The 144179-nt window shown below is 32.6% G+C and overlaps 13 protein-coding genes, 4 long non-coding RNA genes and 3 pseudogenes across 17 annotated transcripts; 16 read left to right on the top strand and 4 right to left on the bottom strand.

Moving 5' to 3' along the window:
• The first annotated feature begins 7341 nt into the window (after positions 1-7341).
• LOC132951611 (uncharacterized) lies at positions 7342-8712 on the top strand. The gene has a single exon (XM_061023451.1). It carries the CDS (start codon positions 7342-7344, stop codon positions 8710-8712), a length of 1371 nt encoding a protein of 456 aa, XP_060879434.1.
• An 8737-nt stretch (positions 8713-17449) lies between these two features.
• Positions 17450-23140, bottom strand: LOC132937229 (uncharacterized). Its single transcript, XR_009663640.1, has 10 exons — positions 22626-23140; positions 22405-22537; positions 21978-22251; positions 21545-21681; positions 21291-21467; positions 20060-20190; positions 19671-19772; positions 19468-19599; positions 19279-19376; positions 17450-17588 (listed from the first exon to the last, which is right to left on the bottom strand). It is a non-coding gene; the product is annotated as an uncharacterized LOC132937229 (long non-coding RNA).
• Positions 23141-34200: 11060 nt separating this feature from the next.
• LOC132936976 (uncharacterized) lies at positions 34201-37211 on the bottom strand. The gene is made up of 9 exons (XR_009663566.1): positions 37038-37211; positions 36753-36953; positions 36520-36686; positions 35963-36197; positions 35720-35886; positions 35057-35216; positions 34876-34985; positions 34481-34582; positions 34201-34409 (listed from the first exon to the last, which is right to left on the bottom strand). It is a non-coding gene; the product is annotated as an uncharacterized LOC132936976 (long non-coding RNA).
• A 15137-nt stretch (positions 37212-52348) lies between these two features.
• LOC132951509 (uncharacterized) lies at positions 52349-55676 on the top strand. Its single transcript, XM_061023332.1, has 3 exons — positions 52349-52709; positions 52774-53475; positions 53629-55676. Exons 1-3 carry the CDS (start codon positions 52349-52351, stop codon positions 55674-55676), a joined length of 3111 nt encoding a protein of 1036 aa, XP_060879315.1.
• A 52-nt stretch (positions 55677-55728) lies between these two features.
• LOC132951422 (uncharacterized) lies at positions 55729-57168 on the top strand. The gene has a single exon (XM_061023262.1). It carries the CDS (start codon positions 55729-55731, stop codon positions 57166-57168), a length of 1440 nt encoding a protein of 479 aa, XP_060879245.1.
• A 1838-nt stretch (positions 57169-59006) lies between these two features.
• LOC132951342 (uncharacterized) lies at positions 59007-62316 on the top strand. Its single transcript, XM_061023183.1, has 3 exons — positions 59007-59367; positions 59432-60115; positions 60269-62316. The coding sequence occupies exons 1-3, from the start codon at positions 59007-59009 to the stop codon at positions 62314-62316; spliced, it is 3093 nt and encodes a 1030-aa protein (XP_060879166.1).
• Positions 62317-62368: 52 nt separating this feature from the next.
• Positions 62369-63808, top strand: LOC132951265 (uncharacterized). Its single transcript, XM_061023099.1, has one exon. It carries the CDS (start codon positions 62369-62371, stop codon positions 63806-63808), a length of 1440 nt encoding a protein of 479 aa, XP_060879082.1.
• Positions 63809-65645: 1837 nt separating this feature from the next.
• On the top strand, positions 65646-68955 carry LOC132951187 (uncharacterized). Its single transcript, XM_061022988.1, has 3 exons — positions 65646-66006; positions 66071-66754; positions 66908-68955. Exons 1-3 carry the CDS (start codon positions 65646-65648, stop codon positions 68953-68955), a joined length of 3093 nt encoding a protein of 1030 aa, XP_060878971.1.
• A 52-nt stretch (positions 68956-69007) lies between these two features.
• Positions 69008-70447, top strand: LOC132951112 (uncharacterized). The gene has a single exon (XM_061022868.1). The coding sequence runs from the start codon at positions 69008-69010 to the stop codon at positions 70445-70447; it is 1440 nt and encodes a 479-aa protein (XP_060878851.1).
• Positions 70448-72323: 1876 nt separating this feature from the next.
• Positions 72324-74634, top strand: LOC132951032 (uncharacterized). The gene is made up of 3 exons (XM_061022752.1): positions 72324-72684; positions 72749-73432; positions 73586-74634. The coding sequence occupies exons 1-3, from the start codon at positions 72324-72326 to the stop codon at positions 74632-74634; spliced, it is 2094 nt and encodes a 697-aa protein (XP_060878735.1).
• A 5533-nt stretch (positions 74635-80167) lies between these two features.
• On the top strand, positions 80168-88393 carry LOC132950961 (cholesterol 7-desaturase nvd-like; annotated as a pseudogene).
• Positions 88394-90648: 2255 nt separating this feature from the next.
• LOC132940286 (uncharacterized) lies at positions 90649-93297 on the bottom strand. Its single transcript, XR_009664075.1, has 6 exons — positions 93166-93297; positions 92849-93081; positions 92599-92757; positions 91822-91951; positions 91569-91745; positions 90649-91110 (listed from the first exon to the last, which is right to left on the bottom strand). It is a non-coding gene; the product is annotated as an uncharacterized LOC132940286 (long non-coding RNA).
• Positions 93298-96487: 3190 nt separating this feature from the next.
• On the bottom strand, positions 96488-97166 carry LOC132934515 (uncharacterized). Its single transcript, XR_009663033.1, has 3 exons — positions 97080-97166; positions 96681-96817; positions 96488-96616 (listed from the first exon to the last, which is right to left on the bottom strand). It is a non-coding gene; the product is annotated as an uncharacterized LOC132934515 (long non-coding RNA).
• Positions 97167-105138: 7972 nt separating this feature from the next.
• On the top strand, positions 105139-105818 carry LOC132934099 (uncharacterized; annotated as a pseudogene).
• A 5154-nt stretch (positions 105819-110972) lies between these two features.
• Positions 110973-113595, top strand: LOC132950881 (uncharacterized). The gene is made up of 3 exons (XM_061022522.1): positions 110973-111333; positions 111398-112099; positions 112253-113595. The coding sequence occupies exons 1-3, from the start codon at positions 110973-110975 to the stop codon at positions 113593-113595; spliced, it is 2406 nt and encodes an 801-aa protein (XP_060878505.1).
• Positions 113596-113632: 37 nt separating this feature from the next.
• Positions 113633-114299, top strand: LOC132950801 (uncharacterized). The gene is made up of 2 exons (XM_061022408.1): positions 113633-113637; positions 113687-114299. The coding sequence occupies exons 1-2, from the start codon at positions 113633-113635 to the stop codon at positions 114297-114299; spliced, it is 618 nt and encodes a 205-aa protein (XP_060878391.1).
• Positions 114300-114351: 52 nt separating this feature from the next.
• LOC132950716 (uncharacterized) lies at positions 114352-115791 on the top strand. Its single transcript, XM_061022292.1, has one exon. It carries the CDS (start codon positions 114352-114354, stop codon positions 115789-115791), a length of 1440 nt encoding a protein of 479 aa, XP_060878275.1.
• Positions 115792-117666: 1875 nt separating this feature from the next.
• Positions 117667-119995, top strand: LOC132950638 (uncharacterized). Its single transcript, XM_061022191.1, has 3 exons — positions 117667-118027; positions 118092-118793; positions 118947-119995. Exons 1-3 carry the CDS (start codon positions 117667-117669, stop codon positions 119993-119995), a joined length of 2112 nt encoding a protein of 703 aa, XP_060878174.1.
• A 136-nt stretch (positions 119996-120131) lies between these two features.
• On the top strand, positions 120132-121701 carry LOC132950559 (uncharacterized). Its single transcript, XM_061022099.1, has 3 exons — positions 120132-120625; positions 120689-121371; positions 121637-121701. Exons 1-3 carry the CDS (start codon positions 120132-120134, stop codon positions 121699-121701), a joined length of 1242 nt encoding a protein of 413 aa, XP_060878082.1.
• A 2079-nt stretch (positions 121702-123780) lies between these two features.
• Positions 123781-142472, top strand: LOC132950474 (cholesterol 7-desaturase nvd-like; annotated as a pseudogene).
• The last annotated feature ends 1707 nt before the right edge of the window (positions 142473-144179 follow it).

Here is a 144179-nt window from a genome sequence, read left to right as displayed (position 1 = left end):
GATTAGCGCCGTAAAGACTACAATAAAGGAATATCATAATATTAGTATACGCGTTCCGTGGTGATTAGCACACACTAAAAAATACAATAAATACAATATGAAAAATACGGCGATTCGCACACGTAAAGATTACAATATAGAAAAACTAGACAATAATATAATGTAATTCGGCGTTAGCACTGCCGAGCGGACAGGACCCCTTTCGGCGGCCGTGCAAATATCATAACTAGGGCAGAGGACTTGTAGCATTTGCATATTTTTTTTGCACAGTCACAAAAATAGCAGAGTGCGAAACAAATACGTTTCATGCTACCACAAAATTTTATTGTGCATATAAATGCATATTTTGCGTTTCTTTGGTTTTTAAGGCATATTTTGCGTTTTTATGGTTTTTAGAGCATATTTTGCTTTTTAGGACAAATTTTTTCCATTTTATACTTTTAAATGCATATTTTAAATAATTTATAGGTTTACCAATATTTTTTCTTCGACGTTTTTATTTATTTATTTTTACATCCAAAATAACGTTCATATTATCGACGATATTTCTCGAGATTTGCCGATCTAATGCCGCAATTTGTCGGGTTATTAATTAATTATATTATCAAATAATTAATTGTAAGTTGTTAAATAAAGTTGTAAATAACATTTTTTCATCATAATAATAAGTACCAACAGAAAAATTCTTATTTTTTATTCAAAAATATCCACTTTAAAATGCATATTTTTTATACTTAAGTGCATATTTTTAATGCATATTTTGTATATTTAAATGCATATTTGGTGACTTTTTAGAGCTACAAGTCCTCTGCCCTAATTATAACTAAACAGCCGACGCGGCGGCATACGATAACGAGCTTTATAATCTGCATATTACGTCATAACAATAATTCACAATAAACATTTAATACAAATTATAACACTAACGACCGTGTGTGCGTGTGCGAGGCTGTCGGTCGGTGGCTACTCACATTGTCGCGGCGGCGACAACACCAATATATATTATTATAATGATCAAACATACCCTACCCATATTAATGTAACATTTCAGATTCTCATAAAAATTTAATTTAAGTTTCTTGCAGACATTTTTTTTTTGATAAAGGTAGACAAACTTATGAGTAATCTTATGTTACACTTTCAAATCTTAGATTTAAAAAGAAAAATTTTTTGAATTCTCAACTCAAAATAATTTGCTAATTTTCGTGATTTTGTCAAAATTTGAACTTTAAATGCTTATAAATAAAAACTGTGACTAAGGTTTTTTAATTTTTTTCATCTGCCTTAGAAACAATAACCTGGGAGCCTTCTAATAAATTTTCAAGGTTTTTTACTCAACAGGTAAAATTTTATTGATATTTATAGAAAAAAAAACTAAAAAAAATGGAAATTGACAATGTCCGTAAACAGCCCAAAATAAGTCAAAATATTTGGAAAATGTTATGGTGTATAGGAAATGCAATTATAAACATTCAGTCAAAATTTCATGTCCCTACGGTAATTTGTTATAGAGTTACACCAAAAACCAAAACCGATTTTCTCGAAAACAGATTTTGCGTAAAAATTCCCGTTTTTCCTTCATTTTTCTTTTGTTTTTCACGTCGCTTTTGAAAACCACTGGGATTTTTACTTTTGACTCCCCAAAGTACCAACTAGATTCACTTTTCTATCAGAAAAGTTACTGTTGAAGAAAATCCAAGCACTTTTACTGTCCTAAAAGGTGATGACAGACACAAAAATAAAAAAAAAACACCCATCATTGTAAAATCAATACATTCATCGCTTCGCTCAGAATCTAATAATTAAAATTAAATGACAAACACACTGGCTCGAAAAAAAACACTAAATTAAAAATTAAAAACTCCATCTGTGGAATGCCAAACTCCCTCAAGAAAAGAAGAGAAAAAATAATAATAAACAGACTCTGCGAGGCAAAGGACGACAAACCAATGTGCACCACCGAACTATTAGTCAACCATATCCTTATATAATGCCTCCAGTACACAGAGGAATTTTACAAACTCAACATTCCCAACACCCTAGACCCAGTACTCGGACCGAACGCAGACACTATACCTACTGTGGTATCACCCGTATTAGACAATACGCGGTAAACCAACTATCGCCTTACCCTCGTATTCTCTAGTTAATGACACTCTCTAAAGTTAATTAGAATGGCACTGTTAACTCGTTGAGGTACGATGGTAGGCGCTTGTCAATTCTTAGTTCGTTCCTATCTAGTTGAAATGACTCAAAGATTACATATACCTTGGCACTATTCAGTTTAATAAAACTTCATTGACACATAGTACGTATATCCCGGCACTGTTCCTATAAAAGGTAAGAACGTAAGAATGACTAAAATAATGTTTAACTCGGGTTTTCAGGTCGGAAACACTTTTATTGTATTTAAAAACAAACATAAATAAAACACTTAGCAAATTCAGATCGCCTAGCCCGTGCTATGATCGGCGTTTCACACGCACGTCGTAGCTACGTCCTCGCCGAATCACTCAGCGACAACGGGGGGGTCTTGCCTGCGCGTACGGCGGTGTTTTATAGAAAATATTATTGTCGCCTCAGCACATATTGCTTCGCTGGCCTGACCTATGTCAATAATTTACAATTTGAAATATTCCCACCTATATTACATATATATTAAATAATATTATTTTGACGACTGTCTGCAATATACGACACTACCAAATTTTATTATTTTTAAGAAAATCTGAATTGTTCGATTTAATTTGAATATTATAATTAAGAATATACATTAAAAAATAATTGTAATTATTATAACAGTCACAACTATTAATGGCCGTTGTCGCCGATGTTTTGTTTTAGATCAATAATATTATGCTACACAGAGGCTAAAATATAATATTTTTCGTACTACACGTTTTATATTAAACTTTTAGTTACCAAGGGGGGCTTTGCCCTTAACAATAATATTATTTTATTTTATATCACGATTTGAAACAAACATAACTATGTTATTGGTTCTTTTAAAAAAATAGGTACCTATATCCATTAACTATTGTTTGATAATTATTTGTATTATTTAACGTGTCGATCATTCGAAATATTTTTATTTTTATTTTATAATATTATTATAAATATTTCAAATATTGTATTTTAAGTAAATTTAAAATTCTTATCTATCTATTTCCCAATGTAACATCAAATAATTTTTCAATTAATGAGGAAAAAACTGTAATAAAAGTTACTTGTTATTACAGGCCATTACACTCTTTTAAATTTCGTTTCCACACTTTGTTTTTCGTACTACACATAAAACGTGTCGTAGGTACTCTGTGTTTGGAAAGAACGTCGTCCATGCGTTCACGTTTATAATTGAAACAAATCAGCGAATTGAGGTCTTACAAAATTTAAAGTTAAGACTATTATCCATACAATGACATATGTTTTTTATTATATTTTAACTAAAGCGAGTTATGTGTAATTTAAAATAGGTACTCATAACTCGCTTTAAATTTAAATATAATACAATTCCTATGTCATTGTCTAGATAATAGTCTTACCTTTAAATTGTATAAGAGCTCAATTCGCTCTAACTGCAGTGTTGGGATTAGATAAGTACTTTTTTATCTTGATAAAAAAAAGATGTTTTTTTTTTTAATACCTACTATAAAGTCTAATTTTTGAGAATACAGCTTAGATACTACTTAGAACTTCAATATTATATAAACACCGGCTATATGTTTAAATTAATATTAGCGGTGAACATTATTATTAAGAGGACGTCGCACCCGCATGTGTTGTCTCCGTCTTTCACACGTATACGACATGGCATATTTTCGTTCGCTAGTTTCGATAGGGTGCTGTCATTTTTGATTTTAGAGTGAATTGACCTATTATCAAACCTTTAGGTAACAACATTATCTGTGCCCTCTCGTTGGTTTTTTGTGATATTTTAATTTTTAAATGAATTATCAGTATGTACAATATTAATGTTTGAAAATGCTCATAACTCACTTAAAAATTAAAATATCGTAAAAAACCAATGAGAGGGCACGGACAATGTTGTTACCTAAAAGTTTGATAATAGGTCAATTCACTCTAAAAAGTCTAAAATCAAAAATAACAGCACCCTATTGAAACTAGCGAACGAAAATTTGCTATAACGTACGTGTGTAAGACGGAGACAACACAGGTGGGTGCGACGCTCTCTTAATCAATACCTGACTAAGGTATAACTGAAAAAACATTTTCAAAATTAGGTATAAATATCAACAAAAAACTATTTTAAACAACTCGTTGTGGTAAACTTTAATTATTACGAACCTTTACAACAGTTTTAGTATGCATTTAAATCGTTTTTAGTAGATATACAATAATTATAATTATTATTGTTATTATTTAAAGTACATCTAATATATTATAACATTGTATACTATGTACATTGCATAAGTATATATACTATACAATAAATAAGAGAACATTTTATTTTACGTTATGATCATGTCATAATGATAATATTATACACAGGTGACAGGTAATAATGTAATATACATTTTTTTATAAATATAATATTTATAACATTAATGATACAACAAAGATCAATATACTATTTATAAAATTATTTATAATATTATTTATTCAAACACCTACAACGCAACACCATTTCAAAAGTGCAGAATTCCGGGTAATCGATATACACTGTTAGGTACAAATATAATGTTTTTACACATTAGATATTAGTTTATTACTGATAAATAATAATTATATAAAGATTTATATAGCTTCGATTACTTAATTAAATGAAAAATTCAAGCCCATTGCAGTTGGTTGACACAGTTGACCCCTATCGGTACAACACACGTCGGAAATAGGAAAACACAATTAAATACGCGGTAGGTATATAGCTTACTCTACCCAAAAATAAATTATAAGTTATAAATTAAATCATTAGGTATAATCATTTTTCCACTAATTTACTGTTGACGAGTCACCAACACAAGAGAACAATGAAATATAGGTATATTTGAGCACTAAGCTGGGCCCCTAACGAAAATATCAATAATAAACAATATATATAATGTATATAATATATATAATGTTATTATGGAAATCCGATTTTTTTACTGAGACGACGACAATTTAAATTTAAAGTATTAATTATCAAAAAAAATAAATAAATTGACAATAAAAGTGTATTTCATTCTTTTGTATAGAGACAAATTTATCTAGATCAGCGGTTCTTAACCTTTTGTAGATCACGGACCCCTGATGAAAGATTTCTAGAAATCACGGACCCCCTTACCAATTTTTTTTCGAATACCTTTTTTTTACAAAACATCTCATGTTATCATAACCAAAATTATAATAATTATTTTATATAACAAATTTTTTTATAAAAATGGGTAATATAAAACCATAATTGAGTACGATCGATCAACTGCACTTAGTGGCAGTAAATATAAGACTGCCGGGACTACAGTGCTGTACGCATGTAAATTTCGTATTAATAAATTTCGTCGAAAAACTGATTATACTTAATAAACATTAATAATACAATTATTTGGTGTAGAATCTACGTATTATTATATATGAAAAAAAAATAATAATAATCCAACAATTTTGTAATAATGCACTCATGTCACTTATTGACGTATGTTATGTGTTAAGGCTGCCGCAGACCCCCAGGGGGCTGCGGACCACAGGTTAAAAAATCAGCTCAGTGGCGTCATTTGTGGGGGGGTTGGGCAAGGTGGGCATTTGCCCCTCCCCCCACCATGTCATCAGCGGGCTGCTGGCGGCCTACTAACGGGTCGGTCGACCCGGCCGGCCCGGGCCGGGTATATGGTGCTAGTTTTGGCCCGCAAGCCCCCAAACATGATTCATAACAATCATGTCATTGCTAAATAAAATATAACCATGATTCGTAGCTCGTACTAGTTACGTAAATAATTATAAGGTATCTGACATCTGTATTATATATGTGCAGTGGTGGACTGGACGAGCGGGATACCGGGTTTCCCGCCTTCCCTGTGGGCCGCTGCTCGTATAAAATATATATTTATTAATATTATTGTGAAATTGTTAATTAAAATGTTATAGAATAACTAATAAGTAATAAGTATATAATATTATTCAGCATAAAAACCCAGATTTCTGATTAATTTAAAATGCGTGACCGGCTTGTGTTCGTCCGGTCCGGGCTTGTTGACAACTTATTGTTATAAGTTTAAAAATAGAATTGAAAATAATTATTTTATGTTATCAAAGTGGGTATTAACAGAGTAATAAGAACCTTTCTTGTTTATTGGTTCACTGTTTGACTAGCCAATAGCCATTCACGCTTAACGTTCCTTTCAATTTTATAATTTATACATTTCCGCATTAATTTTTACAACCTAATAAGATTTTGACAGAAAATGAAGAAATCTCTTGTTGGTGCAGCCAAGGATAGGGAGAGGAAGACAATAAAACTGGAACAAGTTGCTCATAATTGTTCACAAAACATTTCTAGCATGTTTAATGCTATAACAAAAAAATCTTCAAAACTTGAATTGTTTGTATTGAGATAAAAATGTAATTGTTAGCGAGCAGTTTTTTTTTTAATTATGTGCCGGTCAAAACTTTTGCCCCCCCCCCCCTTTCAAAACCTGAAATGACGCCACTGTCGCTGATCTAGATGGATGATTTTTTTTATCTTAGATAATTATTTAGATAAAACGCAACTATTTATCTAGATAAGATAAAAGATAACTAAATAATTACCAAGATAAGTCTCAACACTGGGCCTCTAAGTTTTAAACCAACGGAGGTTAAATTAGTATAAATGTGTTCTGCCGAGCGTAAAAGTTGCCATGTTACGTACTTGTAAGACGGAGACAACAAATGTCACTGTAGCGACGTGCAACTCACGCTCAAGTGACATTACAACAGTGGATATTTTATAGTACGCGAGGCGAAAAGTGAGCCGCGATCGTTGCGCGTCAAGCGGTCATTTTTTCTGGTTTCAGGGGTTCTACGTTTGTGTGCAATGGAAACAGCTGGCGCGCATTTTAAAAACGGCAGGTGGTAATTTATTGTACAATTGATTGTATTTTGGAGACCAATTTATTTTCTTTTAGCAGTAGGGGGTAGTGCTGCAGCTGTTGCATACCACAATATTTTGTTAAGGTTTGGTTAGTCATTCGACATTCGAGATACGAGTTTACACGTGTTTTTATTCGTTTATTATCTACGTTTGTAATCATATTTCCCGCGTTCTTACATGGTTGGTTTTTAAAGTGCGCGCTTTTAAAGTTTGAATGTTAATAGTATTTTTAATTATTTCTTTAATAATTACTCGTATACAAAAATAGTTTTAAAATGGCATATCAAGACACACATTCTCAAACGAAGAAAGTTATTTTTCATGTTTATAATTATTTCAAAACATTGGCTGGTGACAAAGGTAAGCCAGAAATTAGTAATTTTTTTCGTCAAACTCGTGAAATGACTGCTGAAGCGTGTGGCGTAAGTCTTGCTTGTGTTAAACGAGTTTGTGCTGAAGGGAAAAAAATGACTGTGGGTGAAAATCAACTAGCTGCCGAACCTTCTTCATTTAAGTCTCCAAGGAAATCTTATAAACGTGCCAAACCTATGACCAACTTAGACGATTTTGACAATGAAGTTGTCAGAAGAACAGTTCATAGTTTTTATGATAATGGTCAGTATCCAACTAGTGCAAAAATATTGAGAGCGTTGCATGAAAAAATTAATTATTCGGGTTCACAATGGTCCGTGCGACATATTTTGCGTAGTTTAAATTTCAAATACAAAAAATGTAATGATGGGCGTAAATTTCTAATGGAAAGAAATGATATTATTTGTTCTCGGGTTAAGTTTTTGAGAAAAATGAACGAGTTCAGACGTAATAACGATACAAGGCCAATAGTTTACTTAGACGAAACATGGGTAAACCAAAATCATACGCGAGGACACATATGGCAAAACTCCGACAACACCGAAGGATTAAAAGTACCTATTGGAAAGGGCGGTCGGCTTATTGTGTGTCATGCTGGGTCACCTTCATTTGGTTTTGTCAAAAATTCAAAACTGGTTTTTCGTTGCAAGTCGGGATCGCAGGCAGACTATCATTCTCAAATGAACGCCACCATTTTTCAAAAATGGTTTATAGATATGTTGGGCAATTTAGAAGAACCTTGTATAATTGTAATGGACAATGCCTCATACCATTCTACCTTAACAGAAGAATATCCTAAGGCAAATACTCGAAAGGCAGATGTACAAAAATGGTTACAAGACAAATCTGTAGACTTTTCTCCAGTAGAGACATTAAGCGAACTACGGGAAAAAGTCAAATTGACGATTCCAAAAGAAAAAAAATATAAATTGGACGAAATTGCACTTCAAATGGGCCATGAAGTGGTAAGACTTCCTCCTTACCACTGCCAATATAACCCAATCAAATTAATCTGGGCGCAAGTTAAGGGTAAAGTCGCGGAAAAAAATAACACCTTCAAAATGGCAGATATAGAAGTGTTAGTAAATAGTGCTTTAGATGCAGTCACAGCAGAAGATTGGGCAAAATGTGGCGACCACTGCGATAAAATTCAAGAAGACGATTTGGTGAAAGAAGGATTAAGAGATGAAATTTTGGAGCCTATTATAATGACAATTAATCCCGGCGACAGTTCTACTGACGAAGACGATGATGAAGACGATATGATTAATTAAAAAAAAATGTATTATAATATGTATTAATCGTGTTATTTGTATTTTATGTATTACTTGTGTTATTTGTATTTTATTTTTATTTTTTATTATAATTTATTAAAAAAATCTACATTACGTCGTTTGAAATTACTTTATAGGCGGGAAAACAGTAAGAATAGGCGGAGTAACCCTGACGAAAAATAGCCGCTTGGCGCGCGACGATCGCGGCTCACTTTTCGCCTCGCGTACTATAACTAATATACTGGGCGACATTTCTGTTGCCCAGAGAAATTTTTTTGTCGCCTAGTATATGATATATTTAATAACTGGGTGGCAATGCATTTTTGTAAAAATGTCTATGTTTGAAATTAATACATAGGTAATTTTATTTATTGATTATTTATTATGTTTAATTTTGTTATTTATTTATGACGTATATCATTTCGTTTGACAAATTATTATTGAGGATGAAAAACCCACCGTTCACCGTAGCGTCCGTAGCCCGTAGCCCGTTGCCCGTACCTATAAATAGAATAATACAATGCAAGAAAGCAAATAATATTTTATACTTGGACTAAATACAGTACTTATTTTAATAGGTATAATATATTACAAAATACAATAATACTAAATGAAATATATATAATTGCATAATATGATACCTACATATAACGTATTACCATTGGTTATAAGTTATAACTTATAACTTATAATTACTAGTAGTAAAAAAAGGTGGATAAGTGGATGTCGCTCTGCTCTGCAGTAGGTTACAAATGGATTACCGTAATGGATGGTGTTAAATTTGAATTCATTGTATAAGAAAAACGATTATGAGCGAAAAAGGTCAGTCAGTCTATGATAATACAAAGTATATTTAATGATGTTATTTTGAATAAAGTAATTTTTTTATAACCTATTTACGTGGAGCCTTGTTTTCAATTTTCAATCCTTAGCTATAAAAGTTGAACATTTTATAAATTTTTAACTACAAAATAATTATTAAATTTTAAATTCGATAAATTTTGTTGAAAATTGAACTTTAAATGATCATAAAAAAGAATTGTGCACAATATGTATTTTTCAACTGCTATTAGAACGATATATTAGGAGCCTTGCATTCAACTTTCACGCTTTTTTACCCAACCAATACAATTTTATTGATATTTATAGAAAAAAAAAACTTTTAAATTCAGTTTTACAAAATGGAATATTTTTTAATCTGTGGTTTAGGAATAAAATTAACTTAACGTGACAATAAAACAAATTAACTCATAAGACATAAGTTACTAAATAACACGGAAAAAATAGGTAATATTTTCTATAATATTTAATACCTACTGAAAAGTTTTTTATAAGCGCATAATAATATGTTGATTTTGAGAGTCAGTGTGGAATTTTTTTTTAATGTCACCCAGTGATAATTCCTTAAAATATCCACTGCATTACAATACACAATATTATAATATTATGAACATAACGTCACAACCTAATAAAATAATAATAATAACTGTCTCGTTATTATTATTATTATTATTATTGAGGGCGTGTTTACGAGGAAAATGCAGTCGTTGACTTCGTGTGCTTCCCTCGTATAGCCAACATTTTGCGCGTTACTTGATGAGTAAAAGATGAAATAACACGTCGAGTTTATGATGATTTATGATGTTTTGGTTTATTATCGATTCAAAAGACGTTGTGTACAAATGATAATTTAATTGAACGATGGGCACAGTGGCGGAACTACGATCATTGAGGCCCGTGGATACAATTTTTTTGGAGGCCCAAAATCTTTAATTTAAATTTCTAAACATTGGGCTGTTTATTTGTATGCAATAAAAAAAATATATTTATAGTAAATTAATAATTTATTGAATTATAATTTCGGAAACAGTAATAATAATATTTTATTTACAATGAAAATGATTTTTTTCTGCTACGTTCTTGAGCAAACGTCTTCACCAATAACGATAAGTTCAATTTTTTAGCACGCTAATTCTCTATCGGAATCATCGCAAGACCACTAAGCCGTGTTTGGGACATGGTGCTCCATAGATAATTTTTAATTAATTTAAGTTTTGAGAATGTCCTTTCTGCGCTCGCCACAGTAACCGATGATGTAAGGAACAAGTAAAATGCCGTTAATAAGTTAGAGAAACTAGTAATTAAATTATTATTTTATTAGTAATTTAGTCATATCAATTGGGCCGTAGACCGTAGTATATAATCTATTTCTATAATTTTATTATACCAGCTATTATAGGCCCCACTCCGAGTTACCGCGTGCCCACATATCGCAATAAAGACATGGCAATACTATTATACTCGTATAATATTATTATTGACATTAATTATTAATAGTACCTACTAAGTACAATGATGTATGGTTATCCGTGTACACGTTTAGTAATCACTTATCAGTATACTTTGTAATATTTCAGTATTCAATGATTTTATTTACTCGAACCGACATTTTTCTTAAAAAGTACATAATTTTGATGCGAGGCGCCGAGCCCTCTTTCACGATGAGGCCCGCGGAAAATCCCGCCTCCAATCATATTATGTAGTCCCGCCACTGGATGGGCGGAAGACGACGGCGTCGTCCGTTGGTCGTGCCTCGATATAGGTAGTCGTGTGCCCAAAGGCGCACACACATAGAAATCAGTTGTTAATTTAACTTTTACATAAACTGTTGAACAACTAAATTTTAAATTATGTGTTTGGGATAGTTAAGGTAACACCAGTGTGTAACTGAAATACTGAATCAAAATTTCAGTTCAACAATACACACTGTCAAAATAATAAAAATATTATATCGTTCGCGAGCCGTCGAGCCCGTTGACGTCCGTGGAGACGCCGCGACAAGACGGCCTCGGGTCGGTGTCGCCAACCACAGCCGGGGGACCGTACAGTGGGAGATGACTTATTGTTGTTGTTGTTGCGATACAACACGTCACGCTCGGCGGCGGCGGCGGCGGCGGGAGAACGCGAACAATCGACAACCTGCGCCGCGGAATGCGAACGAAGAGAGGTGGCCGCCGGCCAGTCGTGATAGAACGCGTTCGCCGCCCGATTTACGGCGATCGGCGTTCGCGGTGGGGCGGTGTGCTCCGAAAACGATGTAATGATATTATTATGTGGACGAGGGCCACCGGCGCTGGATCGTGTTCCGACGACTTTCGGCATGGGCCGGGCCGTGGATGTGCCGCCGCCCAGCCGATACCGTATGGTGGCGCCCCCTATAGTCGGCGGCCGCTAACCAGGCCGCCGTTTATTATGCGGTGTACCGCGCGAATAATACAATATTCCGTAAAAATGTACGTTGTACGTTCCACTCGCACGACGATCGGTGGCGTAATCTGTAACCAGTAACCACTAACCACGGTTATCTCAGAACTATTAAGTTGGTATGAAATTATGTAAGAAACATTATAGACTCGTGTGGACGGAACATAGTAGTAATATAGTAGACAGTAGTTACTCGACATGTCGGCTGATCAAAACTAAAACACCGCGGTGACCACAGTTGGTGAAATCGTTCAGTAGAGCCAATTCACTAAACACGAACGGGCTTGTCTCATAACACAACAAACTCTTGCAGTTACTTGTTTGTAAATCAATAAATAATTATTCGATTCCAAAGCTGCAGGTATAATGCTTCAATTCAGCGTTGACGACGATATTACGCAGCGTCCCGCGAAGCACCGAAGCACACGGTAAAAATCCACATCAATAGTATCGAACACATACTGTACGATTGTAAGTCTCGTGGAGAATACTTTTATTTTGCATTCGGAATACATATACGAATGAATGTGTGGGCCTGGGATCCAAAGGGCCCCGCGGGAGGCAAATTATTCAATGGGCCTCGAAAAAATACCAAATCTCAAAAAAATAATTTAAAAACGTAGATTTTGCCCTGCAAAAATTTCAAACACTAACCGTATTCAACGCTTCCAATCCAAAACGCTCCGAGCTATGACTAAAGCACCTTTTTACGTGTCCAACCAGACCTTACATAACGAGCTGCCATCTCACCCGTCTGCGATGTAGCTAGAACTTTTTATAGGCGATTTAAGTTATCTGCTAAAAACCATGATAATCCCCTAATCAAAGGACTTGCGTCGGCAAACTTGCCCGACAGTCCTAGTAAAAGACTAAAAAGGCGGTGGTGTCGGGACCTATTAATTTAGTTAATTGCCTAATTTTATTTATAACTTTATTGTTAACTTATAGAAATGTATATAAATAGCTGACAAAGTGTCTTCACTGGAAGGCTTCTTGAATCTGTCCTTTCCTCAAGCCATTTATTCACTTATCTATTTTACTTAATATTGTTCATTTTATGTAACAGTTTGTAAATAAAAAATTAAAAAATTAAAAAATAAAAAAAACGTAGATTTATACCTAGATATTTATCACATACTATGGATCGATATAATATTAGTTATCGGTTATCGCGACCAACTAGCGAGACGGATTGAACGGTGGTTATTATTACGCTATGTCCTACGTGAACGCGGAGAGTGCGGGCGAATTATATTCTGACCATGCTGTTCCAAACGCGGCAAAAATCAAGCTGTTTTGTTTTTCGCCGTGGTCACGTAGGACATGGCGTTGGCATTGGTGTGGGGATTTCTTTTAGATAAGTACTATGACGTTTTACTGGCCATTTTCTAACTTAATTAGTGTTGTAACATATTGTCGTGTTAAATTATTACAATGCAAATCTGGGATTGAAGTCAAAGATCGGTCTGCGTCTACACTTATACAAGCAATAAAAGATAACATAAACCAAGGTACAACTAATTATTCTGATTGTTGGCGTGGTTATAAAACAGATTAACTACAAAACGCTGGGTTTCAGCATTTAACCCGAGATTTAACCGTTAACCACACTTATAATTTTGTCGATCCTCAAACTGGTGCCCACACACAGAATATCGAAAGGTTATGAGGATCCTCTAAATGGCGCAACAAAACACATAGAGGCACGTCAACATTTGGATAGTTATTTGGTTGAATTCATGTGGCGTAAAAAGCATGAAAAACCATATATAGGCATTTTAAATTGCATTGCTCAGCATTTTCCTCCAAGAGTGAATTATTAATTATTTCTAGTTTTTACAATAGTTATTTTATACAATTTATATGATCATTAATGATTCCTAGTTTTTATAGTAAAGTAGTAAGTACCATATAATTATTACCACGGACTAAGATAATAATATGATTTTAGTATCGTTAAAATAATAAAAAAGTAGGTCAGCGCATTTCGGTGGTGAATGTTTGTCCATCGTCCCTTCGGGCCTAGGACAGGATAGTGTAATTTTACTGTATTCGATTTGAATGCAATGATTTCATTCGATAAAAAACGATTCTGAGCGGACGAGGGAATCTTTTTTATTTAATTTTATTCGTTCTATGGTGATATACAAAGCGTTTTGAGAACAGCCTAAGAACGATTTATATAATTATAATTAGGAAATATCATAAAAATGAAAAAATATAGAAAATAAAAGAAAAAGTTCATAAGTAGCTCAAATGTTTTGAAAATTTTACCATGTCTAGGTAAGGCTAATATAAGTAAACAACCCAACTTTCAAGTTTTTACGAATGTTTTAAACCGAATTACAACACAAAAAACTCCCAAAATTAAAATGTCTATAAATAGCGCAAAATTTTCCAAACTTTAAACCTTAAGGAACGAAATACAAAATACAACAAAAAATATCTCTTGTCATTTTTCTTTGAATCAATATTTCTGGTAGAAAACGTCGTCTGTAATTATTTAATATTATAAAATCATGAAATCGTACGTTTTTTCTTCTTTAACCGCTTTTATTTCGAGTAGCGTTTCGAAAATCGAAAAATGACCTCTCTAAAGTACCAGCTCAAGAACATTACCTTTCAGAAAAGATGCTGTATTTGATACTTTTGAGCAAGTTTAGAGGGAGAAAAAGTGTTTACAGAATAAAAAAGGAAAAGAAATAAACATCATTGTAAAACCATTACATCCCTCGCTCCGCTCAGATTCTAAAATGTATATTATATTATTATTATAAAATTATTATTCAATGGATCCAAATGCATACCACTGGTATATATATAGTAGGTAAATTTTGTTAAATAATTTAATTTATTTCTTGAAAAAATACGGGTCAGGGCCTCGGAGGCGATCGCCTCCTAGCCGTCTGGACCAGGCCGACACTGATGACAATTAAGGTATTCAGAACACGTATTCGAATACTATTAGAACACTTTTTTTCACAACTATTTATTGTCAGCTTTTGAATGGTTGGTAATTAACATTTATTAGTTAATAATTAAAAATACATCGTAATCATAAATTATTTATAAATTTTGACCACATATTATGATACGGCCCATACAGGATACAACACATCGATGTTTATAAAAATAATCATATCATTGGCCAAAATTATATCTCGTTCAAACAATAAAATTAATGTTCATGATTTATAATATGTCTTGTCACAAATTTAAAACTATTTTTCTGGATCGGAAAAAAGTATTTTATAATGAAAAAAAAAATACAAATAAAAGTATTAAGAATACAAAAAAAGCATTCAAATACTTTTATTCGAATAGGTACTTTACAAGACTGAATCGTATAATAGAATTTATAAATATTAAATTACGTTTTGTGTTATGTTTTGTTTAAAGATTTATATATTTTTTTATTCGTTATGTTTTGTTTTGCGGATTTTATTTATTTTAAACAACGCTTTCCGTTATAATTACGTTCACAAATTTCAATCGTTTTTTGTCAAATATAACGTTATTATAATTGTAAAGTTCGTGAAGATCGTGTTTTTCAGAACAAAAATCGGACAATGTAAACTAACTTCAAATTTGTTAAAACCTAAGGTATTTTGATCTAAAATTGACGGCAGTAGCAAGGCCTCTCAACTGTGGTACATTATTGTGGGTAGGTATGTTTGATCCACTAGCTCATTATAATAATATATTGTTGTATAAACTGTACAAAAATAAAATATTATGATAGTATAATTATTATTGTACACGTCGTATAAACCTAACACTATAAATTGTTTATTGCATTGTTCTACAATTATATTCATGTTTTAATTACATTGTAAAACAATTACATTTAATGCTGAAAATTGCAATAAAAATTTTAAAATAAACTAGTGATGAATTAGTTAAAAAAAGCTATGCATTACATGTAATAAAAGTACATTCCCTGTAACTTTAAAGTTCTATTTGGATATAATATAAAAAGCAGCTTATCTGCGGGCGTGCCTGACCAGTTATGGTATTATATTAATATGTTTATTACATTTGTACATCTATAATACACAACATGTTTATTGTTTATTTATTTCAGTAATACATATATTTGTTTTGCGCTTGAAAAAAAATGTACAATGGCAATACTAAAATATTGAAGTATAAATTGTTATTGCCTTATAGATTGGTCTTGGATTAGTGATTTTAAATTTTAAAACCAGTTTTGGGCCCATAAAATTGGTACAAGTTGTCACACCCGTCGAGCCATTGATTCAAAAAGTTGTACATCGTATCTACTGTCCAGTGTATTTGTCACTGTATGCTTCAATAGTTTTATTTATGAAAGCTGCGATGGTTGGTTTAGTCAGTTTAGTGTTAATTACTATTGTTTTATAATTTTCACTAATGAATACTAAATTATTATGTATTTTATGTTGTTACAGTTCGAGAGAGATGTAGTCATTTGGAACCACAAGAGTTACATTGAAAAGCCTTTAGTTTCAGAACAAGAATCAACACTCTTGGCACATAGAAAATGGTACAAACAATTTTATAGTGCCAATAGTATACAATTTAGTAACAGAAGGAAACAAAGGATTGGTAAATTAATATATTAATTTTGATTTAACATAACTGAAAAGTATTACTAAATACATATTATATAATATAGTATTATAGGTATGTAAAATTATAATATTAAATTTCACTTTAAAAATTTTGTCAAATGAAAAAAAAAAATTATTATACAATGGAAATATTCAAATATACATACAATATTTATCACTTGAACGGTTGTGTTACCTTTTTCAGCCATGTTAATACTCTCATTGTCATCTAATATGTCAATCTAATAAGTATGAAAACTATGACGGTATAACTAATAAAGAATTATTAGAATAAGACACAGACAAAATATGTGTGTAAGCTCTAAAATCATTATAATAATTAAGTATCTGATACAATGTTTTTAGTAGGTATTTTTGAATAACCATTTAAAATTGGATACTAGACTGATATACTTAAATAAGTGGTATAGACATTATTAAGTTTCTAAGGCTTTTCTGGATGAATTAAAATCATCAGCTTGTAAGGCCTCAAAATCCTTTATTTGTCTGTTTATTTTCTTCTCATCGTTGGAGAAACACAATATTCTGAAAATGTCAAGTCGTAAAAAATATACAAATACCTAATTCATGAATTATGTTAAATGAGAAAATAATTGTGAAATTGTGAAATTGTGAAATTGTGCTCAGAGTAGTACCAATGTTTCTGTGAATTACTATAATGGATTTCAATTCTCCAGAAATTAGCTGTGCTGTTTATTTCTATGCTGCAGCTGAATTTAAATCTGGAAACCGCCTCTATGCACAACAATCAGATCACTAGTGAGGAATTCCAAAATAATTTAAATAACAATTAAACTATAAATACAACAAGTATTAATTTAAAAATAAAGTTTTCTTATAATTATAAATAAGTCTTAGACATATAGTTTTATTCAAAAAGATGATTCAGAGTGCAATTGAAGGTAATTGGTGTTTGCTTAGCCTTCTTCCAAAGAAGTTTGTATTTTCTTGTTGAGAAGTAAATTCCATGAATGGGAACGGGTTTGACGACCAGTAAACCTATAATTTACATATTCAATAAAATTTGATAGTTAATATCGAGCCCTATTAGGTAAAAGGGCGTAAGCAACATTTTCATTATTTTACAGGAACTAAAAAAAACACTTTAAAAATCGAATTTCTGTCGGATTTTCATTAAAATTATATGTGTAGTTATAAAAAAATTATTTCGAAAATACAATAACGAAATAAAAATAATATTTTTAATATTGTGTAACTTATGTCGCTTACAATAAAATAAATGTTCGAATATAGCTCAATGGTGCTTACACTTTTCACTTTCGGCGCTTACAAATAACTTTTTGTCGTGTTGATTAATGCATGGCGCTTACACTAGTCTTTTAACGCACTTCGTTGAAATGTTATATTATTATAGTTTCAAAGTTATTAAATGAGTTATTGTGTAACTCAATTAATTATAAGTAAATTTTTATTTTTCATAATATTCTTTATCTTTCATATCCCCCCCCCCCCCCTTTGTAAATATTAATATGTTGGATATGATGGTTGTTTGTCTATTAACCATATTATTTGTATATAATTTGTATTATTTGTTACTTTTTGGTATTAATTACCCTCAACTTAGACAGACATGCAAAGGTAACCATAGCTTGGTATGTATTCATAATAATATTATGATCTTCTCTATTTTCTCAAAATATACTGAGAAATTCAAAAAATAACTTTGCTATTAAACTCTACTCTAATATTTACCTGTAATATAAAATCGGACATAGAATTTAAACATAATTAGGTATATTGTAAGAAATATAACAGGCTTCCAAGTCTTTTTGGTTTTATTTTTAAAGTAAGTAAAAGTAAAATACTAAAATAACAATATTATCACAATTAAAGTCTTTTTAGTAAGTTCGTAATATTATTAATAGGAAATTAAATCTAATTAATACTTAGTTATAATATATATTTTGCAATTAAATACAATTGTACCTAACTAATACCAGTCTTTTGATTATATTATGTTAAAATGTGTAGTGAATTATATAAATCATCTGTAGGTCATGTAGGTATTATTAACACATTTAACTTATAAATATTATAGTAATATTAATATAACAAAAAATAACAATATCACAATTCAAAAGAGTAAACAGATTATACAGACATAAAATAAAAAGTACTTATTAGATTAGGGGATTAAAATATAAAATGTAATACTTAAAACTTAGTTTTAATAAATGAATTGCAATAAAACTGTATAACTGTAACATAAATCTATCATATTTTTTAATATTTTTATTTTTATATTTTTATTAATATTAATATTGAAGATAATAGATAAACAATATGATATGAAAACAATCGTAACCAACATGATGTTACGAACGAGTTTTCTAAGCGCCAATTAAATTGTCGCATACGCCTAATTAAATTATTATTATTATTTTGTCGCTTACCCCCATGCAACAAAGTCGCATACGTATTTTTTTAGAAATTAATGTGACTTACGATCAATTTTGAAGTTATTACCTAAACGATATGTCGCTTTCGTCCAATCTTTAAATGGAAAAATGACATGCTTAGGTTTATATTGTCGCTTAGCCATTTTACAGATCGATGCGTCAGAATTTTAGAAAAATTTTGATACCAATATCTCATTTTCGCCAAAATTGTCGCTTACGCCCTTTTACCTAATAAGGCTCGATATTCTATGATCAATAAATGTACATACTTTGTATGTATGCATATGTAGGACACTCCAAATTTATTAACAGCGTATCAGCTACATCTTCAATATAATATTTCTTTTCACAGCTCATGCCAACCATTCTGAAAGGTGAAGCCAGGTTTGTCAAAAAATTTTGTACAATAGTTACAATATCACAAATTTAAAAATTGGATACTTGAGTGATAAGCTTACATATATGTGTGTGAATTAGACATTATCTAAGGCTTTTCTGGGTGCATGAAAAAATTTTCAACTGTAAGGTCTCCATATCCTTTATTCGTCTGTTCATTTTCTTCTAACTCATCGTCGGAAAAACACAATATTCTGAAAATGTCAAGTTATAAAAAATATGTAAACACAACAGAAATGCATGAATAATGTTCAATTAATTTTACTTCTTAGATAAGATTTACTAGTCGTGCTCAGAGCAGTACTACCAGTGTTGCTGTAGAAGTGATTACCGCCATTATTTCCTTCTATTTTCGTTATTTGGAAATCTATATTTGTGAACAAATTAGCAAATTAGACTGACCCTATATTATTAAGAAATATAAACAGTACAACTAAAAATGAAAATGAAAATGAAGGTAATGTGGCAAAGCGATATATTGGATGTTTTACTAAAAAGAATACACTTATGAATATACTCCATGATATGGATCAAATATACTCCATGTTAGCTCTAATATTAGAGTGATAAGACATGATATTATAATCAAACTTAAAAGCAAAATTATTTTTTCAGCATAACATCTAAAATTGGATACTTGAGTGATATACTTACCTAAGTGTATGTGAATTAGACATTATTAGGTTTCTAAGGATTTTCTGGTTGAATCATCAACTGTAAGGTCTCCATATCCTTTATTCGTCTGTTCATTTTCTTCTAACTCATCGTTGAAGAAACACAATTTTCTGAAAATGTCAAGTTGTATTAAATATATAAATACAACTGAAATTCATGAATTATGTTAAATTAATTTTAAATCTTGGATATAATTTATTAGACGTGCTCAGAGTAGTACCAATGTGTCTGTGAATTACTAAAATGTATTTTACTTCACTAGAAATTAGCCATCTATGCTGCATCTGAAGTAAAATCTGGGGACCGCCTATGCACAAAAATCAGATCACCAGTGAGGAATTCTAAAATATTTTAAATTACAGTTAAACTATAAATACGAAAAATATGAAAACTATGATAGTATAATTAATAAAGATTTTAAATACTTTTTTCTCTTATTATAAAATTTAAAAATAAAATTTTCTTATGATTATAAATAAGTCATTGGCAAATAATTTTATTCACAAACATGATTTAGAGTGCAATTGAAGATAATTGGTGTTCACTTAGTCGTGCAAAATATGTAAAATATGTGTGTAAACTCTAAAAACATTATGATAATAAAATATGAGAGACAATGTTAATAGTAGGTATTTGGAAAGTAAATATTTAAATTTTTGAACAGAGTATTTTTAATTAAGATTTAATTTTACTATTAACGTTGAAATCTAGTAATAACAATTGCATGAAAACAACTGTTAAGTGTAAGTCATCTGCTAAACAACTAAACATAAACTATAGACCTGAAAGATATAAGTTATAAATAAATGTGATATTATATATAAAATAAACAATTCATATTAACCTGTATCAATAATTAAGGTGTACAACTTATTAGTTTGTATCCATATGAAAGTTTAGATGTTCATAATGTTAACATGATTTTACACTTCAATAGAACTTTATTTTGTAGCAAGTTGCCACTTACTCGCAATATCGCAAAATACAGATTAATTGTCATAACAATCAGATCAATAGTGACAAATTCTAAAATAATTATTTATTTATCAATTTATTTTGTCTAAACAGGCTGAGGCCTTTCTATATCCAAATATATGTCCACTCACACAGTTATTGATAATATACAATGTGTCTCGTGAACTGGTAGGTATGAGAGTTTAAAGCACACTAAAATAGCTTTAAAATAAAAACCTATTAACAATATTCTCACCCTTAAGTTTCATAATTCGCTCCAATATTGTATGGCTTCATCTAAGTCGGTAGAATTATCTTCATAAAAGTCAGTGTCTGAAAAATTGTCAGCATATTTGATCGACTTCCTAGCTACTTGTATGAGGTACATCATATATTTCAGTTTTGAAAATATAAGTATTATCCATTATATGAACTAAAAAAAAAAAAACCTCTAAGTAACTTTCGGTTTTGGCAAACATTTAAAATTGGATTTTTGAGTGATATACTTACATAAGTGTATGTGAATAAGACATTATTAAGTTTCTAAGGATTTTCTGGGTAAATTAAATTCATCAACTATAACGTCTCCAAATCCTTTATTCGTCTGTTCATGTTCTTCAACCTCGTCGTTGGAGATATACAATATTCTGAAAATGTAAGAAAATATAATCAGTACAACTAAAAATGAAAATGAAGGCAATTGGGCAATGCGATAGTTTGGATGTTATACTAAAAAGAATACACTTATGCATGGTAATTTTTTACTATAATGTATGAATACAACTCTGTACGACTGTAGTCTGAATTTTTGTTCAAAATTTCAAATAATTATAATTAACTAGTGATTCAGATGTCGGTAAACAAAAAAATAATAATATTATAGTGGTGAGCCATCACCCTGTATACTCTCTTTCGTGACGACTTTCCTGACGAACACACTTACCTGGCCATCATGTACGTCTCGAGCATTTGTGCAATTGTTTGTCAGCTAACGACCGGCAACATCACGCTCCATCCTCGCCAACATTGTTCATTTCTGGAGACAACAAAAGCTTAATAGAGCTCATGTTCATGCCAATCATTCTGACAGGTGAAGCATTAATCAAAAAATCTTTACAATAGTTACGATTTCACCAAAGATATATGTGATAACAGCTTGAGGTTGCTTGTGATCCAATTGTTTAGAATAAGACACAGGCAAAATATGTGTGTAAACTCTAAAATCATTATAATAATAAAATATGTTTTTAGTAGGTAATTTTGAGCAGAATATTTTTAAATTAAGATTTAATTTTATAAATAATTTTGCAATAACCATTGCTTGAAAAAAAATTTAAATTTAAAATTGGATACTTGACTGATATACTTACATAAGTGTGTATAGACATTATTAAGCGTCTAAGGCTTTTCTGGATGAATTAAAATCATCAGGTTGTAAGGCCTCGAAATCCTTTATTTGTCTGTTCATTTTCTTCAACCTCATCGTTGGAGATACACAATATTCTGAAAATGTCAAGTTATAAAAATACATAAACACCACAGAAATTCATGAATTATGTTAAATTAATTTTATCTCTTAGATAAGATTTACTCAGAGTAGTAGCAGTGTTGCTGTAAATTATTGAAATTCTCTATCCCAGACATGTGGTTTGGATTATGTTTTGTGACAGCCTCTGACCATAATATCAACTATTTACTGTGCCTTGTTTATAATCACTGATTGTAAAATGATTACCGCATATTCTGCTCCAGATAGAAAATTTGTAATCGTTTAGTTCGAAGATTTTATTTCCTTCTATTTCCATTTTTGGAAACTATATTTTTGAAAAAATTAGCAAATTAGACTATATTAGACCCATATTATTAAGAAATATAATCAGTACAACTAAAAATGAAAATGAAGGCAATTGGACAATGAGATAGTTTGGATGTTATACTAAAAAGAATACACTTATGCATGGTAATTTTTTACTAAAATGTTTGAATACAACTCTGTACGACTGTAGTCTGTATTTTTGTTCAAATTTCAAATAATCATGATTCACTAGTGAATCAAATGTTAGTAAACAAAAAAATAATAATTTTACCTGTATACTCTCTCCTGTGACGACTCTCCTGACGGACACACTTACCTGGCTGTCATGCACGTCTCGAGCATTTGTGCAATTTTTTGTCTGCTAACGACCGGCAACGAGTAGCAACGTCACGCTCCACCCTCGCTGACATTGTTCGGTTCTGGAGACAACACCGTCGTCTACCACTGCAGCGGCACAGCGCAACACGACCGACACCTTCATTTGAAAAATAATTTTCTTAAAATGTCAATTTGTAAAAAATATATAAATACCTAATTCAAGAATAAATTATGTTAAATGATTTTACATAGATGCGATTTATTAGTCGTGCTCAGAGTAGTACCAATGTTGCTGTAAATTACTAAAATTTATTTTTCTTCTCTATCCCAGACAAACGGTTTGGATTATGTTTTGAGAGCATTGTTTACAATCAGTAATTGTGAAATAATCCGCGGATACTATGTCAGGTAGAAATTGGGATAATCATTTAATTCAAACATGTTTAGCCATTATTTCCTTCTATTTTCATTTTTTGGAAATCTATAGTTGTGAAAAAATTAGCAAATTAGACTGACACGATATTATTAAGATATATAATCAGTACAACTAGAAAATAATACTTACAAATTAAAACTGACATAATGTGGCTAGGCGATACTTCGGATGTTTTACTAAAAACAATACACTTATGCATGGCGATTATGTAATAATATGTATGAATAGACTATTAGAACTCTGCATGACTGTGGTCTGTATTTTTTTGTTCAAATTTCAAATAATTGCAATTCGCGAGTGCTTCAAACGTCGGCAAACGAAAAAATAATTATGTTATGTTGTTATTTATTTGATAACAATTATTATTATCATAGTTCGTGATACATAGTGATAAGTCACAATGATTATCAATTGTTGGTTATTTCTCACCGGTCATTGGCTCCACGACCCACGATTTAAGAGGTAACACAGGCGTTTTATCGTTTCAGTCTTTTATAGCAAAATTACGATCTGAGTAATACGTTTTTATTTTTTGTGTCTTAGTGCACGATACGTAGTCGAGATAATGCTTCGCTTTTCATCTTTCCCGGAATTATTACGTAAAATCGGTTTCGGTTTTTTGTGTAAGTGACTGCCACTAACAGAGCCCTAAGCAATGCGCCCCTTGGGTTTTGAGATTTACACACTCATAGCTTTTAATATATTTAATACGATTCGGAAAAATCATAGTTAATAATAATAAAATTAATATACATTAAATTATTATTTACAAATTAATTTTCCTTGCTTTTGTGTCAGCAAATTTGTTAATAACTTCATCATAATCTAATTTACCAACGGTTTATGTTCCTATAGAAAGTATGGCCATGCTTGACAATCTCTCCTGAACCATTGTAGATTTTAAGTATATGTTTTTATCAATTTAAGTTTACTGAAGCTCCTTTCACATGAAGCTGTTGTGTCGGGCATTGAGAGAAAAATCCTTATAGCAATTATTTCAATATTTGGATACGATTCTTTTAGTTAATAATCGTGAATCATTTGTAATAAATCCAAAAACGTTACTGATTCGATACTTGGCAAAATATTGATAAAGCTGCTTGTTTAAAATCTTTCATTTCTTCAACTATTTCCGCAGTATTTATATCTTCATTATATTTTAATCCTAGATCAGCAGCTGCTTTTTGCAAATCGAAAGTACACAAAATGTGTTCACTATTTATAAATAAATGATGTATTGTTCGTACATTACCTTATATGATGTAGATATTAAGCAGGTACCGACCGGGCGAAATGGAAAATAAAGTCATAACTCATAAATATAACATAATAAATACTACCAACACAAATTAGAAAACTATAATAATAATAATAATTCAATAATTGTAATGAAATAACAATAATAATGTAAAAAAGCGTGACATTTTAATATAAGGCTCCTGATATATCGTTCTAATAGCAGTTGAAAAATATTAAAAATACATCGGTACAATTTTTTTTTATAAGCATTTAAAGTTCAAATTTTGACAAATTTTATCAAATTTAAAATGTAAGAATTATTTTGTTGTTAAAAATTTATAAAATGTTCAACTTTTATGGCTAAAGATTGAAAATTTAAAACAAGATTCCACGTAAATAGGTTAAATATAAATTACATTATTCACAATAATATCATCAATAATAATTAGTAAATATGCTGTCTGACCGTTTTCGCTCAGAATCGTTTTTCTTACACAATGATATTATGAACTTACTAAACACCCATTGTACAGTGACCCACTTGTAACCTACTGTACAGCAGAGCGACATCTACTTACCCACCTTTTTTTATTACTATTTCACAATAAATATTATATACAAAATTTAAATGCACATCTCAAGTAAATGAAAAAAACCAATAAAAATTTGATTTATTTAGGTTGTTATCTTAGTTGTTTAATCTGTAATTTCCTTCAAATTTGGGCATAAAATAACGTAGAATAGATAAAAAAAACTGATTAATATTTTTTGATTTTTTGGTTAGAGAATAACCTACTTACTACCTATAACCTTGTTTTAAGTTTTAAATCCATAGCTATAAATTTGAAAATTTTATGCATTTTTAACAACAAAATCATTTTTAATCTTACATTTGATATTATGTCAAAATTCGAACTTTAAATGCTTATATAAGAAAAACTGTGACTATGGATTTTCAATATCTTTCAAATGTTATTGTAACAATACATTAAGATCCTAGTATAAAATTTTTAGAGATTTTTTACCCAACGAATAAAATTTTATCAACATTTATAAAATAAAAACCTAAAAAAACTGGAAACTGAAACTTTTATTCGAAAATTGAATATATAAATACGATTCCAGAGGTACTACCCTTGACCAAAATACAATATTTAAGAGCTGTAACTACTGTCATGCATTACTAGTAATCGTGTTTTTAATTTTTTATTAATTAAATTACATTTTTAAATAAATAAAATCCTAAAAAATTCGTGAAAATCAAAAATAATGAGTGAATTGTCGACAAATACAACCCAAAAGTTTCATAGTTCAAATCATATGGTCATGAAAAAATTCTGTGATCACTGGGAGGCATATTATCATACCATGAATATGCGAACGCATAGAAATCCACGCTCTAATCACAATAAAATGCAAATAAAAGTGGTAAAACTTAAGTTAAAAAGTTTAAAGCAACATATTGATTACGCATCATAAGATTACGTTTAAAGTTATGTTGTATCCATAGGGCATAGATATAAAAACAAAATGTTCTCATTGTTTTATATGCCTATAGTTATATCTTGTATTATATTCAAATTTATTTGTTCTTACTCACTAAGAATTTCTTATTTAGTATGTACAAAAAAAACTTTCACATAACAATAAATTACAACACATTAGTCATATATTCCTAAATTTTACTTTACAATTTAACTATAAATACGACAAATATGAAAAGTATGATAACCTAACCTGTGATAGAAAATAAATACATTACATTTTTATAGTAAAATTAAAAAATAAAGTTTTCTTATAATGATAAATATGTCATTGACAAAAAATTTTATTCACAAATATGATTCAGAGTGCAATTCCAGGTAATTGGTGTTCACTTAGTCTTCTCTCATAGAAGTTTGTTGTTCCTGGTTGATAAGTAAGTTCAGTGTGTGGGAACGGGTTTGACAACCAGTCAACCTATAATTTACATACTCTGATACATTTAACAGCATATCAGCAATATCTTCAATATTATATATCTTAAAGCTCATGTTCATGCCAACCATTCTGACAGGTGAAGCATTATACAAAAAATCTTTACAATAGTTACGATTTCACCGTGATACAATGTTTTTAGTAGGTATTTTTGAATAACCATTTAAAATTGGATACTTGATTAATATACTTAAATAAGTGGTATAGACATTATTAAGTTTCTAAGGCTTTTCTGGATGAATTAAAATCATTCCTTTGTTTGTCTGTTCATTTTCTTCTCATCCTTGGAGAAACACAATATTCTGAAAATGTCAAGTCGTAAAAAATATACAAATACCTAATTCATGAATTATGTTAAATGAGAAAATAATTGTGAAATAATCCCTTGTGCTCAGAGTAGTACCAATGTTTCTGTGAATTACTATAATGTATTTCAATTCTCTAGAAATTAACTATCTATGCTGCAGCTGAATTAAAATCTGGAAACTGCCTCTATAGTCTATGCACAACAATCAGATCACTAGTGAGGAATTCCAAAATAATTTAAATAACAATTAAACTATAAATACAACAAGTATTAATTTAAAAATAAAGTTTTCTTATAATTATAAATAAGTCTTAGACATATAGTTTTATTCAAAAAAATGATTCAGAGTGCAATTGAAGGTAATTGGTGTTTGCTTAGCCTTCTTCCAAAGAAGTTTGTATTTTCTTGTTGAGAAGTAAATTCCATGAATGGGAACGGGTTTGACGACCAGTAAACCTATAATTTACATATTCAATAAAATTTGATAGTTAATATTCTATGATCAATAAATGTACATACTTTGTATGTATGCATATGTAGGACACCCCAAATTTATTAACAGCGTATCAGCTACATCTTCAATATAATATTTCTTTTCACAGCTCATGCCAACCATTCTGAAAGGTGAAGCCAGGTTTGTCAAAAAATCTTGTACAATAGGTACAATATCACAAATTTAAAAATTGGATACTTGAGTGATAAGCTTACATAAGTGTGTGTGTATTAGACATTATTAAGTATCTAAGGCTTTTCTGGGCGAATGAAAAAATCATCAACTGTAAGGTCTCCATATCCTTTATTCGTCTGTTAATTTTCTTCTAACTCGTCGTCGGAAAAACACAATATTCTGAAAATGTCAAGTTATAAAAAATATATAAACACAACAGAAATGCATGAATAATGTTAAATTCATTTTACTTCTTAGATAAGATTTACTAGTCGTGCTCAGAGCAGTACCAAAATAATTTTAATAACAATTAATAACTCTAGATAACTCTAGATAACCTTAAAAAAATCTTGTATTACATTTTAAAATCTTAGATTTAAAAATAAAAATTTTTAGAAATTTCATATTCAAAATAATTTGCACATTTTCTTGATTTTTACGCTTTTTGTCAAAATTTGAACTTTAAATGCTTATAAAAGAAAAATTGTGACTATGGATTTTTAATATCTTTCAAATGTCATTGTAACAATACATTAAGATCCTTGTAATAAATTATTTATTCGACAAATAAAATTTTATCGACATTCATAAAAGAAAAACCAAAAAAGTTTATTTTATTTTAACTTTTTAACTTAACTAGTTACTTTTGGCTTTTCATTAACTTAACTGTTGACTTACTAAATTTCTTTTTTAATTAAAGTGAAAATGACGAATTAAATTTTCATTTTAAGAAGTAATAATTAAGTTCATTTATTTTGTTTTTAATTTTATTATATTTCACTAATTCATGTCAAATAATATTTACCGTGAATTGTTTAAAGTAAAAAAATTATATGTATGTATGAATATAACTTATATATGGAAATACTCTATAATGTAAACAGTATAGCTGGTGGTCTAATTTAGTTTTGGATTGGAAACAATTTAAGTACAATAGCGTTGTATAAACAAATTAACTTTTTTTTAACTTAATAAAAAGTTAACAAAAAGTGTGTATTAACTTTTAACTTAACTGAGTTAACTGATATAGTTAATTAAACTTTTAACTTTTTGTTATTGGTGCATATTAACTTACCTTAACTGAGTTAAAAAAAATATTTGACTTGCCGAGCCTTGCTAGTAATTTTATAGCTGGTATGAGGCAGGTTTTAGAAAATCATATTTTAGAATGCTGAGTTTTAGAATTCCAAGTTTTAGAATCACTGTGTTTTAGAAAATAAAACTTTTAGAATTTCAATTTTTTAGAAATATTTTTATTTTTTTTAACTGTTTACTCGTATATAAAATGTTTTTTAATAATTCTACCTAATTACCTAAATACCTAATTCTATAGTAAAAAACTAATATAATAATTGTTAATATTTAAGATTGTTGGCGCAATAGCTCTCATAAATTCATCTAAATAATAATTACTAATTATAATAATCAACTATGCGTTTACATATTTGCAATAAGTTATTATTCTGTTGTAACAATTGTAAATATAAATATGTTACATGACACCTATGTATATAATATGAACTCTACTGTATATACGATTAACTGCTGATCGATATATTATTAATATTAAAACACACACATAATTGTAAGGCCTATGGCCAAAACACACAATGTATTAGTAAGTTAGTTCGCTGTGCACCTTAGACCTCAATACACACTACGATTACCGGATTCCGTATGACTACGATACAGTTACATAGTATAATAGGATATAGGACATAGTTGATATAGTTGTGAGTATTAATATTTGTAAGTGTTTAGTAGACAATAAAACATAATTATAACTGAAAAGGAATCCTAGTAATTTAAATATATTTAAGATCCTGATATCTACATATCTGCCCCTGGCTACGGTGTTTATATCTATAGGATCCTACGTTTCTTTCTGGATATCTTATATTTAACTGGTCGTTCCCCCGACCACGTTACACCGTGTTTCATTGTACTTTTTTCTCATGAAATACTTGAATACTTTATATTTCGGCCAACAATTTATAATAATTGTATGTAACACTACGTAGGTATTTGGTACGATGTACAGCACTGGTCAACTACTTTTTGATATTTCTCGTATTCGATCAGATATAAGATAATCACATATTATATCAATAAAGAACTCTATCGTAATTCTAATTTGTAATATGCAGATTATAAAGCTCGTTATCGCATGCCGCCGCGTCGGCTGTTTAATTATGACATTTGCACGGCCGCCAAAAGGTGTCCAGTCCGCTCGGCAGTGCTAACGCCGAATTGCATTATATTATTGTCTAGTTTTTCTATATTGTAATCTTTACGTGTGCGAATCGCCGTATTTTAGATTCTGAGCGAAGCGATGAATGTATTGTTTTTACAATGATGTGTTGTTTTTTTTATTTTTTTTTTTTATTTGTGTGTCTGTCATCACTTTTTAGGACAGTAAAAGTGCTTGGATTTTCTTCAACAGTAACTTTTCCGATAGGAAAGTGAATCTAGTTGGTACTTTGGGGGGGGGGGGGTCAAAAGTAATTTCCCAGTAGTTTTCAAAAGCGACGTGAAAAACAAAAGAAAAATTAAGGAAAAACGGGAATTTTTACGCAAAATCTGTTTTTTCGAGAAAATCGATTTTGGTTTTTGGTGTAACTCTATAACAAATGACCGTAGGGACATGAAATTTTGACTGAATGTTTATATTAGCATTTTCTATACACCATAACATTTTGAAAATATTTTGACTCTTTTTGAGCTGTTTACGGACATTGTCAGTTTTCATTTTTTTTAGTTTTTTTTCCATAAATATCAATAAAATTTTACCTGCTGAGTAAAAAAGCTTGAAAATTTAATAGAAGGCTCCTAGGTTATTGTTTCAAAGGCAGATGAAAAAAATTAAAAATCCTTAGTCACAGTTTTTATTTATAAGCATTTAAAATTCAAATTTTGACAAAATACGGAAAAATCACGAAAATTAGCTAATTATTTTGTGTTGAGAATTCATAAAAAATTTTCTTTTTAAATCTAAGATTTGAAAATGTAACATAAGAATACTCATAAGTTTGTCTACCTTTAGCAAAAAAAAAATGTCTACAAGAAACTTAAATTAAATTTTTATGAGCTTCTGAAATTTTACATTAATACGGGTTTGATCATTATAATAATATATTGGTGTTGTCCCCGCCGCGACAATGTGAGTACCCAGTACCCACCGACCGACCGCCTCACACACGCACACACAGTCGTTATTGTTATAATTTATATTAAATGTTTATTGTGAATTATTGTTATGTAATATGCAGATTATAAAGCTCGTTATCGCATGCCGCCGGGTCGGCTGTTTAGTTATGAATCATAATATTTTATTTTTATACAGTATACGTATATTTTTCCAAACAATTAATAACCAATTTACATATTAACCATTATGTAGGTAAGTATCTAATTATTAGGTAATCAATAAAAATTATGAATCCTTATATTTTTAAAAATTCATCATAAAGATGGTTAGGGGAAAGTATTTTGGATCCAGTGAGCAGCTTATCTGCGGGTGTGCCTGACCAGTTATGGTATTATATTAATATGTTTATTACATTTTTACATCTATAATACACAACATGTTTATTGTTTATTTATTTCAGTAATACACATATTTGTTTTGTGCTTGAAAAAAAATGTACAATGTCAATACTAAAATATTGAAGTATAAATTGTTATTGCCTTATAGATTGGTCCTGGATAAGTGATTTTAAATTTTAAAACCAGTTTTGGGCCCATAAAATTGGTACAAGTTATCACACTAGTCGATCCATTGATTCAAAAAGTTGTACATCGTATCAACTGTCCAGTGTATTTGTCACTGTATGCTTCAATAGTTTTATTTATGAAAGCTCCGATGGTTGGTTTAGTCAGTTTAGTGTTAATTACTATTGTTTTATAATTTTCACTAATGAATACTAAATTATTATGTATTTTATGTTGTTACAGTTCGAGAGAGATGTAGTCATTTGGAACCACAAGAGTTACATTGAAAAGCCTTTAGTTTCAGAACAAGAATCAACACTCTTGGCACATAGAAAATGGTACAAACAATTTTATAGTGCCAATAGTATACAATTTAGTAACAGAAGGAAACAAAGGATTGGTAAATTAATATATTAATTTTGATTTAACATAACTGAAAAGTATTACTAAATACAAATTATATAATATAGTATTATAGGTATGTAAAATTATAATATTAAATTTCACTTTAAAAATTTTGTCAAATGAAAAAAAAAAATTATTATATAATGGAAATATTCAAATATACATACAATATTTATCACTTGAACGGTTGTGTTACCTTTTTCAGCCATGTTAATACTCTCATTGTCATCTAAATTTTCTAATAATGGTGTCAGAACTTCCAAACACTTAAGATGGTGTTCATTTAAAAGAATCAATCTAATCAGTTTTAAAACAATTAGCTACAATATTACTAACGCATTACTCCCAAAGTCCTGAAGTCCCGAACACTGTTCTTACTACGCACAATTTTAGCCCTGCTGAAGAGTATATAATTTTACTAAACCAATTTGACTAATATTAAATCAATTATTTCAAATTACAATACCAATAAAATTATATTATATTTTATTTTCCTGTCAATTGCTTTTGAACTTGATATATATTCCATAGCATATTTTATTTCTATGAAAATAAAAACTAAAAAGTGGATAAGCGGATGTCGCTCTGCTGTACAGTTGGTTAAAAGTGGGTCAATGTATAACGGATTGTATTTAACTAGAATTCAATGATAAAATATCATTGTATAAGAAAAACGATTCTGAGCGGTGACGGTTTGTCAGTCTCGATATTTTATATTGTTATTATTTATTATAGCCTGTTAGTTAATTAATATTTATTTTTATTAATATTTTATTTGTTTCTACGGTGATAAACAAAACGCAAGAAATTAAAATTCCATTTTTAGCAGTCTTTTGTAATTTGTTGATGGTTTTTCTCGTGGCATAATTAATATTACTCAGCGTTTGCGAAGATTAACATAGGCAAACATTGTGTTTACAACAATATGACATAATATTTAGAGGCAAGTGCCAACCCTGTAGGAAAAAAATAATATAGCCCTGCTTTAGAGTATAGAAAGTATAATTTTACTAAACCAATTTGACTTATATTAAATTAATCATTACAAATTACAATACCAATAAAATTATATTATATTTTATTTTCCTGTCAATTGCTTTTGAACTTGATATTCATTCCATAGCATATTTTAACTAATTTTATTTAATTTCTACAAAAAAAAAAAAATAAAAAGTGGGCAAGTGGCTGTCGCTCTGCTATACAGTAGATTACAAGTCAGTCACTATAACAAATGGTGTGAAATTTGTATTCAATGATATAATATCATTGTATAAGAAAAACGATTATGAGCGGAGAAAAGTTGGAAACTGAGTAAATCTGTAAACAGTTCGAAACAAGTCAACAATAAACATAGGTATTCAAAATTAAAATTCCACAACTGAAACAATTGCATAAAAGCAACAAAAAATTGATTTACAATACAAAAAAAATGAGTAAGTTGTCGAAATATGCAGCCCAAAAGTTCACAGTTCAAATCGTTATGGTCATGAAAAAATTATGTGCTCACTCAGCATATCATACTATCACCCAGAACAAATATGTAAAAGCATACAAATTTGCGCTCTAATCATAATAAAATGTAAATAAAAAACTTAAAACTTAAGTTAAAAAGTTTAAAGCAACATATTGATCATAACTCATAAGACTACTTTTAAAGTTCTGTGATATCCATAGATATAAAAACAGAATGTTCTCATTGTTTTAAATGCCTACAGTCATATCTTGTATTATATTCAAATTTATTTCTTCTTACTCACTTAAAATTTCTTATTTAGTATGTACAAAAAACTACTACAAGTATAACAATAAATTACAGCACATTAGTCATATATCTCTAAATTTTAAATTACAATTAAGCTATAAATACGACAAGTATGAAAACTATGATGGTATAACTAATAAAGATCATAAATACTTTTTCCTCAAACTATAAAATTTAAAAATAAAGTTTTCTTATAATTATAAGTAAGTCTTAGACATATAATTTTATTCAAAAAGATGATTCAGAGTGCAATTGAAGGTAATTGGTGTTTGCTTAGCCTTCTTCCAAAGAAGTTTGTCTTTTCTTGTTGAGAAGTAAATTCCATGAATGGGAACGTATTTGACGACCAGTAAACCTATAATTTACACATTCAATAAAATTTGATAGTTAATATTACTATGAACAATAAATGTACATACTTTGTATGTATGCATATGTAGGACACCACAAATTTATTAACAGCCTACATCTTTAATATAATATATCTTTTCACAGCTCATGCCAACTATTCTGAAAGGTGAAGCCAGGTTTGTCAAAAAATCTTGTACAATAGTTACAATATCACAAATTTAAAATTGGATACATGAGTGATAAACTTATATAAGTGTGTGTGAATTAGACATTATTAAGTATCTAAGGCTTTTCTGGGTGAATTAAAATCATCAACTGTAAGGTCTCCATATCCTTTATTCGTCTGTTCATTTTCTTCTAACTTATCGTCGGAAAAACACAATATTCTGAAAATGTCAAGTTTTAAAAAATATATAAACACAACAGAAATGCATGAATAATGTTAAATAAATTTTACTTCTTAGATAAGATTTACTAGTCGTGCTCAGAGCAGTACTACCAGTGTTGCTGTAGAAATGATTACCGCCATTATTTCCTTCTATTTTCGTTTTTTGGAAATCTATATTTGTGAACAAATTAGCATATTAGACTGACCCTATATTATTAAGAAATATAAACAGTACAACTAAAAATGAAAATGAAAATGAAGGTAATGTGGCAAAGCGATATATTGGATGTTTTATTAAAAAGAATACACTTATGAATGATGATATTGTTCTAAAACATATGATTACAACTCTATACGAATGTAGTCTGTTTTTCTGTTCAAATTTTAAATATCTAATCGAATAATTCAAAAGTCGGTGAATAATAAAATAATATTATGTTGTTATGGTTAAGTTAGGTTTTCACCACAATACAGGAAGTATATATCTACAGTCCCCTTGCTGCGGTTGGCGATACCAAATTCTTTATTAGTCTGTTCATTTTCTTCTAACTCATCGTTGGAGAAACACAATTTTCTGAAAATGTCAAATTGTATTAAATATATAAATACAACTGAAATTCATGAATTATGTTAAATTAATTTTACCTCTTGGATATAATTTATTAGTCGTGCTCAGAGTAGTACCAATGTGTCTGTGAATTACTAAAATGTATTTTACTTCTCTAGAAATTAGCCATCTATGCTGCATCTGAAGTAAAATCTGGGGAACGCCTATGCACAACAATCAGATCACCAGTGAGGAATTCTAAAATAATTTAAATTACAATTAAACTATAAATACGAAAAGTATGAAAATTATGATAGTATAATTAATAAAGATTTTAAATACTTTTTTCTCTTATTATAAAATTTAAAAATAAAGTTTTTTTATGATTATAAATAAGTCATTGGCAAATAATTTTTTTCACAAACATGATTTAGAGTGCAATTGAAGATAATTGGTGTTCACTTAGTCGTGCAAAATTTGCAAAATATGTGTGTAAACTCTAAAAACATTATGATAATAAAGTATGAGAGACAATGTTAATAGTAGGTATTTGGAAAGTAAATATTTAAATTTTTGAACAGAGTATTTTTAATTAAGATTTAATTTTACTATTAACGTTGAAATTTAGTAATAACAATTGCATGAAAACAACTGTTAAGTGTAAGTCATCTGCTAAACAACTTAACATAAACTATAGACCTGAAAGATATAAGTTATAAATAAATGTGATATTATATATAAAATAAACAATTCATATTAACCTGTATCAATAATTAAGGTGTACATCTTATTAGTTTGTATCTATATGAAAGTTTAGATGTTCATAATGTTTACATGATTTTACACTTCAATAGAACTTCCTAGCTCCTTGTATGTGGTACATCGTATATTTCAGTTTGGAAAATATAAGTATAATCCACTGAATGAACTAAAAACGATAATCTATTAAGTAACTTTCGGTTTCGGCAAACATTTAAAATTGGATACTTGAATGATATACTTACATAAGTGTATGTGAATTAGACATTATTAAGTATCTAAGGATTTTCTGGGTGAATTAAATTCATCAATTGTAACGTCTCCAAATTCTTTATTTGTCTTTTCATTTTCTTCAACCTCATCGTTGGATGATACGCTTTACCCTTGCAGACATTGTTCGGTTCTGGAGATAACACAGTCGTCTACCACCGCAGCGGCACAGCGCAGCACAACCAACACCGTCATTCGAAACACAATTTTCTGGAAATATCAAGTTGTAAAAAATATATAATTACCATGAATTATGTTAAATGATTTTACATGGATGCGATTTATTAGTCGTGCTCAGAGTGGTACCAATGTCGCTGTAAATTACTAAAATTTATTTTACTTCTCTATCTGAGACAAATGGTTTGGATTATGTTTTGAGAGCATTGTTTACAATCAGTCATTGAGAAATAATCCGCGAAATAATTCACTAGTGATTCAAATGTAGGTAAACAAAAAAATAATAATATTATAGTGGTGAGACATCATCCTGAATACTCTCTCCCGTGACGACTCTCCTGACGGACACACTTACCTGGCCGTCATGCACAACTCGCTTATTTGTGCAATATTTTGTCTGCTAACGACCGGCAACAAGTAGCGACGTCACGCTCCACCCTCGCTGACATTGTTCGGTTCTGTTGACAACACCGTCGTCTACCACCGCAGTACGAAAGACACCTTCATTTGAAACACAATTTTCTGAAAATTTCAATTTGTAAAAAATATATAAATACCTAATTCATGAATCATGTTAAATGATTTTACATAGATGCAATTTATTAGTCGTGCTCAGAGTATTTTTCTTCTCTATCCCAGAAAAACGGTTTGGATTATGTTTTGAGATCATTGATTACAATCAGTAATTGAGAAATAATCCGCAGATACAATGTCAGATAGAAATTGGGATAATCATTTAATTCAAACATGTTTAGACATTATTTCCTTCTATTTTCATTTTTTGGAAATCTATAGGTGTGAGCAAATTGGCAAATTAGACTGACACGATATTATTAAGATATATAATCAGTAAAACTAGAAAATAATACTTACAAATTAAAACCAACATAATGTGGCTAGGCGATACTTCGGATGTTTTACTAAAAACAATACACTTATGCATGGCGATTATGTAATAATATTTATGAATAGAACTATTAGAACTCTGCACTACTGTGGTCTGTATTTTTTTGTTCAAATTTCAAATAATTGCAATTCACGAGTGCTTCAAACGTCGGCAAACGAAAAATTAATAATGTTATGTTTTTATTGATTTGATAACAATTATTATTATCATAGTTAGTACATAGTGATAAGTCACAATGATTATCAATCGGAGGTACTTCTCGCCGGTCGGTGGCGGGCATTACATTTTACCGAAGACCGAAACTTCGTGAAGACGTGAACGCAGGTTACTGCCTGCTCAACGACCCGCGATTTAAGAGGTAACACGGGCGTTTTATCGTCTGATATATCAGTCTTATATAGCAAATTTACGCTCCGTGTGATACTTTTTTATTTTTTGTGTCTTTGTGCACGATACGTAGTCGAGATAACGCTTCGTTTTTCATCTTTTCCGGAATTATTACGTGAAATCGGTTTCGGTTTTTCGTGTAGGTGACAGTCAGACCCGTACTGAGCCATTTTTTTATCCTGAAGCAGAACTTAAGAAATGTGACCCCTGGGTTTTGGGATTGACACACCCACAGCTTTTAATATTATTAATACGATTCGGAATAATCTGAAAAGTTGCAATTAGGTTTCGAGGAACAAGAAATAACATTTTTAGCCACAAGTATATAATTTTTAATTATTTAATTACTATCTTCTTATACTATGGTAAACAAATAAATTTGATATATGCAAATTATTAGAATTATTCAAAATAATAGTTAATATGCTAGCGATTTATGTTTCTATAGAAAGTATGGCTATGCTTGACAATCTCTCCTTAACCATTGTAGATCTTAAGTATGTTTTTATCAATTTAAGTTTACTGAAACTCCTTTCACATGTTACGTCCCAACCGACGTCGATATATACCTCAACGCAGAAATGAAATACGTGATGTACTAGGTATGATGAATGTTTATTATCGTAGTACAAAATTACAATGTTATAATATATGGTGTAAAAGAGGGGTGTCACGACTCTTTAAGATAGAATTTAAACTGTGAGTGGTGTTACGACCTGACTCTGAATGTCCCTAACCGTCTGAAGAGCTCTTGTCCTGGGCTTCTATATAAATGATTGTGTCCTTTGGAGTGGGTGGTTGTAGTAGTGGCTAAGCTCAGTCATGAGACAGAGTCCGGCTCTCGAATTTGGTATGCTGGGTGACTCGCAATTGAATATAGTCCACAATTTAATATTTATGGTGCATACATTATTATTTATTTGTATAGATGTAATCATATAAAATAAGTAATAATTATTATAATAATATTAATAATAACAAAAAATTCAAATTTTATTTGATCAAACACTTCACAATATTATAGCCAATAGTCATACTATAACACATTATTGTTATGTTTACTTAAGAAACAATATCAAAGGTACAAAGTTCGGTCAGGAGACAGAGTTCGGGTCTCGTATTTGGTATGCTGGTCGACTCGTATCCTTCGTATGGGTATTGGCTTTCCAGGAAAGATACGTGTGACGACACCTTCTATAGTTCAATTGTTTTCTCTACGATTTTGAAACGACCTCCGCATGTTATACTATACTAATTGCCTTATTAGTTATAGTGTCAAATATTATTAGAAACGTGCGGCGCGCAGTACACAGTTAATATATGACTACTTAATACGTGGGTGCGTAGCACCTCCCTTCTAAAAAAATACTTTATGTTAAAAAGCTTAAACATAAATCTTTAACATTTCCATAGTATGTAGTTATTACAATAGTTTTACAATAGTGATACATTGGTTATAATACATTGATACATAAAATAGTGATAAATTGGTAATAAAATAGTGATACATTTGGTTAGTAATATAATAGTTATTAGATATTAGTACATTTTTTTTTTATATAAGTATATAGTTTCTTTTGTTTTACATTTTCTTCTTAGTCTAGTGTTAGTAAATGGTGGTCATATATGTGTGGTTAATATACGTATTCTGTTATTTCGGGCGAAATGAAAATAAAGTCATAACTCATAAAGATAACATAATAAATACTACCAATAACAAATTAGAAAATTATAATAATAATAATAATTCAATAATTGTAAAGTAATAAACGAGAAACGAGTAATCAATGAAGAAATACATTTTATATTGAATATATAATATAACGTTTACGTATCAGTATTATACAATAATTAATAATTTTTCTTAAGTTAATCATTTAATATTTTTACGCCCCCCAGCATCAGGCGCTCAAGGCAAATGCCTCGCTCGCCTCCGGTGGCAGTACTCTAAAATAAATTGCTGTACCAAGATACGTGCAATTTTCGTTGATTGTTTATAAAGGAATTTAAAACCATAACATTTTCAAGTTATTTTGATTCATGTTGAGCTGTTTATATAGACATATTTTTCTTAATGGTCGATAAAATTTTTTTCGCTCGGTCCAATAACTTGAGAATTTAATACGCCTACAACGTTCCTTGTAAGTTTTACTTGGTAGATAATAAAAAAAAGTCCAGCATAATTCCACAATAGATTTTTATGAGTGTCTGAAGTTGGAATTTTGACAAAATTCGTAAAAATCACGAAAATTTGAAAATTATTTTGAGTTAGAAATTCATACAAATATATACCTCTTTTTATTCGAAAATTGAATATATATATATATATATATATATACATACGATTCCAGAGATTCTACCCTTGACCAAAACAAAATATTTCACAGCTGTAACAACTTTCGTGCGTTACTAGGAATCGTGTTTTTAATTTATTATTAATTAAATTAAATTTTAGATTCTGAGTGAAACGGTGAATGTATTGATTTTACAATGATATGTAATTATTTTTCAATTTTTAATTTTTCGTTTTCTCATGTAACGATTTTTTTATTTTATTGTTATTCAAGAACGAATATCTGTAGATACATGAAAATTTTTGCTGAATGTTTATATTAGCATTTTCTATACATCATAAAATGTTGACAATTTTTTGACTCTTTTGGAGCTGTTTACAGACATTGTCAGTTTTCAATTTTATTAGTTTTTTTTCTATAAATATCAATAAAATTTAATTTGTTGAGTAAAAAAGCGTGAAAATTTAATGCAAGGCTCCTGATATATTGTTATGATAGCACAAAGAATAATAAAAACACATAGGCAATTTTTTTTTTAAAAGCATTTTAAGTTCAAATTTTGACAAAATTTAATAATTATTTTGTAGTTAAAAATGTATAAAATGTTCAACTTTTACAGCAAAGGATTGAAAATTTAAAACAAGATTCCATGTAAATAGGTTAAATATAAATTACATTATTCACAATAATATCATCAAATATAATTAGTAAATAGTAAATAGGCCGTCTGACCGTTATTTTCGCTCAGAATCATTTTTATTATACAATGATATTATATAATTGAATTCAAATTTAACACCATCTATTACAGTGACGCACTTGTGCAGCAGAGCGACATCCACTTAACCACCTTTTTTTTATTACTATTTCACAATAACTATAATATAAAAAATTAAAATGGCATCACTGAAGTAAATGCAAAAAAACCAATAAAAAATGTATTTCTTTAGAATCGGAATTACATGAAATAAATGTATGTATAAAAATTAGATTTCTTTATCTAATTTAGAAAAAATGCTTGCCAAGTCAGGGTTCGGCATGTAAACTTTCTTCATTTTTAATTTTTAGAAATTTATTAACAGATATCACACACAAGCGGTGTAACAATTTGAATACAGAAAAATGTCGATGTGAACAGCCCCACAAAAAACCATTTTCATTTTCATTTAGTAATATAGATCTCTTAAACCAGAAAACGGCTTTCATTGTTTGGGGTCTTGTTACATTCACATTGGTTAGGAGAAGTGCAGTAAGGATTTTCAGAATTTTATCTTTAATAATTATTTCATTAAAGAACAAAAAATTTTTTCTTTTTAAATTTAAGATTCCTCATAAGTTAAACAACTTTTCTCAAAAAAAAAAATGTTTTAAAGAAAGTCAAATTAAATTTTTATGAGCGTTTGAAATTTATATTTTTACAACATTTGATATTCTTTCAACGAGCAACATGCAAATGTGAGGAGTACAGTTGATCCAATTTTGTATTGTTAGCTTTAATATTAAAGTGATATGATATAATATTAAAATCAAAATTAAAGAGAAAAATATTTTTTAAGGAACCTTATAGAGAAGCACTAAGCACTTATTTGTATTTTATTTTTAAAACAAGTTATGGATATTTTAAGATATTAAGATATAATTATTTATTTATCAATTTGTTTTGACTAAAAAGGCTGAGGCCTTTCTATATTCAAATGGTTCTAGGTCACTTTGTACGGTCGAGTATTAAAAGTGCGAAACGCGGACACTTTGTACGGTCGGGTAAAAAGGTACATTGCAGAACGCGGACACTTTGTACTATTATATACATAAAGTATATATATTATAAATATAAGTTATATACCTAAGTAGTAAGTATATATAATATTATAAATTATAATGTAAATTATTAAAATAGAAAAACTAAAAATAAAAAGTAAATTGTTTCATCGTATATTAATAATGATCAAAATAATCAGACAATCAATAATATTATTATAAATCTTAATTGTATTATAATAATAGATATTAGTTTAAAGCAAATTAAAAATGTGTACAATATAAATATGTCATAATGACAAATAAAATATAATAACGAAAAAAATTAGAACTAAAAAAAATAAAACTACATGCATAGTACCTATAAAATGGAAATAATTCGTCAAAATTAACGATCTATAAAATATAAAATTTCCATTCTTTAATATTTAAAAAAATCTTTAAAAACTACATGTATAATATATGGAATTTAAAAATTCCATATTTGTTATTTCCTTTTTTTGATGTTTGTTACATAAATTTAATAGTTTATTATTGCCAGCAGTATAGGATTTTTGTCTCTTATGAAGTCTATTGCCACATTCATTCAATTGTATTGCTCGCAAAACCGTCCAAAAACTTGGATTTGTTGTTCCTACTAATTTATTGAACGAACTATTCCACCCTTCACTAAAATTATTAGTTCGATGAGAATTAGACATAGTTTGACGCCTTACATTCCAAATAGAAGGAGGGTACCGTGCGTTATTGTTATTAACACTAATATAAGTTCTATCAAAGTATGAAATAAGAGGTAGTAATTCTTGAGAAAATGTTGTATACATATGACTAATTTCGACCAAAATGTCGTCAATAGGTAAAAACGCCAATGAAGTCATCACTCTACATTCTTTGGAAATCCGTTCATTTTCTTTATACAATTTTGCTAATCCAAGTTGCTGAATTTGTCGTCATACAGACTGGCATAAATGAGAAAAGCAACCTTGAATCTGGACGTCATTAAAAACTCGATTTATTACGTTTATTACACCTAATTCAAAATCTATAATAATTCGCTCAGGTTTAAGGAGAGTTGCGTTTCGTACAGATTTTATAATGAGATTTAACAACATTTCATGATACGTATTTTCTAATTTATCTGGAAGAAAAGCATAAACACACGTCCTAACATTTCCTTCAAATTCTGCTCGTATAATGTATAATTGAGCGAATATACTGGAACATTTAAATGTGCCATCCATGAACCACATATTTGATGAAGATAAAAAAGAAAGACCTCCATTTGCAGCGAAAATTAAAATTCTATGCTCATTTCCATTGTCATAAATTAAAAAATCTATATTTATAATATATATATATACTTTATGTATATAATAGTACAAAGTGTCCGCGTTCTGCAATGTACATTTTTACCCGACCGTACAAAGTGTCCGCGTTATACATTTTGAACAATGGACCGTACAAAGTGACCGTTTACCTATTCAAATATATGTCCAATCACACAATTATAGATATTATACAATGTGCCCATGAACTGGTGAGTACGAGAGTTGAAAGCACAATAAAATAGCTTTAAAATAAAAACCTATCAACAATATTCTCACCCTTAAGTTTCATTACCTAACCTATGAAACTATTTTTTTTTTTAAATCACACGATATGTAAGCGAAACAGTTGTTACGTCCCAACCGACGTCGATATATACATCAACGCAGAAATGAAATACGTGATGTACTATGTTTTGATGAATGTTTATTAACCAAGTACAAAATTACAATGTTATAATTTATGGTGTAGAAGAGTGGAGTTACGACTCTATTATAGAATTTAAACTGTGAGTGGTGTTACGGCCTGACTCTGAATGTCCCTAAACCGTCTAATGGTTAGCTCAACCCATACTGTATAACCGAAATTTTATGAAAAATGATTCTGAGCGAAAACGGTCAGTCAGCCTATAATATTAGTATATTACTAAGTATATTTGATATGATATTTAGATGAACAAAGTAATTTATATATATGACCAATTTACGTGGAATCTTGTTTTAAAATTTCAATCCTTAGCTATAAAAGTAGGTAATTATTAAATTTGATAAATGTTGTCAACATTTGAACTTTAAATGCTTATAAAAAAAAATTGTGCATATGTATTTTTAATGTTGTTCAACTGCTATTGTTCCTTAACTCGACAAATAAAATTGTATTAATAATCATGGAAAAAAAACTAAAAAAATTGAAAACTGACAATGTTCGTAAACAGCTCTAAAAGAGTCAAATTATTATCATTATAATATAAGAATATCTAAGTATTTTTACTGTCCTAAAAGGTAATGACAGACACAAAAAAAAAACAAACATCATTGTAAAATCAATACATTCATCGCCCCGCGTTCTATTCGTTTTTGAATTAGAACAAAATAAGAAAATCGATACATGAGAAATCGAGTGAATATATCCAATGTTGTAAAAATTTTAATTTCAAACGCTAATAAAAAAATAATTTGACATTCTTATAAATATTTTTATTTTAATAAATCTAGATAACCTTATAAAAAATCTTGTATTACATTTGAAAATCTTAGATTTAAAAATAAAAATTTTTAGAAATTTCATATTCAAAATAATTTTCACATTTTCTTGATTTTTACGCTTTTTGTCAAAATTTGAACTTTAAATGCTTATAAAAGAAAAATTGTGACTATGGATTTTTAATATCTTTCAAATGTCATTGTAACAATACATTAAGAGCCTTGTAATAAATTTTTTATTCGACAAATAAAATTTTATCGACATTCATAAAAAAAAAAACCAAAAAAAGCTGGAAACTAAGTTATTTTTTATTCGAAAATATATACGATTCTAATTTCCAGTTTTTCTACACTCAACCCAAATAAAATATTTAAGAGCTGTAACTACTGTCATGGATTACTAGGAATGGTGTTTTTAATTTTTAATCAATTTAATTACGTTTTTTTTTTTTATTACTATTTCGCAATAAGCATATTCAAAATGAAAGTGCCACAACTGAAATAATTGCAGAACACCAATAAAAAATTGATTTATTTAGAATAAGAATAACATGAAACAAATGTATGTATAAAAATTACGTCGACGTCTATGTTGTGTATTGTCCAATGACGAATATTATTTCGTATTGACTTCTGGAATATATTGATATTGATGACATATTGTTTAGTAATATAGTATTTAGATTATAGACTATAAAAAAAAGGTTAGGTTAGGTTAGGTTAGGTTAACCTAACCTAACCTTTTTTTTTATAGTCATTATAGTATTTAATTTTTCAACATGCCCGGGCATCGTTGTATTGTTCCGGCGTGTACTTCGGGATATGACTCTTGCACTCAAAAACGCCACTTTTTTAGTGTCCCTAAAGATACAATCAGACTTGCTCAATGGACAAAAGCTATACCCAGGAAGGAATTTGTAATCAAACCGAAACAATTGGTTTGTGAACTACACTTCAGAGAATCAGACATAATACGTAAAAAAATTATGACGGATAAAAACGGGAAAAGTACTTGCAGAGGTTTGTAAATTTGTAATTAAAAATGATCTTTTTTTTTTTTATTAGCTATTAGTATATAACTGATAAAAAAAAAATGATCTTATACTTATTTATTAATTTAACTCTATAACTAAATACTAATGAGTATCAGGATTCAACTTTTGTGATTGATTTAGATCTTTAAATATTCTTATAACCAATCAATTACCTATTGCTTAATATAGTATTAAAAATAACCTAGGATTTTTAATGCATATTATTTATTGCTTGTGGAAATAAATTGTATTGTTAAATTTAACTATTATAAGAGTTTTATTTATTTTTATTTTATTTTAACCTATCTAGGTACCTATTTTAATTTAAAATAAATATTTAATTATTGCAATTTTAATTTGTGGTAGGCTTTGTATCAAATACCTAGATTACAAAAAGGAGCAGTCTCTTCTATATTTCCAAACTTTATTTTAATTTCTACTCAAGTACTTATGGAAGTGGGAAGTTAACTGATAGTTAAAATCTTGAATTTTTTTTCTGTATTGAAACCTATTAAAGCTTGATTACTGCTTGTAACCACTATTTACTTTTGGATTGTGAGTATTGAATTTACAATGTGTGTTTTTAAAATTTTTAACATTCAGGTCTTACAATTTACTCTGAAGTGGTTGGATGATTGGGAACAACGAGTTGTTGATAAACTCATAAAGCCTGTACACTTTCTAACAAGCAACACAGCTGGCAAAATATACCAAGATTCAGCAGAAGTAAGAAAACCGCTCAGAGAAAACCGCTCAGAATCTAAAATATTTAATTGTTACAATTTATATTTTTAGAGATTCTTTGGTACAGTTCGCCAGGCAGGTGGTGCTAACGATCATCCAGCTACAACAACATTTTTGAAACTGTATAAACTGTTATCAGTGTATAGTGTATTTTTAAATATCACTGGATATTTATGCAAGCAAGTTTTACGCTACAGTAAATGTGCAGTTTGTCGTTCAGCAATAATACAGTCTAATGTTTCATTTGAACCAGTTGCTCGTCTTACAAACATGAAATCTAGAGGATTTTTATTACACCCAAACAAATATTTTTTTAATTTTATTTGTAAAATAGAAAATTTATTTTGTAAATATTTTATGATGGCTGATGTGTGTGAATTAATCTTAGCAGATTTGTTGGAGAATAATACTTTATATTTCCCTTGCTTTGAACACAGCGAACAAATAATTGCATTTAGTATTAGATATTATATTAATATGAGGATGAGGCAGTTTTCTTACATGCACAACTCGGATGTAAAGAATTAAAGAAAGATAATATGACTAAAAGAAAAGTAGTAAAATTTACAAAAACTTAGCAATGTACCATGTTATGATTTTGATGTCGTGTTTTTTTTTTTTTTTTTAATTAATGTGTATATTATAATTAATTTGATCAAAAAAGTTAATTTTTTATTATTTGTTTTAATATTTTTCTTTTTAATCTCAAGGCTCTAACAAAATTAATACTTTATTGTATACAAACCTAATAGTAATAACTAATAAATTATAATTGACAATATAACTATAACAATTAATATTAAGTAATTATAGAATTTTTCAGACTTGGGTAAAACAGTTTTTAAAAGTATTTCAAGTACATATTCCAAATAATTAAAAAAAAGTGATAATAATATTCCTAAGTATTCTAAATATTTTTCGGATACTTTTTTTAGTAGATTTAGATCTCAATAGCAAAAATAATTTTTTTTTAATTCTGTGTTTAAAAATGAACATTATTATAATCTTGATAATACACACCTATATGGCTAACTATTAGTTATAAATTATATTCATGTTCGACCGTGGAACGGGGTCGCCGCCAAAATCCTGGACGCTCTAAGTCGCGCGAGATGTCGAAGCTCCGCGCGACGCGTTCCCCCTCTGGAGTTACCGCGCCGCGGTCAACGGCCGACGAGCGGGCCATCGGCCGTCGCGAACTTTGTGGCGTTTGTCTTTTTCCAACGGCTGAACGTAGAGCAACGTCCGCGCTATCGTTCCCGTGTGTCGTAAAACCTCGTGTGAACGCAAGGTGCAAGTGTGCCCGAGCTGTTATCAGCGGCCACGATCGATACCTAGTACCTATTACTGAAGTACGTTTTCGCTTTATTATCGTTGTCGCAATACGTATCTATTTACATCGAGTAAAATAAAAATTCGCGTGTGACCACGCCTGTTTGTCCGTCGGGTCCGTCGTGATTGACGTCCGACGTCAAGCTCACATCGAGCTTCCGCTCGCGTCTATTAACGCCGTGCGCGTGTTTTGTTACCCTCCGCGTGATCGAGAGTGTTTGCCACGGAAAAGTACGTGAATATTATACTAATTTCGCGTTCGCGCTACTCGCGTGGAACCACGGGCCATCATCGTCAAGCGATTAGCGGAAGATTTGTCCGCCGTCGCCGTTCCGGCGAGGGACCGATATTGGTCGGCACCACGGATCGCCGCAGTCGCCGAGCCACGTAGCCGCCGAGCGGCTGGGGGTCCGCGATACTCATGTCGGGGGTCCACGGCAGCCTTAACACATAACATACGTCAATAAGTGACATGAATGCATTATTACAATATTGTTGGATTATTATTATTTTTTTTTCATAATAAATATAATAATACCTATGTAGATTCTACACCAAATAATTGTATTATTAATGTTTATTAAGTATAATCAGTTTTTCGACGAAATTTATTAATACGAAATTTACATGCGTACTGCACTGTAGTCCCGACAGTCTTATATTTACTGCCACTAAGTGCAGATGATCGATCGTACTCAATTATGGTTTTATATTACCCATTTTTATAAAAAAAATAATCGTAATAAAATAATTATAAATGTGCATGTTTTGTTATGTCTACTTATGTAATTTGTTATATAAAATAATTATTATAATTTTGGTTATGATAACACGAGGTGTTTTGTAAAAAAAAGGTATTCGAAAAAAAATTGGTAAGGGGTTCCGCGATTTCTAGAAATCTTTCATCAGGGGTCCGTGATCTACAAAAGATTAAGCTGATCTAGATAAATTTGTCTCTATACAAAAGAATAAAATACACTTTTTACTGTCAATTTATTTATTTTTTTTTGATAATTAATACTTTATATTTGAATTGTCGTCGTCTCAGTAAAAAAATCGGATTTCCATAATAATAGTATATACCCATTGTTTATTATTGATATTTTCGTTAGGGGCCCAGCTTAGTGCTCAAATATGCCTACATTTCATTGTTATCTTGTGTTGGTGACTCGTCAACAGTAAATTAGTGGAAAAATGATTATAATGATTTAATTTATAACTTATTTTTGGGTAGAGTAAGCTATATACCTACCGCGTATTTAATTGTGTTTTCCTATTTCCGACGTGTGTTGTACCGATACGGGTCAACTGTGTCAACCAAATGCAATGGGCTTGAATTTTTAATTTAATTAAGTAATCGAAGCAATATAAATCTTTATATAATTATTATTTATCAGTTAGGTTAGGTTTACATACTACTTTACATAATAACAATAATAATTATAATTATTGTATATCTACTAAAAACGATTTAAATGCATACCTACTAAAACTGTTGTAAAGGTTCATAATAATTAATGTTTACTATGACGAGTTGCTTAAAATAGTTTTTTGTTGATATTTATACCTAATTTTGAAAATGTTTTTTCAGTTATACCTTAGTCAGGTATTGATTAAGAGGACGTCGCACCCGCCTGTGTTGTCTCCGTCTTACACACGTACGTTATAGCAAATTTTCGTTCGCTAGTTTCAATAGGCTGCTGTTATTTTTGATTTTAGACTTTTTAGGGTGAATTGACCTATTATCAAACTTTTAGGTAACAACATTGTCCGTGCCCTCTCATTGGTTTTTTACGATATTTTAATTTTTAAGTGAGTTATGAGCATTTTCAAACATTGATATTGTACATACTGATAATTCATTTTAAAATTAAAATATCGCAAAAAACCAACGAGAGGGCACAGATAATGTTGTTACATAAAAGTTTGATAATAGTTCAATTCGCTCTAAAATCAAAAATGACAGCACCCTATCGAAACTAGCGAACGAAAATATGCCATGTCGTATACGTGTGAAAGACGGAGAAGACACAAGCGGGTGCGACGTCCTTTTAATAATAATGTTCACTGCTAATATTATTTTAAACATATAGCCGGTGTTTATATAATATTGAAGTCCTAAGTAGTATCTAAGCTGTACTCTCAAAAGTTAGATTTTATAGTAGGTATTAAAATAAAAAACATCTTTTTTTATCTATATAAAGAAGTACTTATATATCTAATCCCAACACTGCAGTTAGAGCGAATTGAGGGTGTTTGGTCATCCACAGATGGAGTTTTTAATTGTCCTTAATTTAGTGATTTTTCGAGCCAGTAAGTTTGCCATTTAATTTTAATTATTAGATTCTGAGCGAAGCGATGAATGTATTGATTTTACAATAATGTGTGTTTTTTTTTTTATTTTTGTGTCTGTCATCACCTTTTAGGACAGTAAAAATGCTTGGATTTTCTTCAACAGTAACTTTTCTGATAGGAAAGTGAATCTAGTTGGTACTTTGGTCAAAAGTAAAAATTTCCCAGTAGTTTTCAAAAGCGACGTGAAAAACAAAAGAAAAATTAAGGAAAAACGGGAATTTTTACGCAAAATCTGTTTTCGAGAAAATCGATTTTGGTTTTTGGTGTAACTCTAAAACAAATCACCGTAGGAACATGAAATTTTGACTGAATGTTTATAATTGCATTTCCTATACACCATAACATTTTCCAAATATTTTGACTTCTTGAGCTGTTTACGGACATTGTCAGTTTTCAATTTTTTTAGTTTTTTTTTCTATAAATATCATTAAAATTTTATTTGATGGGTGAAAAGCGTGGAATTTTAATATAAGGCTCCTGATATATCGTTCTAATAGCAGTTGAAAAATATTAAAAATACATAGGCACAATTTTTTTTTTATAAGCATTTAAATTTCAAATTTTGACAACATTTATCAAATTTATAATTTATAAATTATTTTGTAGGTAGTTAAAAATGTATAAAATGTTTAACTTTTATGGCTAAGTATTGAAAATTTAAAACAAGGCTCCACGTAAATAGGTTATATATAAATTACTTTATTCACAATAATATCATCAAATATACTTGGTAATATCATAGGCTGACTGACCGTTTTCGCTCAGAATCGTTTTTCTTATACAATGATATTAACACCATCCATTAAAGTGACCCACTTGTAACCTACTGCACAGCACAGCACAAGACCATTGGACATACAAAGGGTAAACAAATATGGAATGATAATATTACACTGCGTACAGACATTTTCTATAGCATAATATAATATAATTAGTAGGTATATATCAGTTGTTGCCGCCGCAACAGTTTAAATATTATAGATTAGGTAATTAAGAAAAATCGGTCACGGGAGGAACAGCTGGTCTCACACATATCACTATTCGTATTGTTTATTTTTGTTTTAGTCGTTATTGAATTTGTAGGTGTATCGTGTGAGTTATATAATATGTAGATTACACCGCGTTATCGTACGCCGCCGCCGTGCGTCTGCTGGAATATATTAGCACGGCCGCCGATTATATTGTTGTTCTGTACCGTAAGCCGTAGAGTCAGGACCATATTATTATTCATTATATTGAAGTATTAAACAGTTTTTTGTATGTGATTATTACTTATTAGCAAAAAGTGCTTAAGTGTGTTTTATATTTATTATTTGTGAGCCATAAGGGCTAAGTCTAATTTATTTTATATATTGTTTTTTTTTTACGTGTACCTAAAATCACATATATATATATGTTGCATATACATATATTATACTTTGCTGTGCAATACTCGTGGGTTGTCAACCGTGTCACCGTGATATCCTTTTGTATTATATTTTTATCGTTAATTATTATTACTAGATGTAGGACCAGCTGGCCAGTCTGAGCTCCACAAAACTGTGAGTTATTATTGTTATTTTTGTTATTATTATTATTATTGAGCCAGAAGGGCTACATATCGTATTTATTGTTGTGCCAGAAGGGCCATACATTATTATTATATTTATTATTGTGCCAGAAGGGCCATACGTTATTAATTATACTTTGTTGGGCCAAAAGGGCCATATCCTAACATATTAATATTGTAATTTTATTCGTCTATAAGAGACGTACTTATATATATTTAATATTGTTTGTATTCGTCTATAAGAGACATTTACTTATATATCATATATATATATATATATTAATTAATATTGTTTATTCTGTTTGGTCATAAGGGCTGTGTTATTCATTATATTATATTTTATTACCATTCAAATCATTTTTGTTACCATTATTTCAACTTAGTTACCTTCTTGTGATTTTTTAATTATTGTAAACACACCACATATATACACACAAATACACAAATACACATTTAACACAACACGCACTACATAGCTCAACAGTATTTGCCCGGCAATCCCGACCACTATTGTTTGAGCTATTACCCCATTACACACCCAGCTACTTCTCCACACTTTTAAGACCTAGGTGTTAGTGGGGCACAATATAAATTGGTGACCGAGTGCGCGTATTATTACTATACGCTCCCGGCCCGTACATTTTGGTGACCTCGACGTGATCTTTTGCTATTATTCTTGTTGTGTTTTATTATTTGTGAGTTTTAGAGTCGAACTTGCACTAGTTTGTTTTAATTATTTTGTTTAGTTATCGGATCTACGTTACATCAGTTGCAATCGAATTTTATTATTATTATCAATTATACTTGTAATTTCTATAATAATGATTTTAAAAAAAATAATCATTTATAATGGGGTTAGATGAAATTATGCAAGCTCAGGTTAAGGAGCTTAGTAAAAAGCGTGGTATTATTAAGGCGTCGCTAACGCGTATGAAAAACTTTCTTGAGGAATTCGATCCAACAACTGACGCTATATCGCTATTGGAATTTCATCAAGAAGAGTTGCCACGCCTAAATCAAAAGTTTGACGACATACAGACACAGTTGGAATTGATTGCTGTTGATGATTGCGAAAAGGAAGAAGAGGAGCGTAATAAGTTCGAATTTGACTATTTTAGTATCCGTTCTCGAATTCAGGAAATAGTGAATGCTAGGAAGATTAACAACAGCAGTTCTCACATCTCAACTTTCAATACGTCAGCAGGCCACAGTCGTGCTTAATTGCCTATCATTACGCTACCAGTATTTGCCGGTGATATCCAAGATTGGGAGTCTTTTTTCGATTGTTTTCGTGCAATGATACACGATGATGGTGGATTTACACCAGCTCAAAAATTCTACTATTTACGGTCAAGTGTTAGTGGCCAGGCGTTAGACCTTATCAAGTCGGTTCCAATGACAGATACAAATTATGAGGTGGCAATAGAACGCCTGAAACAACGGTATGATAATCGCAGTCTTGTCATTCAGTCACATATTCGATCTCTCCTGGAATCTCCATATGTAGAACAGCCGAGGGCTAAAGACCTGCAAGCTCTACATGCCCATGTAAGCACCCATGTTGCAGCTTTAAAGGCGCTTGATCAGCCAACGGAGCACTGGGATGCGTGGCTAGTAACGATAATCGTCAGTCGTTTGGATTCTGCTACTAGTCATGGCTGGCAACTAAGACAACACAACACTCAACTTCCTAAGTATTGTGACCTTGAGCAATTTTTTAGCCAGTCGATGTATAGCTTTCGAGTCTTCCGAAGCAACTTCTGGACCAATAAAAGATATCAGAACTACATTGGCCGGTGAAACAGCAAAAAAGAGCAATGCCAAAAATGTATTTCCTGAGACAAAGCGATCTTTAGTGGCATCATCCAATACAGTATCCTGTAAATACTGCACTGATGCTCATAAATTGTATCACTACGAGAAGTTCAAGGCCGCTACTATAAACACACGTCTCTCATTTGTTCAGGAAAAACGAATGTGTTTCAACTGTTTGACTCCTGGGCATATGGCAAATGTTTGCAGATCCACTTATAGTTTTCGGACGTGCAACCGCAAACATCATTCGTTATTACATCAAGAAAGGCAGCAACAAATACCAGAGAAGGAGCAGCTTGAAAATAAGCAACCTGATATAAATAAGCAACCTGATATAAGTCAGCAGCTATCTACCTCCGGAGTCGTAGTATCTGCACCAGTACCAGTGAATACCACCGCAGAAAATTCACACGTATTTCTTGCTACAGCATTAGTCATGGTTCAGGACAAAAATGGTGGACATCGACAGTGCAGAGCCAGCTTGGATAGTGGCTCTCAAGTCAACTTCGTTTCAAAGAGTTATGCAAACTTACTGCAGCTAGCATGTAAGAAGTCTTCATTGCCAATAAGTGGTATTGGAGACAATCGTTTAAAGGCAAGGTCGTGCAGTGAGTTAAAAATCGAATCCAGAACTAGTGATTTTAGTATCAAGATTTCTTGTTATGTATTGCCTAATATCGTGGAGAATCTAGCGTCCTGTCCAGAGCCTGCAGATGGATGAAAAATACCAGGTACTGTGTCTTCAAACTTGGCTGATCCAGACTTTCACCGTCCTCAAAGTGTTGACCTACTTATTGGAGGTGGCTCGTTCTTCGACATTTTGGGAACAACAAAAATACCATTGAATATAGGTTCAGTCACGCTTTATGAGAGTAACTTTGGATGGCTTGTAACGGGAGAACTGCCTAAACGCCAAACACCAACACTTTTGTCAATTGGACAGACGATAGAGGAGGATTGGAAGGTTCTCGGAATCGTTGAGGATACAAGCTATGGTCGAACATCAAGGGCGAATAAGAGAAATCAAGAAGAGCTAGAAACAGTGCAACATTTTAAGCAACACACAATACGTGATGAGGAACGGCGTTTTGTTGTACGACTTCCCATCAAGGAGACAATCAGTGAAATAGGCGAAACCTTACCTATGGCGATCGCACGATTCTTAAATGTAGAGAAAAGATTGCAGCATGACGAACACCTGAAGAACGAATACATACGATTTATGAATGAATATATTAAGATGGGGCATATGGTTGAAGTACTGGAAAATTCAGTTCAAACGCAGAATCACTTCTATCTGCCGCACCATTCAGTAATAAAGGCATCAAGTTTAACGACAAAGGTTCGAGTGGTTTTCGATGCTTCCGCCAAGAGCGCATCTGGTGTCTCTCTTAACGACGTTCTGAAATGCGGTCCTACTGTTCAGCAAGATTTATTTTCTATACTTGTTCGCTTCCGTAAGCATCAATTTGTCTTAACTTCCGATATAGAGAAAATGTTTCGGCAAATCAAAATCGCAAGAGAAGACTGGGACTTACAAAGAATTTTTTGGAGATCCAGTCCTAAGGAATTACTTCGTTCATATCAACTCACTACAGTAACATACGGAATGACTCCTGCTTCATTTCTATCTACCTATTGTCTAATAGAACTCGCGAAAAGTGTCGAAAAGCAATTCCCGTGCGCTTCAAAAGTGATTGCCGAAGATTTCTATATGGATGATTTAATGACGGGAGCCGACACCGAGGATGACTGCTGTCAATTACAAAGAGAAGTAAGCACAGTGCTAGATTCAGCAAAGCTACCGTTAAGGAAATGGTGTTCCAATTCCGAGTTTGTACTGCAAAACATGTCTAAGTGTGTTAACGATCCCTTGTTTGTGTTGGATATCGGAGACGATGACACTGTCAAGTCATTGGGACTGCAGTGGAAACCAATTGCCGACCTGTTTCAATTTGAAATCGTATCAAGATCCATGGAAGGTACATTGACAAAAAGAGCTATACTCTCAGACCTAAACAGAATTTTTGATCCACTCGGTTTCCTGTCACCGGTTCTAGTGAAGGGAAAAATATTTCTACAACAGCTCTGGTCCACGAAGATAGATTGGGATGCAAGGCTTCCGTTAAACATACAGGAAATATGGGGTAAATTTTATGAAGATCTGGAGCGACTGAAATATTTATCCATTCCCAGAAAGGCCATACCTGAACGAACTGATATCATAGATGTACACGGGTTTTGTGACGCATCCGAAGAAGCGTATGCGGCCTGTATCTACATTCGTTCTCAGAGCAGCGATGGAAAATGGCATTCCAGACTTCTTTGTGCAAAAACTCGAGTGGCCCCGTTAAAAGAAAATACAATACCACGACTTGAATTGAATGGTGCCTTGTTATTAACTGAATTGGCTCAACGGGTCGCTGATTCATGGCAAATCAATATTCATCAGTTCAAACTATGGACGGATTCAACTATTGTTTTAGGGTGGTTGAATAGACAAAGCAGCCAGCTAAAAATCTATGTTGCCAATCGAGTAGCTCAAATTATGGATATTACAGAGGTCAGCCAGTGGAATCATATAGGCACGCAGGAAAACCCAGCAGATATCCCTTCAAGAGGTTTAAGACCACGGGAACTGTTAACGGCAAGATTGTGGTGGAACGGACCTACCTGGTTGGAAAGTGATGAGAAGGATTGGATCTTGAATCCGATAACCCATGATGATGAGCTACCCGAAGTACGCATAGTGAAGCTAGTGCTATTAGTGATCAAACCGTTGAATAGTATATATAGAACACTACTCTGAATGGAATTGTATGCTACGAGGAGTTGCTTGGTTAACGGTCTATTCGAAGTACATGCGTAAGAAAATCAATGGGCCTCAATCCCTAACAATATCAGATTCGGACGAAGCGAGGAAATCAATTTTAAGAATGGTCCAAGCTGAGTGTTTCAGTAAAGAGATCTCGTCACTAGAAAGGGGACAAGAAGTACCAAGAAATAGTAAGTTGCGTAGTTTGAATCCCTTCCTGCGCGATGGGTTAATACTTGTTGGTGGAAAACTCGAGAATTCAGACATAGCCGATGGACAAAAACACCCTATAGTATGGCCTGCTAGTCATAAAATAACCAGGCTAATATTTGAAGCATACCATCTCGAGCTACTTCATGGAGGACCTCAGCTCATGTTATCTGAAGTTAGACGTCTTTACTGGCCACTGCTAGGTCGAGTAACCACGAGATCAGTGGTATGGCATTGTGTCAAATGTACAAAGGCACGTCCACGTTTCAATCATCCAATTATGGCACCACTCCCAAGAGACCGAGTTCAGTGTACTAGACCTTTCACTGTCACAGGTGTAGATTTTGCTGGACCCATATATATTCGCAGTGGTTTGAGGCGTGTAGCTGCTAAGAAGGCTTGGATTGCTATATTTGTTTGCTTCTCAACGAAGGCCATACATTTGGAGTTGGCTGACGATCTTTCAAGTAAGTCTTTCATGGCGACATTTCGTTGTTTTATGGCTAGAAGAGGAAAATGTGCTAAGGTTTTTAGTGACAATAGCACAAACTTTGTTGGGGCTCAAAAGGAGTTAATTTCAATGATGAAAAAAGCCAGTGTTGATCTTGAGAAAGAAGGTATTGAGTGGCATTTCAACCCGCCTTCTGCTCTACATTTTGGTGATATATGGGAGAGTGCCGTGAAGAGTATGAAACACCACATGAAGAGAGTTATATCTGATCACAAGCTTACGAATACAGAAATGCGAACTCTCTTGTGCCAAATCGAGGCTTGTCTCAATTCCAGACCGATGACTCCACTAAATAGTGATCCTTCTGACTTGGCAGTCCTTACTCCATCTCACTTCTTGATTGGAGGAGCTATGTTGTTCCCAGATGAACCAGACATATCTAAGGAAAAGCCCAATGGTCTACGTAGATGGCAACTAGTGCAAAATTTGATGCAGACCTTTTGGAAGCGGTGGTCGAGAGAGTATCTACCACAGACTAAAATTCGTGGCAAGTGGACAAGCAAGAGCGCACAGCTAGCAAAGAACGATGTCGTTATTATCAAAGATGATTGTATGCCTACAGCCAGATGGAAGTTAGGATTGGTTATGGAATTGCATCCTGGCTCTGATGGTGTAGTCCGGGTTGTCACCATAAGAACAGCAAACGGAACGCTCATGCGTCGGCCAGTAATCAAATTATGTCGACTACCGACTGAAAAGGACAACAGCTCAGTTGAAAACCAGGATTTTCAACGGGGGGAGAATGTTGCCGCCGCAACAGTTTAAATATTATAGATTAGGTAATTAAGAAAAATCGGTCACGGGAAGAACAGCTGGTCTCACACATATCACTATTCGTATTGTTTATTTTTGTTTTAGTCGTTATTGAATTTGTAGATGTATCGTGTGAGTTATATAATATGTAGATTACACCGCGTTATCGTACGCCGCCGCCGTGCGTCTGCTGGAATATATTAGCACGGCCGCCGATTATATTGTTGTTCTGTACCGTAAGCCGTAGAGTCAGGACCATATTATTATTCATTATATTGAAGTATTAAACAGTTTTTTGTATGTGATTATTACTTATTAGCAAAAAGTGCTTAAGTGTGATTTATATTTATTATTTGTGAGCCATAAGGGCTAAGTCTAATTTATTTTATTTTTATATTGTTTTTTTTTTACGTGTACCTAAAATCACATATATATATATGTTGCATATACATATATTATACTTTGCTGTGCAATACTCGTGGGTTGTCAACCGTGTCACCGTGATATCCTTTTGTATTATATTTTTATCGTTAATTATTATTACTAGATGTAGAACCAGCTGGCCAGTCTGAGCTCCACAAAACTGTGAGTTATTATTGTTATTTTTGTTATTATTATTATTATTGAGCCAGAAGGGCTACATATCGTATTTATTGTTGTGCCAGAAGGGCCATACGTTATTAATTATACTTTGTTGGGCCAAAAGGGCCATATCCTAACATATTAATATTGTAATTTTATTCGTCTATAAGAGACGTACTTATATATATTTAATATTGTTTGTATTCGTCTATAAGAGACATTTACTTATATATCATATATATATATATATATTAATTAATATTGTTTATTCTGTTTGGTCATAAGGGCTGTGTTATTCATTATATTATATTTTATTACCATTCAAATCATTTTTGTTACCATTATTTCAACTTAGTTACCTTCTTGTGATTTTTTAATTATTGTAAACACACCACATATATACACACAAATACACAAATACACATTTAACACAACACGCACTACATAGCTCAACAGTATTTGCCCGGCAATCCCGACCACTATTGTTTGAGCTATTACCCCATTACACACCCAGCTACTTCTCCACACTTTTAAGACCTAGGTGTTAGTGGGGCACAATATAAATTGGTGACCGAGTGCGCGTATTATTACTATACGCTCCCGGCCCGTACATTTTGGTGACCTCGACGTGATCTTTTGCTATTATTCTTGTTGTGTTTTATTATTTGTGAGTTTTAGAGTCGAACTTGCACTAGTTTGTTTTAATTATTTTGTTTAGTTATCGGATCTACGTTACATCAGTTGCAATCGAATTTTATTATTATTATCAATTATACTTGTAATTTCTATAATAATGATTTTAAAAAAAATAATCATTTATAATGGGGTTAGATGAAATTATGCAAGCTCAGGTTAAGGAGCTTAGTAAAAAGCGTGGTATTATTAAGGCGTCGCTAACGCGTATGAAAAACTTTCTTGAGGAATTCGATCCAACAACTGACGCTATATCGCTATTGGAATTTCATCAAGAAGAGTTGCCACGCCTAAATCAAAAGTTTGACGACATACAGACACAGTTGGAATTGATTGCTGTTGATGATTGCGAAAAGGAAGAAGAGGAGCGTAATAAGTTCGAATTTGACTATTTTAGTATCCGTTCTCGAATTCAGGAAATAGTGAATGCTAGGAAGATTAACAACAGCAGTTCTCACATCTCAACTTTCAATACGTCAGCAGGCCACAGTCGTGCTTAATTGCCTATCATTACGCTACCAGTATTTGCCGGTGATATCCAAGATTGGGAGTCTTTTTTCGATTGTTTTCGTGCAATGATACACGATGATGGTGGATTTACACCAGCTCAAAAATTCTACTATTTACGGTCAAGTGTTAGTGGCCAGGCGTTAGACCTTATCAAGTCGGTTCCAATGACAGATACAAATTATGAGGTGGCAATAGAACGCCTGAAACAACGGTATGATAATCGCAGTCTTGTCATTCAGTCACATATTCGATCTCTCCTGGAATCTCCATATGTAGAACAGCCGAGGGCTAAAGACCTGCAAGCTCTACATGCCCATGTAAGCACCCATGTTGCAGCTTTAAAGGCGCTTGATCAGCCAACGGAGCACTGGGATGCGTGGCTAGTAACGATAATCGTCAGTCGTTTGGATTCTGCTACTAGTCATGGCTGGCAACTAAGACAACACAACACTCAACTTCCTAAGTATTGTGACCTTGAGCAATTTTTTAGCCAGTCGATGTATAGCTTTCGAGTCTTCCGAAGCAACTTCTGGACCAATAAAAGATATCAGAACTACATTGGCCGGTGAAACAGCAAAAAAGAGCAATGCCAAAAATGTATTTCCTGAGACAAAGCGATCTTTAGTGGCATCATCCAATACAGTATCCTGTAAATACTGCACTGATGCTCATAAATTGTATCACTACGAGAAGTTCAAGGCCGCTACTATAAACACACGTCTCTCATTTGTTCAGGAAAAACGAATGTGTTTCAACTGTTTGACTCCTGGGCATATGGCAAATGTTTGCAGATCCACTTATAGTTTTCGGACGTGCAACCGCAAACATCATTCGTTATTACATCAAGAAAGGCAGCAACAAATACCAGAGAAGGAGCAGCTTGAAAATAAGCAACCTGATATAAGTCAGCAGCTATCTACCTCCGGAGTCGTAGTATCTGCACCAGTACCAGTGAATACCACCGCAGAAAATTCACACGTATTTCTTGCTACAGCATTAGTCATGGTTCAGGACAAAAATGGTGGACATCGACAGTGCAGAGCCAGCTTGGATAGTGGCTCTCAAGTCAACTTCGTTTCAAAGAGTTATGCAAACTTACTGCAGCTAGCATGTAAGAAGTCTTCATTGCCAATAAGTGGTATTGGAGACAATCGTTTAAAGGCAAGGTCGTGCAGTGAGTTAAAAATCGAATCCAGAACTAGTGATTTTAGTATCAAGATTTCTTGTTATGTATTGCCTAATATCGTGGAGAATCTAGCGTCCTGTCCAGAGCCTGCAGATGGATGAAAAATACCAGGTACTGTGTCTTCAAACTTGGCTGATCCAGACTTTCACCGTCCTCAAAGTGTTGACCTACTTATTGGAGGTGGCTCGTTCTTCGACATTTTGGGAACAACAAAAATACCATTGAATATAGGTTCAGTCACGCTTTATGAGAGTAACTTTGGATGGCTTGTAACGGGAGAACTGCCTAAACGCCAAACACCAACACTTTTGTCAATTGGACAGACGATAGAGGAGGATTGGAAGGTTCTCGGAATCGTTGAGGATACAAGCTATGGTCGAACATCAAGGGCGAATAAGAGAAATCAAGAAGAGCTAGAAACAGTGCAACATTTTAAGCAACACACAATACGTGATGAGGAACGGCGTTTTGTTGTACGACTTCCCATCAAGGAGACAATCAGTGAAATAGGCGAAACCTTACCTATGGCGATCGCACGATTCTTAAATGTAGAGAAAAGATTGCAGCATGACGAACACCTGAAGAACGAATACATACGATTTATGAATGAATATATTAAGATGGGGCATATGGTTGAAGTACTGGAAAATTCAGTTCAAACGCAGAATCACTTCTATCTGCCGCACCATTCAGTAATAAAGGCATCAAGTTTAACGACAAAGGTTCGAGTGGTTTTCGATGCTTCCGCCAAGAGCGCATCTGGTGTCTCTCTTAACGACGTTCTGAAATGCGGTCCTACTGTTCAGCAAGATTTATTTTCTATACTTGTTCGCTTCCGTAAGCATCAATTTGTCTTAACTTCCGATATAGAGAAAATGTTTCGGCAAATCAAAATCGCAAGAGAAGACTGGGACTTACAAAGAATTTTTTGGAGATCCAGTCCTAAGGAATTACTTCGTTCATATCAACTCACTACAGTAACATACGGAATGACTCCTGCTTCATTTCTATCTACCTATTGTCTAATAGAACTCGCGAAAAGTGTCGAAAAGCAATTCCCGTGCGCTTCAAAAGTGATTGCCGAAGATTTCTATATGGATGATTTAATGACGGGAGCCGACACCGAGGATGACTGCTGTCAATTACAAAGAGAAGTAAGCACAGTGCTAGATTCAGCAAAGCTACCGTTAAGGAAATGGTGTTCCAATTCCGAGTTTGTACTGCAAAACATGTCTAAGTGTGTTAACGATCCCTTGTTTGTGTTGGATATCGGAGACGATGACACTGTCAAGTCATTGGGACTGCAGTGGAAACCAATTGCCGACCTGTTTCAATTTGAAATCGTATCAAGATCCATGGAAGGTACATTGACAAAAAGAGCTATACTCTCAGACCTAAACAGAATTTTTGATCCACTCGGTTTCCTGTCACCGGTTCTAGTGAAGGGAAAAATATTTCTACAACAGCTCTGGTCCACGAAGATAGATTGGGATGCAAGGCTTCCGTTAAACATACAGGAAATATGGGGTAAATTTTATGAAGATCTGGAGCGACTGAAATATTTATCCATTCCCAGAAAGGCCATACCTGAACGAACTGATATCATAGATGTACACGGGTTTTGTGACGCATCCGAAGAAGCGTATGCGGCCTGTATCTACATTCGTTCTCAGAGCAGCGATGGAAAATGGCATTCCAGACTTCTTTGTGCAAAAACTCGAGTGGCCCCGTTAAAAGAAAATACAATACCACGACTTGAATTGAATGGTGCCTTGTTATTAACTGAATTGGCTCAACGGGTCGCTGATTCATGGCAAATCAATATTCATCAGTTCAAACTATGGACGGATTCAACTATTGTTTTAGGGTGGTTGAATAGACAAAGCAGCCAGCTAAAAATCTATGTTGCCAATCGAGTAGCTCAAATTATGGATATTACAGAGGTCAGCCAGTGGAATCATATAGGCACGCAGGAAAACCCAGCAGATATCCCTTCAAGAGGTTTAAGACCACGGGAACTGTTAACGGCAAGATTGTGGTGGAACGGACCTACCTGGTTGGAAAGTGATGAGAAGGATTGGATCTTGAATCCGATAACCCATGATGATGAGCTACCCGAAGTACGCATAGTGAAGCTAGTGCTATTAGTGATCAAACCGTTGAATAGTATATATAGAACACTACTCTGAATGGAATTGTATGCTACGAGGAGTTGCTTGGTTAACGGTCTATTCGAAGTACATGCGTAAGAAAATCAATGGGCCTCAATCCCTAACAATATCAGATTCGGACGAAGCGAGGAAATCAATTTTAAGAATGGTCCAAGCTGAGTGTTTCAGTAAAGAGATCTCGTCACTAGAAAGGGGACAAGAAGTACCAAGAAATAGTAAGTTGCGTAGTTTGAATCCCTTCCTGCGCGATGGGTTAATACTTGTTGGTGGAAAACTCGAGAATTCAGACATAGCCGATGGACAAAAACACCCTATAGTATGGCCTGCTAGTCATAAAATAACCAGGCTAATATTTGAAGCATACCATCTCGAGCTACTTCATGGAGGACCTCAGCTCATGTTATCTGAAGTTAGACGTCTTTACTGGCCACTGCTAGGTCGAGTAACCACGAGATCAGTGGTATGGCATTGTGTCAAATGTACAAAGGCACGTCCACGTTTCAATCATCCAATTATGGCACCACTCCCAAGAGACCGAGTTCAGTGTACTAGACCTTTCACTGTCACAGGTGTAGATTTTGCTGGACCCATATATATTCGCAGTGGTTTGAGGCGTGTAGCTGCTAAGAAGGCTTGGATTGCTATATTTGTTTGCTTCTCAACGAAGGCCATACATTTGGAGTTGGCTGACGATCTTTCAAGTAAGTCTTTCATGGCGACATTTCGTTGTTTTATGGCTAGAAGAGGAAAATGTGCTAAGGTTTTTAGTGACAATAGCACAAACTTTGTTGGGGCTCAAAAGGAGTTAATTTCAATGATGAAAAAAGCCAGTGTTGATCTTGAGAAAGAAGGTATTGAGTGGCATTTCAACCCGCCTTCTGCTCTACATTTTGGTGGTATATGGGAGAGTGCCGTGAAGAGTATGAAACACCACATGAAGAGAGTTATATCTGATCACAAGCTTACGAATACAGAAATGCGAACTCTCTTGTGCCAAATCGAGGCTTGTCTCAATTCCAGACCGATGACTCCACTAAATAGTGATCCTTCTGACTTGGCAGTCCTTACTCCATCTCACTTCTTGATTGGAGGAGCTATGTTGTTCCCAGATGAACCAGACATATCTAAGGAAAAGCCCAATGGTCTACGTAGATGGCAACTAGTGCAAAATTTGATGCAGACCTTTTGGAAGCGGTGGTCGAGAGAGTATCTACCACAGACTAAAATTCGTGGCAAGTGGACAAGCAAGAGCGCACAGCTAGCAAAGAACGATGTCGTTATTATCAAAGATGATTGTATGCCTACAGCCAGATGGAAGTTAGGATTGGTTATGGAATTGCATCCTGGCTCTGATGGTGTAGTCCGGGTTGTCACCATAAGAACAGCAAACGGAACGCTCATGCGTCGGCCAGTAATCAAATTATGTCGACTACCGACTGAAAAGGACAACAGCTCAGTTGAAAACCAGGATTTTCAACGGGGGGAGAATGTTGCCGCCGCAACAGTTTAAATATTATAGATTAGGTAATTAAGAAAAATCGGTCACGGGAAGAACAGCTGGTCTCACACATATCACTATTCGTATTGTTTATTTTTGTTTTAGTCGTTATTGAATTTGTAGATGTATCGTGTGAGTTATATAATATGTAGATTACACCGCGTTATCGTACGCCGCCGCCGTGCGTCTGCTGGAATATATTAGCACGGCCGCCGATTATATTGTTGTTCTGTACCGTAAGCCGTAGAGTCAGGACCATATTATTATTCATTATATTGAAGTATTAAACAGTTTTTTGTATGTGATTATTACTTATTAGCAAAAAGTGCTTAAGTGTGATTTATATTTATTATTTGTGAGCCATAAGGGCTAAGTCTAATTTATTTTATTTTTATATTGTTTTTTTTTACGTGTACCTAAAATCACATATATATATATGTTGCATATACATATATTATACTTTGCTGTGCAATACTCGTGGGTTGTCAACCGTGTCACCGTGATATCCTTTTGTATTATATTTTTATCGTTAATTATTATTACTAGATGTAGAACCAGCTGGCCAGTCTGAGCTCCACAAAACTGTGAGTTATTATTGTTATTTTTGTTATTATTATTATTATTGAGCCAGAAGGGCTACATATCGTATTTATTGTTGTGCCAGAAGGGCCATACGTTATTAATTATACTTTGTTGGGCCAAAAGGGCCATATCCTAACATATTAATATTGTAATTTTATTCGTCTATAAGAGACGTACTTATATATATTTAATATTGTTTGTATTCGTCTATAAGAGACATTTACTTATATATCATATATATATATATATATTAATTAATATTGTTTATTCTGTTTGGTCATAAGGGCTGTGTTATTCATTATATTATATTTTATTACCATTCAAATCATTTTTGTTACCATTATTTCAACTTAGTTACCTTCTTGTGATTTTTTAATTATTGTAAACACACCACATATATACACACAAATACACAAATACACATTTAACACAACACGCACTACATAGCTCAACAGTATTTGCCCGGCAATCCCGACCACTATTGTTTGAGCTATTACCCCATTACACACCCAGCTACTTCTCCACACTTTTAAGACCTAGGTGTTAGTGGGGCACAATATAAATTGGTGACCGAGTGCGCGTATTATTACTATACGCTCCCGGCCCGTACATTTTGGTGACCTCGACGTGATCTTTTGCTATTATTCTTGTTGTGTTTTATTATTTGTGAGTTTTAGAGTCGAACTTGCACTAGTTTGTTTTAATTATTTTGTTTAGTTATCGGATCTACGTTACATCAGTTGCAATCGAATTTTATTATTATTATCAATTATACTTGTAATTTCTATAATAATGATTTTAAAAAAAATAATCATTTATAATGGGGTTAGATGAAATTATGCAAGCTCAGGTTAAGGAGCTTAGTAAAAAGCGTGGTATTATTAAGGCGTCGCTAACGCGTATGAAAAACTTTCTTGAGGAATTCGATCCAACAACTGACGCTATATCGCTATTGGAATTTCATCAAGAAGAGTTGCCACGCCTAAATCAAAAGTTTGACGACATACAGACACAGTTGGAATTGATTGCTGTTGATGATTGCGAAAAGGAAGAAGAGGAGCGTAATAAGTTCGAATTTGACTATTTTAGTATCCGTTCTCGAATTCAGGAAATAGTGAATGCTAGGAAGATTAACAACAGCAGTTCTCACATCTCAACTTTCAATACGTCAGCAGGCCACAGTCGTGCTTAATTGCCTATCATTACGCTACCAGTATTTGCCGGTGATATCCAAGATTGGGAGTCTTTTTTCGATTGTTTTCGTGCAATGATACACGATGATGGTGGATTTACACCAGCTCAAAAATTCTACTATTTACGGTCAAGTGTTAGTGGCCAGGCGTTAGACCTTATCAAGTCGGTTCCAATGACAGATACAAATTATGAGGTGGCAATAGAACGCCTGAAACAACGGTATGATAATCGCAGTCTTGTCATTCAGTCACATATTCGATCTCTCCTGGAATCTCCATATGTAGAACAGCCGAGGGCTAAAGACCTGCAAGCTCTACATGCCCATGTAAGCACCCATGTTGCAGCTTTAAAGGCGCTTGATCAGCCAACGGAGCACTGGGATGCGTGGCTAGTAACGATAATCGTCAGTCGTTTGGATTCTGCTACTAGTCATGGCTGGCAACTAAGACAACACAACACTCAACTTCCTAAGTATTGTGACCTTGAGCAATTTTTTAGCCAGTCGATGTATAGCTTTCGAGTCTTCCGAAGCAACTTCTGGACCAATAAAAGATATCAGAACTACATTGGCCGGTGAAACAGCAAAAAAGAGCAATGCCAAAAATGTATTTCCTGAGACAAAGCGATCTTTAGTGGCATCATCCAATACAGTATCCTGTAAATACTGCACTGATGCTCATAAATTGTATCACTACGAGAAGTTCAAGGCCGCTACTATAAACACACGTCTCTCATTTGTTCAGGAAAAACGAATGTGTTTCAACTGTTTGACTCCTGGGCATATGGCAAATGTTTGCAGATCCACTTATAGTTTTCGGACGTGCAACCGCAAACATCATTCGTTATTACATCAAGAAAGGCAGCAACAAATACCAGAGAAGGAGCAGCTTGAAAATAAGCAACCTGATATAAGTCAGCAGCTATCTACCTCCGGAGTCGTAGTATCTGCACCAGTACCAGTGAATACCACCGCAGAAAATTCACACGTATTTCTTGCTACAGCATTAGTCATGGTTCAGGACAAAAATGGTGGACATCGACAGTGCAGAGCCAGCTTGGATAGTGGCTCTCAAGTCAACTTCGTTTCAAAGAGTTATGCAAACTTACTGCAGCTAGCATGTAAGAAGTCTTCATTGCCAATAAGTGGTATTGGAGACAATCGTTTAAAGGCAAGGTCGTGCAGTGAGTTAAAAATCGAATCCAGAACTAGTGATTTTAGTATCAAGATTTCTTGTTATGTATTGCCTAATATCGTGGAGAATCTAGCGTCCTGTCCAGAGCCTGCAGATGGATGAAAAATACCAGGTACTGTGTCTTCAAACTTGGCTGATCCAGACTTTCACCGTCCTCAAAGTGTTGACCTACTTATTGGAGGTGGCTCGTTCTTCGACATTTTGGGAACAACAAAAATACCATTGAATATAGGTTCAGTCACGCTTTATGAGAGTAACTTTGGATGGCTTGTAACGGGAGAACTGCCTAAACGCCAAACACCAACACTTTTGTCAATTGGACAGACGATAGAGGAGGATTGGAAGGTTCTCGGAATCGTTGAGGATACAAGCTATGGTCGAACATCAAGGGCGAATAAGAGAAATCAAGAAGAGCTAGAAACAGTGCAACATTTTAAGCAACACACAATACGTGATGAGGAACGGCGTTTTGTTGTACGACTTCCCATCAAGGAGACAATCAGTGAAATAGGCGAAACCTTACCTATGGCGATCGCACGATTCTTAAATGTAGAGAAAAGATTGCAGCATGACGAACACCTGAAGAACGAATACATACGATTTATGAATGAATATATTAAGATGGGGCATATGGTTGAAGTACTGGAAAATTCAGTTCAAACGCAGAATCACTTCTATCTGCCGCACCATTCAGTAATAAAGGCATCAAGTTTAACGACAAAGGTTCGAGTGGTTTTCGATGCTTCCGCCAAGAGCGCATCTGGTGTCTCTCTTAACGACGTTCTGAAATGCGGTCCTACTGTTCAGCAAGATTTATTTTCTATACTTGTTCGCTTCCGTAAGCATCAATTTGTCTTAACTTCCGATATAGAGAAAATGTTTCGGCAAATCAAAATCGCAAGAGAAGACTGGGACTTACAAAGAATTTTTTGGAGATCCAGTCCTAAGGAATTACTTCGTTCATATCAACTCACTACAGTAACATACGGAATGACTCCTGCTTCATTTCTATCTACCTATTGTCTAATAGAACTCGCGAAAAGTGTCGAAAAGCAATTCCCGTGCGCTTCAAAAGTGATTGCCGAAGATTTCTATATGGATGATTTAATGACGGGAGCCGACACCGAGGATGACTGCTGTCAATTACAAAGAGAAGTAAGCACAGTGCTAGATTCAGCAAAGCTACCGTTAAGGAAATGGTGTTCCAATTCCGAGTTTGTACTGCAAAACATGTCTAAGTGTGTTAACGATCCCTTGTTTGTGTTGGATATCGGAGACGATGACACTGTCAAGTCATTGGGACTGCAGTGGAAACCAATTGCCGACCTGTTTCAATTTGAAATCGTATCAAGATCCATGGAAGGTACATTGACAAAAAGAGCTATACTCTCAGACCTAAACAGAATTTTTGATCCACTCGGTTTCCTGTCACCGGTTCTAGTGAAGGGAAAAATATTTCTACAACAGCTCTGGTCCACGAAGATAGATTGGGATGCAAGGCTTCCGTTAAACATACAGGAAATATGGGGTAAATTTTATGAAGATCTGGAGCGACTGAAATATTTATCCATTCCCAGAAAGGCCATACCTGAACGAACTGATATCATAGATGTACACGGGTTTTGTGACGCATCCGAAGAAGCGTATGCGGCCTGTATCTACATTCGTTCTCAGAGCAGCGATGGAAAATGGCATTCCAGACTTCTTTGTGCAAAAACTCGAGTGGCCCCGTTAAAAGAAAATACAATACCACGACTTGAATTGAATGGTGCCTTGTTATTAACTGAATTGGCTCAACGGGTCGCTGATTCATGGCAAATCAATATTCATCAGTTCAAACTATGGACGGATTCAACTATTGTTTTAGGGTGGTTGAATAGACAAAGCAGCCAGCTAAAAATCTATGTTGCCAATCGAGTAGCTCAAATTATGGATATTACAGAGGTCAGCCAGTGGAATCATATAGGCACGCAGGAAAACCCAGCAGATATCCCTTCAAGAGGTTTAAGACCACGGGAACTGTTAACGGCAAGATTGTGGTGGAACGGACCTACCTGGTTGGAAAGTGATGAGAAGGATTGGATCTTGAATCCGATAACCCATGATGATGAGCTACCCGAAGTACGCAAAGTGAAGCTAGTGCTATTAGTGATCAAACCGTTGAATAGTATATATAGAACACTACTCTGAATGGAATTGTATGCTACGAGGAGTTGCTTGGTTAACGGTCTATTCGAAGTACATGCGTAAGAAAATCAATGGGCCTCAATCCCTAACAATATCAGATTCGGACGAAGCGAGGAAATCAATTTTAAGAATGGTCCAAGCTGAGTGTTTCAGTAAAGAGATCTCGTCACTAGAAAGGGGACAAGAAGTACCAAGAAATAGTAAGTTGCGTAGTTTGAATCCCTTCCTGCGCGATGGGTTAATACTTGTTGGTGGAAAACTCGAGAATTCAGACATAGCCGATGGACAAAAACACCCTATAGTATGGCCTGCTAGTCATAAAATAACCAGGCTAATATTTGAAGCATACCATCTCGAGCTACTTCATGGAGGACCTCAGCTCATGTTATCTGAAGTTAGACGTCTTTACTGGCCACTGCTAGGTCGAGTAACCACGAGATCAGTGGTATGGCATTGTGTCAAATGTACAAAGGCACGTCCACGTTTCAATCATCCAATTATGGCACCACTCCCAAGAGACCGAGTTCAGTGTACTAGACCTTTCACTGTCACAGGTGTAGATTTTGCTGGACCCATATATATTCGCAGTGGTTTGAGGCGTGTAGCTGCTAAGAAGGCTTGGATTGCTATATTTGTTTGCTTCTCAACGAAGGCCATACATTTGGAGTTGGCTGACGATCTTTCAAGTAAGTCTTTCATGGCGACATTTCGTTGTTTTATGGCTAGAAGAGGAAAATGTGCTAAGGTTTTTAGTGACAATAGCACAAACTTTGTTGGGGCTCAAAAGGAGTTAATTTCAATGATGAAAAAAGCCAGTGTTGATCTTGAGAAAGAAGGTATTGAGTGGCATTTCAACCCGCCTTCTGCTCTACATTTTGGTGGTATATGGGAGAGTGCCGTGAAGAGTATGAAACACCACATGAAGAGAGTTATATCTGATCACAAGCTTACGAATACAGAAATGCGAACTCTCTTGTGCCAAATCGAGGCTTGTCTCAATTCCAGACCGATGACTCCACTAAATAGTGATCCTTCTGACTTGGCAGTCCTTACTCCATCTCACTTCTTGATTGGAGGAGCTATGTTGTTCCCAGATGAACCAGACATATCTAAGGAAAAGCCCAATGGTCTACGTAGATGGCAACTAGTGCAAAATTTGATGCAGACCTTTTGGAAGCGGTGGTCGAGAGAGTATCTACCACAGACTAAAATTCGTGGCAAGTGGACAAGCAAGAGCGCACAGCTAGCAAAGAACGATGTCGTTATTATCAAAGATGATTGTATGCCTACAGCCAGATGGAAGTTAGGATTGGTTATGGAATTGCATCCTGGCTCTGATGGTGTAGTCCGGGTTGTCACCATAAGAACAGCAAACGGAACGCTCATGCGTCGGCCAGTAATCAAATTATGTCGACTACCGACTGAAAAGGACAACAGCTCAGTTGAAAACCAGGATTTTCAACGGGGGGAGAATGTTGCCGCCGCAACAGTTTAAATATTATAGATTAGGTAATTAAGAAAAATCGGTCACGGGAAGAACAGCTGGTCTCACACATATCACTATTCGTATTGTTTATTTTTGTTTTAGTCGTTATTGAATTTGTAGATGTATCGTGTGAGTTATATAATATGTAGATTACACCGCGTTATCGTACGCCGCCGCCGTGCGTCTGCTGGAATATATTAGCACGGCCGCCGATTATATTGTTGTTCTGTACCGTAAGCCGTAGAGTCAGGACCATATTATTATTCATTATATTGAAGTATTAAACAGTTTTTTGTATGTGATTATTACTTATTAGCAAAAAGTGCTTAAGTGTGATTTATATTTATTATTTGTGAGCCATAAGGGCTAAGTCTAATTTATTTTATTTTTATATTGTTTTTTTTTACGTGTACCTAAAATCACATATATATATATGTTGCATATACATATATTATACTTTGCTGTGCAATACTCGTGGGTTGTCAACCGTGTCACCGTGATATCCTTTTGTATTATATTTTTATCGTTAATTATTATTACTAGATGTAGAACCAGCTGGCCAGTCTGAGCTCCACAAAACTGTGAGTTATTATTGTTATTTTTGTTATTATTATTATTATTGAGCCAGAAGGGCTACATATCGTATTTATTGTTGTGCCAGAAGGGCCATACATTATTATTATATTTATTATTGTGCCAGAAGGGCCATACGTTATTAATTATACTTTGTTGGGCCAAAAGGGCCATATCCTAACATATTAATATTGTAATTTTATTCGTCTATAAGAGACGTACTTATATATATTTAATATTGTTTGTATTCGTCTATAAGAGACATTTACTTATATATCATATATATATATATATATTAATTAATATTGTTTATTCTGTTTGGTCATAAGGGCTGTGTTATTCATTATATTATATTTTATTACCATTCAAATCATTTTTGTTACCATTATTTCAACTTAGTTACCTTCTTGTGATTTTTTAATTATTGTAAACACACCACATATATACACACAAATACACAAATACACATTTAACACAACACGCACTACATAGCTCAACAGTATTTGCCCGGCAATCCCGACCACTATTGTTTGAGCTATTACCCCATTACACACCCAGCTACTTCTCCACACTTTTAAGACCTAGGTGTTAGTGGGGCACAATATAAATTGGTGACCGAGTGCGCGTATTATTACTATACGCTCCCGGCCCGTACATTTTGGTGACCTCGACGTGATCTTTTGCTATTATTCTTGTTGTGTTTTATTATTTGTGAGTTTTAGAGTCGAACTTGCACTAGTTTGTTTTAATTATTTTGTTTAGTTATCGGATCTACGTTACATCAGTTGCAATCGAATTTTATTATTATTATCAATTATACTTGTAATTTCTATAATAATGATTTTAAAAAAAATAATCATTTATAATGGGGTTAGATGAAATTATGCAAGCTCAGGTTAAGGAGCTTAGTAAAAAGCGTGGTATTATTAAGGCGTCGCTAACGCGTATGAAAAACTTTCTTGAGGAATTCGATCCAACAACTGACGCTATATCGCTATTGGAATTTCATCAAGAAGAGTTGCCACGCCTAAATCAAAAGTTTGACGACATACAGACACAGTTGGAATTGATTGCTGTTGATGATTGCGAAAAGGAAGAAGAGGAGCGTAATAAGTTCGAATTTGACTATTTTAGTATCCGTTCTCGAATTCAGGAAATAGTGAATGCTAGGAAGATTAACAACAGCAGTTCTCACATCTCAACTTTCAATACGTCAGCAGGCCACAGTCGTGCTTAATTGCCTATCATTACGCTACCAGTATTTGCCGGTGATATCCAAGATTGGGAGTCTTTTTTCGATTGTTTTCGTGCAATGATACACGATGATGGTGGATTTACACCAGCTCAAAAATTCTACTATTTACGGTCAAGTGTTAGTGGCCAGGCGTTAGACCTTATCAAGTCGGTTCCAATGACAGATACAAATTATGAGGTGGCAATAGAACGCCTGAAACAACGGTATGATAATCGCAGTCTTGTCATTCAGTCACATATTCGATCTCTCCTGGAATCTCCATATGTAGAACAGCCGAGGGCTAAAGACCTGCAAGCTCTACATGCCCATGTAAGCACCCATGTTGCAGCTTTAAAGGCGCTTGATCAGCCAACGGAGCACTGGGATGCGTGGCTAGTAACGATAATCGTCAGTCGTTTGGATTCTGCTACTAGTCATGGCTGGCAACTAAGACAACACAACACTCAACTTCCTAAGTATTGTGACCTTGAGCAATTTTTTAGCCAGTCGATGTATAGCTTTCGAGTCTTCCGAAGCAACTTCTGGACCAATAAGAGATATCAGAACTACATTGGCCGGTGAAACAGCAAAAAAGAGCAATGCCAAAAATGTATTTCCTGAGACAAAGCGATCTTTAGTGGCATCATCCAATACAGTATCCTGTAAATACTGCACTGATGCTCATAAATTGTATCACTACGAGAAGTTCAAGGCCGCTACTATAAACACACGTCTCTCATTTGTTCAGGAAAAACGAATGTGTTTCAACTGTTTGACTCCTGGGCATATGGCAAATGTTTGCAGATCCACTTATAGTTTTCGGACGTGCAACCGCAAACATCATTCGTTATTACATCAAGAAAGGCAGCAACAAATACCAGAGAAGGAGCAGCTTGAAAATAAGCAACCTGATATAAGTCAGCAGCTATCTACCTCCGGAGTCGTAGTATCTGCACCAGTACCAGTGAATACCACCGCAGAAAATTCACACGTATTTCTTGCTACAGCATTAGTCATGGTTCAGGACAAAAATGGTGGACATCGACAGTGCAGAGCCAGCTTGGATAGTGGCTCTCAAGTCAACTTCGTTTCAAAGAGTTATGCAAACTTACTGCAGCTAGCATGTAAGAAGTCTTCATTGCCAATAAGTGGTATTGGAGACAATCGTTTAAAGGCAAGGTCGTGCAGTGAGTTAAAAATCGAATCCAGAACTAGTGATTTTAGTATCAAGATTTCTTGTTATGTATTGCCTAATATCGTGGGGAATCTAGCGTCCTGTCCAGAGCCTGCAGATGGATGAAAAATACCAGGTACTGTGTCTTCAAACTTGGCTGATCCAGACTTTCACCGTCCTCAAAGTGTTGACCTACTTATTGGAGGTGGCTCGTTCTTCGACATTTTGGGAACAACAAAAATACCATTGAATATAGGTTCAGTCACGCTTTATGAGAGTAACTTTGGATGGCTTGTAACGGGAGAACTGCCTAAACGCCAAACACCAACACTTTTGTCAATTGGACAGACGATAGAGGAGGATTGGAAGGTTCTCGGAATCGTTGAGGATACAAGCTATGGTCGAACATCAAGGGCGAATAAGAGAAATCAAGAAGAGCTAGAAACAGTGCAACATTTTAAGCAACACACAATACGTGATGAGGAACGGCGTTTTGTTGTACGACTTCCCATCAAGGAGACAATCAGTGAAATAGGCGAAACCTTACCTATGGCGATCGCACGATTCTTAAATGTAGAGAAAAGATTGCAGCATGACGAACACCTGAAGAACGAATACATACGATTTATGAATGAATATATTAAGATGGGGCATATGGTTGAAGTACTGGAAAATTCAGTTCAAACGCAGAATCACTTCTATCTGCCGCACCATTCAGTAATAAAGGCATCAAGTTTAACGACAAAGGTTCGAGTGGTTTTCGATGCTTCCGCCAAGAGCGCATCTGGTGTCTCTCTTAACGACGTTCTGAAATGCGGTCCTACTGTTCAGCAAGATTTATTTTCTATACTTGTTCGCTTCCGTAAGCATCAATTTGTCTTAACTTCCGATATAGAGAAAATGTTTCGGCAAATCAAAATCGCAAGAGAAGACTGGGACTTACAAAGAATTTTTTGGAGATCCAGTCCTAAGGAATTACTTCGTTCATATCAACTCACTACAGTAACATACGGAATGACTCCTGCTTCATTTCTATCTACCTATTGTCTAATAGAACTCGCGAAAAGTGTCGAAAAGCAATTTCCGTGCGCTTCAAAAGTGATTGCCGAAGATTTCTATATGGATGATTTAATGACGGGAGCCGACACCGAGGATGACTGCTGTCAAGTCATTGGGACTGCAGTGGAAACCAATTGCCGACCTATTTCAATTTGAAATCGTATCAAGATCCATGGAAGGTACATTGACAAAAAGAGCTATACTCTCAGACCTAAACAGAATTTTTTATCCACTCGGTTTCCTGTCACCGGTTCTAGTGAAGGGAATAATATTTCTACAACAGCTCTGGTCCATGAAGATAGATTGGGATGCAAGGCTTCCGTTAAACATACAGGAAAGATGGGGTAAATTTTACGAAGATCTGGAGCGACTGAAATATTTATCCATTCCCAGAAAGGCCATACCTGAACGAACTGATATCATAGATGTACACGGGTTTTGTGACGCATCCGAAGAAGCGTATGCGGCCTGTATCTACATTCGTTCTCAGAGCAGCGATGGAAAATGGCATTCCAGACTTCTTTGTGCAAAACCTCGAGTGGCCCCGTTAAAAGAAAATACAATACCACGACTTGAATTGAATGGTGCCTTGTTATTAACTGAATTGACTCAACGGGTCGCTGATTCATGGCAAATCAATATTCATCAGTTCAAACTATGGATGGATTCAACTATAGTTTTAGGGTGGTTGAATAGCCAAAGCAGCCGGCTAAAAATCTATGTTGCCAATCGAGTAGCCCAAATTATGGATATTACAGAGGTCAGCCAGTGGAACCATATAGGCACGTAGGAAAATCCAGCAGATATCCCTTCAAGAGGTTTAAGACCACGGGAACTATTAACGGCAAGATTGTGGTGGAACGGACCTACCTGGTTGGAAAGTGATGAGAAGGATTGGATCTTGAATCCGATAACCCATGATGATGAGCTACCCGAAGTACGCAAAGTGAAGCTACTGCTATTAGTGATCAAACCGTTGAATAGTATATTATTGTAAACACACCACATATATACACACAAATACACAAATACACATTTAACACAACACGCACTACATAGCTCAACAGTATTTGCCCGGCAATCCCGACCACTATTGTTTGAGCTATTACCCCATTACACACCCAGCTACTTCTCCACACTTTTAAGACCTAGGTGTTAGTGGGGCACAATATAAATTGGTGACCGGGCGCGCGTATTATTACTATACGCTCCCGGCCCGTACATAAGTATATAACTGCAACCAGCATAGGCGGAACACTGGGCCACTTTTCCCAATGCTAAACCTACGCGAAACGATTTTCTGAAGTTGAGTTTCTCTAATATGTTTTTAACCTTCGCAGTGTTGAATAAGGTTACCCGTTTACTGACTAGAAATATGAAAGTGTCCATATCACACAGTTATAGTATAGATAAGAAACTGATTATTATCTATATCTGACATCTGTGTCATATTGTGCATAATATATTCTTTATTCAGGTAACAACAGGTTTTTAATTATTAGTATCTATGATTCCCAGTATTATCTCCCGTTGTAAAATTTTGTCCATGAGCGAAAGGATAAGCTTACAAAATAAAAATATGACTAGAGACTAGACTTAAGACTAGCAGCAACTTTGATAGACCATGAAAATATTTCTTAGATTTTCTTAATATCAGCCCATTCAGCCTCCTCAGCCCCCCCCCCCCCTAAATACGCCCCTGTATAGACGTATAGTAGTACCAGTAGTCCAGTAGGTAGATACCTACTGACTACTCTATATAATATTACGGGGCGTGATTAGACTGGGCCGTAGTTCCACCTATGGCAACCTGCAGTGTCGTAACCTCAACATTTGAGCCCGCGAGTGATATTTTTAACGTCCCACCTCCATCTGGACAAGTATCCGAGATATCTCAAGTGGGTTCCTCCGCTTGCTGAAATTATTTCATACATTGTTTAAATATTATTACACTGTTTATTACTTGTTTTTCTTGAAAACCAAACGAGGTGATAGAAATATAGGTATCATAGCTATGTAATACGTATTATTTTGTGCAAACCCGTCAAAAAAGTAATGGAATTTAACTAATTCAAGTGTCCCAACCTTTTTAATGCCATATAAAAAACATGCAAAAATACTTAGGGTTTTTCGTTACAATTTTGTATATATTATGTAGTGTGTCAGTGTCTAATCATAAATTTCATACACTCGTCGACCGCCGCCGTACCTACTTACACCTCGCATGAACATTGCGTTAGTAAAACTCATACGTGCTACAACACAATTATAATTGCAGACACAATATGTTCTTAAAATGAAAATGTATGATTTAAATCTTAAAAAAAAAAATGTAATACAAAATATATAATTTAAAGAAAAAAAAGTGTGCACTCTGAGCTCCCTAATAAGCGTGCGGGCCCCGGATGGTTATACCACTGCTGCAGGGTACTGCGACTGTAATATGATAAGAATATTAAATTGTAATATTGTCACTCTGAAAACGATTCAAATTCATCGTGATTGATTGGCGAATGAACATTGCTTATATAATTACAGTTTAAATTTATAAAATATGTATGTATATTGTAAATGTTTTAAATACCCAAATAATTTAAGTAAGTTACTTCTGTTTTATTGACAAAAGAAATTGGCTGACGTGGGTTACGAACAGCACCTTACACAAGAGCAATGGGCGTCAAAGGATAAGTTACACCTGATACGATCCATGATGAGACTAAGGAAAAAAGGAACGTTGCCGCCAGTCTATCCGAATGGATGGCTTGCGCTCCTGGACTCCGATCAAGTCATCGTCAATCAAGTCAAGTACCAACGTGACGGCTCTAGGTAAGTTATAGTGTTCTATTTTCGGTAACATTAAATTTAAAACGCGTCTACACCCTATATATAGTATAGACTAAAGCAGGGTATACCTTGGCAGAAATTGGACAAAAAATTGTCCTGTTATTTTACATAAAGTAAATGTTACTAAAAACACCATATTATACGTCTCTAAAAAACTATATTTTAAATTATTCATTGTTTTTATTTTAAAATTATTTTATAATATTCTAAACGGAGCGATGAACGTAATGATTTATTTTATAATGATGTGTGATTTTTTATATGTTTTTATTTTTGTGTGTCATAACGGTTTGGAGCAATAAAATTGCTTCGATTTTCTTCAACAGTATCTTGTTCGATATGGGAAAGTGAATCTAGTTGGTGCATTCGGGAGGTCAAAATTTAAAGTAATAAAATAAAGCCTAATTAAAATTCCTAATAGTTTTCAAAAGCGCCGGGAAAAACAGCAATTTATTATACGCAAAATCGGGTTTTGTCAAAATCGATTTTGGTTCTTGGTGTAACTTTGACCGTAGATACATGAAATACTCACTGAACATTTAGATTAGCATTTGCTATACACCATAAAATATACAAAATATTATATTTGTTTGGTAAATGGCTATTAATACATTGTTACAATTACGTTTGAAAAATATTATAATCCAAAGTCACGATTTTTTTTGTAAGCATTTTCAAATTTTGACAGAAGGCGTAAATGTCATGATAGTATATGTGCAGACTATTTAGAGTTGGAAATTCCTAAAATTTTTTCTTACTAAAACTAAGGTTTTAAAATGTAATACAAGATTCCTTATAAAGTTAGATAACTTTATAAAAAAAAAAACTATAAAAAATTCAAATTTGTAGGAAATAATGTATTTATTTTTGTGATAAAAATACAGTTCAAGCTGTTTTAAGCTATTATTTAATATAACAGGACATAGGTATTGTTTAGACGACGACGTTGTCACACACTGTAATCACGGTTTGATAGGGCTTCCGAGTTCCGATAGTCGCCGTAACACATACTCTCTCTCGCAACTTTGCTGTACCGCGTAGTGTGTGTGCCGTGAACAACGGACGCGACCAAGTCCGTGATCGAATACCGAATGTACCGAATACCGACCAAATAGTAGATCCATTTTTATAGATGGAATTTGAATCCACCCGCTGCTTCACATATGAGTGGTCTATGGGAGGCAGCAGTAAAATCCGCTAAGACCCTCTTACATCGAACGATCAAAGAACAAATTCTGAACCTACGAAGAATTGAACACCATCTTTCACCGAATTGAGGCAATATTAAACTCACGTCCATTAGGTTCCATGTCATCAGATCCTAACGACCTCCAACCACTAACCGCTGGACATTTTTTAACGTTAGAACCAATCGTTACCATGCCGACGCCAGATACAATTAAAACCTTACCAAAGCTGGGACTTCACCAACGCTGGAAACTAGTCCAACAACTGCAACAACATTTTTTGGGAACGTTGGCAGCAGGAATACTTGCATACTATTCAAACCAAATCAAAATGGAATAAAATTGGAACCAACCTGGCTCTAGGGGACCTTGTAATTATTAAGGAACCAACTCCACCCCTCACATGGAAAACGGCTCGAGTGGTAGAAGTCTTCCCAGGAGAGGACAAAATAGTTCGAGTCGCCAACGTCCGGACCGCAGAGGGAAAAATTGTAAAACGTCCAGCGGTGAAACTGTGTCGCTTGCCATTAACTTTTGAAGGTAACTAGGTACCTTCAACGGGGGCAGTATGTTTAGACGACGACGTCGTCACACACTGTAATCACGGTTTGATAGGGCTTCCTAGTTCCGATAGTTGCTGTAACACATACTCTCTCTCGCAACTTTGCTGTACTGCGTAGTGTGTGTGCCGTGAACAACAGGCGCGACCAAGTCCGCGATCGAATACCGAATGTACCGAATACCGACCTAATAGTAGATCCATTTTTGTCCGTGGCACCGATACCAGATTTTTGTGTAGTGCGTACCGACACTGTCACCCCGTGGAAACCGTCACCCCGTGGAACACTTCACCGTCTTGTTCAACAACCCCGTTCAGCGTCCAAAACCAGCAGTCGCCATCACGGTTTTATATACAATTATTTTATACCTATTTATATTTTCCTATGTTTGTGTTATCTTATTAGTTTTTAGTATTAATTTTGTGTTAGATATTTATTATTATTTCTACTTGCTGGCCAGCACTATTTTTTGTGCCCCCATACCATACGTAACTCATTTTGTTAATAGTAGAGAAAATTCTGGATGAACCGCGGTCGGATTACTTCGTATACGATAAACTAATAATTGAAAATTATTTGAGATTTTTGAAAATTCATTTTTGAAAAAAATAATAACTTATAAAACAATTTAATGAAACTTTGAGAAAATAAAGTAAATTAAGACACAACTTTGACTAAACGACGGATCATTAGTAACTGAATATAAAAAAATGATTAGCTTATAACTTAAAAGTATATAAATTAAAAAAAATACGGACATTCATTAATTAGATAAATTACAATGAATCCAACATAAATGAAAAAAAAATGTGAATGTAGTAATTATTATTTCAGTTTTTATAATAAGGTTTCTTGGACAAAAAATGTGAAATCTCCCTGTAAAATGCTATACGGTAAATATTTTTGTGTGAGGAGCAAACAGGTGGACAGGGAGTGTGATATCTCCCCGTGATTTTTGTTACGGTAAAATCATTGTGTTCAAGGAGGACATCCGCCCTTGAACGTTGTGAAATTACCGCGGTGAAAAAAAAAAGACTGTGAACATACAACTAATGTATACTACTTGTCTATTCTGTAAATTCACCGAGTGTGACGTAAATGACGAGTCAGTAATCTGTGAATCGTTACAACTTACAATGTGTACACAGGATTGTCGTCGATGGCGGCGTCGGTGAGGAGTTGGGAGTGTTGCGAAGCCAACGGGTTCGTGTTCGTGTGGTACCACGCGGAGAACGATGCGCCATCGTGGCGGCCGGCCAGAGACGTCGAGGCGGCAGGCCGTGGGTGGGCGTACCGCGGCCGCAGCGAGCACTACGTGAACGCGCACATCCAAGACATCCCGGAAAATGAGCGGACGTGGCCCATCTGCCGGCGCTGCACGGCCACATGGCGCTCGGTGGCCAGTACGCTGCGCAGGCCGACCGGTCGCTGTGGAGGTGGATCGGCGTCCACGAGTGGACGGTCGCGTGGCGGGCGGATGGCTCGCGCGGCCGGCACGTGGCCACGCTCGATCTGCAGCACGGGCTAGTGGTGTTCGGCAAGTTTATCGTTTTCAAAATGGACGTGGAAGCGCAACAGGTAGGTACACGCCTAGTACCCAAGGCTGGGCATTAACGATTTAAAAAGTTAGAGTTTAGTTTAAAAGTTTATTTTATTTTAACTTTTTAACTTAACTAGTTACTTTTGGCTTTTCACTAACCTAACTGTTGACTTACTAAATTTCTTTTTTAATTAAAATGAAAATGACGAATTAAATTTTCATTTTAAGAAGTAATAATTAAGTTCATTTATTTTGTTTTTAATTTTATTATATTTCACTAATTCATGTCAAATAATATTTACCGTGAATTGTTTAAAGTAAAAAAATTATATGTATGTATGAATATAACTTATATGGAAATACTCTATAATGTATACAGTATAGCTGGTGGTCTAATTTAGTTTTGGATTGGAAACAATTTAAGTACGCTAGCGTTGTATAAACAAATTAACTTTTTTTTAACTTAATAAAAAGTTAACAAAAAGTGTGTATTAACTTTTAACTTAACTGAGTTAACTGATATAGTTAATTTAACTTTTAACTTTTTGTTATTGGTGCATATTAACTTACCTAAACTGAGTTAAAAAAAATATTTGACTTGACGAGCCTTGCTAGTACCTTTATAGCTGGTATTGAGGCAGGTTTTAGAAAATCATATTTTAGAATGCTGAGTTTTAGAATTCCAAGTTTTAGAATCACTGTGTTTTAGAAAATAAAACTTTTAGAATTTCAATTTTTTAGAAATATTTTATATAAAATGTTTTTTAATAATTCTTTAATAAAATGGACGTGGAAGCGCAACAGGTAGGTACACGCCTAGTACCCAAGGCTGGGCATTAACGATTTAAAAAGTTAAAGTTTAGTTTAAAAGTTTATTTTATTTTAACTTTTTAACTTAACTAGTTACTTTTGGCTTTTCATTAACTTAACTGTTGACTTACTAAATTTCTTTTTTAATTAAAGTGAAAATGACGAATTAAATTTTCATTTTAAGAAGTAATAATTAAGTTCATTTATTTTGTTTTTAATTTTATTATATTTCACTAATTCATGTCAAATAATATTTACCGTGAAATGGTTAAAGTAAAAAAATTATATGTATGTATGAATATAACTTATATATGGAAATAATCTATAATGTATACAGTATAGCTGGTGGTCTAATTTAGTTTTGGATTGGAAACAATTTAAGTACGCTAGCGTTGTATAAACAAATTAACTTTTTTTTAACTTAATAAAAAGTTAACAAAAAGTGTGTATTAACTTTTAACTTAACTGAGTTAACTGATATAGTTAATTTAACTTTTAACTTTTTGTTATTGGTGCATATTAACTTACCTAAACTGAATTAAAAAAAATATTTGACTTGCCGAGCCTTGCTAGTACCTTTATAGCTGGTATTGAGGCAGGTTTTAGAAAATCATATTTTAGAATGCTGAGTTTTAGAATTCCAAGTTTTAGAATCACTGTGTTTTAGAAAATAAAACTTTTAGAATTTCAATTTTTTATAAATATTTTTATTTTTTTTAACTGTTTACTCGTATATAAAATGTTTTTTAATAATTCTAATACCTAATTCTATAGTAAAAAACTAATATAATAATTGTTAATATTTAAGATTGTTAGCGCAATAGATCTCATAAATTCATCTAAATAATAATTACTAATAAGAATAATCAACTATGCGTTTACATATTTGCAATAAGTTATTATTCCGTTGTAACAATTGTAAATATAAATATGTTACATGACACCTATGTATATAATACGAACTCTACTGTATATACGATTAACTGCTGACCGATATATTATTAATATTAAAACACGCACATAATTGTAAGGCCTATGGCCAAAGCACACAATGTATTAGTAAGTTAGTTCGCTGTGCACCTTAGACCTCAATACACACTACGATTACCGCACTCCGTATGACTACGATACAGTTACATAGTATAATAGGACATAATTGATATAGTTGTGAGTATTAATATTTGTAAGTGTTTAGTAGACAATAAAACATAATTATAACTGAAAAGGAATCCTAGTAATTTAAATATATTTAAGATCCTGATATCTACATATCTGCCCCTCGCTACGGTATTTATATCTATAGGATCCTACGATTCTCCCTGGATATCTTATATTTAACTGGTCGTTCCCCCGACCACGTTACACCGTGTTTCATTGTACTTTTTTCTCATGAAATACTTGAATACTTTATATTTCGGCCAACAATTTATAATGATTGTATGTAACACTACGTAGGTATTTGGTACGATGTACGGCACTGGTCAACTACTTTTTGATATTTCTTGTATTCGATCAGATATAAGATAATCACATATTATATCAATAAAGAACTCTATCGTAAATTCTAATTCGATAATAGTTGGTAATATCAATCAAATAGAAACTTGATAACGATTATTGAGTAACAAAGCATTATATTTATAAACATTATGTACCTATTCTGATATTTCCCGTTTCCCAATCAAACATAAACTATTATTTAAAATGGCTTCAAAGACATTCCACGTTTTTGGTAGAAATACAGGTTTAGTTTTTCTTTAATTTATATTCATACCGTCACCAACTCTCTTATACGAACCATTTACATTTTACATAATATGTGATATCGAAGTAATTCATTCGCTACAGGGATAATAGTTTATTTTAAAAACTAAATTTTCTCGTAAACCCGTTCAAGGGGAAGGAATGCCAGACCATCAGTCATAGAACAAAAATGACTAATTTTGTCATCATTCATATATACGTTGTTTGTAAGCCTAACTCCTGGACCTTACGAAATGTACTCTGGCAAAGATGGTAAAAGCACCCTCTAATAACTAATTCTGAACCAAAAACGTTATTAGGCGCTGTAATTACTGCCTTTTCAAAATCTAGACTTAACTTAATAATTATTAAATTTGAGATTTTTATTCCGTCGGACTTTTTTTTCGCCGGATTTTTGTTCGGGGATTCGTATATATTAATCGTGTAACTACATTATAAATACGACGTATTCGTAAAATTTACGTATATTACCATTCTAAGTATTTTGATAATTTAAAAAATAAAAATTTGTGATAATAACTAATACCAATGATTGGAAGGTCTCGACCAACCTTAAAAACAAGTAATATTTTTTGTATAATTTATTTAAGTGGTAAACAGGTGCCAATAACGCTATAATTTAAAAATGAAATACCTTTGTTATAATTAATCGAACATGGGTGTTTCTACGCATGTTCTAGTTTTTGATATAAATAGGTACCTATCCATATTTGTAATCGATAAAAGATTTGATAATTATGTTATTTTCTGATAATAAGATTTAATAGTACCAATAACTATACACTTGGCCCCATATACATTCCTTATTTATACACAATTCAATAACAGAAACAATTTAAATAACATTCATAAAGAAAAATGCTAAGAGAACCGCCTTTACCTTAAAAGCCTTAACATCTTGCCCTGACTTAATTACTGAAAACTGGTAAGTTGTTACCTATTAACACTAATAATAGTCTAAACCCATTGGCTGTTAATATAATATGCATAGATATAAATAAGCAAATAATATATTAGGACCTATATTTTTATACCTAGGTACTTGTTATGTGGATAATGAATATACATATTTAATACTAAAAATATTATTGTAAAATAATGTAAAAATGTAAGTGTAGTAAAAAATTGTACAATCAAGTAGGTATATAACATGCGTGTGATGTGTTATAAATTATCATTAACTGTGCGTGTGTATGGACATAATCAAATCATCATTGCATAATAGACAACAGTAAAGATATAAAGTTATTAAAAACTACATGTTTCGTATTTTCTCGTATAAGTTAGCGGTAAAACCAACAATGCCTACCGATATATTATGTATATAATATTATATAATTTAGTTTTTAGTTTTAGTTTTTCTGATTTAAAAAAGGTACATTTATTGATTTTTTTATTAGTTTACCAAAGTAAGCATTGATTCATAAAAATCCTTAAATATGCAAAAAAAAAATTAATGTATACCTATGATTCCATGCCATACAAAATTAATTTTACATTAATATGGGTAGGTATGTTTGATCATTATAATAATATATTGGTGTATGAAATGAAAGAGCTGATGCACTTGCCAAAGAGGCTACTGTGTCACAAAATGCAACCCCATGCCAAGTTTATTCAATAACCGACATCAAACAAATAATTAAAAAAATAATTCTCAATATCTGGCAAAACCAATGGAAAACTTCTAACGCCAAATTGAATGAAATTAAAAACCACATTCTCCCTTGGCCAAACAACACACTCACCAGAAAAGAAGAAGTAGTTATCAATAGGCTCAGAATAGGCCACACTGGATTAACCCACGCCTTCCTAATGAAGAAAGAAGACCCACCCATGTGACGCGGTCCCGCGTAATAGCTGTTTGAATTCAAATAGCCTTTTACGCGGAAAGCCGCGCTACGCTTCTCAAACAAACCGCCAATCGACGACGGACGACGCCAGCGCGCGACACCCTCGCTGTGAACCGTCGGCCGGCCGTTGGGTGAACCGGATTGAAAAGTCACTAGTTTATCATCGACGACACGCACGAGACGGACACCGACACGTCCCCAGTCAATCGTCTTTTCTCTTATTTTTTTTTTTGTTTGTTTTGGACTCGCGTTAAAACGGTTACCGACCGGGCAAATACCGTAACAATAAAGTTAACCATTGCAGTGCAAAAGTTGTGTTTTTTGTTTTTTTTTTTCTGTTGTCGTATAACCTTTGGTTACCTCAACATCACCTCACCCACGCGGCCCCCAATAGGTCCGCATCACATGTGCCCGACTTGCAACGATCCCATGACAGTTAAACACATCCTCACCGACTGCAGAAAGTACGAATTACAACGTCAAAAATTCAATCTAACTTACCATCTCGCTGAAAACCTCAACATCGATACCCTAACCAACGTTCTCAAATTCGTAAGGGATACTGAACTTCATAAAGAAATTTAATATATATTATAAGTATAATGTACCTACCATATTTAATGTAACTTATCTATTATTAATATAAATAATAAGTAATTTTTTTTTGTAGCCAATGGGCCATTAGCCCATAGTTGCCGAGGCATTTGTCACAATAAAAAAAAAATAAAAATAATATTGGTGTTGTCGCCGCCGCGACAATGTGAGTACCCACCGACCAACCACCTCGCACACGCACACACATTCGTTATTGTTATAATTTGTATTAAATGTTTATTGTGAATTATTGTTATGTAATATGCAGATTACTTTAAACCGTAAGGAAAAAAATCCAAAATACAACAAAAAATATCTCTTGTCATTTTTCATTTGAATCAATATTTCTGGTAGAAAACGTCGTCCGTAATTATTTAATATTATAAAATCATGAAATCGTACGTTTTTTTCTATTTACCCGCTTTTATTTCGAGTAGCGTTTCGAAAATCGAAAAATGACCTCTTTAAAGTACCAGCTCAAGAACATTACCTTTCAGAAAAGATGCTATATTTGATACATTTGAGCAAGTTTAGAGGGAGAAAAAGTGTTTACAGAATAAAAAAGGAAAAGAAATAAACATCATTGTAAAACCATTACATTCCTCGCTCCGCTCAGAATCTAAAATGTATATTATATTACTATTATAAAATTATTATTTAATGGATCCAAATTCATACCACTGGTATATATATAGTAGGTAAATTTTGTTAAATAGTTTAATTTATTTCTTGAAAAAATACGGGTGAGTGCCTCGGAGGCGATCGCCTCCTAGCCGTCTGGACCAGGTCGACACTGATGAGAATATTAAGGTATTCAGAAAATCAGAACACGTATTCGAATACTATTTGAATACTTTTTTTCACAACTATTTATTGTCAGCTTTTGAATGGTTGGTAATTAACATTTATTAGTTAATAATTAAAAATACATCGTAATCATAAATTATTTATAAATTATTTTGACCACATGATACGGCCCATACGGGATACAACACATCGATGTTTGTAAAAATAATCATATCATTGGCAAATATTATATCTCGTTCAAAGAATAAAATTAATGTTCATGATTTAATATAATATGTCTTGTCACAAATTTAAAACTATTTTTCTGGATCGGAAAAAAGTATTTTATAATGAAAAAAAAAATACAAATAAAAGTATTAAGAATACGTATTTGAATACTTTTTAAAAAAAGTATTTAAAATAGTATTCAAATATTGAATACAAAAAAAGCATTCAAATACTTTTATTCATATAGGTACTTTACAAGACTGAATCGTATGATAGAAATTATAAATATTAAATTATGTTTTGGGATATTTTTCGTTTAATGATATTCCATAAATTACGTTTTGTGTTATGTTTTGTTTAAAGATTTATATATTTTTTTATTCGTTATGTTTTGTTTTGCGGATTTTATTTATTTTAAACAACGCTTTCCGTTATAATTACGTTCACAAATTTCAATCGTTTTTTTGTCAAATATAACATTATTATAATTGTAAAGTTCGTGAAGATCGTGTTTTTCAGAACAAAAATCGGACAATGTAAACTAACTTCAAATTTGTTAAAACCTAAGGTATTTTGATCTAAAATTGACGGCAGTAGCGAGGCCTCTCAACTGTGGTACATTATTGTGGGTAGGTATGTTTGATCCACTCATTATAATAATATATTGTTGTATATACTGTACAAAAATAAAATATTATGATAGTATAATTATTATTGTACACGTCGTGTAAACCTAACACTATGAATTGTTTATTGCATTGATATACAATTATATTCATATTTTAATTACATTGTAAAACAATTACATTTAATGCTGAAAATTGCAATGAAAATTTTAAAATAAACTAGCGATGAATTAGTTAAAAAAAGCTATGCACTACATGTAATAAAAGTACATTCCCTATAACTTTAAAGTTCTATTTGGATATAATATAAAAAATTCAACTAATGTAGGTGTCAATAAAATTAGGGCTAATTCAATAAATGGTATATTTTTCCAAGCAATTAATAACCAATTTATATATTGACCATTATGTAGGTAAGTATCTAATTATTAGGTAATCAATAAAAATTATGAATCCTTATATTTTTAAAAATTCATCATAAAGATGGTTAGGGAAAAGTATTTTTCATCCAATGAGCAACTTATTTGCGGGCGTGCCTGACCAGTTATGGTATTATATTAATATGTTTATTACATATGTACATCTATAATACACAACATGTTTATTGTTTATTTATTTCAGTAATACACATATTTGTTTTGCGCTTGAAAAAAAATGTACAATGGCAATACTAAAATATTGAAGTATAAATTGTTATTGCCCTATAGATTGGTCCTGGATTAGTGATTTTAAATTTTAAAACCAGTTTTGGGCCCATGAAATTGGTACAAGTTGTCACACCAGTCCATTAATTCAAAAAGTTGTACATCGTATCTACTGTCCAGTGTATTTGTCACTGTATGCTTCAATAGTTTTATTTATGAAAGCTCCGATGGTTGGTTTAGTCAATTTAGTGTTAATTACTATTGTTTTATAATTTTCACTAATGAATACTAAATTATTATGTATTTTATGTTGTTACAGTGCGAGACATGTATTCATTTGGAACCACAAGAGTTACATTGAAAAGCTTTTAGTTTCAGAACAAGAATCAACACTCTTGGCACATAGAAAACGGTACAAACAATTTTATAGTGCCAATAGTATACAATTTAGTAACAGAAAGGAAACAATAGATTGGTAAATTAATATATTAATTTTGATTTAACATAACTGAAAAGTATTACTAAATACATATTATATAATATAGTATTATAGGTATGTAAAATTATAATATTAAATTTCACTTCAAAAATTTTGTCAAAAGAAAAAAAAAATTATTATATAATGGAAATATTCAAATATACATATAATATTTATCACTTGAATGGTTGTGTTACCTTTTTCAGCCGTGTTAATACTCTCATTGTCATCTAATATGTCAATCTAATAAGTATGAAAACTATGACGGTATAACTAATAAAGAATTATTAGAATAAGACACGGACAAAATATGTGTGTAAGCTCTAAAATCATTATAATAATTAAGTATGTGATACAATGTTTTTAGTAGGTATTTTTGAATAACCATTTAAAATTGGATACTAGACTGATATACTTAAATAAGTGGTATAGACATTATTAAGTTTCTAAGGCTTTTCTGGATGAATTAAAATCATCAGCTCGTAAGGCCTCAAAATCCCTTATTTGTCTGTTTATTTTCTTCTCATCGTCGGAGAAACACAATATTCTGAAAATGTCAAGTCGTAAAAAATATACAAATACCTAATTCATGAATTATGTTAAATGAGAAAATAATTGTGAAATTGTGAAATTGTGCTCAGAGTAGTACCAATGTTTCTGTGAATTGCTATAATGGATTTCAATTCTCTAGAAATTAGCTATCTATGCTGCAGCTGAATTAAAATCTGGAAACCGCCTCTATGCACAACAATCAGATCACTAGTGAGGAATTCCAAAATAATTTAAATAACAATTAAACTATAAATACAACAAGTATTAATTTAAAAATAAAGTTTTCTTATAATTATAAATAAGTCTTAGACATATAGTTTTATTCAAAAAAATGATTCAGAGTGCAATTGAAGGTAATTGGTGTTTGCTTAGCCTTCTTCCAAAGAAGTTTGTATTTTCTTGTTGAGAAGTAAATTCCATGAATGGGAACGGGTTTGACGACCAGTAAACCTATAATTTACATATTCCATAAAATTTGATAGTTAATATTACTATGATCAATAAATGTACATACTTCGTATGTATGCATATGTAGGACACCCCAAATTTATTAACAGCCTATCAGCTACATCTTCAATATAATATATCTTTTCACAGCTCATGCCAACCATTCTGAAAGGTGAAGCCAGGTTTGTCAAAAAATCTTGTACAATAGTTACAATATCACAAATTTAAAAATTGGATACTTGAGTGATAAGCTTACATAAGTGTGTGTGAATTAGACATTATTAAGTATTTAAGGCTTTTCTGGGTGAATGAAAAAATTATCAACTGTAAAGTCTCCATATCCTTTATTCGTCTGTTCATTTTCTTCTAACTCATCGTTGAAGAAACACAATTTTCTGAAAATGTCAAGTTGTATTAAATATATAAATACAACTGAAATTCATGAATTATGTTAAATTAATTTTAAATCTTGGATATAATTTATTAGTCGTGCTCAGAGTAGTACCAATGTGTCTGTGAATAACTAAAATGTATTTTACTTCACTAGAAATTAGCCATCTATGCTGCATCTGAAGTAAAATCTGTGGACCGCCTATGCACAAAAATCAAAACACCAGTGAGGAATTCTAAAATATTTTAAATTACAGTTAAACTATAAATACGAAAAATATGAAAACTATGATAGTATAATTAATAAAGATTTTAAATACTTTTTTCTCTTATTATAAAATTTAAAAATAAAATTTTCTTATGATTATAAATAAGTCATTGGCAAATAATTTTATTCATAAACATGATTTAGAGTGCAATTGAAGATAATTGGTGTTCACTTAGTCGTGCAAAATATGCAAAATATGTGTGTAAACTCTAAAAACATTATGATAATAAAATATGAGAGACAATGTTAATAGTAGGTATTTGGAAAGTAAATATTTAAATTTTTGAACAGAGAATTTTTAATTAAGATTTAATTTTACTATTAACGTTGAAATCTAGTAATAACAATTGCATTAAAACAACTGTTAAGTGTAAGTCATCTGCTAAACAACTAAACATAAACTATAGACCTGAAAGATATAAGTTATAAATATATGTGATATTATATATAAAATAAACAATTCATATTAACCTGTATCAATAATTAAGGTGTACAACTTATTAGTTTGTATCTATATGAAAGTTTAGATGTTCATAATGTTAACATGATTTTACCCTTCAATAGAACTTTATTTTGTAGCAAGTTGCCATTTACTCGCAATGTCGCAAAATACAGATTAATTGTCATAACAATCAGATCAATAGTGACAAGTTCTAAAATAATTTTTTATTTCTAAAAATAAATGCAGTTGATAACTGTATATAATCAACATTATTATCAATTAGGTATGGGATTTGTTAAAATGACAGTAAACAAAGAAGACTTATATTTTTAATGTGATTCCATTAAAGTGTTTTATCCCCTATAGTTAGCTCAAAAGAATAAAATTGTTTTAAAAATTGTATGGTGTATAGAAAATTCTAAAAGAACTGATTTATACCCAATGTATTTGAAAACACCTATGAATTTTCAATTTTTACCTGTCATCCAACTATATATACTTTTATTTCAGAAAAGATACTGAAGTCCAAACTAGTTACGTGTTTTTTTGCAATTTAGATATGTTGAGGCCCTCATCTGTGTTATTGAAATTGGGTTCCTGCTCAGCTAAATTGTATTGCCTAAAAAATTAAAACTTTGTTAAAAAATATGTCAGTGCATCATTTGTTTTCTCTCTTTGAATAACGAGCAACATGCAAATGTGAGTACAGTAGATCCAATTTTGTATTGTTAGTTTTAATATTAGAGGTGATATGACATGATGTTATAATCAAACTTAAAGACAAAAATATATTTTAAGGAACCTTATAGAGAAGCACTAAGCACTTATTTGTATTTTATTTTTGAAACAAGTTATGAATATATTAAGATATTAATAAATAATTATTAATTTATCAATTTATTTTGACTAAACAGGCTGAGGCCTTTCTATATCCAAATATATGTCCACTCACACAGTTATTGATATTATACAATGTCTATTTTATATAATATCAATTATCTCGTGAACTGGTAGGTATGAGAGTTTAAAGCACACTAAAATAGCTTTAAAATAAAAACCTATTAACAATATTCTTACCCTTAAGTTTCATAATTCGCTCCAATATTGTATGGCTTCATCGAAGTCGGTAGAATTATCTTCATGAAAGTCAACGTCTGAAAAATTGTCAGGATATTTGATCGACTTCCTAGTTGCTTGTATGTGGTGCATCGTATATTTCAGTTTGGAAAATATAAGTATAATCCACTGAATGAACTAAAAACGATTATCTATTAAGTAACTTTCGGTTTTTGCAAACATTTAAAATTGGATTTTTGAGTGATATACTTACATAAGTGTATGTGAATAAGACATTATTAAGCTTCTAAGGCTTTTCTAGATGAATTAAAATCATCAGCTTGTAAGGCCCTTTATTTGTCTGTTAATTTTCTTCAACCTCATCGTTGGAGATACACAATATTCTGAAAAAGTCAAGTTATAAAAATACATAAACACCACAGAAATTCATGAATTATGTTAAATTAATTTTATCTCTTAGATAAGATTTACTAGTCGTGCTCAGAGTAGTAGCAGTGTTGTTGTAAATTATTGAAATTCTCTATCCCAGGCATGTGATTTGGATTATGTTTTGTGAAGCCTCTGACCATAATATCAACTATTTACTGTGCCTTGTTTATAATCACTGATTGTAAAATGATAACCGCCTATTCTGCTCCAGATAGAAAATTTGTAATCGTTTAGTTCGAAGATTTTAAGCGATTATTTCCTTCTATTTCCATTTTTTGGAAATCTATATTTTTGAAAAAATTAGCAAATTAGACTATATTAGACCCATATTATTAAGAAATATAATCAGTACAACTAAAAATGAAAATGAAGGCAATTGGGCAATGCGATAGTTTGGATGTTATACTAAAAAGAATACACTTATGCATGGTAATTTTTTACTAAAATGTTTGAATACAACTCTGTACGACTATAGTCGGTACTTTTGTTCAAATTTCAAATAATCATGTTTCAATAGTGAATCAAATGTTAGTAAACAAAAAAATAATAATATTATCTGTATACTCTCTCCTGTGAAGACTCTCCTGACGGACACACTTACCTGGCTGTCATGCACGTCTCGAGCATTTGTGCAATTTTTTGTCTGCTAACGACCGGCAACGAGTAGCAACGTCACGCTCCACCCTCGCTGACATTGTTCGGTTCTGGAGACAACACCGTCGTCTACCACTGCATGGACACAGCGCAACACGACCGACACCTTCATTCGAAACAGAATTTTCTTAAAATGTAAATTTGTAAAAAATATATAAATACCTAATTCAAGAATAAATTATGTTAAATGATTTTACATGGATGCGATTTATTAGTCGTGCTCAGAGTAGTACCAATATTGCTGTAAATTAATAAAATTTATTTTTCTTCTCTATCCCAGACAAACGGTTTGGATTATGTTTTGAGTGCATTGTTTACAATCAGTAATTGTGAAATTATCCGCAGATACTATGTCAGGTAGAAATTGGGATAATCATTTAATTCAAAGTTGTTTAGCCATTATTTCCTTCTATTTTCATTTTTTGGAAATCTATAGTTGTGAAAAAATTAGCAAATTAGACTGACACTATATTATTAAGATATATAATCAGTACAACTAGAAAATAATACTTACAAATTAAAACTAACATAATGTGGCTAGGCGATACTTCGGATGTTTTACTAAAAACAATACATATATGCATGGCGATTATGTAATAATATGTATGAATAGAACTATTAGAACTCTGCACGACTGTGGTCTGTATTTTTTTGTTCAAATTTCGAATTATTGCAATTCGGGAGTGCTTCTAACGTCAGCAAACAAAAAAATAATAATGTTATGTTGTTATTTATTTGATAACAATTATTATTATCATAGTTCGTGATAAGTCACAATGATTATCAATCGGAGGTACTTCTTGCCGGTCGGTGGCGGGCATTACATTTTACCGAAGACCGAAACTTCGTGAACGCAGGTTACTGCCTGCTCCACGACCCGCGATTAAGAGGTAACACGGGCGTTTTATCGTCTCAGTCTTATATAGCAAATTTACGCTCTGTGTGATACTTTTTTATTTTTTGTGTCTTTGTGCACGATACGTAGTCGAGATAACGCTTCGCTTTTCATCTTTTTCGGAATTATTACGTGAAATCGGTTTTGGTTTTTCGTGTAAGTGACAGTCAGATCCGTACTGAGCCATTTTTTATCCTGAAGCAGAACTTAAGAAATGTGACCCCTGGGTTTTGGTATTGACACACTCACAGCTTTTAATATTATTAATACGATTCGGAATAATCTGAAAAGTTGCAATTAGGTTTCGAGGAACAAGAAATAACATTTTTAGCCACAAGTATATAATTTTTAATTATTTAATTACTATCTTCTTATACAATGGTAAACAAATAAATTTGATATTTGCAAATTATTAGAATTATTCAAAATGCTAGCGATTTATGTTTCTATAGAAAGTATGGCCATGCTTGACAATCTCTCCTGAATCATTGTAGATCTTAAGTATGTTTTTATCAATTTAAGTTTACTGAAACTCCTTTCACATGTTACGTCCCAACTGACTTTGATATATACTTCAACGCAGAAATGAAATAAGTGATGTACTAGGTATGATGAATGTTTATTATCGTAGTACAAAATTACAATGTTATAATATATGGTGTAAAAGAGTGGTGTCACGACTCTTTAAGATAGAATTTAAACTGTGAGTGGTGTTACGACCTGACTCTGAATGTCCCTAACTGTCTGAAGAGCTCTTGTCCTGGACTTCTATATATACGATTGTGTCCTTTGGAGTGGGTGGTTGTAGTAGTGGCTAAGCTCAGTCATGAGACAGAGTCAGGCTCTCGAATTTGGTATGCTGGGTGACTCGCAATTGAGTATAGTCCACAATTTAATATTTATGGTCCATACATTATTATTTATTTGTATAGATATAATCATATAAAATAAGTAATAATTATTATAATAATATTAATAATAACAAAAAATTCAAATTTTATTTGATCAAACACTTCACAATATTATAGCCAATAGTCATACTATAACACATTATTGTTATGTTTACTTAAGAAACAATATCAATATCTGTAAAAATAATTAACTGACAATCAATAACTTATTTGATGCTAGACGAACAACAATATACCAATATGTATTTTCCCACATGGCGATAAAATGTAATGCATTACATTCAATCTAGAGTTATCTTTATTACCTATTGGCTATAATAATATGGACAGTCCATTTTATTGATTTCAGTACTCGTTTATTATTTACAGAGTTAACATAGAGTAATCTATTACAAATATTATAAAAATGGACGTAATTATTTATTATATGTTAAGTGAAAAGGGAAATATTCTTTTAGTCCATAATAATTATAAATTTTATAAGAAACACACTGCGACAACAAATATATAGATGTGTGTTAACACTAAGTGCTGTTCTAAATAATACACCGATAATGTATAATTAGTTGAAAATAAAAATATATGTTTTGTACCCACGAGGAAGAAACTACCTACTCTAAATCAGGGAAAAATAAGTAATTTTTGTAAAAGAAAAGCAGTAGACAGGGTTGTTGAAAAACCATTAAAAATTATCAGACGAGAACTTACACAACATACAAATGCAGGTAACTTTTTAATGTCTGATATGGAGCTAATTTCCAGAAATGTACAAAATGCTATAGCCAGTTGTTATTCCTTAAATACCAAAGTCAAGAAAAGAAGTTCATAATACTTTGAGTTATATTGATGTAAAAACAAATAGAGGTGAACATTTTATTTTTGAAAATTACGATTTAAATGAGATTATTATATTACGATATCACAAATGATATGTGTGATAAAAGCTGGATGTGGCTTTTGATCCAATTGTTTAGAACATGACACATGCAAAATATGTGTGTTAACTCTAAAAACATTATGATAATAAAATATGTTATTAGTAGGTATTTGGAAAGTAAATATTTAAATTTTTGGGCAGAGTATTTTTTATTAAGTTTTAATTTTATTATTAACGTTGAAATGTAGTAATAACAATTGCATGAAAACTACCGTTAAGTGTAAGTCATCTACTAAACAACAACACATAGAATATTGACCTGAGAGATATAAGTAATATGATATTATGTATAAAATAAGCAGTTCATCTTAACCAGTACCAATAATTAAGGTGTAGAACTTATTATTTTGTATCTATATGAAAGTTTAGATGTTCACATGATTGCACACTTCAATAGAACTTTATTTTGTATCAAGTTGCCACTTAATCGCAAAGTCCCAAAACAGTTCAATTGTCATAACAAACAGATCAATAGTTATGAGTTATAAAATAATATTTTTTATTTAAAAAATAAATGTAGTTGATAACCGTATATTATCAACATTATTATCAATTAGGTACGGGATTTGTGAAAATGACGGTAAATAAAGAAAACTTATAATTTTAATGTAATTCCACCAAAATGTCTTAAACTCTATAGTTAGTTGAAAAAGAATAAAATTGTTTTAAAAAATGTATGGTGTATAGAAAATGCTAAAAGAACTGTTTTTCCCGATGTATTTGAAAACACCTATGAAGTTTCAATTTTTACCTATCATCCAACTATATTTACGTTCCTTTCAAAAAGATACTGAAGGCCAAAGAAAAGCACTAAGCATTTATTTTTATTTTAGTTTTAAAACAAGTTATGGATATTTTGAAATATTAACATATAATTATTTATTTATCAATTTATTTTGACAAAAACAGGCATTTCTATATTCAAATATATGTTCAATCACACAATTATAGATATTATACAATGTGTCCCGTGAACTGGTGAGTATAAGAGTTAAAAGCACGGTAAAGTAGCTTTAAAATAAAAACCTATTAACAATATTCTTACCCTTAAGTTTCATAATTTGCTCCAATATTGCATGGCTTCATCTAAGTTGGTAGAATTATCTTCATGAAAGTCAACGTCTGAAAAATTGTCAGGATATTTGATCGACTTCCTAGTTGCTTGTAAGTGGTACATCGTATATTTCAGTTTTGAAAATATAAGTATAATCCACTGAATGAACTAAAAACGATAAACTATTAAGTAACTTTTAGTTTTGGCAGACAGTAATATGTAATATACTTACATAAGTGTATGTGAATTAGGCATTATTAAGTTTTTAAGGATTTTCTGGGTGAATTAAAATCATCAACTGTAAGGTCTCCATATCCTTTATTCGTCTGTTCATTTTCTTCTCACTCATCATCGGAAAAACACAATATTCTGAAAATGTCAAGTCATAAAAAACATATAAACACAACAGAAATGCATGAATAATGTTATATGAATTTTACTTCTTAGATGAGATTTACTAGTCGTTCTCAGAGTAATAGCAGTTTGCTGTAAATTATTAAAATTTATTTTATATTTTTATTTTACTTCTATATCCCAGACAAGTGGTTTGGATTATGTTTCGTGACAGCCTCTAACAATAATCACCCTGTATACTCTCTCCCGTAACGAATCTCCTGACTGAAACACTTACCTGGCCGTCATGCATGTCTCGATCATTACTGCAATTTTTTGTCTGCTAACGACCCGTAACGAGTAGCAACATCATGCTCCACCCTCGCAGACATTGTTCGGTTCTGGAGACAACACAGTCGTCTACCACCGCAGCGGCACAGCACAGCACGACCGACACCTTCATTCGAAACACAATTTTCTGAAAATGTCAACTTGGTAAAAAACATATAAATACCTAATTCATGATTTATGTTAAATGATTTTACCTAGAAGCTATTAGTCATGCTCAGAGTAGTACCAATGTCACTGTACATTACTAAAATTTAGTTTACTTCTCTAATCAGACAAATGGTTTGGATTAAGTTTTAAGCATTGTTTACAATCAGTAATTGTGAAATAATGCGCAGATACAATGCCAGATAGAAATTGGGATTATCATTTAATTTGAAGATGTTTAGCCATTATTTCCTTCTATTTTCATTGTTTGGAATATATAGGTGTGAACAAATTAGCTAATTAGAACGACTGCATATTATTAAAAAATATAATCAGGACAACTAGAAAATAATACTTACAAATTAAAACTAACATAATGTGGCTAGGCGATACTTCGGATGTTTTACTAAAAACAATACACTTATGCATGGCGATTATATAATAATATGAATGAATAGAACTATTAGAACTCTGTACGACTGTGGTCTGTATTTTTGTTCAAATTTCAAATAATCGCAATTCGCGAGTGCTTCTAACGTCGGCAAACGAAAAAATAATAATATTATGTTTTTTTTTTTATTTGATAACAATTATTACTATCATAGTTCTGTGGTACATAGTGATAGGGCACAATGATTATCAATTGTTGGTTACTTCTCACCGGTCATTGGCTCCACGACCCACGATTTAAGAGGTAACACGGGCGTTTTATCGTTTCAGTCTTATATAGCAAAATTACGATCTGAGTAATACGTTTTTATTTTTTGTGTCTTAGTGCACGATACGTAGTCGAGATAACGCTTCGCTTTTCATCTTTTCCGGAATTATTACGTAAAATCGGTTTCGGTTTTTTGTGTAAGTGACTGCCACTAACAGAGCCCTAAGCAATGCGCCCCCTGGGTTTTGGGATTGACCCATAGTTAATAATCATAAAATTAATATACAATAAATTATTATTTACAAATTAATTTTCCTTGCTTTTGTGTCAGCAAATTTGTTAATAACTTCATCATAATCTAATTTACTAGCGGTTTATGTTCCTATAGAAAGTATGGCCATGCTTGACAATCTCTCCTAAACCATTGTAGATTTTAAGTATATGTTTTTATCAATTTAAGTTTACTGAGCTCCTTTCACACGAAGCTGTTGTGACGGGCATTGAGAGAAAAATCCTTATAGCAATTATTTCAATATTTGGATACGATTCTTTTAGTTTATAATCGTGAATCATTTGTAATAAATCCAAAAACGTTACTGATTCGATACTTGGCAAAATATTGATAAAGCTGCTTGTTTAAAATCTTTAATTTCTTCAACTATTCCCGTAGTATTTATATCTTCATTATATTTTAATCCTAGATCAGCAGCTGCTTTTTGCAAATTGAAAGTACACAAAATTAGTTCACTATTTATAAATAAATGATGTATTGTTCGTACATTACCTGATATGATGTAGATATTAAGCGGGTACCGACCGGGCTAAATGGAAAATAAAGTCATAACTCATAAATATAACATAATAAATACTACCAACACAAATTAGAAAACTATAATAATAATAATAATTCAATAATTGTAATGTAATAAAGGAGAAATGTGTAATCAATGAAGAAATACATTTTATATTGAAAATATAATATAACGTTTACGTATCAGTATTATACAAAAATTAATAATTTTTCTTAAATTAATCAATTAATATTATTGCGCCCCCCAGTATCAGGCACCCAAGGCAAGTACCTCGCTCGCCTCACCCTAGTTCGCCACTGGTGACAGTACTCTTAAATAAATTGCTGTACCTAGATACTTGCAATTTTCGTTGATTGTTTATAAAAGAATTTAAAACCATAACATTTTCAAGAAATTTTGATTCATGTTGAGCTGTTTATATAGGCATATTTTTCTGAATTGTCGATAAAATTTTTTTCGCTCTGAAGAAAAATTGAGGAAAAACGGGAATTCTTACGCAAAATCTGTTTTCGAGAAAATCGATTTTGGTTTTTGGAGCAACTCAAATACATGACATTTCAACTGAATGTTTATATTAACATTTTCTATACACCATAACATTTTCCAAATAATTTGATTTTTTTTTAGCTGTTTACGGACATTTACAGTTTCCATTTTTTATAGTTTTTTTTTTATAAATATCAATAAAATTTTATTTGTTGGGTAAAAAAGCATGACATTTTAATATAAGGCTCCTGATATATCGTTCTAATAGCAGTTGAAAAATATTAAAAATACATCGGCACAATTTTTTTTTATAAGCATTATTTTAAAGTTCAAATTTTGACAAATTTTATCAAATTTAAAATTTAAGAATTATTTTGTTGTTAAAAATTTATAAAATGTTCAACTTTTATGGCTAAAGATTGAAAATTTAAAACAAGATTCCACGTAAATAGGTTAAATATAAATTACATTATTCACAATAATATCATCAATAATAATTAGTAAATATGCTGTCTGACCGTTTTCGCTCAGAATCGTTTTTCTTACACAATGATATTATGAACTTACTAAATACCCATTATACAGTGACCCACTTGTAACCTACTGTACAGCAGAGCGACATCCACTTACCCACCTTTTTTTATTTCTATTTCACAATAAATATTATATACAAAATTTAAATGCACAACTCAAGTAAATGCAAAAAACCAATAAAAATTTGATTTATTTAGGTTGTTATCTTGGTTGTTTAATCTGTAATTTCCTCCAAATTTGGGCATAAAATAACATAGAATATATAAAAAAAAACTGATTAATATTTTTTGATTTTTTGGTTAGAGAATAACCTACTTACCTATAACCTTGTTTTAAGTTTTAAATCCATAGCTATAAATTTGAAAATTTTATGCATTTTTAACAACAAAATCATTTTTAATCTTACATTTGATGTATGTCAAAATTCGAACTTTAAATGCTTATATAAGAAAAACTGTGACTATGGATTTTCAATATCTTTCAAATGTTATTGTAACAATACATTAAGATCCTAGTATAAAATTTTTTAGAGATTTTTTACCTAACTAATAACATTTTATCAACATTTATAAAATAAAAACCTAAAAAAACTGGAAACTGAAACTTTTATTCGAAAATTGATTATGTTAATACGATTCCAGAGGTACTACCCTTGACCAAAATAAAATATTTAAGAGGTGTAACTACTGTCATGCATTACTAGTAATCGTGTTTTTAATTTTTTATTAATTAAATTACATTTTTAAATAAATAAAATCCTAAAAAAGTCGTGAAAATTAAAAATAATGAGTGAATTGTCGACAAATACAACCCAAAAGTTTCATAGTTCAAATCATATGGTCATGAAAAATATCTGTGATCACTGGGGGGCATATTATCATACCATGAATATGCGAACGCATAGAAATCCACGCATTAATCACAATAAAATGCAAATAAAAGTGGTAAAACTTAAGTTAAAAAGTTTAAAGCAACATATTGATTACGCATCATAAGATTACGTTTAAAGTTCTGTTATATCCATAGGGCATAGATATAAAAACAAAATGTTCTCATTGTTTTATATGCCTATAGTTATATCTTGTATTATATTCAAATTTATTTGTTCTTACTCACTAAGAATTTCTTATTTAGTATGTACAAAAAAAACTTTCACATAACAATAAATTACAACACATTAGTCATATATTCCTAAATTTTACTTTACAATTTAACTATAAATACGACAAATATGAAAAGTATGATAACCTAACCTGTGATAGAAAATAAATACATTACATTTTTATAGTAAAATTAAAAAATAAAGTTTTCTTATAATGATAAATATGTCATTGACAAAAAATTTTATTCACAAATATGATTCAGAGTGCAATTCCAAGTAATTGGTGTTCACTTAGTCTTCTCTCATAGAAGTTTGTTGTTCCTGGTTGATAAGTAAGTTCAGTGTGTGGGAACGGGTTTGACAACCAGTCAACCTATAATTTACATACTCCGATACATTTAACAGCATATCAGCAATATCTTCAATATTATATATCTTAAAGCTCATGTTCATGCCAACCATTCTGACAGGTGAAGCATTATACAAAAAATCTTTACAATAGTTACGATTTCACCGTGATACAATGTTTTTAGTAGGTATTTTTGAATAACCATTTAAAATTGGATACTTGATTAATATACTTAAATAAGTGGTATAGACATTATTAAGTTTCTAAGGCTTTTCTGGATGAATTAAAATCATTCCTTTGTTTGTCTGTTCATTTTCTTCTCATCCTTGGAGAAACACAATATTCTGAAAATGTCAAGTCGTAAAAAATATACAAATACCTAATTCATGAATTATGTTAAATGAGAAAATAATTGTGAAATAATCCGTTGTGCTCAGAGTAGTACCAATGTTTCTGTGAATTACTATAATGTATTTCAATTCTCTAGAAATTAACTATCTATGCTGCAGCTGAAAAAAAATCTGGAAACCGCCTCTATGCACAACAATCAGATCACTAGTGAGGAATTCCAAAATAATTTAAATAACAATTAAACTATAAATACAACAAGTATTAATTTAAAAATAAAGTTTTCTTATAATTATAAATAAGTCTTAGACATATAGTTTTATTCAAAAAAATGATTCAGAGTGCAATTGAAGGTAATTGGTGTTTGCTTAGCCTTCTTCCAAAGAAGTTTGTATTTTCTTGTTGAGAAGTAAATTCCATGAATGGGAACGGGTTTGACGACCAGTAAACCTATAATTTACATATTCAATAAAATTTGATAGTTAATATTCTATGATCAATAAATGTACATACTTTGTATGTATGCATATGTAGGACACCCCAAATTTATTAACAGCGTATCAGCTACATCTTCAATATAATATTTCTTTTCACAGCTCATGCCAACCATTCTGAAAGGTGAAGCCAGGTTTGTCAAAAAATCTTGTACAATAGTTACAATATCACAAATTTAAAAATTGGATACTTGAGTGATAATCTTACTTAATTGTGTGTGAATTAGACATTATTAAGTATCTAAGGCTTTTCTGGGCGAATGAAAAAATCATCAATTGTAAGGTCTCCATATCCTTTATTCGTCTGTTTATTTTCTTCTAACTCATCATCGGAAAAACACAATATTCTGAAAATGTCAAGTTATAAAAAATATATAAACACAACAGAAATGCACGAATAATGTTAAATTAATTTTACTTCTTAGATAAGATTTACTAGTCGTGCTCAGAGCAGTACCAAAATAATTTAAATAACAATTAATAACTCTAGATAACTCTAGATAACCTTAAAAAAATCTTGTATTACATTTTAAAATCTTAGATTTAAAAATAAAAATTTTTAGAAATTTCATATTCAAAATAATTTGCACATTTTCTTGATTTTTACGCTTTTTGTCAAAATTTAAACTTTAAATGCTTATAAAAGAAAAATTGTGACTATGGATTTTTAATATCTTTCAAATGTCATTGTAACAATACATTAAGATCCTTGTAATACATTTTTTATTCGACAAATAAAATTTTATCGACATTCATAAAAAAAAAACCAAAAAAAGCTGGAAACTAAGTTATTTTTTATTCGAAAATATATACGATTCTAATTTCCAGTTTTTCTACACTCAACCAAAATAAAATATTTAAGAGCTGTAACTACTGTCATGGATTACTAGGAATGGTGTTATTAATTTTTAATCAATTTAATTACGTTTTTTTTTTTATTACTATTTCGCAATAAGCATATTCAAAATGAAAGTGCCACAACTGAAATAATTGCAGAACACCAATAAAAAATTGATTTATTTAGAATAAGAATAACATGAAACAAATGTATGTATAAAAATTACGTCGACGGCTATGTTGTGTATTGTCCAATGACGAATATTATTTCTTATTGACTTCTGGAATATATTGATATTGATGACATATTGTTTAGTAATATAGTATTTAGATTATAGACTAGTCACTATAGTATTTAAGTTTTCAACATGCCCGGGCATCGTTGTATTGTTCCGGCGTGTACTTCGGGATATGACTCTTGCACTTTTTTACTGTCCCTAAAGATACAATCAGACTTGCTCAATGGACAAAAGCTATACCCAGGAAGGAATTTGTAATCAAACCAAAACAATTCGTTTGTGAACTACACTTCAGAGAATCAGACATAATACGTAAAAAATTTATGACGGATAAAAACGGGAAAAGTACTTGCAGAGGTTTGTAAATTTGTAATTAAAAATGATCTTATACTTATTTATTAATTTAACTCTATAACTAAATACTAATGAGTATAAAAAAAGGATTCAACTTTTGTGATTGATTTAGATCTTTAAATATTCTTATAACCAATCAATTACCTATTGCTTAATATAGTATTAAAAATAACCTAGGATTTTTAATGCATATTATTTATTGCTTATGGAAATAAATTGTATTTTTAAATTTAACTATTATAAGAGTTGTATTTATTTTTATTTTATTTTAACCTCTAGGTACCTATTTTAATTTAAAATAAATATTTTATTATTGCAATTTTAATTTGTGGTAGGCTTTGTATCAAATACCTAGATTACAAGAAGGAGCAGTACCTTCTATATTTCCAAACTTTATTTTAATTTCTACTCAAGTACTTATGGAAGTGGGAAGTTAACTGATAGTTAAAATCTTGAATTTTTTTTCTGTATTAAAACCTATTAAAGCTTGCTTACTGCTTGTAACCACTATTTACTTTTGGATTGTGAGTATTGAATTTACAATGTGTGTTTTTAAAATTTTTAACATTCAGGTCTTACAATTTACTCTGAAGTGGTTGGATGATTGGGAACAACGAGTTGTTGATAAACTCATAAGCCTGTACACTTTCTAACAAGCAACACAGCTGGAGGATTGAGAATAACTCTGACTTCTTCAATTCAAATTTGCTGTTATTTAAAGGAGAAGTATAATATTGTAATATTCTCGGGAGCTTGGTACCTACTATCGTAGTACTGATAGTAGATTAGTGGCTGCCAAGATATTATAGTTGCAGGTCGCAGACAATTTGTTTGATGTTCTAGTCGTGGTTGATAATAAATAAAAGACAGTTGTTGTTTTATTGTGAATTTTATTATATTGTTGATAATTTTTCTAAGTCCAAAATATGCTCGTACAGAGTGGCGTGAAGGTGCTTGCACTAATGGGTGGTAGTACACGTCTGAAAACAGGCTTATTCGGGCTCCTTTTTATATGCAGTTCCCCGTACCCCTTGCCTATAGATACTGTATCTCGGCTCACGGATGTGGTTGGTGTGAACATCGTTCCAGCCCACGCATATTATGACTTCCAGTATAATTCTGTGTATTAAATTTGAAATAATCTTTTTAATATAATTTTAATATTTTTATAATGACTATCGTCGCGTACAGCGTACAGCGTTGTAATCAAAATAATCATATAGTATATATTTTTATATTTGAACATCTGTCGTATACAGAGCAAATTATGGGTCAGTGAGTTCCTAATATCTACCGTCTCTTACCCAAGACATTAAAATGTAATATACAGAAAGAACCCTTAACTCCGTTTCTATTATCCGATTTATGCCGAATTACAGTATCTAAATTATAGTATAGTAGAATTATGTACCTGTGTAATTTGTTTTATTGTTAAGTAGTAACTTGCTTACTACAATATGAATTATGTTCTCACTGGCAAAATATACCAAGATTCAGCAGAAGTAAGAATCCCGCTCAGAGAAAACCGCTCAGAATCTAAAATATTTAATTGTTACAATTTATATTTTTAGAGATTCTTTGGTACAGTTCGCCAGGCAGGTGGTGCTAACGATCATCCAGCCACACCAACATTTTTGAAACTGTATAAAATGTTATCAGTGTATAGTGTATTAAAACCTCCAAAAACTGGAAACTGTATTGTTGAGAACAACGAACCTTCCCAAAGTTTAATTAGCTTGGAGAGTATCAAAAACATATATAGGAATCCAGAAAAAAAATCAGTGCTGGAAACCATTCGTGTAAAATTAGATTTTGCCATTGAACAAGATGACTGGACTATAGATGATGTAGTTGAAAATAGTGATCATGATAGTTTTTTGGCACCAGTAGTTGACTGTGTAATTTATTATGTAACTGGATATTTATGCGAGCAAGTTTTACGCTACAGTAAATGTGCAGTTTGTCGTTCAGCAATAATACAGTCTAATGTTTCATTTAAACCAGTTGCTCGTCTTACAAACATGAAATCTAGAAGATTTTTATTACACCCAAACAAATATTTTTTTAATTTTATTTGTAAAATAGAAAATTAATTTTGTAAATATTGTATGATGGCTGATGTGTGTGAATTTATCTTAGCAGATTTGTTGGAGAATAATACTTTATATTTCCCTTGCTTTGAACACAGCGAACAAATAATTGCATTTAGTATTAGATATTATATTAATATGAGGATGAGGCAGTTTTCTTACAAGCACAACTCGAATGTAAAGAATCAAAGAAAGATGATATGACTAAAAAAAAAGTAGCAAAATTTACAAAAACTTAGCAATGTACCATGTTATGATTTTAATGTTGTGTTTATTTTTTTTTTTTTTAATTAATGTGTATATTATAATTAATTCGATCAAAATAGTTAATTTTTATTATTTGTTTTAATATTTGTCTTTTCAATCTCAAGGCTCTAACAAATTTAATACTTTATTGATCGCAAGTGTTTGCCACAGAAAAGTACGTGAATATTATACTAATTTCGCGTTCGCACTACTCGCGTGGAACCACGGGCCATCATCGTCAAGCGATTAGCGGAAGATTTGTCCGCCGTCGCCGTTCCGGCGAGGGACCGATATTGGTCGGCACCACGGATCGCCGCAGTCGCCGAGCCACGTAGCCGCCGAGCGGCTGGGGGTCCGCGATACTCATGTCGGGGGTCCACGGCAGCCTTAACACATAACATACGTCAATAAGTGACATGAATGCATTATTACAATATTGTTGGATTATTATTATTTTTTTTTCATAATAAATATAATAATACCTATGTAGATTCTACACCAAATAATTGTATTATTAATGTTTATTAAGTATAATCAGTTTTTCGACGAAATTTATTAATACGAAATTTACATGCGTACTGCACTGTAGTCCCGACAGTCTTATATTTACTGCCACTAAGTGCAGATGATCGATCGTACTCAATTATGGTTTTATATTACCCATTTTTATAAAAAAAATAATCGTAATAAAATAATTATAAATGTGCATGTTTTGTTATGTCTACTTATGTAATTTGTTATATAAAATAATTATTATAATTTTGGTTATGATAACACGAGGTGTTTTGTAAAAAAAAGGTATTCGAAAAAAAATTGGTAAGGGGTTCCGCGATTTCTAGAAATCTTTCATCAGGGGTCCGTGATCTACAAAAGATTAAGCTGATCTAGATAAATTTGTCTCTATACAAAAGAATGAAATACACTTTTTACTGTCAATTTATTTATTTTTTTTTGATAATTAATACTTTAAATTTGAATAATTGACGTCGTCTCAGTAAAAAAATCGGATTTCCATAATAATATTATATACCCATTGTTTATTATTGATATTTTCGTTAGGGGCCCAGCTTAGTGCTCAAATATGCCTACATTTCATTGTTATCTTGTGTTGGTGACTCGTCAACAGTAAATTAGTGGAAAAATGATTATAATGATTTAATTTATAACTTATTTTTGGGTAGAGTAAGCTATATACCTACCGCGTATTTAATTGTGTTTTCCTATTTCCGACGTGTGTTGTACCGATACGGGTCAACTGTGTCAACCAACTGCAATGGGCTTGAATTTTTAATTTAATTAAGTAATCGAAGCAATATAAATCTTTATATAATTATTATTTATCAGTTAGATTAGGTTTACATACTACTTTACATAATAACAATAATAATTATAATTATTGTATATCTACTAAAAACGATTTAAATGCATACCTACTAAAACTGTTGAAAAGGTTCATAATAATTAAAGTTTACTATGACGAGTTGTTTAAAATAGTTTTTTGTTGATATTTATACCTAATTTTGAAAATGTTTTTTCAGTTATACCTTAGTCAGGTATTGATTAAGAGGACGTCGCACCCGCCTGTGTTGTCTCCGTCTTACACACGTACGTTATAGCAAATTTTCGTTCGCTAGTTTCAATAGGCTGCTGTTATTTTTGATTTTAGACTTTTTAGAGTGAATTGACCTATTATCAAACGTTTAGGTAACAACATTGTCCGTGCCCTCTCATTGGTTTTTTACGATATTTTAATTTTTAAGTGAGTTATGAGCATTTTCAAACATTAATATTGTACATACTGATAATTCATTTAAAAATTAAAATATCGTAAAAAACCAACGAGAGGGCACAGATAATGTTGTTACCTAAAAGTTTGATGATAGGTCAATTCACTCTAAAATCAAAAATGACAGCACCCTATCGAAACTAGCGAACAAAAATATGCCATGTCGTATACGTGTGAAAGACGGAGAAGACACATGCGGGTGCGACGTCCTTTTAATAATAATGTTCACTGCTAATATTAATTTAAACATATAGCCGGTGTTTATATAATATTGAAGTCCTAAGTAGTATCTAAGCTGTACTCTCAAAAGTTAGATTTTATAGTAGGTATTAAAAAAAAAACATCTTTTTTTATCTAGATAAAGAAGTACTTATCTAATCCCAACACTGCAGTTAGAGCGAATTGAGGGAGTTTGGCCATCCACAGATGGAGTTTTTAATTTTCCTTAATTTAGTGTTTTTTCGAGCCAGTGTGTTTGCCATTAAATTTTAATTATTAGTATCTGAGCGAAGCGATGAATGTATTGATTTTACAATGATGTGTGTTTTTTTTTTTATTTTTGTGTCTGTCATCACCTTTTAGGACAGTAAAAGTGCTTAGATTTTCTTCAACAGTAACTTTTCTGATAGGAAAGTGAATCTAGTTGGTACTTTGGTCAAAAGTAAAAATTTCCCAGTAGTTTTCAAAAGCGACGTGAAAAACAAAAGAAAAATTAAGGAAAAACGGGAATTTTTACGCAAAATCTGTTTTCGAGAAAATCGATTTTGGTTTTTGGTGTAACTCTAAAACAAATCACCGTAGGAACATGAAATTTTGACTGAATGTTTATAATTGCATTTCCTATACACCATAACATTTTCCAAATATTTTGACTTCTTGAGCTGTTTACGGACATTGTCAGTTTTCAATTTTTTTAGTTTTTTTTTCTATAAATATCATTAAAATTTTATTTGATGGGTGAAAAGCGTGGAATTTAAATATAAGGCTCCTGATATATTGTTCTAATAGCAGTTGAAAAATATTAAAAATACATAGGCACAATTTTTTTTTTATAAGCATTTAAATTTCAAATTTTGACAACATTTATCAAATTTATAATTTATAAATTATTTTGTAGGTAGTTAAAAATGTATAAAATGTTTAACTTTTATGGCTAAGTATTGAAAATTTAAAACAAGGCTCCACGTAAATAGGTTATATATAAATTACTTTATTCACAATAATATCATCAAATATATTTGGTAATATCATAGGCTGACTGACCGTTTTCGCTCAGAATCGTTTTTCTTATACAATGATATTAACACCATCCATTAAAGTGACCCACTTGTAACCTACTGCACAGCAGAGCACAAGACCATTGGACATACAAAGGGTAAACAAATATGGAATGATAATATTACACTGCGTACAGACATTTTCTATAGCATAATATAATATAATTAGTAGGTATATATAAGTTGTTGCCGCCGCAACAGTTTAAATATTATAGATTAGGTAATTAAGAAAAATCGGTCACGGGAGGAACAGCTGGTCTCACACATATCACTATTCGTATTGTTTATTTTTGTTTTAGTTGTTATTGAATTTGTAGATGTATCGTGTGAGTTATATAATATGTAGATTACACCGCGTTATCGTACGCCGCCGCCGTGCGTCTGCTGGAATATATTAGCACGGCCGCCGATTATATTGTTGTTCTGTACCGTAAGCCGTAGAGTCAGGACCATATTATTATTCATTATATTGAAGTATTAAACAGTTTTTTGTATGTGATTATTACTTATTAGCAAAAAGTGCTTAAGTGTGATTTATATTTATTATTTGTGAGCCATAAGGGCTAAGTCTAATTTATTTTATTTTTATATTGTTTTTTTTTACGTGTACCTAAAATCACATATATATATATGTTGCATATACATATATTATACTTTGCTGTGCAATACTCGTGGGTTGTCAACCGTGTCACCGTGATATCCTTTTGTATTATATTTTTATCGTTAATTATTATTACTAGATGTAGGACCAGCTGGCCAGTCTGAGCTCCACAAAACTGTGAGTTATTATTGTTATTTTTGTTATTATTATTATTATTATTGAGCCAGAAGGGCTACATATCGTATTTATTGTTGTGCCAGAAGGGCCATACATTATTATTATATTTATTATTGTGCCAGAAGGGCCATACGTTATTAATTATACTTTGTTGGGCCAAAAGGGCCATATCCTAACATATTAATATTGTAATTTTATTCGTCTATAAGAGACGTACTTATATATATTTAATATTGTTTGTATTCGTCTATAAGAGACATTTACTTATATTCATATATATATATATATATTAATTAATATTGTTTATTCTGTTTGGTCATAAGGGCTGTGTTATTCATTATATTATATTTTATTACCATTCAAATCATTTTTGTTACCATTATTTCAACTTAGTTACCTTCTTGTGATTTTTTAATTATTGTAAACACACCACATATATACACACAAATACACAAATACACATTTAACACAACACGCACTACATAGCTCAACAGTATTTGCCCGGCAATCCCGACCACTATTGTTTGAGCTATTACCCCATTACACACCCAGCTACTTCTCCACACTTTTAAGACCTAGGTGTTAGTGGGGCACAATATAAATTGGTGACCGAGTGCGCGTATTATTACTATACGCTCCCGGCCCGTACATTTTGGTGACCTCGACGTGATCTTTTGCTATTATTCTTGTTGTGTTTTATTATTTGTGAGTTTTAGAGTCGAACTTGCACTAGTTTGTTTTAATTATTTTGTTTAGTTATCGGATCTACGTTACATCAGTTGCAATCGAATTTTATTATTATTATCAATTATACTTGTAATTTCTATAATAATGATTTTAAAAAAAATAATCATTTATAATGGGGTTAGATGAAATTATGCAAGCTCAGGTTAAGGAGCTTAGTAAAAAGCGTGGTATTATTAAGGCGTCGCTAACGCGTATGAAAAACTTTCTTGAGGAATTCGATCCAACAACTGACGCTATATCGCTATTGGAATTTCATCAAGAAGAGTTGCCACGCCTAAATCAAAAGTTTGACGACATACAGACACAGTTGGAATTGATTGCTGTTGATGATTGCGAAAAGGAAGAAGAGGAGCGTAATAAGTTCGAATTTGACTATTTTAGTATCCGTTCTCGAATTCAGGAAATAGTGAATGCTAGGAAGATTAACAACAGCAGTTCTCACATCTCAACTTTCAATACGTCAGCAGGCCACAGTCGTGCTTAATTGCCTATCATTACGCTACCAGTATTTGCCGGTGATATCCAAGATTGGGAGTCTTTTTTCGATTGTTTTCGTGCAATGATACACGATGATGGTGGATTTACACCAGCTCAAAAATTCTACTATTTACGGTCAAGTGTTAGTGGCCAGGCGTTAGACCTTATCAAGTCGGTTCCAATGACAGATACAAATTATGAGGTGGCAATAGAACGCCTGAAACAACGGTATGATAATCGCAGTCTTGTCATTCAGTCACATATTCGATCTCTCCTGGAATCTCCATATGTAGAACAGCCGAGGGCTAAAGACCTGCAAGCTCTACATGCCCATGTAAGCACCCATGTTGCAGCTTTAAAGGCGCTTGATCAGCCAACGGAGCACTGGGATGCGTGGCTAGTAACGATAATCGTCAGTCGTTTGGATTCTGCTACTAGTCATGGCTGGCAACTAAGACAACACAACACTCAACTTCCTAAGTATTGTGACCTTGAGCAATTTTTTAGCCAGTCGATGTATAGCTTTCGAGTCTTCCGAAGCAACTTCTGGACCAATAAGAGATATCAGAACTACATTGGCCGGTGAAACAGCAAAAAAGAGCAATGCCAAAAATGTATTTCCTGAGACAAAGCGATCTTTAGTGGCATCATCCAATACAGTATCCTGTAAATACTGCACTGATGCTCATAAATTGTATCACTACGAGAAGTTCAAGGCCGCTACTATAAACACACGTCTCTCATTTGTTCAGGAAAAACGAATGTGTTTCAACTGTTTGACTCCTGGGCATATGGCAAATGTTTGCAGATCCACTTATAGTTTTCGGACGTGCAACCGCAAACATCATTCGTTATTACATCAAGAAAGGCAGCAACAAATACCAGAGAAGGAGCAGCTTGAAAATAAGCAACCTGATATAAATAAGCAACCTGATATAAGTCAGCAGCTATCTACCTCCGGAGTCGTAGTATCTGCACCAGTACCAGTGAATACCACCGCAGAAAATTCACACGTATTTCTTGCTACAGCATTAGTCATGGTTCAGGACAAAAATGGTGGACATCGACAGTGCAGAGCCAGCTTGGATAGTGGCTCTCAAGTCAACTTCGTTTCAAAGAGATATGCAAACTTACTGCAGCTAGCATGTAAGAAGTCTTCATTGCCAATAAGTGGTATTGGAGACAATCGTTTAAAGGCAAGGTCGTGCAGTGAGTTAAAAATCGAATCCAGAACTTGTGATTTTAGTATCAAGATTTCTTGTTATGTATTGCCTAATATCGTGGGGAATCTAGCGTCCTGTCCAGAGCCTGCAGATGGATGAAAAATACCAGGTACAGTGTCTTCAAACTTGGCTGATCCAGACTTTCACCGTCCTCAAAGTGTTGACCTACTTATTGGAGGTGGCTCGTTCTTCGACATTTTGGGAACAACAAAAATACCATTGAATATAGGTTCAGTCACGCTTTATGAGAGTAACTTTGGATGGCTTGTAACGGGAGAACTGCCTAAACGTCAAACACCAACACTTTTGTCAATTGGACAGACGATAGAGGAGGATTGGAAGGTTCTCGGAATCGTTGAGGATACAAGCTATGGTCGAACATCAAGGGCGAATAAGAGAAATCAAGAAGAGCTAGAAACAGTGCAACATTTTAAGCAACACACAATACGTGATGAGGAACGGCGTTTTGTTGTACGACTTCCCATCAAGGAGACAATCAGTGAAATAGGCGAAACCTTACCTATGGCGATCGCACGATTCTTAAATGTAGAGAAAAGATTGCAGCATGACGAACACCTGAAGAACGAATACATACGATTTATGAATGAATATATTAAGATGGGGCATATGGTTGAAGTACTGGAAAATTCAGTTCAAACGCAGAATCACTTCTATCTGCCGCACCATTCAGTAATAAAGGCATCAAGTTTAACGACAAAGGTTCGAGTGGTTTTCGATGCTTCCGCCAAGAGCGCATCTGGTGTCTCTCTTAACGACGTTCTGAAATGCGGTCCTACTGTTCAGCAAGATTTATTTTCTATACTTGTTCGCTTCCGTAAGCATCAATTTGTCTTAACTTCTGATATAGAGAAAATGTTTCGGCAAATCAAAATCGCAAGAGAAGACTGGGACCTACAAAAAATTGTTTGGAGATCCAGTCCTAAGGAATTACTTCGTTCATATCAACTCACTACAGTAACATACGGAATGACTCCTGCTTCATTTCTATCTACCTATTGTCTAATAGAACTCGCGAAAAGTGTCGAAAAGCAATTCCCGTGCGCTTCAAAAGTGATTGCCGAAGATTTCTATATGGATGATTTAATGACGGGAGCCGACACCGAGGATGACTGCTGTCAATTACAAAGAGAAGTAAGCACAGTGCTAGATTCAGCAAAGCTACCGTTAAGGAAATGGTGTTCCAATTCCGAGTTTGTACTGCAAAACATGTCTAAGTGTGTTAACGATCCCTTGTTTGTGTTGGATATCGGAGACGATGACACTGTCAAGTCATTGGGACTGCAGTGGAAACCAATTGCCGACCTATTTCAATTTGAAATCGTATCAAGATCCATGGAAGGTACATTGACAAAAAGAGCTATACTCTCAGACCTAAACAGAATTTTTGATCCACTCGGTTTCCTGTCACCGGTTCTAGTGAAGGAAAAATATTTCTACAACAGCTCTGGTCCACGAAGATAGATTGGGATGCAAGGCTTCCGTTAAACATACAGGAAATATGGGGTAAATTTTATGAAGATCTGGAGCGACTGAAATATTTATCCATTCCCAGAAAGGCCATACCTGAACGAACTGATATCATAGATGTACACGGGTTTTGTGACGCATCCGAAGAAGCGTATGCGGCCTGTATCTACATTCGTTCTCAGAGCAGCGATGGAAAATGGCATTCCAGACTTCTTTGTGCAAAAACTCGAGTGGCCCCGTTAAAAGAAAATACAATACCACGACTTGAATTGAATGGTGCCTTGTTATTAACTGAATTGGCTCAACGGGTCGCTGATTCATGGCAAATCAATATTCATCAGTTCAAACTATGGACGGATTCAACTATTGTTTTAGGGTGGTTGAATAGACAAAGCAGCCAGCTAAAAATCTATGTTGCCAATCGAGTAGCTCAAATTATGGATATTACAGAGGTCAGCCAGTGGAATCATATAGGCACGCAGGAAAACCCAGCAGATATCCCTTCAAGAGGTTTAAGACCACGGGAACTGTTAACGGCAAGATTGTGGTGGAACGGACCTACCTGGTTGGAAAGTGATGAGAAGGATTGGATCTTGAATCCGATAACCCATGATGATGAGCTACCCGAAGTACGCAAAGTGAAGCTAGTGCTATTAGTGATCAAACCGTTGAATAGTATATATAGAACACTACTCTGAATGGAATTGTATGCTACGAGGAGTTGCTTGGTTAACGGTCTATTCGAAGTACATGCGTAAGAAAATCAATGGGCCTCAATCCCTAACAATATCAGATTCGGACGAAGCGAGGAAATCAATTTTAAGAATGGTCCAAGCTGAGTGTTTCAGTAAAGAGATCTCGTCACTAGAAAGGGGACAAGAAGTACCAAGAAATAGTAAGTTGCGTAGTTTGAATCCCTTCCTGCGCGATGGGTTAATACTTGTTGGTGGAAAACTCGAGAATTCAGACATAGCCGATGGACAAAAACACCCTATAGTATGGCCTGCTAGTCATAAAATAACCAGGCTAATATTTGAAGCATACCATCTCGAGCTACTTCATGGAGGACCTCAGCTCATGTTATCTGAAGTTAGACGTCTTTACTGGCCACTGCTAGGTCGAGTAACCACGAGATCAGTGGTATGGCATTGTGTCAAATGTACAAAGGCACGTCCACGTTTCAATCATCCAATTATGGCACCACTCCCAAGAGACCGAGTTCAGTATACTAGACCTTTCACTGTCACAGGTGTAGATTTTGCTGGACCCATATATATTCGCAGTGGTTTGAGGCGTGTAGCTGCTAAGAAGGCTTGGATTGCTATATTTGTTTGCTTCTCAACGAAGGCCATACATTTGGAGTTGGCTGACGATCTTTCAAGTAAGTCTTTCATGGCGACATTTCGTTGTTTTATGGCTAGAAGAGGAAAATGTGCTAAGGTTTTTAGTGACAATAGCACAAACTTTGTTGGGGCTCAAAAGGAGTTAATTTCAATGATGAAAAAAGCCAGTGTTGATCTTGAGAAAGAAGGTATTGAGTGGCATTTCAACCCGCCTTCTGCTCTACATTTTGGTGGTATATGGGAGAGTGCCGTGAAGAGTATGAAACACCACATGAAGAGAGTTATATCTGATCACAAGCTTACGAATACAGAAATGCGAACTCTCTTGTGCCAAATCGAGGCTTGTCTCAATTCCAGACCGATGACTCCACTAAATAGTGATCCTTCTGACTTGGCAGTCCTTACTCCATCTCACTTCTTGATTGGAGGAGCTATGTTGTTCCCAGATGAACCAGACATATCTAAGGAAAAGCCCAATGGTCTACGTAGATGGCAACTAGTGCAAAATTTGATGCAGACCTTTTGGAAGCGGTGGTCGAGAGAGTATCTACCACAGACTAAAATTCGTGGCAAGTGGACAAGCAAGAGCGCACAGCTAGCAAAGAACGATGTCGTTATTATCAAAGATGATTGTATGCCTACAGCCAGATGGAAGTTAGGATTGGTTATGGAATTGCATCCTGGCTCTGATGGTGTAGTCCGGGTTGTCACCATAAGAACAGCAAACGGAACGCTCATGCGTCGGCCAGTAATCAAATTATGTCGACTACCGACTGAAAAGGACAACAGCTCAGTTGAAAACCAGGATTTTCAACGGGGGGAGAATGTTGCCGCCGCAACAGTTTAAATATTATAGATTAGGTAATTAAGAAAAATCGGTCACGGGAAGAACAGCTGGTCTCACACATATCACTATTCGTATTGTTTATTTTTGTTTTAGTCGTTATTGAATTTGTAGATGTATCGTGTGAGTTATATAATATGTAGATTACACCGCGTTATCGTACGCCGCCGCCGTGCGTCTGCTGGAATATATTAGCACGGCCGCCGATTATATTGTTGTTCTGTACCGTAAGCCGTAGACTCAGGACCATATTATTATTCATTATATTGAAGTATTAAACAGTTTTTTGTATGTGATTATTACTTATTAGCAAAAAGTGCTTAAGTGTGATTTATATTTATTATTTGTGAGCCATAAGGGCTAAGTCTAATTTATTTTATTTTTATATTGTTTTTTTTTACGTGTACCTAAAATCACATATATATATATGTTGCATATACATATATTATACTTTGCTGTGCAATACTCGTGGGTTGTCAACCGTGTCACCGTGATATCCTTTTGTATTATATTTTTATCGTTAATTATTATTACTAGATGTAGGACCAGCTGGCCAGTCTGAGCTCCACAAAACTGTGAGTTATTATTGTTATTTTTGTTATTATTATTATTATTGAGCCAGAAGGGCTACATATCGTATTTATTGTTGTGCCAGAAGGGCCATACATTATTATTATATTTATTATTGTGCCAGAAGGGCCATACGTTATTAATTATACTTTGTTGGGCCAAAAGGGCCATATCCTAACATATTAATATTGTAATTTTATTCGTCTATAAGAGACGTACTTATATATATTTAATATTGTTTGTATTCGTCTATAAGAGACATTTACTTATATTCATATATATATATATATATTAATTAATATTGTTTATTCTGTTTGGTCATAAGGGCTGTGTTATTCATTATATTATATTTTATTACCATTCAAATCATTTTTGTTACCATTATTTCAACTTAGTTACCTTCTTGTGATTTTTTAATTATTGTAAACACACCACATATATACACACAAATACACAAATACACATTTAACACAACACGCACTACATAGCTCAACAGTATTTGCCCGGCAATCCCGACCACTATTGTTTGAGCTATTACCCCATTACACACCCAGCTACTTCTCCACACTTTTAAGACCTAGGTGTTAGTGGGGCACAATATAAATTGGTGACCGAGTGCGCGTATTATTACTATACGCTCCCGGCCCGTACATTTTGGTGACCTCGACGTGATCTTTTGCTATTATTCTTGTTGTGTTTTATTATTTGTGAGTTTTAGAGTCGAACTTGCACTAGTTTGTTTTAATTATTTTGTTTAGTTATCGGATCTACGTTACATCAGTTGCAATCGAATTTTATTATTATTATCAATTATACTTGTAATTTCTATAATAATGATTTTAAAAAAAATAATCATTTATAATGGGGTTAGATGAAATTATGCAAGCTCAGGTTAAGGAGCTTAGTAAAAAGCGTGGTATTATTAAGGCGTCGCTAACGCGTATGAAAAACTTTCTTGAGGAATTCGATCCAACAACTGACGCTATATCGCTATTGGAATTTCATCAAGAAGAGTTGCCACGCCTAAATCAAAAGTTTGACGACATACAGACACAGTTGGAATTGATTGCTGTTGATGATTGCGAAAAGGAAGAAGAGGAGCGTAATAAGTTCGAATTTGACTATTTTAGTATCCGTTCTCGAATTCAGGAAATAGTGAATGCTAGGAAGATTAACAACAGCAGTTCTCACATCTCAACTTTCAATACGTCAGCAGGCCACAGTCGTGCTTAATTGCCTATCATTACGCTACCAGTATTTGCCGGTGATATCCAAGATTGGGAGTCTTTTTTCGATTGTTTTCGTGCAATGATACACGATGATGGTGGATTTACACCAGCTCAAAAATTCTACTATTTACGGTCAAGTGTTAGTGGCCAGGCGTTAGACCTTATCAAGTCGGTTCCAATGACAGATACAAATTATGAGGTGGCAATAGAACGCCTGAAACAACGGTATGATAATCGCAGTCTTGTCATTCAGTCACATATTCGATCTCTCCTGGAATCTCCATATGTAGAACAGCCGAGGGCTAAAGACCTGCAAGCTCTACATGCCCATGTAAGCACCCATGTTGCAGCTTTAAAGGCGCTTGATCAGCCAACGGAGCACTGGGATGCGTGGCTAGTAACGATAATCGTCAGTCGTTTGGATTCTGCTACTAGTCATGGCTGGCAACTAAGACAACACAACACTCAACTTCCTAAGTATTGTGACCTTGAGCAATTTTTTAGCCAGTCGATGTATAGCTTTCGAGTCTTCCGAAGCAACTTCTGGACCAATAAGAGATATCAGAACTACATTGGCCGGTGAAACAGCAAAAAAGAGCAATGCCAAAAATGTATTTCCTGAGACAAAGCGATCTTTAGTGGCATCATCCAATACAGTATCCTGTAAATACTGCACTGATGCTCATAAATTGTATCACTACGAGAAGTTCAAGGCCGCTACTATAAACACACGTCTCTCATTTGTTCAGGAAAAACGAATGTGTTTCAACTGTTTGACTCCTGGGCATATGGCAAATGTTTGCAGATCCACTTATAGTTTTCGGACGTGCAACCGCAAACATCATTCGTTATTACATCAAGAAAGGCAGCAACAAATACCAGAGAAGGAGCAGCTTGAAAATAAGCAACCTGATATAAATAAGCAACCTGATATAAGTCAGCAGCTATCTACCTCCGGAGTCGTAGTATCTGCACCAGTACCAGTGAATACCACCGCAGAAAATTCACACGTATTTCTTGCTACAGCATTAGTCATGGTTCAGGACAAAAATGGTGGACATCGACAGTGCAGAGCCAGCTTGGATAGTGGCTCTCAAGTCAACTTCGTTTCAAAGAGATATGCAAACTTACTGCAGCTAGCATGTAAGAAGTCTTCATTGCCAATAAGTGGTATTGGAGACAATCGTTTAAAGGCAAGGTCGTGCAGTGAGTTAAAAATCGAATCCAGAACTTGTGATTTTAGTATCAAGATTTCTTGTTATGTATTGCCTAATATCGTGGGGAATCTAGCGTCCTGTCCAGAGCCTGCAGATGGATGAAAAATACCAGGTACAGTGTCTTCAAACTTGGCTGATCCAGACTTTCACCGTCCTCAAAGTGTTGACCTACTTATTGGAGGTGGCTCGTTCTTCGACATTTTGGGAACAACAAAAATACCATTGAATATAGGTTCAGTCACGCTTTATGAGAGTAACTTTGGATGGCTTGTAACGGGAGAACTGCCTAAACGTCAAACACCAACACTTTTGTCAATTGGACAGACGATAGAGGAGGATTGGAAGGTTCTCGGAATCGTTGAGGATACAAGCTATGGTCGAACATCAAGGGCGAATAAGAGAAATCAAGAAGAGCTAGAAACAGTGCAACATTTTAAGCAACACACAATACGTGATGAGGAACGGCGTTTTGTTGTACGACTTCCCATCAAGGAGACAATCAGTGAAATAGGCGAAACCTTACCTATGGCGATCGCACGATTCTTAAATGTAGAGAAAAGATTGCAGCATGACGAACACCTGAAGAACGAATACATACGATTTATGAATGAATATATTAAGATGGGGCATATGGTTGAAGTACTGGAAAATTCAGTTCAAACGCAGAATCACTTCTATCTGCCGCACCATTCAGTAATAAAGGCATCAAGTTTAACGACAAAGGTTCGAGTGGTTTTCGATGCTTCCGCCAAGAGCGCATCTGGTGTCTCTCTTAACGACGTTCTGAAATGCGGTCCTACTGTTCAGCAAGATTTATTTTCTATACTTGTTCGCTTCCGTAAGCATCAATTTGTCTTAACTTCCGATATAGAGAAAATGTTTCGGCAAATCAAAATCGCAAGAGAAGACTGGGACTTACAAAGAATTTTTTGGAGATCCAGTCCTAAGGAATTACTTCGTTCATATCAACTCACTACAGTAACATACGGAATGACTCCTGCTTCATTTCTATCTACCTATTGTCTAATAGAACTCGCGAAAAGTGTCGAAAAGCAATTTCCGTGCGCTTCAAAAGTGATTGCCGAAGATTTCTATATGGATGATTTAATGACGGGAGCCGACACCGAGGATGACTGCTGTCAAGTCATTGGGACTGCAGTGGAAACCAATTGCCGACCTATTTCAATTTGAAATCGTATCAAGATCCATGGAAGGTACATTGACAAAAAGAGCTATACTCTCAGACCTAAACAGAATTTTTTATCCACTCGGTTTCCTGTCACCGGTTCTAGTGAAGGGAATAATATTTCTACAACAGCTCTGGTCCATGAAGATAGATTGGGATGCAAGGCTTCCGTTAAACATACAGGAAAGATGGGGTAAATTTTACGAAGATCTGGAGCGACTGAAATATTTATCCATTCCCAGAAAGGCCATACCTGAACGAACTGATATCATAGATGTACACGGGTTTTGTGACGCATCCGAAGAAGCGTATGCGGCCTGTATCTACATTCGTTCTCAGAGCAGCGATGGAAAATGGCATTCCAGACTTCTTTGTGCAAAACCTCGAGTGGCCCCGTTAAAAGAAAATACAATACCACGACTTGAATTGAATGGTGCCTTGTTATTAACTGAATTGACTCAACGGGTCGCTGATTCATGGCAAATCAATATTCATCAGTTCAAACTATGGATGGATTCAACTATAGTTTTAGGGTGGTTGAATAGCCAAAGCAGCCGGCTAAAAATCTATGTTGCCAATCGAGTAGCTCAAATTATGGATATTACAGAGGTCAGCCAGTGGAACCATATAGGCACGTAGGAAAATCCAGCAGATATCCCTTCAAGAGGTTTAAGACCACGGGAACTATTAACGGCAAGATTGTGGTGGAACGGACCTACCTGGTTGGAAAGTGATGAGAAGGATTGGATCTTGAATCCGATAACCCATGATGATGAGCTACCCGAAGTACGCAAAGTGAAGCTACTGCTATTAGTGATCAAACCGTTGAATAGTATATTAGAACACTACTTTGAATGGAATTGTATGCTACGAGGAGTTGCTTGGTTAAAGGTCTATTCGAAGTACATGCGTAAGAAAATCAATGGGCCTCAATCCCTAACAATATCAGATTCGGACGAAGCGAGGAAATCAATTTTAAGAATGGTCCAAGCTGAGTGTTTCAGTAAAGAGATCTCGTCACTAGAAAGGGGACAAGAAGTACCAAGAAATAGTAAGTTGCGTAGTTTGAATCCCTTCCTGCGCGATGGGTTAATACTTGTTGGTGGAAAACTCGAGAATTCAGACATAGCCGATGGACAAAAACACCCTATAGTATGGCCTGCTAGTCATAAAATAACCAGGCTAATATTTGAAGCATACCATCTCGAGCTACTTCATGGAGGACCTCAGCTCATGTTATCTGAAGTTAGACGTCTTTACTGGCCACTGCTAGGTCGAGTAACCACGAGATCAGTGGTATGGCATTGTGTCAAATGTACAAAGGCACGTCCACGTTTCAATCATCCAATTATGGCACCACTCCCAAGAGACCGAGTTCAGTGTACTAGACCTTTCACTGTCACAGGTGTAGATTTTGCTGGACCCATAATAATAAAAAATAATAATAATAATAATACCTTTATTCAAAATATCATCTAACATTTTTTGTAGACAGTCTTTTTCAAAAAAACACAAGCGCCGGGGGCGAAAATAAAACTGTTTGTCATTTTTTAGTATAATGCGTATTTCTGGACGATAATTGTCAGTCGTACTAATGACACTTTCGTGGTTAACATAGGACTCGTCATATATTTTTTTAATTTTAGTTTTAATATCATCCGACAGAGTATCCTCAATATTCAAACTAATGTCAGCATCATCGCTATTATGATCAGTGTAATTAACAGATAAAATTTCAGCAAATGGTATATTATCAATTTTTTTAAAGCTTACTTCAAAACGACCATCCGACACATTCAAATTTACTCTAGGGTGAGATAAAAAATTACGACCCAATAGGCAATCATTCCTCATGGCATTGCTAGGCACCACGTGAAAACATATATTAATCGGGGCATCAAGGTCGGCATGGAAAATATCCGCATCAAATTGATCTACAATGTTTAATTTAGAACCATTAATACCTACAAATCCGATTTTGGAGGCATGACCCCAGACACGAATGGGACAACTGTCGATTTAATAAGACTAACCGGGCTACCCGTATCTACTAAAGCTTGTGCATCGATAGACTCACCATTGGGGAACTTAATGCTAACATCTAACATATATGGGGGTACAATAGGTGTGGGGGACCGTTCTAAAACAGAAACATGCTCACCACCGTTGTTGTCTTGACGCTCACCTTGGCGACCTGGACAGTACCCGCGCTGAATGACCCGTTGATTTACAGCTATGACAGGTTCTCGTTGGACACGAAGACGCCAGATGCCCGATTTTTCCACAGCTATAACACGTGACATTCGACATATCCCTTGTTGGCTTACTTCTTGAATCAATAGTGGAACGTTGTACCGTATTTCGATCTTTATCGCGATTGTCAGAACTGGCTTTTCGATTGCCGGTATGACTTTGTGTTGTCTTCACAGGTTCGGTCGATCGAATTCGACTGGTCCTGGCATTTCTCAGATTATTGTAAGAATTTATATCAGCCAATAATTCGTCTTCACTTAAATGTGTGCGCGCTATCAAATAGTTACATAAATCGTGAGAATAAACACCTTCAACTATCTGTTGTTTAGTCTCGTTAAATGGTAACGAAATTTCACGGCAGAGGCGCGCTTTGTGGTGAAAATATTCTATGACGCACTCGCCCTTGGCTGAACACGGTTTGACATAATTCTTATACGATCAATTGTGCACGACTCGTTTCCCACAAATGTATATTAAACTGGCCGACAAAACTTCCCCAACTTGAAAATGTACGACCAATGTACCAATTTTGGGACGGACCATCCAATTTTGTACGTACTATTTCTAATTTAAAACTGTCTGGCCAATTATGCAATTTTGCCACACCTTCGACTGATTTCAACCATGCTCTCGCATCTGTATTGGATTCACGACCAGAAAAAATATTAATCGAATTATTAAAATCTGGCATGACGTAATAGCCGTTGTTGGAGGTTGACCGCGCTTGTATGTTATCGTTGTTTATGTTGTTATTGTCTTCATTACGTAATATCCGCGATAACAACAATCGGTTCTGCTCTATCAGCGCTGACAATGCATTTTGCATTCCACTATCACTGGCGGTGGTTACACTCCCGGACGGTTGGTTAAAACTTTGTGGTAACATGCTTGTTGTTGGCTGCGTATTTAGCTGCTCCGTAGACTGTACTGGTGGCTGCACTGAAGCCTGCGACCCGCTTCGTAAACGGCTAGATGACCAACCCTCGTGGTTACCGACATCATCCTGACCCGTTTGACCGTCGGCCATCTTGAATGAACTAATTAAGTTACGCAAAACAAAATATGCGCTACAACCCAGAACTACACAACGACTAATTCCACGATTATGTCAATACACAATATTTCTTGAGGGCTGCTGGATAGAATTGCACTTCTGAACTGTAGGAGCTCGTGTGGATGTCAGGAATCGAAGTAGTTAGGCGGCACAAAACACGAGACTCAACTAATATAATAATAACTCGAAACTTTAATAACAAGTAATAACTTAAGAACGACAAGACAGTGCCCGTGAGCGTGTGCAGTGCGTGACAGACACACGCACGGCAACACACACCAAAAGACTAATACTAATACTAATACTAGACGTCGCTTCGGCGGCACGAGTAGGTGGACAGTGTTGTCACTTATCACTACAATATATATTCGCAGTGGTTTGAGGCGTGTAGCTGCTAAGAAGGCTTGGATTGCTATATTTGTTTGCTTCTCAACGAAGGCCATACATTTGGAGTTGGCTGACGATCTTTCAAGTAAGTCTTTCATGGCGACATTTCGTTGTTTTATGGCTAGAAGAGGAAAATGTTCTAAGGGTTTTAGTGACAATAGCACAAACTTTGTTGGGGCTCAAAAGGAGTTAATTTCAATGATGAAAAAAGCCAGTGTTGATCTTGAGAAAGAAGGTATTGAGTGGCATTTCAACCCGCCTTCTGCTCTACATTTTGGTGGTATATGGGAGAGTGCCGTGAAGAGTATGAAACACAACATGAAGAGAATTATATCTGATCACAAGCTTACGAATACAGAAATGCGAACTCTCTTGTGCCAAATCGAGGCTTGTCTCAATTCCAGACCAATGACTCCACTAAATAGTGATCCTTCTGACTTGGCAGTCCTTACTCCATCTCACTTCTTGATTGGAGGAGCTATGTTATTACCAGATGAACCAGACATATCTAAGGAAGAGCCCAATGGTCTACGTAGATGGCAACTAGTGCAAAATTTGATGCAGACCTTTTGGAAGCGGTGGTCGAGAGAGTATCTACCACAGACTAAAATTCGTGGCAAGTGGACAAGCAAGAGCGCACAGCTAGCAAAGAACGATGTCGTTATTATCAAAGATGATTGTATGCCTACAGCCAGATGGAAGTTAGGATTGGTTATGGAATTGCATCCTGGCTCTGATGGTGTAGTCCGGGTTGTCACCATAAGAACAGCAAACGGAACGCTCATGCGTCGGCCAGTAATCAAATTATGTCGACTACCGACTGAAAAGGACAACAGCTCAGTTGAAAACCAGGATTTTCAACGGGGGGAGAATGTTGCCCGCCGCAACAGTTTAAATATTATAGATTAGGTAATTAAGAAAAATCGGTCACGGGAGGAAAAGCTGGTCTCACACATATCACTATTCGTATTGTTTATTTTTGTTTTAGTTGTTATTGAATTTGTAGATGTATCGTGTGAGTTATATAATATGTAGATTACACCGCGTTATCGTACGCCACCGCCGTGCGTCTGCTGGAATATATTAGCACGGCCGCCGATTATATTGTTGTTCTGTACCGTAAGCCGTAGAGTCAGGACCATATTATTATTCATTATATTGAAGTATTAAACAGTTTTTTGTATGTGATTATTACTTATTAGCAAAAAGTGCTTAAGTGTGATTTATATTTATTATTTGTGAGCCATAAGGGCTAAGTCTAATTTATTTTATTATTATATTGTTTTTTTTTACGTGTACCTAAAATCACATATATATATATTTTGCATATACATATATTATACTTTGCTGTGCAATACTCGCGGGTTGTCAACCGTGTCACCGTGATATCCTTTTGTATTATATTTTTATCGTTAATTATTATTACTAGATGTAGGACCAGCTGGCCAGTCTGAGCTCCACAAAACTGTGAGTTATTATTGTTATTTTTGTTATTATTATTATTATTGAGCCAGAAGGGCTACATATCGTATTTATTGTTGTGCCAGAAGGGCCATAAATTATTATTATATTTATTATTGTGCCAGAAGGGCCATACGTTATTAATTATACTTTGTTGGGCCAAAAGGGCCATATCCTAACATATTAATATTGTAATTTTATTCGTCTATAAGAGACGTACTTATATATATTTAATATTGTTTGTATTCGTCTATAAGAGACATTTACTTATATACATATATATATATATTAATTAATATTGTTTATTCAGTTTGGTCATAAAGGCCGTGTTATTCATTATATTATATTTTATTACCATTCAAATCATTTTTGTTACCATTATTTCAACTTAGTTACCTTCTTGTGATTTTTTAATTATTGTAAACACACCACATATATACACACAAATACACAAATACACATTTAACACAACACGCACTACATAGCTCAACAGTATTTGCTCGGCATTCCCGACCACTATTGTTTGAGCTATTACCCCATTACACACCCAGCTACTTCTCCACACTTTTAAGACCTAGGTGTTAGTGGGGCACAATATAAATTGGTGACCGGGCGCGCGTATTATTACTATACGCTCCCGGCCCGTACATAAGTATATAACTGCAACCAGCATAGGCGGAACACTGAGCCACTTTTCCCAATGCTAAACCTATGCGAAACGATTTTCTGAAGTTGAGTTTCTCTAATATGTTTTTAACCTTCGCAGTGTTGAATAAGGTTACCCGTTTACTGACTAGAAATATGAAAGTGTCCATATCACACAGATATAATATAGATAAGAAACTGATTATTATCTATGTCTCACATCTGTATCATATTGTGCATAATATATTCTTTATTCAGGTAACTACAGGTTTTTAATTATTAGTATCTATGATTCCCATTATTATCTCCCGTGGTAAAGTTTTGTCCATGAGCAAAAGGATAAGCATACAAAATAAAAATACGAATTTAAAATTTAAGACCAGCAGCAACTTTGATAGACCATGAAAATATTTTTTAGATTTTCTTAAAATCAGCCCATTCAGCCTCCTCAGCCCCCCCCCCCCCCTAAATACGCCCCTGTATAGACGTATAGTAGTACCAGTAGTCCAGTAGGTAGATACCTACTGACTACTCTATATATTATTACGGGGCGTGATTAGACTGGGCCGTAGTTCCACCTATGGCAACCTGCAGTGTCGTAACCTCAACATTTGAGCCCGCGAGTGATATTTTTAACGTCCCACCTCCATCTGGACAAGTATCCGAGATATCTCAAGAGGGTTCCTCCGCTTGCTGAAATTATTTCATACATTGTTTAAATATAATTACACTGTTTATTACTTGTTTTTCTTGAAAACCAAACGAGGTGACAGAAATATAGGTATCATAGCTATGTAATACGTATTATTTTGTGCAAACCCGTCAAAAAAGTAATGGAATTTAACTAATTCAAGTGTCCCAACCTTTTTAATGCCATATAAAAAACACGCAAAAATACTTAGGGTTTTTCGTTACAATTTTGTATATATTATGTAGTGTGTCAGTGTCTAATCATAAATAAATTTCATACACTCGTTGACCGCCGCCGTACCTACTTACACCACGCATGAACATTGCGTTAGTAAAACTCATACTTGCTACAACACAATTATAATTATAGACACAATATGTTCTTAAAATGGAAATGTATGATTTAAATCTTAAAAAAAAAAATGTAATACAAAATATATAATTAAAAGAAAAAAAGTGTGCACTCTGAGCTCCCTAATAAGCGTGCGGGCCCCGGATGGTTATACCACTGCTGCAGGGTACTGCGACTGTAATATGATAAGAATATTAAATTGTAATATTGTCACTCTGAAAACGATTCCAATTCGTCGTGATTGATTGGCGAATGAACATTGCTTATATTATTACAGTTTAAATTTATAAAATATGTATGTATATTGTAAATGTTTTAAATACCCAAATAATTTAAGTAAGTTACTTCTGTTTTATTGACAAAAGAAATTGGCTGACGTGGGTTACGAACAGCACCTCACACAAAAGCAATGGGCGTCAAAGGATAAGTTACACCTGATACGATCCATGATGAGACTAAGGAAAAAAGGAACGTTGCCGCCAGTCTATCCGAATGGATGGTTTGCGCTCCTGGACTCCGATCAACTCATCGTCAATCAAGTCAAGTACGTGACGGCTCTAGGTAAGTTATAATGTTCTATTTTCGGTAACATTAAATTTAAAATGCATCTACACCCTATATATAGATAGTATAGACTAAAGCAGGGTATACCTAGGCAGAAATTGGACAAAAAATTTTCCTGTTATTTTACATACAGTAAATGTTATTAAAAACACCATTTTATACGTCTCTAAAAAACTATATTTTAAATTATTTATTGTTTTTATTTTAAAATTATTTTATAATATTCTAAACGAAGCGATGAACGTAATGATTTATTTTACAATGATGTGTGATTTTTTATATGTTTTTATTTTTGTGTGTCATAAATGTTTGGAGCAATAAAATTGCTTCAATTTTCTTCAACAGTATCTTGTGCGATATGGGAAAGTGAATCTAGTTGGTGCATTCGGGAGGTCAAAATTTAAAGTAATAAAATAAAGCCTAATTAAAATTCCTAATAGTTTTCAAAAGTGCCGGGAAAAACAGCAATTTATACGCAAAATCGGGTTTTGACAAAATCGATTTTGGTTCTTGGGTGTAACTTTGACCGTAGATACATGAAATACTCACTGAACATTTAGATTAGCATTTGCTATACACCATAAACTATACAAAATATTATATTTGTTTGAAAAATGGCTATTAATACATTGTTACAATTACGTTTGAAAAATATTATAATCCAAAGTCACGATTTTTTTTGTAAGCATGTAAAGTTCAAATTTCGACAGAAGGCGTAAATATTATGATAGTATATGTGCAGACTATTTAGAGTTGGAAATTCCTAAAAATTTTTCTTACTAAATCTAAGGTTTTAAAATGTAACACAAGATTCCTTATAAAGTTAGATAAATTTATAAAAAAAAAAAAATTTAAAAAATTCAAATTTGTAGGAAATTACATAATATTAAATAGGTAACCAAAAATAACAATTTTAGTTATTTTGTTGTAATTTTATAATATTAATTCAACTTACCGGCTATCGTATTAATAATAAGTAATAAGTAGGGCAATGAAGTTATTGCATTAAAAATAATTAATAATAATTAAATATGAATATTGCTTACATTATTGCATTACACAAAAAATGATTTTTTTAAGTTTTTTTAGCGACCTTAATGCGATAATCGCTCTATAGAAATATTAATAAAATAATAAGTATTACAAAAAATATAGAAATTTACACATTGCTACCTTTACTTGCTTTTATTTTATATATTTAATTAAATAATCTTAAATGTAAACAAAAATAAAATTATGAAAAATAGTTAAAATTGCAGTAAAATTAAAAAGTCGCCAAAATTGCATTTATTGCAATATAATTTTTTTTTGTTTGAACTAAGAGTTAAACGAAACATATTTTAATCTCACTCAGCAATAAACATAAGCATTTACAAAAAACATGCAAATGCAACAACTTCACTGCCCTAGTAACAAGTAATAAAAATATAAATATAATATAAAATATCCACACTGACAAACCGTCATCGCTCAGAAGCGTTTTTCATATACAATGATAATCATTGAATTTAAATCATCCATTACAGTGGCCCACTTGGAACCTACTGTACAGCAGAGCGACATCCACTTATCCACCTTTTTTTTCTTTGTAACTTTCAATAAACATTGGTAGCCTTTGATGTTGTTTCCTAGTTAAAAAATATATAATTATTACATGAACATATTATTATGTTTATTTTACTCATTTTAGGAGAACATTTGGCAGTGTTTCGTGCATCTAACGGTGACGTCAATTTATTAGATGCTTACTGTCCTCACCTGGGTGCTAATATGGCTATTGGAGGAATAGTTAGAGGAAACTGTCTTCAATGTCCATTTCATGGATAGACATTTGACGGTACCATCGGTAAGTGCGTCAAAATTCTGAACGATTGTTCTAATGGTAAAAATTCGTATACAGATAATAATAGTCGCAACTAAACCTCTAAAATTTCCATAATTTAAAATGCCTCGCAGAGCAGTGGGAGTTAGCCCACTACAATCCCGATTACCAAAATTACATAATTTTACAAGTTATAAATCTATAATAGTCAATTGGTATTTGAAGACTTTTTTAAACACATTTTAACATACTTCATATTAAGTATCAAAATTAAATTTATATGTATACCTAAAATACTCTTTTTATAAATATATAATATTATGATTTTACCGATAAAACTTATGGAGATTGGAGAGTTACCTACCAGTTATTTAGAGCTTTTTGATGTGACTGTAACTAGTGTAACTTATTGGTTAAATATTAATCGTAAGCAATCCATTTTTTCATAATATGTATCGTTATGCAAATCATCCATTAATTATAAGAATACGTAATCATTTATAACAAATTATCAATGTTATGTCATGATGACCAAAATAGTTTTGATTTTTTTTTCGGTAAATATTTCGTATTTTAAAAACATAAAATTGATGGTATTTCACTATAATAATGTTAGACCTAAAAAAACAAGGGTTGCTAAATTAGAACTCGGGAGTACTAAAGACTCTTTTGCACCTCCCTAGTTGTGCCAATGCAGATAACAATAAATAGTTTTTCATACCTTTACAACCATTATTTACGTACGTACTACGTAGGTACGTGGTAAACGAACAGTATAGACATTATTTATAATCTTATATTTTATAGGCAAATTGTATAAGATTTATGGAGACATGATCGATTCCGCCAGTACTTAAAATTAGTTAAAAATTTTAAAAACAACTATTGATTCCGCCAATTCGAAATTTTAAGTCTAAAAATTGCAATTTCATAGTTTTTTTTTTAATTTACAAAGAGGTATTATTTTATAAAATAATTGATAATCACTTGAATAGTAATCATCATTAATAGGTATATTGCTATTCACACTATCTAATGATAATCATTATTTTACTATTTAAAAATTGAGAAAATTTGGTTTCATTTAAAATTTTTGAAAAAAATGGTTTTTTTTTTTAAAAATATTATTGTATCCTACTAATGATATTTTTGTTATGTATTTTCCTAATAATTAATATTGTCATTACTCATTTGTCAATCGTGCGCTGCCTATATTTATCTACCACTTACAAGTAATATTAATTATGTAACATTTAAAAATGCAAGTGATTTCAACTCTTCCACATAAATACCATTTGATATGTAACTTAGTTATTTTTATAACAAATATTGAAATATCTGTATTAATATTTTTAATAGTTTAATTTTACATTTTAATACAATGATACATTGATAACCGTATTGGTGAATGTGGAATGACAATAGAAGGTTTTCTTATCAATTTTTTAAGATGTTTTTTTTTTTTACTTGGATTATTTTATTTTTTAAGCGTAAATACAACTTTTTAAATTTCCGAAAATTTGGTTTTTTTTTAATTTTCCGAAAACTTGGGTTTTTTTTTGGAAATTTATTATTTTAATATTCTCTAGGCCATGGGTTTTCGAGAGCCAGTTAAAACTTAGCATCTAGTTAATAAATAATGTATTTATTTTTGTGATAAAAATACAATTCAAGCTGTTTTAAGCAAATTATTTAATATAACAGGACATAGGTATAATGTCAGCCAGTTTTTTTTTAATTTGGTACCTGCTCTTGGAGAACAACTAATACGTAGTGTTTTCAAGATGGAGATTGGAGACCAATTAATGTTATATCGTTACCAATTAACGATATTTATTCTTTAAAAACGTCATTTTAAATACTTCATAAAAATAAATAAAAATATCTATTATGTGCAATAAGCCTGCGTTAAAAAAAAATGTTTGGTGGTTCAGTTACTTTCCCTAGGTGGGCCGGATTTGGTCCGCAGGCCGCCTATTGCCGACCCCTGCTCTGGGAAAAAACGGGTTTTTTTCCGAAATTTTCATGAATTTTTTGGTCCCTATGGGTTTGCGATACTTGTGAAAAACGAAAACGCTTGCCCGTGCATGGTGCAACACGCCTCCTTGGTTATATGAACCAAGTGGCTGTCGATTGTCGATATTATACCTAATCCTGCCCAGTAAATGAGTATATGGTTGGGTAATCTTTCTACACGAACCGGTCTTGAGAACCGGGTTGTTGGACTAATATAAATATAGTTTTCTAAGTTATATTTTACAGGTCCTAGAAACTTATGACCTGCGTTCATAAACTAACACAATCGAATACGACTTAGCAACGTATACAATAATTTATTTATTTATTAAATGTCTAAAATAGTTATGTTATTATACAATGCATTAAACCTGTTGTTGAGGGTAGTTTATTGAAGATCACAGGAGTATCGGAGTATGAGTTGAAGCAATATTGATTTATCATGATTTAACATGACCGCAGACCGATATAGTCTCTACTCCACGATTCTAACTCGACTGACTGAAAATATGAAAATAATGTATAGGCTCGTACTCTACGTTTCTGTGTTCTGTCTAAGTAGTATACATTTGTATGTTCACAGTCTTTTTTTTTTCACCGCGGTAATTTCACAACGTTCAAGGGGGGATGAACCACGGTCTGATTACTTCGTATACGATAAACTAATTATTAAAAATTATTTGAGATTTTTGAAAATTCATTTTTGAAAAAATTAAATAACTTATAAAACAATTTAATGAAACTTTGAGAAAATAAAGTAAATTAAGACACAACTTTGACTAAATGATGGATCATTAGTAACTGAATATAAAAAAATGATTAGCTTATAACTTAAAAGTATTTAAATTAAAAAAAATACGGACATTCATTAATTAGATAAATTACAGTGAATCCAATATAAATGGAAAAAAATGTGAATGTAGTAATTATTATTTCAGTTTTTATAATAAGTTTTGTTGGAAAAAATACATTTGGTGTGTACACGGTAAATATTTTTGAGTAAGGGGCAAACAGGTAGATAGCGAGTGTGAAATCTCCCCGTGATTTTTGTTACGGTAAAGTCATTGTGTTTAAGTGGGACATCCTCGCTTGAACGTTGTGAAATTACCGCGGTGAAAAAAAAAAGACTGTGAACATACAATTAATGTATACTACTTGTCTATTCTGTAAATTCACCGAGTGTGACGTAAATGACGAGTCAGTAATCTGTGAATCGTTACAACTTACAATGTGTTCACAGGATTGTCGTCGATGGCGGCGTCGGTGAAGAGTTGGCAGTGTTGCGAAGCCAACGGGTTCGTGTTCGTGTGGTACCACGCGGAGAACGATGCGCCATCGTGGCGGCCGGCCAGAGACGTCGAGGCGGTAGGCCGTGGGTGGACGTACCGCGGGCCGCAGCGAACACTACGTGAACGCGCACATCCAAGACATCCCGGAAAATGAGCGGACGTGGCCCATCTGCCGGCGCTGCACGGCCACATGGCGCTCGGTGGCCAGTACGCTGCGCAGGCCGACCGGTCGCTGTGGAGGTGGATCGGCGTCCACGAGTGGACGCCCGCGTGGCGGGCGGATGGCTCTCGCGGCCGGCACGTGACCACGCTCGATCTGCAGCACGGGCTAGTGGTGTTCGGCAAGTTTATCGTTTTCAAAATGGACGTGGAAGTGCAACAGGTAGGTACACGCCACTACTTAGTACCCAAGGCTGGGCATTAACAATTTAAAAAGTTAAAGTTAAGTTTAAAAGTTTATTTTATTTTAACTTTTTAACTTAACTAGTTACTTTTGGCTTTTCATTAACTTAACTGTTAACTTACTAAATTTCTTTTTAATTAAAGTTAAATTAACGAATTGATTTTTCATTTTAAGAAGTAAGTTAAGTTCATTTATTATATTTCACTAATTCATGTCAAATAATATTTACCGTGAATTGTTTAAATTAAAAAAAAATTATATGTATGTATGAATGTAACTTATATGGAAATACTCTATAATGTATACAGTATGGTGGTCTAATTTAGTTTTGGGTTGGAAACAATTTAAGTACGCTAGCGTTGTATAAACAAATTAACTTTTTTTTAACTTAATAAAAAGTTAACAAAAAGTTTGTATTAAATTTTAACTTTGTTATTGGTGCATATCAACTTAACTTAACTGAGTTAAAAAAAACTGTTTTACTTGCCGAGCCTTGCTAGTACCTTTATAGCTGGTATTGAGGCAGGTTTTAGAAAATCATATTTTAGAATGCCGAGTTTTAGCATTCCAAGTTTTAGAATCACTGTGTTTTAGAAAATAAAACTTTTAGAATTTCAATTTTTTATTTCAATTTTTATTTTTTTTTTACTGTTAACTCGTATATAAAATGTTTTTTAATAATTCTTTAATAAAAAATAATTCTAATACCTAATTCTACAGTAAAAAACTAATACAATTGTCGCCGCCACGACAATAGCAATGTACCCACCGACCGACCACACATAGTTATTATTAAGATTATTAATTATTATATAATATGTAGATTAGACCGCAACCAAGTACTGTCCAGCAAGGGCCAGGCGCGGTTTGTATTATCAGTTTGGTACAACCAGCGCCGTTTATAATTATAATTTATACATTTGTACCGCTGTGGTATTAATATAATATAACATAATATAATATATTATATTATATTGTGTATTATCAATATTATTAAATTAAATTTGTGAATTATACAGCAACGCATTTTACCTAAAACGTGTTACAATTTTCTTTTAATTATATACACATCACATTACACACACATTTACACACCCACCCACACACTAGCACTCTCTGGTCTTGCTCGGCGACCCCGTCCACTTCCTTTGAGTCGCTACACACACATACACATCTATACACAGGTCGGTCGGTGTGTGAGTACAGCGTGCGAAGTAATTAGCGATCGGGCCGTACGGGCTGAATATTGTTTCGTCCTCGGCGCAATCAATAATAATTGTGGATATTTTTAGATTGTTAGCGCAATAGCTCTCATTAATTCATCTAAATAATAATTACTAATTAGAATAATCAACTATGCGTTTACATATTTGCAATAAGTTATTATTCCGTTGTAACAATTATAAATATAAATATGTTACATGACACCTATGTATATAATACGAACTCTACTGTATATACGATTAACTGCCGACTGATATATTATTAATATTAAAATACACACATAATTGTAAGGCCTATGGCCAACGCACACAATGTATTAGTAAGTTAGTTCGCTGTGCACCTTAGACCTCAATACACACTACGATTACCGCACTCCGTATGACTACGATACAGTTACATAGTATAATAGAACATAGTTGATATAGTTATGAGTATTAATATTTGTAAGTGTTTAGTAGACAATAAAACATAATTATAACTGAAAAGAAATCCTAGTAATTTAAATATATTTAAGATCCTGATAACTACATATCTACCCCTGGCTACGGTATTTATATCTATAGGACCCTACGATTCTCCCTGGATATCTTATATTTAACTGGTCGTTCCCCCGACCACGTTACACCGTGTCGTTAATTCGTATACAGATTGTAATAGTCGCAACTAAACCTCTACAATTTCCATAATTTAAAATGCCTCACAGAGCAGTGGGAGTTAGCCCACTACAATCCCGATTACCAAAATTACATAATTTTACAAGTTATAAATCTATAATAGTCAATAGGTATTTGAAGACTTTTTTAAACATATTTTAACATACTTCATATTATTAAGTATAAAAATTAAATTTATATGTATACCTAAAATACTCTTTTTATAAATATAATATTATGATTTTTCCAATAAAACTTATGGAGATTGGAGAGTTACCTACCAGTTATACATAACCTACCATCTATTTAGAGCTTTTTAATGTGACTGTAACTAGTGTAACTTATTGGTTAAATATTAATCGTAAGCAATCCATTTTTTCATAATATGTAACGTTATGCAAATCATCCATTAATTATAAGAATACGTAATCATTTATAACAAATTAACAATGTTATGTCATGATGACCAAAATAGTTTTGATTTTTTTTTCGGTAAATATTTCGTATTTTAAAAACATAAAATTGATGGTATTTCACTATAATAATGTTAGACCTAAAAAAACAAGGGTTGCTAAATTAGAACTCGGGAGTACTAAAGACTCTTTTGCACCTCCCTAGTTGTGCCAATGCAGATAACAATAAATAGTTTTTCATACCTTTACAACCATTATTTACGTACGTACTACGTAGGTACGTGGTAAACGAACAGTATAGACATTATTTATAATCTTATATTTTATAGGCAAATTGTATAAGATTTATGGAGACATGATCGATTCCGCCAGTACTTAAAATTAGTTAAAAATTTTAAAAACAACTATTGATTCCGCCCCTTCGAAATTGTAAGTCTAGTAATTTAAATATATTTAAGATCCTGATATCTACATATCTGCCCCTGGCTACGGTATTTATATCTATAGGATCCTACGATTCTCCCTGGATATCTTATATTTAACTGGTCGAAATACTTGAATACTTTATATTTCGGCCAACAATTTATAATAATTGTATGTAACACTACGTAGGTATTTGGTACGATGTACAGCACTGGTCAACTACTTTTTGATATTTCTCGTATTCGATCAGATATAAAATAATCACATATTATATCAAAGAACTCTATCGTAATTCTAATTCGATAATAGTTGGCAATATCAATCAAACAGAAACTTGATAACGATTATTGAGTAACAAAGCATTATATTTATAAACATTATGTACCTATTCTGATATTTCCCGTTTCCCAATCAAACATAAACTATTATTTAAATTGGATTCAAAGCCATTCCACGTTTTTGGTAGAAATACGGGTTTAGTTTTTCTTTAATTTATATTCATACCGGCACCAACTCTCTTATACGAACCATTTACGTTTTACATAATATGTGATTTTGATATCGAAGTAATTCATTCGCTACAGGGATAATAGTTTGTTTTAAAAACTAAATTTTCTCGTAAACTCGTTCAAGGGGAAGGAATGCTAGACCATCAGTCATAGAACAAAAATGACTAATTTTGTCATCATTCATATATACGTTGTTTGTCCTAACTCCTGGACTTTACGAAATGTACTCTGGCAAAGATGGTAAGAGCACCCTCTAATAACTAATTCTGAACCAAGAACATTATAAGCCGCTGTAATTACTGCCTTTTCAAAATCTAGACTTAACTTAATAATTATTAAATTTGAGACTTTTATTCCGTCGGACTTTTTTTTCGCCGGATTTTTGTTCGGGGATTCGTATATATTAATCGTGTAAACTACATTATAAATTCGACGTATACGTAAAATGTACGTACATTACCATTCTAAGTATTTTGATAATTTAAAAAATAAAAATTTGTGATAATAACTAATAGCAATGATTGGAAGGTCTCGACCAACCTTAAAAACAAGTAATATTTTTTGTATAATTTATTTAAGTGGTAAACAGGTACCAATAACGCTATAATTTAAAAATGAAATACCTTTGTTATAATTAATCGAACATGGGTGTTTCTACGCATGTTCTAGTTTTTGATATAAATAGGTACCTATCCATATTTGTAATCGATAAAAGATTTGATAATTTTGTTATTTTCTGATAATAAGATTTAATAGTACCAATAACTATACACTTGACCCCATATACATTCCTTATTTATACACAATTCAATAACAGAAACAATTTAAATAACATTCATAAAGAAAAATGCTAAGAGAACCGCCTTTACCTTAAGAGCCTTAACATCTTGCCCTGACTTAATTACTGAAAACTGGTAAGTTGTTACCTATTAACACTAATAATAGCCTAAACCCATTGGCTATTAATATAATATGCATAGATATTAGATAGGCACATAATGTATTAGTACCTATATTTTTATACCTAGGTACTTGTTATGTGGATAATGAATATACATATTTAATACTAAAAATATTATTGTAAAATAATGTAAAAATGTAAGTGTAGTAAAAAATTGTACAATCAAGTAGGTATATAACATGCGTGTAATGTGTTATAAATTATCATTAACTGTAAGTGTGTATGGACATAATCAAATCATCAATGCATAATAGACAACAGTAAAGATATAAAGTTATTAAAAACTACATGTTTCGTATTTTCTCGTATAAGTTAGCGGTAAAACCAACAATGCCTACCGATATATTATGTATAGAATATTATATAATTTAGTTTTTAGTTTTAGTTTTTCTGATTTAAAAAAGGTACATTTATTGATTTTTTTATTAGTTTACCAAAGTAAGCATTGATTCATAATAATCCTTAAATATGCAAAAAAAAAATTAATGTATACCTATGATTCCATGCCATACAAAATTAATTTTACATTAATATGGGTAGGTATGTTTGATCATTATAATAATATATTGGTGTAGGAAATGAAAGAGCTGATGCACTTGCCAAAGAGGCTACTGTATCACAAAATGCAATCCCATGCCAAGTTTATTCAATAACCGACATCAAACAAATAATTAAAAAAATAATTCTCAATATCTGGCAAAACGAATGGAAAACTTCTAACGCCAAATTGAATGAAATTAAAAACCACATTCTCCCTTGGCCAAACAACACACTCACCAGAAAAGAAGAAGTAGTTATCAATAGGCTCAGAATAGGCCACACTGGATTAACCCACGCCTTCCTAATGAAGAAAGAAGACCCACCCATGTGCCCGACTTGCAACGATCCCATGACAGTTAAACACATCCAAAGTACGAATTACAACGTCAAAAATTCAATCTAACTTACCATCTCGCTGAAAACCTCAACATCGATACCCTAACCAACGTTCTCAAATTCGTAAGGGATACTGATCTTCATAAAGAAATTTAATATATATTATAAGTATAATGTACCTACCGGCTACTATATTTAATGTAACTTATCTAATATTAATATAAATACTAAGTAATTTTTTTTGTAGCCAATGGGCCATTGGCCCATAGTTGCCGAGGCATTTGTCACAATAAAAAAAAAATAAAAATAATATTGGTGTTGTCGCCGCCGCGACAATGTGAGTAGTGTGAGTACCCACCGACCGACCGCCTCGCACACGCACACACAGTCGTTATTGTTATAATTTATATTAAATGTTTATTGTGAACTATTGTTATGTAATATGCAGATTATAAAGCTCGTTAACGCATGCCGCCGCGTCGGCTGTTTAATAAATTATGATATTTGCACGGCCGCCGAAAGGTGTCCAGTCCGCTCGGCAGTGCTAACGCCGAATTGCATTATATTATTGTCTAGTTTTTCTATATTGTAATTTTTACGTGTGCGAATCGCCGTATTTTAGATTTTGAGCGAATTTATTGATTTTACAATGATGTGTGTTTTTTTTTTAATTTTTTGTCTGTCATCACTTTTTAGGACAGTAAAAGTGCTTGGATTTTCTTCAACAGTAACTTTTCCGATAGGAAAGTGAATCTAGTTGGTACTTTGGGATGTCAAAAGTAAAAATTTCCCAGTAATTTTCAAAAGCGACGTGAAAAACAAAAGAAAAATTAAGGAAAAACGGGCATTTTCACGCAAAATCTGTTTTTGAGAAAATCGATTTTAGTTTTTGGTGTAACTCTAAAACAAATGACCGTAGGGACATGCAATTTTGACTGAACGTTTAGATTAGCATTTTCTATACACCATAACATTTTCCAAATATTTTGAGCTGTTTACGGACATTTTCAGTTTCCATTTTTTTTAGTTTTTTTTTTCTATAAATATCAATAAAATTTTACCTGTTGAGTAAAAAATCTTAAGAATTTAATAGAAGGCTCCTAGGTTATTGTTTCAAAGGCAGATGAAAAAAATTAAAAATCCTTAGTCACAGTTTTTATTTATAAGCATTTAAAGTTCAAATTTTGACAAAATACGGAAAAATCACGAAAATTAGTAAATTATTTTGAGTTGAGAATTCATAAAAATTTTTCTTTTTAAATCTAAGATTTGAAAATGTAACATAAGATTACTCATAAGTTAGTCTACCTTTAGCAAAAAAAAAATGTCTACAAGAACCTTAAATTAAATTTTTATGAGCGTCTGAAATTTTACATTAATACGGGCAGGGTATGTTTGATCATAATAATAATATATTGGTGTTGTCCCCGCCGCGACAATGTGAGTACCCACCGACCGACCGCCTCGCACACGCACACACAGTCGTTATTGTTATAATTTGTATTAAATGTTTATTGTGAATTATTGTTTTGTAATATGCAGATTATAAAGCTCGTTATCGCATGCCGCCGCGTCGGCTGTTTAATTATGATATTTGATATTTATTATAATATTTTGTTTTTATACAGTATACGGCCCGGGAACAAACAATAATAGGCCGTGTCCAGGGGGCATAATTCTAGTTTAGCTAGAATTATGATTATATTATTATGATATTATAATTATTATTGTACACGTCGTATAAACCTAAGAACGATTTATATAAATAGGTAATTTATATAATTATAATTAGGAAATATCATAAAAATGAAAAAAAATTTAAATAAAAGAAAAAGTTCACAAGTTGCTCAAATGTTTTGAAAATTTTACCATGTCTAGGTAAGGCTAATATAAGTAAACAACCCAAGTTTCAAGTTTTTACGAATGTTTTTAACCGAATTACAACAAAAAAAACTCCCAAAATTAAAATGCCTATAAATAGCGCAAAATTTTCCAAACTTTAAACCGTAAGGAAAAAAATCCAAAATACAACAAAAATATCTCTTGTCATTTTTCATTTGAATCAATATTTCTGGTAGAAAACGTCGTCCGTAATTATTTAATATTATAAAATCATGAAATCGTACGTTTTTTTCTATTTAACCGCTTTTATTTCGAGTAGCGTTTCGAAAATCGAAAAATGACCTCTTTAAAGTACCAGCTCAAGAACATTACCTTTCAGAAAAGATGCTATATTTGATACATTTGAGCAAGTTTAGAGGGAGAAAAAGTGTTTACAGAATAAAAAAGGAAAAGAAATAAACATCATTGTAAAACCATTACATTCCTCGCTCCGCTCAGAATCTAAAATGTATATTATATTACTATTATAAAATTATTATTTAATGGATCCAAATTCATACCACTGGTATATATATAGTAGGTAAATTTTGTTAAATAGTTTAATTTATTTCTTGAAAAAATACGGGTGAGTGCCTCGGAGGCGATCGCCTCCTAGCCGTCTGGACCAGGTCGACACTGATGAGAATATTAAGGTATTCAGAAAATCAGAACACGTATTCGAATACTATTTGAATACTTTTTTTCACAACTATTTATTGTCAGCTTTTGAATGGTTGGTAATTAACATTTATTAGTTAATAATTAAAAATACATCGTAATCATAAATTATTTATAAATTATTTTGACCACATGATACGGCCCATACGGGATACAACACATCGATGTTTGTAAAAATAATCATATCATTGGCAAATATTATATCTCGTTCAAAGAATAAAATTAATGTTCATGATTTAATATAATATGTCTTGTCACAAATTTAAAACTATTTTTCTGGATCGGAAAAAAGTATTTTATAATGAAAAAAAAAATACAAATAAAAGTATTAAGAATACGTATTTGAATACTTTTTAAAAAAAGTATTTAAAATAGTATTCAAATATTGAATACAAAAAAAGCATTCAAATACTTTTATTCATATAGGTACTTTACAAGACTGAATCGTATGATAGAAATTATAAATATTAAATTATGTTTTGGGATATTTTTCGTTTAATGATATTCCATAAATTACGTTTTGTGTTATGTTTTGTTTAAAGATTTATATATTTTTTTATTCGTTATGTTTTGTTTTGCGGATTTTATTTATTTTAAACAACGCTTTCCGTTATAATTACGTTCACAAATTTCAATCGTTTTTTTGTCAAATATAACATTATTATAATTGTAAAGTTCGTGAAGATCGTGTTTTTCAGAACAAAAATCGGACAATGTAAACTAACTTCAAATTTGTTAAAACCTAAGGTATTTTGATCTAAAATTGACGGCAGTAGCGAGGCCTCTCAACTGTGGTACATTATTGTGGGTAGGTATGTTTGATCCACTCATTATAATAATATATTGTTGTATATACTGTACAAAAATAAAATATTATGATAGTATAATTATTATTGTACACGTCGTGTAAACCTAACACTATGAATTGTTTATTGCATTGATATACAATTATATTCATATTTTAATTACATTGTAAAACAATTACATTTAATGCTGAAAATTGCAATGAAAATTTTAAAATAAACTAGCGATGAATTAGTTAAAAAAAGCTATGCACTACATGTAATAAAAGTACATTCCCTATAACTTTAAAGTTCTATTTGGATATAATATAAAAAATTCAACTAATGTAGGTGTCAATAAAATTAGGGCTAATTCAATAAATGGTATAATTTTCCAAGCAATTAATAACCAATTTATATATTGACCATTATGTAGGTAAGTATCTAATTATTAGGTAATCAATAAAAATTATGAATCCTTATATTTTTAAAAATTCATCATAAAGATGGTTAGGGAAAAGTATTTTTCATCCAATGAGCAACTTATTTGCGGGCGTGCCTGACCAGTTATGGTATTATATTAATATGTTTATTACATATGTACATCTATAATACACAACATGTTTATTGTTTATTTATTTCAGTAATACACATATTTGTTTTGCGCTTGAAAAAAAATGTACAATGGCAATACCAAAATATTGAAGTATAAATTGTTATTGCCCTATAGATTGGTCCTGGGTTAGTGATTTTAAATTTTAAAACCAGTTTTGGGCCCATGAAATTGGTACAAGTTGTCACACCAGTCCATTAATTCAAAAAGTTGTACATCGTATCTACTGTCCAGTGTATTTGTCACTGTATGCTTCAATAGTTTTATTTATGAAAGCTCCGATGGTTGGTTTAGTCAATTTAGTGTTAATTACTATTGTTTTATAATTTTCACTAATGAATACTAAATTATTATGTATTTTATGTTGTTACAGTGCGAGACATGTAGTCATTTGGAACCACAAGAGTTACATTGAAAAGCTTTTAGTTTCAGAACAAGAATCAACACTCTTGGCACATAGAAAACGGTACAAACAATTTTATAGTGCCAATAGTATACAATTTAGTAACAGAAAGGAAACAATAGATTGGTAAATTAATATATTAATTTTGATTTAACATAACTGAAAAGTATTACTAAATACATATTATATAATATAGTATTATAGGTATGTAAAATTATAATATTAAATTTCACTTAAAAAATGTTGTCAAATGAAAAAAAAAATTATTATATAATGGAAATATTTAAATATACATAATATAATATTTATCACTTGAAAGGTTGTGTTACCTTTTTTAGCCATGTTAATACTCTCATTGTCATCTAATATGTCAATCTAATAAGTATGAAAACTATGACGGTATAACTAATAAAGAATTATTAGAATAAGACACGGACAAAATATGTGTGTAAGCTCTAAAATCATTATAATAATTAAGTATGTGATACAATGTTTTTAGTAGGTATTTTTGAATAACCATTTAAAATTGGATACTAGACTGATATACTTAAATAAGTGGTATAGACATTATTAAGTTTCTAAGGCTTTTCTGGATGAATTAAAATCATTAGCTCGTAAGGCCTCAAAATCCCTTATTTGTCTGTTTATTTTCTTCTCATCGTCGGAGAAACACAATATTCTGAAAATGTCAAGTCGTAAAAAATATACAAATACCTAATTCATGAATTATGTTAAATGAGAAAATAATTGTGAAATTGTGAAATTGTGCTCAGAGTAGTACCAATGTTTCTGTGAATTGCTATAATGGATTTCAATTCTCTAGAAATTAGCTATCTATGCTGCAGCTGAATTAAAATCTGGAAACCGCCTCTATGCACAACAATCAGATCACTAGTGAGGAATTCCAAAATAATTTAAATAACAATTAAACTATAAATACAACAAGTATTAATTTAAAAATAAAGTTTTCTTATAATTATAAATAAGTCTTAGACATATAGTTTTATTCAAAAAAATGATTCAGAGTGCAATTGAAGGTAATTGGTGTTTGCTTAGCCTTCTTCCAAAGAAGTTTGTATTTTCTTGTTGAGAAGTAAATTCCATGAATGGGAACGGGTTTGACGACCAGTAAACCTATAATTTACATATTCAATAAAATTTGAAAGTTAATATTACTATGATCAATAAATGTACATACTTTGTATGTATGCATATGTAGGACACCCCAAATTTATTAACAGCGTATCAGCTACATCTTCAATATAATATATCTTTTCACAGCTCATGCCAACCATTCTGAAAGGTGAAGCCAGGTTTGTCAAAAAATTTTGTACAATAGTTACAATATCACAAATTTAAAAATTGGATACTTGAGTGATAAACTTACATAAGTGTGTGTGAATTAGACATTATTAAGTATCTAAGGCTTGTCTGGGTGAATTAAAATCATCAACTGTAAGGTCTCCATATCCTATATTCGTCTGTTCATTTTCTTCTCACTCATCGTCGGAAAAACACAATATTCTGAAAATGTCAAGTAATAAAAAATATATAAACACAACAGAAATGCATGAATAATGTTAAATTAATTTTACTTCTTAGATAAGATTTACTAGTCGTGCTCAGAGCAGTACTACCAGTGTTGCTGTAGAAATGATTACCACCATTATTTCCTTCTATTTTCGTTTTTTGGAAATCTATATTTGTGAACAAATTAGCAAATTAGACTGACCCTATATTATTAAGAAATATAAACAGTACAACTAAAAATGAAAATGAAAATGAAGGTAATGTGGCAAAGCGATATATTGGATGTTTTACTAAAAAGAATACACTT

This window comes from Metopolophium dirhodum, chromosome 1 (assembly GCF_019925205.1).
Source record: "Metopolophium dirhodum isolate CAU chromosome 1, ASM1992520v1, whole genome shotgun sequence".
NCBI classification, from domain to species: Eukaryota; Metazoa; Arthropoda; class Insecta; order Hemiptera; family Aphididae; genus Metopolophium; species Metopolophium dirhodum.
This window is presented reverse-complemented; position numbering and strand designations above follow the sequence as displayed.

Excerpts from the sequence above, each read along its gene's own strand:
- LOC132950638 (XM_061022191.1), top strand. The coding sequence starts at position 117,667 with ATGATACACGATGATGGTGGATTTACACCAGCTCAAAAATTCTACTAT. Across the intron at positions 118,028-118,091 it reads GGATTCTGCTACTAGTCATG|CCAGTCGATGTATAGCTTTC; the intron begins GCTGGCAACTAA and ends GCAATTTTTTAG. Across the intron at positions 118,794-118,946 it reads TTTAAAGGCAAGGTCGTGCA|ACTTTCACCGTCCTCAAAGT; the intron begins GTGAGTTAAAAA and ends TGGCTGATCCAG.
- LOC132950881 (XM_061022522.1), top strand. The coding sequence starts at position 110,973 with ATGATACACGATGATGGTGGATTTACACCAGCTCAAAAATTCTACTAT. Across the intron at positions 111,334-111,397 it reads GGATTCTGCTACTAGTCATG|CCAGTCGATGTATAGCTTTC; the intron begins GCTGGCAACTAA and ends GCAATTTTTTAG. Across the intron at positions 112,100-112,252 it reads TTTAAAGGCAAGGTCGTGCA|ACTTTCACCGTCCTCAAAGT; the intron begins GTGAGTTAAAAA and ends TGGCTGATCCAG.
- LOC132951187 (XM_061022988.1), top strand. The coding sequence starts at position 65,646 with ATGATACACGATGATGGTGGATTTACACCAGCTCAAAAATTCTACTAT. Across the intron at positions 66,007-66,070 it reads GGATTCTGCTACTAGTCATG|CCAGTCGATGTATAGCTTTC; the intron begins GCTGGCAACTAA and ends GCAATTTTTTAG. Across the intron at positions 66,755-66,907 it reads TTTAAAGGCAAGGTCGTGCA|ACTTTCACCGTCCTCAAAGT; the intron begins GTGAGTTAAAAA and ends TGGCTGATCCAG.
- LOC132951509 (XM_061023332.1), top strand. The coding sequence starts at position 52,349 with ATGATACACGATGATGGTGGATTTACACCAGCTCAAAAATTCTACTAT. Across the intron at positions 52,710-52,773 it reads GGATTCTGCTACTAGTCATG|CCAGTCGATGTATAGCTTTC; the intron begins GCTGGCAACTAA and ends GCAATTTTTTAG. Across the intron at positions 53,476-53,628 it reads TTTAAAGGCAAGGTCGTGCA|ACTTTCACCGTCCTCAAAGT; the intron begins GTGAGTTAAAAA and ends TGGCTGATCCAG.
- LOC132951611 (XM_061023451.1), top strand. The coding sequence starts at position 7,342 with ATGGCATATCAAGACACACATTCTCAAACGAAGAAAGTTATTTTTCAT.
- LOC132951265 (XM_061023099.1), top strand. The coding sequence starts at position 62,369 with ATGCGTAAGAAAATCAATGGGCCTCAATCCCTAACAATATCAGATTCG.
- LOC132951032 (XM_061022752.1), top strand. The coding sequence starts at position 72,324 with ATGATACACGATGATGGTGGATTTACACCAGCTCAAAAATTCTACTAT. Across the intron at positions 72,685-72,748 it reads GGATTCTGCTACTAGTCATG|CCAGTCGATGTATAGCTTTC; the intron begins GCTGGCAACTAA and ends GCAATTTTTTAG. Across the intron at positions 73,433-73,585 it reads TTTAAAGGCAAGGTCGTGCA|ACTTTCACCGTCCTCAAAGT; the intron begins GTGAGTTAAAAA and ends TGGCTGATCCAG.
- LOC132950559 (XM_061022099.1), top strand. The coding sequence starts at position 120,132 with ATGAAGATAGATTGGGATGCAAGGCTTCCGTTAAACATACAGGAAAGA. Across the intron at positions 120,626-120,688 it reads CAGTGGAACCATATAGGCAC|ATTGTGGTGGAACGGACCTA; the intron begins GTAGGAAAATCC and ends ATTAACGGCAAG. Across the intron at positions 121,372-121,636 it reads CCCAAGAGACCGAGTTCAGT|TTTTAATATCATCCGACAGA; the intron begins GTACTAGACCTT and ends TTTTAATTTTAG.
- LOC132951422 (XM_061023262.1), top strand. The coding sequence starts at position 55,729 with ATGCGTAAGAAAATCAATGGGCCTCAATCCCTAACAATATCAGATTCG.
- LOC132951342 (XM_061023183.1), top strand. The coding sequence starts at position 59,007 with ATGATACACGATGATGGTGGATTTACACCAGCTCAAAAATTCTACTAT. Across the intron at positions 59,368-59,431 it reads GGATTCTGCTACTAGTCATG|CCAGTCGATGTATAGCTTTC; the intron begins GCTGGCAACTAA and ends GCAATTTTTTAG. Across the intron at positions 60,116-60,268 it reads TTTAAAGGCAAGGTCGTGCA|ACTTTCACCGTCCTCAAAGT; the intron begins GTGAGTTAAAAA and ends TGGCTGATCCAG.
- LOC132950716 (XM_061022292.1), top strand. The coding sequence starts at position 114,352 with ATGCGTAAGAAAATCAATGGGCCTCAATCCCTAACAATATCAGATTCG.
- LOC132951112 (XM_061022868.1), top strand. The coding sequence starts at position 69,008 with ATGCGTAAGAAAATCAATGGGCCTCAATCCCTAACAATATCAGATTCG.